This window comes from Schistocerca serialis, chromosome 3, assembly GCF_023864345.2.
Source record: "Schistocerca serialis cubense isolate TAMUIC-IGC-003099 chromosome 3, iqSchSeri2.2, whole genome shotgun sequence".
In the NCBI taxonomy this organism is placed as follows: domain Eukaryota; kingdom Metazoa; phylum Arthropoda; class Insecta; order Orthoptera; family Acrididae; genus Schistocerca; species Schistocerca serialis.
In genome coordinates, this window is record NC_064640.1 from 330775477 (window position 1) to 330919655 (window position 144179).

Below are 144179 nucleotides of genomic sequence, written 5' to 3' on the forward strand. Positions count from 1 at the left end.
CTGGTGAGGAAAGACTGCTAGTCAGACAGACGCACGTTACAGCTAGTATTAATGAGCGTGCAGTCCGTATTTACAATGGGGAGGGCGCGCGTTCTACAGGGTGATTATAAATGAACACCACTGGTCAGAATGACGTCAAATTGCAACGGAATATTATCGGAGAAGGGAGGAAAACGTATGGCAGAAGAAAAACAATAGTGTGAAAATGTGTCAGAATACGTACATGAAAACACCTGTCAATCGCACGACCCCCTGAAGTTGCTATAAACACACCGGGTATACGGCTTTTCCTCCTTTTGCGTCTGCGACGTTCGCCATGGCTATATCAATGCATGATCGCGCTGTGCTTGTAAAGCTGTATTACAAGAATGATGACTGTGCACACGTCGCTCTGCGGAAATTCGGGGCACTGGAGGGTTTGAAAAAAGGCGTTGGTCTGATGACTACCGTAGGTCTGGAGAAAATGATTCGGAAATTCGAAAAGATGGGGTCTTTTGATGTGCAACCTGGTAGAGGGAGGACACGAATTGATTCGACGTCAGTGGAAGCAGCGGCCACAGCAATGCAGGAGGAGACGTCTGGTGGTGTGCAAACATGTAGTGCACGGAGAATTGTCCGAACACTGGACATACCCATGAGCACGGTGCGTAAAATCCTACGAAACATCCTTCTTTGTTATCCATTCAAAATTACCCGTGTGCACGAGTGACTTCCTGTTGAACTGCGATAAAAATTATCCCATCCACAGATCCACGCTGTTGGAGAGCTGGAAAGACGTGGTTGCGCAAAAGACACTCATAGCGCTTACCAGTGACCGAACAGGTAACAGGATTGGAAGCACCTGTCTCTTCGAAAAAATATGGCCCTATGATAAATAATGCTGGAAACCTGCACCGCCGGCCGGGGAGGCCGAGTGGTTCTAGGCGCTACAGTCTGGAACCGCGCGACCCCAACGGTCGCAGGTTCGAATCCTGCCTCGGACATGGATGTGTGTGGTGTCCTTAGGTTAGTTAGTTTTAATTAGTTCTAAGTTCTAGGGGACTGATGAGCTGAGATGTTAAGTCCCATAGTGCTCAGAGCCATTTGAACTATTTTTGAAACCTGCACCACACAGTGACATTTTCAGGATGAAGTGGTACTAGTTGATTTGCAAGTGGATTTCCTGTTGCCCATATTCGACAATTCTGTGTATTAACATATCCTGTCAGATGGAAGTGGGCTTCGTCTGTCCACGATATCTTCCATGGCCGATCATTGTCCACTTCCGTGCGAGCAAGAAATTGTAAAGCAAAGGATATTGCTGAGACATGGCTTAGCCACAGCCTGGGGGCTCCTTTCTTTCAGGAGTGCTAGTTCTGCAAGATTCGCAGGAGAGCTTCTGTAAAGTTTAGAAGGTAGGAGACAAGTTACTGGCAGAAGTAAAGCTGTGAGAACGGGGCGTGAGTCCTTCTTGGGTAGCTCAGTCGGTAGAGCACTTGCCCGCGAAAGGCAAAGGTCCCGAGTTAGAGTCTCGCTCCGGCACACAGTTATAATCTGCCAGGAAGTTTCATTAAACAATGCTCTCAAACAAACAGAGTCCCAATATGCAGACATGACTTTGTATGTTCCAATGATACAATGCACCTTGCCGCTATTTATTTCTGAAATAATTTGTTTTTGATACCAGTATTAAGTCACGTAAGTGTTAACTCTAATACTGAGCGAATGTGTTGTCCTCGTCCCACCCGTCACCTTTATAATTTTGTATTGCTTTCAACTAACGTATAAACTACGATGATCTTCAAAATTTCTGTATATTTCAATGTGTGTGCATATGAGTGTGCATATGTGTCTAATCTATAGTAGGAAATGTGATGGCCTTTTAATACTGCCTTAAAATTTCCGCTGCCAGTTGTTGGAAAAATAAAACTTGCTTAAAACAACTTGTCCTGTAGTCCTTAGTTAATAAGTTTAATCTTAGAGTACAAGCACTTTTTGTTACTGTCATGCTGCATATCCCATATACGTTCCTTGCTTAGTTTACATCAAAAGGGATGAATTATATCTTTACATATTTGCTTAATGAATACTCTCTGCATTGTAAACCAAAAGTTGGGTTTAAGCGTATGTGAGAAGCTCAAACTGACGTTAAGAATACTATGAAGTGTGCCACAGTAATATGAGAAGGAAAATGGGTGATGTTTGCAATAAATCAGCATATACATCATTCTAGAAAACTCTAAGGACCACAACAAAACAATTCGCCGTACGCTGGAAAATATGTAATTTTATACAACTGTTTCACCTTATATCTAACTAATTGGAGGCACATTAGTATATTTCAGTAATGAAACAACATACAAAGGGGCTCTAAATATTCGAAAGTCCTTTTGAAGTGCAGAAGCAAACGACAGAATGCTGGTCAAAATATCAATGTGACAGGAGGTGTTAGTCATCCGAAGATAAGCATTATAGCCCAAAACCTGTTATGGCATCGACATAAAGCATTTTAAAAGACTTTCTAGCAGATTAAAACTGTGTGCCCGACCGAGACTGGAACTCGAGACCTTTGCCTTTCGCAGGCAAGTACTCTACCATCTGAGCTACCGAAGCACGACTCACGCCCGGTCCTCACAGCTTTGCTTCTGCCAGTATCTCGGCTCCTACCATCCAAACTTTACAGAAGCTCTCCTGCGAACCATGCAGAACTAGCACTCCTGAAAGAAAGGATACTGCGGAGACATGGCTTAGCCACAGCCGGGGGGATGTTTCCAGAATGAGATATTCACTCTGCAGCGGAGTGTGCGCTGATATGAAACTTCCTGGCAGATTAAAACTGTGTGTCCTACCGAGACTCGAACTCGGGACCTTTGCCTTTCGCGGTCACACTCCGCTTCATAGTCAATATCTCATTCTGGAGGCGTTTTATAAGTATTTGTGGCTTGCTCAGTTATTGACCAATTGGTCGCGGCGTTCACAAGAGCCCACGAGGATGAAGTAACAACTTTCTACTTCTCGGCCGTAAATCGCATCTCTTCGGAACACGTCAACAGTTACTCACTCAGCACGACAATGGGTATAAAAACGTGGCATATATTAGCAGAAGTTACCGCCAACCTGCTTTTTATCGCATTTTGTCACTACTTCACAGACAAAGCGATCAGCATTTTCACTGAGAAGAGTATCTTATAGCTCACAAGAAAGGGGTCGTTTCCTGTTATTTTACTTCTACTAACGTCCACGGTCACTGAGGTAAACACATTTTAAGTGCCAGTCGACTCTAATACCCAATACGTGGTGATAAATCGACCACCGTAGTAAAAGTACACGTAAATGAACGTTCGCACGCATTCTGTTTGATATCAGAGGTCCTAAAACATTATTTTGTTATTTAGTTATATTTTAATTTTTAAGGTCGAAAATGTGGACTTTAACAGATTTTGTCAGTTGCATCCATTATACAGGATCATGCTCATCAATTTAATGGAAAATATTAATTAAGTCCCAGACACAAAATTACGTCAACCTACACTCAACATTATCACAACTATTAATGAACTAACTAATGCAATAACTTGCCCGCCCGGTTGGCCGTGCGGTCTAACGCACGGCTTTCCGGTCGGGAAGGAGCGCCTGGTCCCCGGCATGAATCCACCCGGCGGATATGTGTCTAGGTCCAGTGAACCGGCCAGTCTGTGGACGCTTTTTAGGCGATTTTCCATCTGCCTCGGTGAATGCGGGCTAGTTCCCCTTATTCCACCTCAGTTACTCTATGTCGGCGATTGCTGCGCAAACAAGTTCTCCACGTATGCGTACACCACCATTACTCTACCAGGCAAACATAGGGGTTACACTCGTCTGGTGTGAGACGTTCCCTGGGGGGTCCACCGGGGGCCGAACTGCACAGTAACCGTGGGTTCGGTGTGGGGAGCAGAAGGGTGAAGTGGACTGCTGTAGTCGTCGTGGGGTTGTTGACCACTGCGGCTGCGGCGGGGACGGAGCCTCTCCGTCGTTTCTAGGTCCCCGGTTAACATACAATACAATACAATAACTTTGACAAATGAGGTAAAAGTTTTTCACATCTTTGTAAGTGCCTAATTAATGTCATAGCCCTGGATATTTACAGCAAATTTTAAAACTCCCTGTTCCTCCAGGAGCACTTAGATTATATTCTTTATGATCATAGTCAGCAAGGCTCACATACTTTGTCTCAGGATATCTGAAATGGCATCCAACACAGTTTCTAATGAGACGACCTTCAAGCCCTTCTGCAGGAACTATTTCCTCAATGCAACCAACATAAAATCTAGCGGTATTTTAATTGTAAACTTCACTAAAAGTCAATCCCATCGGTTAGAGTCATTGACATTGTCATCGTTGTTTTCTTCCTTTTTAACCCATTCACTCGACGAACCTTTAATGAAATAGGTTGTGTCTTCATCTCTGTCACATGAATCGTGAGGCGCTAACCGATTTCTTTTCTTGTTGGTTCTCCTGTCTTCTCTTTTCCTTAGTTTCTCAGCTGACACAGAATGAGAGACCTTTTCGTTTGGCTGAGATGATCTGCCTTCAGTACTGGTACTGACAACACTTCTTCCTGACTCAGTTTTTAATTTTCTTTTCATTTTTGCTCTTTGTGATTTTTCGTACTTCATGCCCTGTAGTACTTTTATGACTGTTTCTCCCACCACTGCCAGTGTGGACTGAGATTTTGGAGGCTCTGCCGTACCAGATTGTGATAATGGTGGTTTATTAAAGACTTTATGTGGCTCGAATGGAGGAATTTTCCAAGCCTGGAATCCAGACTTTATGTAGAGAAAATTTTCCTTGGAACTTAAACCACTCCTCTCTCCGTTTCGTGGCGCTATTTTATCAGTCCTGATATCCTTTCCATTTTAAGCGGTATGTAAAATGCCATGTCTTGAGTTTATAACACATGTGTGGCATTCAGAGGGCAATCAATGGATTTAATTTTATGCTCCTTACACATTTTTAGCACGTCGGATGAAAAATGGTGTGACAGGCTGTCACCCTGCATTGCCTTCATTCCTTCCTGTTTCCTGACCCAAGGTATTACAGTAGCCTGGAACCAATCTTTGAACGTGACTTCATTGAACCACCCAGACTTTGATCTGGTTTATGGGAGCTCTCCTTGTGGCCAAGTAACCCATACACGTTCAGATTTACATCGATATTCCAGCCAGGAGTTTGCCGTTGGCAGTACCAGCAATCATCATAGTGATGACTGATTTAGAAGAGTTCAAACCACTTCCTCGACTTTTGGAAGGCGGGTAAGGTCCTGATGTTCAGGAAGCCAGGGAAAGACCATTCCCTCCCACAAAGGTACCGACCCATCAAAAATGATTCAAATGGCTCCGAGCACTATGGGACTTAACATCTATGGTCATCAGTCCCCTAGAACTTAGAACTACTTAAACCTAACTAACCTAAGGACATCACACAACACCCAGCCATCACGAGGCAGAGAAAATCCCTGACCCCGCCGGGAATCGAACCAGGGAACCCGGGCGTGGGAAGCGAGAACGCTACCGCACGACCACGAGATGCGGGCTCATGGACTTCCATACTTCTTCTCAGTATTGCTTATCAATAACGCATTTCACTTTATATCTTCAGGTACTTTAGCAACGTCTTGATATTTAGAATTCATGTCTATCGCCTGCTACATTACAGACAAGACGAAGAATGAAAGTATAAAAATCTCGGCAAGGTAACAAGGGATTTCGCGCAAGTACAAAATAACGACGTAGCCAGTGCAGGTGTTGCACCTTGTGAGATGCCTGGTCGTCTCTATACTGGAATAGTATTTCAGCTTGTGGCAACTTTCAGTGCCATGGAAAACTTATTTAAGTTGTAATATTTTGTTGAGCTGAAAATTATGTTATAGAAATACGATTATTTTGTATTTCAGTACAGCATAAAAGGGCTAAACAGATCAAAGTTCGACACGTTACTTTTGGTTTGGTTGTTTGGGGAAGGAGACCAGACAGCGTGGTCATCGGTTTCATCGGATTAGGGAAGGATGTCGGCCGTGCCCTTTCAGAGGAACCATCCCGGCATTTGCCTGAAGTGATTTAGGGAAATCACGGAAAACCTAAATCAGGATGGCCGGACGCGGGATTGAACCGTCGTCCTCCCGAATACGAGTCCAGTGTCTAACCACTGCGCCACCTCGCTCGGTCTCACATTACTTTTCTTCCTATTTTCGCTTATAAATCATCAGGGACACAAATGTTCCATGCTGCCATGCGAGGTCAAATGGAAGATCTTATCAGTCAGCTACAAGTCAGCAACGGCAGCTAGTAACTAATTACGTTGGCATAAACACGCGAATTTAGAAAGTGCACGTAGTGATGGAATGTAGACCTCCAGATCCGTTCCAGATGGTTCTACGGTACTCATTGTGGTTGCTGCTGGTGATGTCCTGTGTGTTGCATAATAGAAATAGAAAAATGGAAGTCCAAAGCGCGCTACTAGTACCACTAATAATTTTTTTTTTTGCTTATGAATTATCAGATTTCTATAATTCAAGAAAACAGCGATTCCTCTTCTTTTATATTACAGTTTCTACATCTACATGATTACTCTGCAATTCACATTTAAGTGCTTGGCAGAGGGTTCATCGAACCACAATCATACTATCTCTCTACCATTCCACTCCCGAAGAGCGCGCGGGAAAAGCGAACGCCTAAACCTTTCTGTTCGAGCTCTGATTTATTTTATTTTTATGATCATTCCTGCCTATGTAGGCTGGGCTCAACAAAATATTTTCGCATTCGGAAGAGAAAGTTGGTGATTGAAATTTCGTAAATAGATCTCGCCGCGACGAAAAACGTCTGTGCTGTAATGACTTCCATCCCAACTCACGTATCATTTCTGCCACACTCTCTCCCCTATTACGTGATAATACAAAACGAGCTGCCCTTTTTTGCACCCTTTCGATGTCCTCCGTCAATCCCACCTGGTAAGGATCCCACACCGCGCAGCAATATTCTAACAGAGGACGAACGAGTGTAGTGTTAGCTGTCTCTTTAGTGGACTTGTTGCATCTTCTAAGTGTCCTGCCAATGAAACGCAACCTTTGGCTCGCCTTCCCCACAATATTCTATGTGGTCTTTCCAACTGAAGTTGTTCGTAATTTTAACACCCAGGTACTTAGTTGAATTGACAGCCTTGAGAATTCTACTATTTATCGAGTAATCGAATTTCAACGGATTTATTTTGGAACTCATGTGGATCTCCTCACACTTTTCGTTATTTAGCGTCAACTGCCACTTGCCACACCATACAGCAATCTTTTCTAAATCGCTTTGCAACTGATACTGGTCTTCGGATGACCTTACTAGACGGTAAATTACAGCATCATCTGCGAACAACCTAAGAGAACTGCTCAGATTGTCACCCAGGTCATTTATATAGATCAGGAACAGCAGTGGTCCCAAGACGCTTCCCTGGGGAACACATGATATCACTTCAGTTTTACTCGATGATTTGCCATCTATTACTACGAACTGCGACCTTCCTCACAGGAAATCACGAATCCAGTCGTACAACTGAGACGATACCCCATAGGCCCGCAGCTTGATTAGAAGTCGCTTGTGAGGAACGGTGTCAAAAGCCTTTCGGAAATCCAGAAATACCGAATCAACTTAGGATCCCCTGTCGATAGCGGCCATTAATTACTTCGTGCGAATAAAGAGCTAGCTGCGTTGCACAAGAATGATGTTTCCTGAAACCATGCTGATTACGTATCAATAGATCGTTCCCTTCGAGGTGATTCATAATGTTTGAATACAGTATATGCTCCAAAAGGCTACTGCAAACCGATGTCAGTTATATATGTCTGTAGTTCGGTGGATTACTCCTACTACCCTTCTTAAACACTGGTGCGACCTGCGCAATTTTCCAATCTGTAGGTACTGATCTATCGGTGAGCGAGCGGTTGTATATGATTGCTAAGTAAGGAGCTATTATATCAGCGTAATCTGAAAGGAACCTAATCGGTATTCAGTGTGGACCTGAAGACTTGCCCGTATCAAGCGATTTGATTTGCTTCGCAACCCCTAAGGTATCTACTTCTAAGAAACTCATGCTAGCAGCTGTTCGTGTTTCAAATTCTGGAATATTCCATTCGTCTTCCCTGGTGAAGGAATCTCGGAAAACTGCGTTCAATAACTCCGCTTTAACGGCACAGTCGTCGGTAACAGTGCCATCGGCACTGCGCAGCGAAGGTATTGACTGCGTCTTGATGCTTGTGTACTTTACATACGACCAGAATTTCTTCGAATTTTCTACCAGATTTCGAGACAATGTTTCGTTGTGGAACCTATTAAAGGCATCTCGCATTGAAGTCCGAGCCAAATTTCGCGCCTCTGTAAATTTTAGCCAATCTTCGGGATTTCGCGTTCTTTTGAACTTTTGTAGCATCTAGATGACAGTGGAAGTGCAACCTGCGGAACATAGCAAACAGATGCATCAGTGCGAAATTTGGAGCAGAAGTGCTGGTTTATTTAAAGAACTTCAACTATTAGTGACAGGGTAACTTGACTTCTTCAGCAGCAGCGCTGTGTACATTATTTATCATGATAAAGTTGTGAGGCGTTGGACTGTGCCAGGCTGTCTTCTCACGTTACTCTCATTTATATAGTGATATACATACGTTGTGCCATTCACCTCTCTCGTCAAGAAGCTGAAATTCCTGTAATCGATCGATCTGATTGCTGCACTGGGTTACCATGTCTGCAATGAATCTGTGCGATGTCGCAGTACGTTGTGTTGCTGCAAGCGCTAATATTGACTGGCGTGGAGCAGGTTGTTGTAACTGCTGGGTGTATCCATAATCCCAGACGTAATTGCGAGAAACATATCTAGGCCCCGAGAACTGATAAATCAAACTCTGAAAACTAGGCATAAGGTAAAGTCCGCGGAGTCTCCATCCATCTTCTAGAGTCCTCCTCAGTTGCCTTCAAACCACGGTATCTCCGCTTGGCGCACTTTATTCGGCCAATTACCGAATTGGTCTAACTGTCCCACCAATGAAGGAGCGGCATCGAGCCCCCTGTCTCCCACCAACCGCCAGCCTCTTTCCGTAACATGAGTTTCACGCAACTGATTGCATATTTTTTCTTTTCTTGTATTAAATTCAGGGAAAAATTGTAACTAACCACCACTCATGTATCACCTTTAAAATTATTAATAATTTCTCTGAGTTCATGCTGATATGGTGCCTTCCTTCTCCTTGTGTCCGTAGAGACGTAGACATTAATTCAGCCAGTATAGTCCAGAAATGCGCTGGTGGAGACACTAGTCTATTTTTCTACATAATTCGATCGTTGATTTGTGTTATTAAGCCAATATTTAAAAAATGTAACTGTTATGTGTTATTCATGGATCAATAAATATATATTATTGGAAGACCAAACTCGATTATTCAAGATATACATCACCGTTATAATTAAATTGCTAACGCTATCCAACCATAAACACTTAACTGAGGCCCACTGATGAATTGAGGATTTAAATTCAATTTTATTGTAAGCGCCACGGTTATAATAACTCTTAGTGTTCCATGGGGATATGCTGCTACTTACTGATCTGCGATGATAGTACTGGCAACTGGATTCATTCACTTATCCACTGAGGTTCGTAACAAATTGCCGCTAGTATTTCCGAATACGACCACTCCTGCACACTTGGCAAACCTGCCAGTCGTTTTCCATCAAGATATGGGATGCGAATTTGTTTTCCTTTGATCGGATGGCAGAATCTACTTTCCATGGAATAATGAACTGATGCACACAGCTGATTAGCTATAGTGCAGTGCTATACGGATTTTGCATTGCTCTGCAACCTGTGGTTCCTGTCCACATGTTAATTAATTTTTGTTGACGCGATTTTCGGAGTTACTAGTAAACGGAACATGAGTGTATTCAGTACGTGGAACGTCTTATGGTTAGGAAGGTATAACGTCTTTTAACAAGAATAGGAGCCAAACGAGACAGAGGGGAAGAAATGGAAACAGTAGCATTGGTGAAAGCGGAGGCAAAACGTGCCGTTGAGGAAAACTGAATGCATGCTGAAGGTGAACAGTTTCAGGGGGAAGAGAACGAGTCCATTAAAGAGACTCTACTTCGTACAGGAGCAGAGCAATCAGCCACAGTAGACGTCAGTCAGCAGGAAATGATTGATTAGGCGGAACAGACCGCACACAGTGCGACAGCTCAATTGCATCAGCCAGCGAGGATACTCACTTCCGCGGCAGATACAACATAAGGATTAGAGAACACAAAGCGTATGCTCCGATCACTCAAGGATGCAGATGCAGAAATAGAGAGAGAGAGAGAGAGAGAGAGAGAGAGAGAGAGAGAGAGAAGGAATGGAGAGAAAAGGCGTTTAAGAAAGAAACTGTCGAAGAAAATAGAGCAGAAATACGGGGCCATAGTAGCGGCACTCTGAAATGCTTCAAATGGCTCTGAGCACTGTGGGACTTAACTGCTGTGGTCATCAGTCCCCTAGAACTTAGAACTACTTAAACCTAACTAACCTAAGGACATCACACACATCCATGCCCGAGGCAGGATTCGAACCTGCGACCGTAGTGGTCGCGCGGTTCCAGACTGTAGCGCCTAGATCCGCTCGACCAACACTGCCGGCGCTGCACTCTTGACAATAGTTAAGCAGAATACGAAAGAGATTGAGGCACTCAACGAAAATAATGACATGTTCCAGAGCAATTTGTTGGAAACAAACAAACAAGCTTTGGCGGCGTTGCTTAGCTACGACTCACGTGTAAAATAGAGAGAGGAAGTAATGGTGGGAATTCCTACAGAAATAAAATAATCGACTTGTAAAAGCTGTGTCTAATGTGGCCATTAGCTAGGATAAGGTCTTTTCTCCACTGGCAGCTTTCTCGGAGGATACAGGAACTTATCAGATTAAAAGAGACTCAGGGAAAGTGAAATAAAGTATGAAATCAGAGAGAACACACGTTGTCTCGGGAACTGAGTAGCTTACGCGTAAAAATACCACAGGCGTAAGGCGCGCAAGGAGACGCCAGAGCGATAGATCATCATTTACCATCCACACTTGGCAGCAATAGCCCAGATCAGTTTCTGGAGAGCAGTAGGAGTGTTCCGCTGCGGTCTGAGTGGAGAATACTTCGTGCCGCGCTGGACTTCCCATGAGACCTAGAGGTCAACAGAAAAACGAGTATCTTACCATCACTTTTTTACTGCAGAAAACACTACTTCTCCGTGAACATAAAAGAAATCTTCACCCGAAGGTTTGGTAGAACAGTTCGACTATTCCATGCCTTCCACGTTGCCTGTCCGGTATGGGTTAGATTTTATCTGCAGTTTCATCGAGGGGGAAGTCCCAGACAAAATGAAGACAGCAAAACTGTAGTTCCTACAGAGAGTTCAGAGACAAATCCCTAGCAACATACTGGTCAAAGAGCTCTAAGGCTTCTGTGAATGAAGAAATGATTTTAGGAAAGAACTTTGCTAATTCGGGAATGTGGAATCCCGTCAAGCTTTTCTAGAGAATGTTGAAATAAAAAACAGTTCCTAGATCAGAAGCTTGCAGTGAAGGACTTGATTAACGTGTGTTACCTCAAATCCTGCAGTTTTATTAGCTACACTATGTGATCAAAAGTATCTGGACACCCCAAAAAATATAAGTTTTTCATATTAGGTGCATTGTGCTGCCAGGTACGCCATATCAGCGACCACAGTAGTATTTAGGCGTCATGAGAGAGCAGAATGTGGCGCTCCGCTGAACTCACGGAGTTGGAACGACGTCAGGCGATTGTGTTTCAGTTGTGTCTTACGTCTGTACGCGAGATTTCCAAACTCCACAACATCCATAGGTCCATTGTTTCCGATGTGATAGTCAAGTGGAAACGTGAAGGGCACGTACAGCACAAAAACGTACAGGCCGACCACGTCTGTTGACTGACAGAGAGAGCCGACAGTTGAATAGGGGTCGTAATGTGTAATAGACAGAAATCTATCCATACATCACAGAGGAATTCCAAACTGCATCAGGATCCATTGCAAGTACTATGACAGTTAGGGGGAGGTGAGAAAACTTGGATTTAATGGTCGAGCGGCTGCTTATAAGCCACACATCACGCCAGTAAGTGCCAAACGATGCCTCGCTTCGTGTACGGAGCGTAAACACTGGACGATTGAACAGTGGAAAAACGTTGTGTTGAGTGAAGAATCACGGTACACAATGTGGCCATCCGGCGGCAGGGTGTGGGTATGGCGAATGCCCGCCGAAGGTTATCTGCCTGTGTGAGTAGTGCCAACACTAAAATTCGGAGGCGGTGGTGTTAAGGTGTGGTCGTGTTTTTCATGGATGGGGCTTGCACCCCTTGTTGTTTTGCGAGGCCGGCCGGTGTTGCCGTGCGGTTCTAGGCGCTTCAGTCTGGAACCGCGTGATAGCTACGGTCGCAGGTTCGAATCCTGCCTCGGGCATGTATGTGTGTGTTTTCCTTAGGTTAGTTAGGTTTAAGTAGTGCTAAGTCCTAGGGGACTGATGACCTCAGATGAAAGTTTTTAGCACCTTCTTGCTTCCCACTGTTGTAGAGCAATTCGGCGATGGCGATTGCATCTTTCAACACGATCGAGCACCTTAATGCATGGCCTGTGGTGGAGTGGCTACACGACAATAACATCCCTGTAATGGACTGGCCTGCACAGAGTCCTGACTTGAATCCTATAGAACACCTTTGGGATGTTTTGGAAATAAGACTTCGTGCCGCGCCGGCCGAAGTGGCCGCGCGGTTAAAGGCGCTGCAGTCTGGAACCGCAAGACCGCTACGGTCGCAGGTTCGAATCCTGCCTCGGGCATGGATGTTTGTGATGTCCTTAGGTTGGTTAGGTTTGACTAGTTCTAAGTTCTAGGGGACTAATGACCTCAGCAGTTGAGTCCCATAGTGCTCAGAGCCATTTGAACCATTTTTGAACTTCGTGCCGCCTGCCCGACCGCCATTCCCTAAGAAACTTTCCACCGCCAGATTGAACGTATGCCTGCGAGAGTGAAAGCTGTCATCAAGGCTAAGGGTGGGCCGACACCATATTGAATTCCATCATTACCGATGGAGAGCGCCACGAACTTTTAAGTCATTTTACTCACATAGTGTATGTTCGGTAGGTCACCGTGGGGAGACTCAGGACGACCTCACATCACTACTGCTCGGATTGGAGAATATTAACGAGAGTGGGAACAGCGCATGTCATTACAGCAACGATAAACCTCCAACGAGACCACAACGAAACTATAATGAGAGACAAGACGACAGATTCAGACTTCGTACGTTAACCAGCAGAACCAGAATAGTTGGAGTAACAGTAATGACCACAGGAACAATTTCGACTGCAGAGACGAGCTGCCACATAGTTACAACCAGGATAAGTAGTGTTCGCAAACAATGGAAATCAGGGCCCCAAATCACAGGCCCGAAGAGCCACGAACTCACGATACCCGTCAGTGTCATACATGAACTCACAAACTGATGTGAAAACCTTTGGGTGTGGGGAACTATGTTGAGGTTCTAGTTTTTATGTTCGGATTTTTAGAAGTATTCTCTTTGTCTGTGCTGATCAAGTCTTTGTTTTGATTACAATGTTAATGGTGGATTGTGGTGATATATCTGTTTTGAGGGTAATTATGAATTTTAGGTATCTTAGGACGTCGTCTTTTAAGAAACAATTGTGGGTTGATTCCATCAAGTTTATGTTGAGCATGTAATCAACTCGACGCTTCAAAATGAAGTTATGAATTTTTGATGAGTATGGAGGGAGAGAGGATTGTTGATGGCGCTTTGATACGCGCATTTTCAGTTAGAGTCAAGTATGCGGAGTACAGTATTTTGGCGGGAGTGTGCGCAGGCATACGCCAACATAGATGAAAGCAGCACTGCATTTCAGCGAAGCATATGAAAGGTTGAGTGATCGCACTCTGAAAAACTGCTCAAGGGGTAGATAAACAATAGAGGGAAGAGCGCAGTACAGAAAAGAGGCGGCGGTTTGAACACGTGTTTAGTAAGGATGTTTCGATTTCCATGTAAGTGTGTCCGCGTTGTAAATAACATCTGCCTCAAAATTTGTGATATTTGAAGGAGATTTCTCCGCGTCATTGTACGCCAGGATCATAAATCTAGGGACGATTTTTAGATGCGTCCGCACCAGAGACTTTTGAGACACCAAACAATAATGAAGAGTTAGGGACGCATACTGCGGCTAAATGACCTGATTTCACAGGGAGAAATGGGCAAAGTTTAGTCCGAAGTCGCGTTTTTCCAGATCACAACACCATACCTAGCCATGAGACAAAACAGTAACATATGGATAATACTGACAGCATACCGAAGAAGCGCTTCTAAATAACGTTTCGGAAGTGTGTCAGAAATTAACGTCATAAAAAAAGCAGAGTCGGGCCACAGCAGTTAATGGAAGACATCAGGTGATGGAGGAGAAGCCGTAGTGGAAGATAAATGGAGATCTTTCACATATCCGAAGACGCATCGTTTGCAGTAAAAGACGACAGTCGACGACACTGACAGCACTACAGACCATAGCGGTGTGCTCCGCTGATTTATAGTTTTGCCACTTCAGCATTTCAACATTGTACCCATAATCTATGATGTAAATAATTTGATTTATGTGTTTTTGTGCAGATGACCTGAACAGTTATGTGTATGTTTTCTGATTCATCAGTTTTTTTCACCTCCATGTAGTCTGTATCTGTTGCCAGCATGTCTTGTCAGTTGTTATCTGTAATTATTACATACAGCCGTGTGCCGCGTGTTTTTTGTTTACATTACAGGATTAGTAAGGGAGAGAGAGAGAGAGAGAGAGAGAGAACTATGAACTCCACCGAAGAGTGGAGCTCCACAGATATTCAAGAACAGTCATGGTAATGGACACAGGTGTTATTTTCTACGTGCTAGCACTGGATATACTGGTTCTAGTTTCTTATCAAGCTTAAGGGTATAGGCTTCAAGGAATCTACACTGAAGTGCCTAAGAAACTGGTGTAGGCATGCTATTCAAATACAGAGGTATGTAAACAGGCAGAATACGGCGCTGCGGTCGGCAACGCCTACATAAACAAGTGTCTTGCTCAGCTGTTAGATCGGTTACTGCTGCTGCACTAGCAGGAAATAAATATTTAAGTGAGTTTCAATGTGGTATTATAGTCGGCGCACTAGCAATAGGACACAGCATCTTTGAGGTAGCGATGAAATGGGGATTTTTCCGTAAGACCATTTCACGAGTGTACCGTGAATATCAGGAATCCGGGAAAACATCAAATCTCCGACATCACTGCGGCCGGAAAAAGATCCTGTAAGAACGGGACCAATGACGACTGAACGACTGAAGAGAATCGTTCAACGTGATAGAACAAAAACCCTTCCGCAGATTTCGATGCTGGACCATCAACAAGTGTCAGAGTGCGAACCATTCAATGAAACATCGTAAACATGGGCTTTCTGAGCCGAAGGCCCACTCGTGTACTTGCCACAGACACGTAGTTTAAATGTGTGGTCGTAACGTTACGAAACGTTATGAAACGAAATGAACATGTGAGGACTGTGGTAGGGATGGAGAATGGTAGACTTCGGTTTATTGGGAGAATTTTTTGGAAAGTGTAGTTCATCTGTAAAGGAGACCGCTTATAGGACGTTGGTGTGACCTATTCTTGAGTACTGCTTTAGTGTTCGGGGTCCGTATCAGTTTGGATTGAAGGAAGACATCGAAAAAAATCAGAGGCCTGCGTTACCGGTAGATTCGAACAGAACGTAAGTGTTACGGACGTGCTTCGGGCACTTAAATGGGAATCCCTGCGGGGAAGCCGACATTCTTTTCGAGGAATACTAGTGAGAAAATTTAGAGAACCGGCATTTGAAGGTGACTTACGAACGATTCTACTTTTGCCGGCATATATTGCGCATAATGTCCTCTAGGATAAGATACGAGAAATTAGCGCTCATACGGAGGCATATAGACAGTCGTTTTACCTTCGCTTTATTTGCGAGTGGAACAAGAAAGGAACTAACTTGTAGTGGTGCCGGGTACCCCCCGCCACGCACCATACTGTGGCTTGCGCAGTATCTAAGCAGATGGAGATGAAGCCGGCGGCAGGTCACGCGCCTAAGAACTTTCACTGTTCCTGATTCACAACAAAAGGCAAAGAAACCTCTACCTTCAACTAGTCAACTGCAGTTGAAACAAAACCACTACGGCAACCAGGTTACCGCACGATGCAAACACACTCGTGTAACTCGTCATGCACAGCGGCGAGGCACTATTTCCAATTAGTATGGCTAGCTTTTATCGTAAGAGAAAGAACAACGTGAATACTAGTTTCCTAGCGCATTTAGTATCTTACAACACCATGTTTGTCTCCCGGCGAGACCTGTGTTAGTAGTTATGCGTTGTGATTTACATTCACGTGCTTGAACATACAAAAACAGCCTATAACACATACCCTCAGTTTCTGTTAACTGTGCATATATGATCATGCCCTCTTTGCTGCCACATATTCAGGGTACGCATAAAAGATGCCACGCAACAAACGATGCCTTTGTCGGAGGAGAGGCATTTGAACGCTTCAACGGTGTCATCACGAGATGCAGCCGCAATGGCGACCCGAGCCTCTCTAGCCTTTTTTCCAAAAACACTGTTTCTGAACGTTCCACGCACCGTCATCAACTGTGCAGTATGCATGTGTTGTTTCAAATGAAACCTGCCTTCCTCGCAAAACAAATATAACTTCTTACAGGTCTACATTTTTATTATACACGTCTAAAATTCTGTTTCAAAATACATACTATTGCACTGTCTCCTAGATTTTTCAGTGACCCTTATGTTTTGGTATGTTTTGAGTTGTTTCCCATATTCGTTGTTAATATTGTATTTGTATCTCAAATATATTTTTTGTTATGTTTGTAACATATTTCACTCTCATATGCACATACATGTCACTCGTATCATTGTAATGTTCTGTATGTATTTTGATTTTCTTCGCATTGTACAATGCACCTCATGTTTTATACGTAGTTAATGGCCAGTACATAATCTGAGTTTGCTCGTTTTGTGCTACACATTCCAAATAATTGAAGGTGATGTCTACTGTACATTTTGTTCTGACATGTGATGGTACTTCTCTACAGTGAACACCACGAACACGTAGAAACTGTTCTTGTGTGGTTTATTTTGTAGTAATGATTCGGAACATTTGATATCGCAAAGATGTCATGGACGTTTTACGATTATGTTAACACAACGTGTTTATGCTCACCCTTAGAGAGCTGTAGACGACACAATTTATAGATATAACGCCGGCCGGAGTGGCCGAGCGGTTCTAGGCGCTACAGTCTGGAACCGCGCGACCGCTACGGTCGCAGGTTCGAATCCTGCCTCGGGCATGGATGTGTGTGATGTCCTTAGGTTAGTTAGGTTTAAGTAGTTCTAAGTTCTAGGGGACTGATGACCTCAGAAGTTAAGTCCCATAGTGCTCAGAGCCTTTTTTTATAGATATAACTATCAACTCAAATGTTTGTTATTCTGTACTTTTATGTCATTTCTAATACATATTCTTGCCAATTCTATTATTTATATGTTTGTCACTTCGGTTATCTACATGTTGTCAAGCAAGTGATAGTAACTTTACAGTTACAACGTTTTAAAACAGACACCCTCTAAATAGTTCATACATTTTGCACACACATTTTCATGTGCAATTTATTGTTTGGTGTCAGTAATCCTAGTTTAATGTTTAGGTGAATCAATTTTGTTTTTATAACTTAATTTTATAACCATAACATAGGTAATGGTTCGATGGAATGATTGTTGGCAAATTCACTGAAACAGTATTTTAATGTTTTACTTTTCTCTATAACGTCTTTAGTGAAACATGTAATGTGGAAGTTGTAGTTGGGTCAATAAGTTGTTTTTGCAGGTGGGTTGGTTGGTTGGTTTAAAGGCGGGAGAAGGAACCAAAGTAAGAGGTTATCAGCCCTTTGTTCCTAATAAAACAATGCCACAAGGGTGAGAGTAAAAAGGACGAACATATAACACAAAACGGAAAGAAAGGAAAAGCCACAAGAACAAAGGGAAGGCAACGAACACTAACAGGAACAAAAGAAAACAAGAAAACAATAGAGAGACGCTAGAAACAGAAGAGGGTAAAACATGAAAGCAGATTACAGTGGCTGGCCAACCACGAGAATAAAAATGGAAAGCCAGCCACTCTGCAACACATTAAAACCTCTACCCTAAAAGCACTAGGGTGGAGGACACAGAGGGACAAAGGATATGCTCTAAAACCTAACGGATAAAACCTAAGACTAAAGCTGCTGTGGAGACATTGTCGCCCAACACCGAAGGCAGGGTTCTGGGAAAGGTAAAAGTCTGCCGCAGAGCGGCTAAAAGTGGGCCGTCCAGCAAGGGTTTGACGACTGTCATTTGCGAGCCACAGCGACACTGAGGTGGGTCCTCAGGACGGAGTAGGTACCCACGCGTTAGCCACGTATGGCCAATGTGGAGCCGGCAGAGGACAACTGATTCCCTGCAAGAGACCTGCATGTAAGGCTTCCACACATTCATAGTCTCCTTAATGACACGCAGTTGGTTGTGCGTGTTGTTACGCCATTCCGTCTCCCAAAGCCGAAAACCCTGCGGTGTAAGACAGAACGTAGGTCAGCTTCGGAGATGCCTATCACCAGAAGTGGATTCCGCGTCGCCTGTTTGCCAGCCTGTCGGCAAGTTCGTTGCCGGGGTTTCCGACGTGTCCTGGGGTCCACACAAACGCCACGGAACGGCGGGAGTGTTTCAAGGCATAGATGGACTCCTGAATGGACGCTACCAGAGGGTGGCGAGGGTAGCACTGGTCGATAGCTTGTAGGCTGCTCAATGAGTCAGTACACAGGAGAAATGAGTCGCCAGGGCATGAGCGGATGTATTCATGAGCACGAGATATGGTCGCCAGCTCTGCAGTGAAAACACTGCAGCCAACTGGCAAGGAGTGCTGCTCAATATGTCCTCCATGAACGTATGTGAAGTGTACGTGACCATCATCAGCTACTGATCCGTCGGTGTAAACCGCGTTAGAGACCAGGACCACGTCAAGAATCGAGAGGAAGTGACATAGGAGGGCGGTGGGGTTGATTGAGTCCTTAGGGTATGCAAAAGGTCCAGACGAAGTTGCGGCTTAGGCGTACACCATGGAGGCGTACGTGAACGGACCGCAAGTAGAGGTGGTAAAGGGAAGGACTCCAGTTCGAGAGAAGGCACCGCACGCGAACCGCAATCGTTAGCCCTCATCTGGGCCGCCGATGCGGGAGATGGCATGCCGTGGGCGGGAAAGGAGACGGTAATTCGGATGCTCAGGGGAACTATGAATGTGTGCTGCGTAACTGGCGAGCAGTTGGGCACGTCTGATCTGCAGTGGTGGGACACCATCCTCCACCAGTACGCTGGTCACCGGACTCGTCCTGAAAGCTGCTGTCGCTAATCGAACCCCATACTGGTGCACAGGGTCGCTTAAATGCAATGCTGAAGGCGCTGCCGAACCATAAACCACACTCCCATAGTCAATTCTGGATTGGACAAGGGCTGTGTAGAGCAGCAGTAGCTTACAGCGATCTGCACCCCAAGTGGTATTGCTCATGCAACAGAGGGCGCTGAGGTGCTGCCAGCACTTCTGCTTAAGCTAACGAAGATGAGGGAGCCAAGTCAATCGAGCGTCGAAAATCAGTCCTAGGAATTAATATGTCTCCAATACAATGAGTGGTTCGTCAATAAGGTAAAGTTTGGGTTCCGGATGAACGGTACGACTCCGACAGAAGTGCATGAGACACGACTTGGCGGCTGAAAACTAGAAGCCGTGGGCTAGAGCCCATGACAGGGCCTTGTGGATGGCTCCCTGGAGGCGCCGCTCAGCAACAACAGCAGTACGAAATGCAGAAGTCGTCTTCACACAGAGAAGGTGAGACGGAGGGACCGACAGCTGCTGCTGGACCGTTAATGGCCACTAAAAATAGAGAGACACTCAATACAGAGCCCTTCGGTACTCCATTCTCCTGGATATGGATGGAACTATGGGAGTCGCCAACTTGGACACGGAATGTACGGAGGGACAGGAAGTCTTGGATTAAAATCGGGAGTGGTCCCCGAAGACCCCACTCATACAATGTGGCAAGGATATGACGTCGCCAAGTCGGGTCGTATGCTTTACGTAAGTCAAAAAAGACGGCAATCAGATGTTGCTGTCTGGAAAAGGCTGTTCGGATGGCAGACTCGATGGACACAAGATTATCAGTGGTAGAGTGACCCTGGCGGAAGTCGCCCTGACATGGAGCCAGCAAGCCACGTGACTCCCGGACCCAACCCAACCGCCAACATACCATACGTTCCAGCAGCTTACAAAGAATGTTGGTGAGGCTGATGGGCCAATAGCTATCCACGTCAAGTGGGTTTTTACCGGGTTTGAGCACCGGAATGATGGTGCTCTCCCGCCATTGCGATGGAAAGACGCCATTGCACCAGATCTGCTTGAAGATGATGGGAAGATGTCACTTGTAGTCAGATGAGAGAGGTTTAATAATCTGGCTGTGGATGCGATCAGGCCCAGGAGCTGTGTCGGGGCAATGTGCAAGGACACTGACGAGCTCCCACTCTGGAAATGGGGCGTTACAGGATTCACTGCAGCGTGTAGTGAATCGGAGGACGTTCCCTACCAGCCGCCGTTTGAGTGTGTGAAAGGCTGGGGGGGGGGGGGGGGGGGTAATTCTCCGACACAGAGGCTCGAGCAAACTGCTCGGCAATCGCGATTGCATCGGTACATAACTCGCCATTTATGGTAACACCGGGGACAGTTGTTGGGGCCTGGTTCCCGAAAAGACGTTTGATCTTTGGCCAGACTCGGGGAGGTGACGTGGGATACCCAAAGGTGGAGACGTATCTCCCCCAACACTCCTTCTTCCGTTGTTTGATAAGGTAGCGAACACGGGCGCGGAGCCGTTTAAAGGCTATGAGGTGCTCCAGGGAAGGGTGCCACTTAGGCCGCTGTAGAGCTCGCTCCTTAATTGCTTAATTGCTTCAGCGACTTCAGGCGACCACCAAGCGACTGCCTTACGCCTCCCACTAGAAGAAACCTGGGAAGGGAGTGACCCAAGGGACCCCTTCCTAGTGAGAGAAGCCGAAGAAGACTTACGCTTCTCCGGCTTAGAAGTGGGGACAAACGTCACCGATGGTTGGGGGGGGGGGGGCGGGGGGTGTTTCTCCTGACGTAGGTGGTGCAGGAGCAACAGGGAGGGAAATGCCCCTCACCATCAAGGGGGCAGGTGTAGTCTTCCAGCTCTGAGAGGTGACCTGGGTTGGCGGAGCTGATGGTGCCAGAACTGTTATAGCCTTGGCGTTAGAAGACATCACAAGCACAGGACGCCGGCGTTCAAATTTTATCTTAGCCTCAGTGTAGGTCAGTCGGTCCAGGGTCTTGTACTCCATGATTTTCCTTTCTTTCTGGGGAATCCTGCAGTCATTTGAGCAAGGCGAATGGTGCTCTCCACAGAGAGGCTGGGCACATGGAGTATTGGGATATGATTGGCGTCCGCAATCTCGGCTTGTGACGCTGGAAGTACAGCGGGAAGACACATGGCTGAACTTCCAGCACTTAAAGCATCGCATCAATGAGGGATATAGGGCTTTACATCACACCGGTAGACCATCACCTTGACCTTCTCGGGCAATGTATCACCATCTAAGGCCAAGATGAAGGCAATGGTGGCAACCTGATTATCCTTCGGGCCCCGGTGGACACGCCAGACGAAATGTACACCACACCACACTAAACTAGCGAGCAGCTCATCGTCGGACTTCGAAAGAAGGTATCTGTGAAATATGATACCCTGGACCATATTTAAGCTCTTATGGGGCGTGATGGTTACAGAAACGTCTCCCGCTCGTCACAAGCGAGTAACGCCCATGACTGGGCAGAGGATGCTGTTTTGATTACGACTGACCCAGATCTCATTTTGGACAAGCCCTCCACCTCAACGAACTTGGCCTCTAAATGCTCAACAAAGCACTGAGGCTTCATCGACATGAAAGATTCCCCATCAGCTCTCGAACATACTGGAGCGAAAAGATCTGCTGCCATCCTTAGCCTGACATTCTTCCCATGGTGTGGCCAGGGAGGGGAACGATCTGAAGTCATACTTCTGTGCGTTGAATTGAGCTCGTAAACACTTAGAGACCGCTGGTGTTTCACCACCAGCCAGAGATGATGGACTAAGCTTCATCGCGTGTCATCCGCCCTGATGCCACCCACTCCGACCATGAGACCTCCCCACGGGCGCCACCAAGCCGCAGCAAAGGCCACCTGGCAGGATGGCCATTGCCTGGAGTCCCCATGCCCCAGGGGGATGGGCATCTACTCCTTGGCATACTTGGGGAGTTAACGGTGCAGGCATCAGCAGAGGGATCCCTGTGTGGTCAGGGTGCTACAACCAACAGGTTACATCGTGGCCCCGCCAGAACGGACTGGCTACCCTGCTGGATATCAGGTGCAAAGAAATCCATGGTCATCGTCGACACAGAAATGGACACTGCATTATGCATGGTGGAAACGCACTCAGGAAGGTGTCCTCGCCCAAGAGATGGAGAATGGGCATGACTGCAATGCGACAACGAGAAAGTGGGTTGAAGATCTCAATGTACGATGGAAACAATGTACCTTGTAAGGCACCCTTCCCCAATTGGCTCGCTATTCGGGAAAATTTTGAAGAATGGAAGTCAAACCCTACAGGGGACCATCACATAAACGTGTGAAAGTCCTTGTAGTCGCCCCATACGACAGGCAGGAATACCTGTGGCCTATTCTACCCCCACCCCCATCCCCCACCCCCAGCCCCCACCCACAGGGCGAAATTTGCAAGAACACAAAAATTTTCCATCTATATCCTCCTTATCTTTTCGGGTTTTATTCTCGTCTGTTGATTTCTGGGTTGGGGAAAGTTATTTGGCAAAGGTTTCATCAAAATTCTTGAAGAAACTTCTTCTGGTGACAGTTTTAAGAGAGAGTACGATGTGAGACTTGTCCCAGTGCTAGGATTGCTTCCCCCATTTTTTCCCCCTATTTCTTCAGTCGTCGGTATACCTCTTGCCTGTCACCTTCATTCTTTCATTCGATATTTACTTTCCTTGATGAAAAGGTTTTTACGCATAACTACGTGAGTGGTAAGGGGCAGCAATGTACTTTTATTCCAACTCTATTCTGATACAGAGAAAACCGGATTTTCCTTGAGATTTAAAACCCTTCTCTACCTTGTTGCTTTCGGTTCACGGGAAACTTCATACTTCGAAGAAGAACAAGCCTTTTCCACGGGCCATGAACGCTTCAGGCAGCTCAGAGAGAGTTCACCGCAACGGAAGGAGTAAACACGCGTGGGCCATGCCAGCCTATTCAGCCACTCGAGCAGGACGAAAACTTTCCACTGGGCAGGTGGACTGAGCGTCCAGTTCAGACAATAAGGAATGGAAACCTTAGGAATATGGAGAGGCAAAGCCTCTGAATTACTAAAGCGCCTCAGAGTCCGGGCGACCTGTTGCTGAAACAACCGTTTCGTGCTGTTACTGGATAGCCTTCCAGATTCTGATATATTACCACAGCTGCACCTGACAAAATTTGCACTTCAGTTTTCCGTAGGAAGAACAGTCCGGAAAATACCTAAATTCAGAAGAAATCGCATAATACGCAGAGAACGTAGTTTTGGGCCTTTTCTGGTTACGATATCATTTTTCTGATTGGCTTTCTGGTAGCTAAATTTTTGGCGAGAGACAGCTTGATCGATGCAACTCCTCTCATTGGAGAGGCAGTTAAAACTTTTCGGAGATTGGCCGAGTCAATTGTGCCAAGCGGACACACCGAGGGTTGAAGGGTCCTGATTGGCTTTTCTGGAGAGAGATTCTGGGAGTTTCATGGAGACTTCGCGCTGGACGCTACTCTGAGGACTGCAGTGACTTTGATAATCCGATTTGGACTTGGGCCTTATGCTAAGTCATCAGAGTTTAATTTATCAGTTCTCGAGATTTAGATATAGCTCTCGCTGTCGCGTCTGAGAACGCGGGTACACCCAGCTGCAAGAGCCTGCTCCATTCCAGTCAGTACGAGCGCTTGCACCGGAACACGAAGTACATCACGCACAATAATTACAGCAGTCATAAGCCCGCAGAGTAACGCAGTCCATTAATGACAGGAATTTCGACTGTTTTAGCTATCGCTTATCTCTTTCCGTAATATGCGCTTCACACATCTGACAGTATACTTCTTTCTTTTTCTGTCATGTTAAATGCAGGGAAATATTATATCTAACCACCACCATCGCCTTTAACATGACTAATAATTTCTGTCAGATCACGTTGATATGGTGACTTCCTTCTTATCATGGTCATAGAAACGTTGTGCACTCAGTACTCATTCTTGATTTTACTTGAATGTTTTGAAGATAAAACAGTCGAATTAAACTGCTGTGTCAAACAGTAATTAAACATTTATTCAACCAATATTACCCACAAGACGTAGCTGGCGGCACTGGTCTCTTTTTTTTAAAAAAAATGGCTCTGAGCACTATGAGACTTAACATCTATGGTCATCAGCCCCCTAGAACTTCGAACTACTTAAACCTAACTAACCTAAGTACATCACAGAACACCCAGTCATCACGAGGCAAAGAAGTCTGTTTTTTAAAATAATTCGTTCTTTGATTTGTGTTATTAAGTCAGTGTTTAAAAAATATAAGTTTCATGTGTTACTCATGGACCAATAGATATATGTTATTAGAAGATCAAAGTCGATAATTCAATATTTACATCACTGTTATAATTAACGCCTCCCAACCGTAAACACTTAAATGATTAATTCAGGATTTAGATTAGCGTGTACTGCAAGCACCACAGTTACATTAATAATCACTCTTAGTATTCCATGGGGATATGCGCCACTTTCTGATTTGTGATGGTAGAACTGACAACTGAGTTTATTCACCTACCGACGGAGGTTCGTAACAAGTTGGCGGTTGTGTTTCCGAATACACCCAACTTCTGGCAGAGGGAATAGAATGGAAACAGTTGCTTACAAAAATATTCGTATGAAACAAAGCACTTTTTGCCTATGTGCGTGGTATTAACTGTGTATTTAAAATGTCAATTCATCTTTATAAAGTAGCACGAGGTAAAACTGTAAGGAAAATTAATGTTTACTCTCTAAATGATGACTGTAGTGGCACAAACAACGTTGTTAGTTTTGACTATAATCCAAACACCATTTAGGAAGTAAGTTTCTAATTGACAGTAGGTCAATAAATAGAACAACAGAGGTTATGAAGACTTTGTTACATTGGAATTGTGTGTTAAATATGAAAGTATTTTTTCAATGGATTGTTTCGAAATCGGTACAACAAACTGAGTGATAGTTACATAAAAGTAATACCATTTATATCGTATGATGTTTGCAAACAAAACTCAGTTAAGTGTCAGTTTGATTTTATTAAGTCAGATACAGCTGTTAAAACCTGGTTAGCTGTTGCAGATGATTCACAGATTTTTTTGAATTGGAACCACCTAATGTTTTTAATATATGATATTTTAATAAGTATTAAAGGTGAATTACTAACTTTCGTTGTATGATGAACAAAGGAATTAATATAACGTTTGTGTAATAAATTTGTAACTAGAATGTCTTTGTTTGTTTTCTATGTTTTTCCGTTACCTTTGTGATATATTTTATTACTGTGATCAGCATATAATTTTTGCGTGCTCCACACATGTATGAGCTGCCTCTCTAAGACATTAAAACTGACAGAGGTTGCAGATCTACTTAGAGTGATATACAGAAGAAGTAGTCGGGTTATGAATCAGTTACAAACGGGCTTAGGCAGGAATCTTTTCAGGAAGGTATTGCAAACTCATTATCCATCAGTGATATATTAAAGCGAGAGAGATCGAATTTACTGGCACAGTACTGAAGTATTTGACATAAAGGTTTTTTCGTGAGTGTATAACACAGAAAGAGATGGAATTTACTAAAGAGGCAGATATGGAAATATTGCATGCGACTTATTGATTCTCTGTGCTCATATTATGTGAGATTGAAATCAATGGTATGAAAATAGATAGATAGAGAGAGAGAGAGAGAGAGAGAGAGAGAGAGAGAGAGAGAGAGAGAGAGAGAGAGAGCATGCTCTTATGTAATTTGTAATACAAATCAATTAGTTCAGATAAAGTAGAACATGGTGGAAATTTACACAATGTGAGTTTGGAAATAATGTTATATAATTAATATTTTTGATAATTAATTGGATACTTCTGAACGTGGCAGTTACATAGTGATTGGCGATTTCATTTTAATGGCAACCATTAAAATACAGTGCTGTGCTCTCACTTTAATGAATGATAAAAGAATTCCTATATTCTCCGACTGTGATACCTTTTTTTTGTAAATTTCCCACCATCGCCATCTTGGATTTTTAAATTTCCTGCCAACATCATCTTGGAGTGCTACGTCATGGCAAAAATGCCATCATCCAATTCTAATGCCAAGACCTGAAGATCCGAATCAAAGGCTAAAGTGTCATCCAGAACATAAATAAAACACCACTCGCAACGTCCACATAAATTAGTACTATAATCAGTTCAGTAGATGTGTATACACATTGCGCACCGCTAGGGTCTTTTAGATATGCATTAACTGCAATGGTCAACACAGCGACTGAAAACTGATGTCCAGGGGTGATTAGCTGCTTTTCTTCTAGACATTTTCCGGAACGAGGGATGGCGTTTAGTAATACAGTGACATCGAGGCCATTCAAAACAGAACAGCATCAGAGTAGGGATGGAAAGAGAGGTGATGGGTAACTAAATTGCAGAAGGAATCGTTTCATTATTCGCCTAAATTCAGGGTACCACGGAAAACTTATAGTGCGATGACCACATATGCAGTCTGAAGTTCATTGTTTCGAAATACTGGTTCAGCTGTATCAACACTGAGCCTGGAATCCAAGTGGAGCTAAAGACGTTGGAGTGGGAAGTTGTACAATGGTCGGGTAGTGCTCTGCACGTATAACATCTCATAGTATATTTACTAGTTTTATTTAGAGAAACTTAACTCGTGTTAGCACATGGTCTGCACAAGCTGCCCAATTTCGTTACTTGGATACATTTGATGTAGATTTATTTTATGAGAACTGATCGTGCAGTATATTCAACGTATCAAACAAAACAGCTCTCTGCACCAGTGATAAGGACCGCTGTTCGCCTGAGGGCATAGTTCTTGGACGAAGGAATTGGAGTTCTTCGGGAAAAAAAGCTCTTGAAGTATTAACCCTTCCAAGAATTTTAAATAGAGATAAGTCAACGTGCTCTTTTACAGTGAATCATCACGTGATGTTGCAGTGTGAATATTCACATGCACTTGCAAATAGCTGCGTTCTTTTGAGCGTAAAGCGAGCCGTTGAGTCGGTTAAATTTAAATTCTTTTTCTTAATATTTACTTTATTATAAGTAAATTGAAGTTTTGTTGGGGAAAAAGAATATTATTGTTAAACTCGCTGCAAAATGCTGTCTCGATTCAGTCGGTGTAAAATTCTTAACTGATTATTAATTATTGCGTTGAACAAAGACACGCTAACAAACGATATTAAAGTCTTTCATTAGCGGTGGTCCTCAGTAATACAGAGCACCATTATTGTCGACAGTCATTGTAACTCAATTACTTCTGGGTTACATTATTTTGGAATACAGCGATGGTTGTTATGGAAACGTCCAATGTCGACGGAGCAGCTAAAATGTATGTGGACACCAAGCGAGAAACTGAGCGTATGTGAAAAATTTGCAGTATATAACCGACCCCAAAGAATTCAAAACATGCATTGATAAATCCTCTGCACAAAAAGGGTGGTAAGACGAACACGAGCAACTACAGAAGTATACTTCTTGTAGTCGTCAGGTATAGCGTCTTGTCTAAAGATCAACTGACATTATGATTCACTTAGTAGATTCACGAAAGGGAGAAAGTTAATATGGGTCCGAAAAAGGAAGATCTTTTCCATAACAGATTTGGACTTTATAATCAATACGAAAAGACAGAGCTATGTGAAATAAAAACCTCGCGATAACATTTATCTTTGAAAAACTCAGTAGAAATAAATGTGTTAAGTCAACACATGCAGCATTGAAGTTAATCAAGAGACACAACAGTTCCAAAAACTGAAGTGAAATCATGAGAGAGATCAATGGAAAATTTTGTACAAGGACAAGTGTCGGCTTTTGTTAACTATGTTCTGGAGAAATTAATAACAGTGTAGAAAAACTTGAGAAAAAACGTTATGACATGGAAAGACAACGATTGTCTGTATTCAAGGGAGAGGGAAAAAATTAACAAGTTTGTTCAGTTAATTTTATTACGCGACTTGAACATGTAGACTCCAGAAAAAGTCATGCAACAGTCAAATATCTGGTGAGAAAACCAAATTCAACAACAACATAAGAATATGACTTAAGCTACGAGTAATAAAAAGAGTAAAACTGAATATTTTGTGTACTTAGACCAACATGTGTAAGTCAGTGGATTAGATAAAGAGCTAAATATAGCAATTTAGGCGAAACTTGGACTGCTATTTACCAAAGACAACTACTACAAAAATCCTCCCATAAGTAACAAAAGATACGTGATTGGAAACGTGAATTTGTTTCAAAGAAACAGCAGCATGCATTCTGAGAATTTCATATAGGGAAACTACCTTTGTGGTGCGAGCATGTCCTAAAGTACTGAACAAAAATGTGTTCAGTTCTCTACAACATTCAGTTTCAAAAGGTTTCCACAAAATGAAGGCTGCTACGGACAAGATCATGCTTTAAAACTCTAGTTGAACGCCTTAAACACTACAAAATTCATCTATTACCTTTAGTACTACTTAAGAATGCGTAAATTTTATTATGTGAATGTAATTCACTGAAATAACCGGAAGTAAAAATATTGTATGTGAAGACTCATAACCGGTAGCTTTCGTTAAACACTGTGCATTTAACTAAACTGAATTAAACGTAGGAAAAAAAGCTTCTCAAGAGAATAAAGATTTTGTTATATAATTACTCAATTCTGATTTGACCTTTTAAAAATTTTCACAGATTATTCCAGTAAAATGACAGTATAGTACCTATTGATAGACGATGATAGATACCATCGCCATCCCTTGCTTTGGAAAATATCTTAAGGTGCACATTTAATATGATTATTAATTAGTTCTCATTGTAATTATCGTTTGGGCAGTAAGTAATTAAAAATTATTCTGATGTTTTTTATATGTTCATAATACCGAATGACATATTCTATGACCATTTCCTACTGACACTGATATCCAGCGGAAAAAAGTAAAACGAGTTTCAGTCGTCTTATAATTACTTCGTAACATAGTTAGTTACACAGACTGCAACAACAAACTCGTCAGCTCAAAAGCGTGATTAAGATGTCTTCATCATTTATAAGTAAATATGGGAAACAACGGGAACTGCAAGAATTCTTTGGAATGTCACGTACAGTGACAATGACATCAGTGGTTCTACAGCTTCGATGATTCACAACTCAGCTTTTCAGGAACTGTGTATTAGCGCCGGGGCGGACGTAGCTTGGGCCGATACGGCGGCAGAATGATTCATTCTGTGAAATGTGTGGCTTCCACTGTTCCGCTCTCTGCTCTGTTACTGTGTCGTTTGGCTGCCGTGAAATTCCTGCTATCTCAGCACGATCAAACTCAGTGACCTTTGGAAGTAACTATGATTTCAGACAGAATGACGACGTGGGAGAGAAGGACTTATTAATTGCTCTGCTAGTACGTCCGAAACCAATAAAACTTCCAATAATGGCATGGCGTGACTAATGTTGAAAGAAAAGAAGTAAAATCCAGTGATGGCGAGCCGCCCTCGGCCACTGATCCTGGAGGGTAGTTGGGGGGGGGGGGGGAGGGGGGGCGGGCGCTCCAGCGATTTTGGAAGCCGCATGAGAACCAAACAATTTTTAATCAAATTCCAAACAAGTCTAAAATATGTTTAGTAACGAAGAGGCAGTTTGGCGTTTGCGCTATCATATGGATATCAAGATCTCCTGATATAACCTGGAGATGGAGATCATGTCGAAACAGTCCTATTGAAATGAAAATTTAATTGAACATAGCAGCGTCTTGGTCTCATAGCATAATATATAATGTCGTTATATGACATTTATGGTGTAGTGGACCCAGTTGGCAACAAAAAGAACGTACTGCAGTTATAGACATTGCTGTTACTTTTGGCACCAAAAGAAATGCGTCGATGTACTGGGTGAACCAGCTCATGACGCCAGGTTATCGAATCAAGAAGAATTTCTCCAATGAACGTCATAACGATACACGGACATAAAAGAAATCGCCAAATTTTCCAGATTCTTGAAAGAAAATTTATGCTTGAAGCATCTGATGGCACTCTGGCTGTAGCACTGGGGAATCTGATAGAAATTTTGATGGGTTTGATAAGGAGCATTTGCTGCAACAAACAAAAAGGCATCTTAGGTACCTGAGAGCAACCGTTACGAGCGTGGTCGTTGTTGCTAGATGAATAACCCAAGGAATTCTTCAGTTTATAGTTAAATGAGACTTCACTGAATCATTACTCTATACTTCACGTATAGTGCAGTACTTCTTGGCCATTTGTGTCTGAGTTACACCATGTGAGAGAACTTTCTTTAAACTGAAATTAATAAAAAACTATGTTCACCCTACTGTTACTCAAGACAAACTATCCATCCTGTTCATTCAACTGAAAGAAATGTTCCAAAATGAAATAGATTTCGACGACACTATTAAGTACAATAAAGGGACGAAAACATGTATTATAATCCATGCCAAGACAAAAAGAAGGACGCACCACGAGCAAGTTTTTTAAATTGGTTCCAAACTAATATTCATATAGTTATCTACGAAAAATGCAAAACTGTAAACTTTTTCGGCCGATAGATGAATGTGTGACGCTGCAGCGCAAATTCACCGCGCCTCTGGCAAAGACAGTTAACAGGGGACATGTCGATACCAGGACATAAACTTTCTGCAAATTTCATTCTGTGTTCTCATTTGGAAAATAGCTATGCCTAGCAGACAGGTTCATAAACAATATACCCAGATGTCAGCATTTGAGAGAGGACGTATACTGCAGCTCGGAAAAGATAGTTTGAGTAATCGGCGAATCGCTCGACATTTGATTTGGAGCGATGCCACTATTCGACGACGTTGTTAGGAATGGCTGAATTAAGGCTGATTATAGCGTCAAGAGGGAAGCGGTCGACCTGTAGAGACGACATAAATTGAGGACCGAGCAATTGTCATAGAGGCCCCGGATTCATCATTATCATGGATCCGACGTGCAATTGGTGCCTCAGTGACCACTAGGACCATTAATAGGCGTCTTACAGAAAGGGGGCTCATCTCACGACGACCCATTCGTCGACTGCCATTGGCCGCTGTACGTCAACAAGCCCGTCTGCAGTGAAGTCGGGTACTTCGGCCTAGAATCTCACTCACTGAAGTAGGATTGTCTTCATTGCTGAGTTCCGCTTCGAACTGAGCCCCAATGACCAGCGAAGACGTGTCTGGAGATGCCTGGCCAGAGATGGATACAATCCTGTCTGTTGCCCGCCATACGGCACGATAACCAGGAGTTACGGTCTTGGGTGTCATTTCATTTCATAGCAGGACGATTTTGGTTGTCATCTACGGCATCCTAGCAGAACATCAGTAGGTCGATGATATCTTACCCTCCGTTCTGTTGCCCTTCATCGCCAGCCATCCTGGGTTTACATTTCAGCAAGATAATGCCCGCCCGCACAGGAAGAGAGTTTCTACTGCTTTTTCTTTACGCTTGCCAAACCCTACCTTCGCCAGCAAGTTCGCAGGCTCTATCTCCCATTAAGAACGTTTGGAGCATTATAGATAGGGCCCACCAACCAGCTCTGAAAACTGACGCTCTAAAGCGCCAGTTGGATAGAATTTGGCACGATATCCACCAGGAGGACATCCAACAACTCTATCAATCAATGCCAAGCCGATTAACTGCTTGCATAAGGGCCAGAGATGGACCAACGAGTCACTGACTTGCTTAACTTGTGAACCTCTTTCTCTTTAATAAATCATCCAATTTCTCTGAAACTGTAATCAATTGTTTGTCTGCTTGGATACACCACGCTACTGAATTCCGTCCCATTCAGATAATTCCTTCATAATACGTTGTCTTTTATTGTTTTAGAATGTAATATCAATAACTTCTATATCGTGCTGAGACTACGAAACTGTACAAACTCTGTTTGCAGACGTACAGAATAGAAGATAGTTACGTTATTCTCTTCTGTAATATTTTTTTCCACGCTCTTTGATGGCTGCTGTGCTCAGTACTGATACGTGTTCTAAGTTTCTTAACTATATATTTAAGTATTTACACTGACGAAAAAAGTGCTAGACCCACAAGGACAAGTTCATTTTATTGGCAAGTGAGGTGACATGTAGCTCATAATTGTAGGACTAAATGATAAATTCAGGCCAAATGAAAAACGCATGTCACATTAAAGGGTGCTCAGACAGTCGCATCAATGCACAGTGAACCCCCCTGTGGCGAAAACGCAGGCATGTATTCTCGCATGCTAAACATCATCTAGATGCCAAATGGCATCCAGCGACAGATTGTCCCAAGTACGAGGATTGTCCAGAAAGTAAGTTACGATCGGTCGCGTAATGGAAACCACAGTGAAAACTAGAAATATTTTATTTGCAACAGTTAGGTACACCTTCCACCTACTCCTCTACATAGTCGCCGCTACAACTTCGAGTACTGTCATAGTGTTGTATCAACTTTAGAATATCCTCGCCATAGAAAGCAGTCACCTGTGCTTTCGGCCAGTTCTCTGCACTGGTCTGCAGCTCGTTGTCTGTGGAAAAAAATTTTGTCTTCATAGTCACCGGTTCTTGTGAGCAGAGCTGAGACTCAGGGGTAGCCAATTATGGACTGTATTGTGGATGATCAAACACTTCTCATCGGATATGCTGCAGGAGCGTCTTCATTGCCCCTGCAGTGTGCGGCCGAGAATTGGCATGAGGGAGGAACTACTCGCCAGTTGTGTTATGTGGGCTACATGACACAGGAGAAATCTCTAACAAGGTCCTCATACCTGGCGGGAGACACTATTCACAATGCATCTTTAAGTGCTCACTGTTCACTCAACTGAAAACAGCAACGCGACACAATCGCCGGGCATACTAGAGACACTGCCCAACAACTGTGCAAAGCTTTACCGGATTTTCCCAGCGGTTTTCATTTAGCGACCGATCGGAACTTACTTTCTGGACAAACCTCGTATCTTCAGCCATTTATTGCAATTCGGAAATAGTTCTTGGAAGCCATGGAAAACGATTAAGTTCCCGCTTCATCATGTCCCATACATATTCAGTTGGCGAGAGAACTTGTGATACTGCTCTCCAAGACAATTGTTGTACAACACGAAGAGCGCGTTGCGTAGCTGCTGCCGTATGTTGCTGTGCGTTGTCCTGCTGAAAAAGCACATCATCTTTCTGCCGCAGAGCTAGCAGGAGCACGGGGATAATTACCCTTGCATTTTATCGGGTACTGGTTATTTTACCTAGCAGGGACACCGAGTATGAGCGAAAGATATAAGTGCTGACCTCCCACATCACGGACCCGAGGATGGGACTTGGGTGTCATGAGCGAATTCTTCTGGAATAAGCAGCTCGACAGGTCTACGCCATACTGCCACACACTTGTACGTCCATCCCTCGCATACAGACAAAACCAACTCTCATCACTGAAGACAACACAGCACCATTCCACTCTACAGTCAACTATTTTACCCCTCCAGAGTAGCCATACTTGGCGGTGTCGTGGTGTCAGTGGTAGTCTGGCCAGAGGCACACGTGATCTTAACCTTGTGGTGCAGTTGTCCATCGCTGTGGACAGTTGACAATGTCGCTTCTTTGACGGTTACGATCAGGATGAAGGTTTCAAATGCGCGCAAGGCACCGCAGCAATAGGTTGTATTCGCTCGATTGGATTGAGTGCAATTGTAGCCTCAGGACCGACTAAAAACGCGAAAGAAGAGACATTAACTACCGTCCACTGCAGTGGACAACTCCACAACAGTGTTAATCCCGCAGCAATTGGGTAGTTACCAACGATCCATTTTGATACACCAGGTTCAACATATGCCCGGATTTCATCTGTGGGTGATGTTCGGTCGGTCACCACATCTTGCACAATGCGTCGATACCGACGTGTGTCTATACTACGCGGACGTCCAGAACTTTGTCTACAGTTGTGAAAGTGTTTCACATACCACTGCTGAAAGCAGCTTCACACCGCCGATACCAGTACCTAACATGTGCTCCAATGCATCGATACGCCCATTCAGGTTCCCTCTGGCCCACAATGCGACTGCGTTCAAATGGCTGCAACTGTTCATCAGAAGTACGTTCTCGTCGATGGGGCCTGGTTGCATACTTGAATGAATGTTACAAACACTATCCATCTCTGATTCAGCATAGTTACTGCCTGCGAAGCAAAGGCGGCGGATGCACAGACTAGCCTCCTGAGCGCCATCTCATCGCCGATGACCATGACAAATGGATCACTGACCCTACAACCCCTCAGTATGCACATTCCCCGGTGCACCTGAACACAGTCCTTGTGGGTGTTGTACTTTTTCCAGCTGTGTGAGTTATAATTACTTCAGTGTAGAGTACCTTAATTTTAAATATTTGATCATTTTGTCAGTCATTACATTTATGTTGTTCATTTTTTTTTAAATGTAAATAAAAAGACATCTGTCTCAAAGCAGACCAGGGCTGCTTTTTAGCTTCGGCGCTCCGGGGTTCCAAGGGGCTTAGTACACCACTGGTAAAACAATAAAAACTTCCTCTGCTTCGCCTTTAACTTCTCTTTCTAACGAGGAGTGCTGACAGAAATATGGCTTAGAGTCAATTAATACTTAAAACACTGTAGTCATATACGGAACTTCAGTCATCTCTGGTTTATGAAACTTCCGTAACAATGGTACTGGCATTTTTTCATCTGATTTATCGCATAATTTGAATAACAGGTGACAGTTAACGGAAAACGCTGCTTCCATTTCAACATGCAATGGTGTTCTGCACCTTTGGTATTAATATGGTTGCAGTTAATAATATATGGTTGGCCACAAATACGGATGCACATAAAGCACACCACATCAGCATGCGTAATACTGTGTAAGAACGGCATTGACATTCAATACAGGTCTTAAAGGGAATCTTATACCATTCTTCTTGCAAAATAGTGACGAGTTCAGGTAACGATGGTGGAGGCTGATAGAGGCTACACACGCTTCCCTTCAAAGTAGACCACAAAGGCTCAATAATACTCAGATCTGATAACTGTGGTGGCCAGTGGAGAAGCGACTATTCATCGTCGTGCTCACAAAACCTGTCCTGGACGATGCGAGCTGTGTGAGCAGAGGGCCTGTCATCTCGGAACGCAGCATCACCACTGGGGAACAAACATTGTACCACGGATTGGACCGGATCAACAAAAAAGCTCACATAATAATTGGGAGTAATGCTGCGTTACAGATTAGCCATGGGATGGGTCGAATACCACGATATCGCTGAAGAAATCATCACCGTATTCCCGTCACGTTCCACTCGTGACAGCAAGCAGTCTGCATCATAATCTTCGGACTGCGTACGCCAGACGTAAACTAGGCCAGACACTTGAAACAATGTGAAATAAAACTCATCCGACCAAATGACTTCCCTTCACTGCTGCATAGTCCAAGTTTTATAGCTTCGGCACCCCGTTTGCCTGTTCCGGACTTTTCATCACTGTCGGGTGGTTTTGGAATTCTTGCTGGCCCTGCAGTTCCCCGTTCATGAACTTCCCTTCGTGTTGTTTTGGTGTTGACAAGATTTGCGAGTGCAACATTTAGTTCTGCTGTGATTTGCGCAGCTGTCGTCCCTTTATTTCATGTCTAAACCCTCTTCAATGATCGTCTGTCAGAATCATTCAACACATATCTTCGTCCTAATTGTGATTTTCGGATGACGTTTTTCCGCTTTCCCTCTATGTGGCATAAATCTTAGAACGCCAAATGCTTCGGCTGCGCTGGCTATAGAAGCACCCAATATACGAGCACCAATGATTTTCTTACGTTTGAATTCATTTAGCTCCCACATAATGCACTCTCAGCTACACGGTACAATGTTGTTACAATGACTGAGACTTTCAACATATTGAGGGCACTGCAAATGTGCCATTCGTGGTCAAATACAACTGTGTCACCCGCAGGATTGGCGAAGAACCGTATTTATGTTCAAGCATACATTTCTTGCTGTGTTTCCATATTTTTGTCGATACCCTGTTTACAAAATGTTCAAATATTCATATGTGTGTGAATTCCTAAGGAACCAAACTGCTGAGGTCATCAGTCCCTAGACTGACAATACTTACACTAACTTATACTAAGATCAGCGCGCGCGCGCGCACACACACACACACACACACACACACACACACACACACACACACACTTGCCCGAGGGAGGACTCGAACCTCCGGCGGGAGGGGCCGCGCAAACCGTGACATGGCGTCTCAAACCGCGATGCCACTGCACGGCCGCTATTTACAGTATTCTTTCAGGAAAGACAGTCAACTCGGCTGCTACCCTAATGGTTAGGCTTACCTAACATGGAATTTGCCCGATTTTTAGCTTTTTTTAAAATTTCATAGTAACTCATTTTCTTTTTATAAACCTTATCTCAGTCACATACATATGTGTGTGCGTGTGCATGTGTGCTTATGTGTGGATGTGTGTATGTCCGAATTAACAAAAGTTGTTCTTGGCGATGCTCATTTTCCGAAATCCTCTTAAAAACGAAGTTTTGTGAAAACTTGTGTGCTTTTTACTTTTATATCACTAGACTATTTAAACACTCTGAATGAACAATACGAATATCTATTACAGTCATATGCAAGTTGCGTCACGTGAAAACTTATCTGACTATACATAGGAAAGGGACTACTCGCAGTCCATTATGTGCGTCCTTTTTTTCCCCGTTATTATCTTTCTTGCGTCTAAGGGATGGCCCGACACTGAGTACCACTCCTTGATGGATACACATTACTCTAATTAAAAAACGAGTGTTAGTACATTAAAATATGATAAAATATGGCTTTCTTAGTTATGACCTCACAATCATATTGCAGTGATGGCGGTTTCATTTGCGACTGTCGCAATGTTCATGTTGTTGATGTAGTTGACAATCTTGACATTGGTTCTGCTGTTGGTCAGCCAGCTCTGTATAAAGTAAGTGTGTGGAATGAGGATGAGATAAAGATAGTGTCATTTGGGTGTGAGAAGACCTCTGACTGTAGGAGTATGGGTAACATTAGGGCAAGCACTTACGATGGCTGTCGTAATCCAACAAGGTGCTTCTGGGCTCATGATGGGGTTTGGATGCTGTACGATGGAATATGCTACCCATTATTTCGCCAGACTGGAATTACATTAGGGTATCTACGCAAGAGTAAGATATGAGAGTGGTTATGACGGTATATGACGGTGGAATTTAAATGTAGAATTTAAATGGACTAGGGAACGGGCGGCAACTGCGACTTGTTGGACTGTACAGAACCACTCAGTTGGGTCGCTGGTTTTAAAGAAGGTTCAAATAAAAGAGAGAAACACATTTATCGTTGTGAGTTCTTAGGGTGGAGCAGTGTTTCGATGGAAAGGATGGATACACACAGTGTCGCGCGTAGTGCCTGCGGTACTGTTGTCACCTTGTGGCGTTCGCTACGTCTGCTCCTAAAATATGGCATCATAGGCAGCCAGCTACGCGTTTGAGAATAATACCTGCTAAGAGCCCTTTAAGAATGAAGTTGCTCCTGCTTAAATCCGTCTCAACTTGTGATCTCCTCCATGAACTGACGTCATTAATACAATAGTCTCTCTAAGCATCTGCAGATTGAAGTCCTTGATTTCTGAAGTTTTTGTTAGCAGTTCTGCTCTCAGAAACATGGAGTGATGGTCGAGATTGGCACAGTTACAGAAGCACGAAAAGAAAAAAGATACATTTATGCAGCTACCCGAGGATTTGCTAGATGCCCGCATGACAGGTGAGTGGTGGGTGGTCAGTGGCTGTGAGGGCGTGGACGGGCCCGTGAGGAGCTCCGTGACACCACAGACTTTACTTCTCTTCGCAAGTGGTTTAGAAGGTACTCGTACATTGCATTGTGAATTCAGGACAATTGGCACTCGTTTATCCATTTGACTTAAATGAATATCGCGCTACCTGAACATCCATCTGAAGACATATGCATATACATCTACGTATGTACTCCACAGGCCACGGTACGGTGCGTGGCGGAGGTTAGGCTATACTATTGCTAGTCATTCAATGATGTTGCATCCGCCCTTAAAATTTTGAACGTTCTTAGCTCTCTAACTAAAATTGATAGAAACTTAATTTAAATTATTCTTTGTGCAGTTAAAAATGTCGTGTGACTAGGGCCTCCCGTCAGGTAGACCGTTCGCCGGGTGCAATTATTTCGATTTGACGCCACTTCAGCAACTTGCGCGTCGACGGGGATGAAATGATGATGATTAGGACAACACATCACCCAGTCCCTAAGCGGAAAAAATCTCCGACACAGCCGGGAATCGAACCCGGGCCTTAGGATTGACATTGTGTCGCGCTGACCACTTTTTTGTATCAGCTGCCAAAGGAAAATCAACAAATTAGTTCGAACACAAACAATTATTCAATTCTGAACGGGAAGACTAATCCATTATCCCACCCATCTTGTCAATTTTTTATGGACATGTGGAAGAGAAAAAGTGACAAAACAAAGCTACAAGGGAGGGGACTCAAGCTCAGGGAAGGAACAGGGATCATAGGGGAGCTTAACCAACACCCTGACTGTTAAACACAGGAAAAAGCGTATTCGCAAAAAGCGTTCGATGTCGTGGCAACCGCTGCCATTTCCAAAGCTCAGTTGTCAGATAATGGTGAACAACGTAGGAATCTGAGTCATTCCCGCCTTCAACGACATAGTGAACATAGTAACCCACGAGCCAGATAATCGTGATCGTTTTCGTCTGAAGAAAAAAGGATATGTCCGAATGTAGGAGAATGTCGTCTGGGAAAGCGGTTTCAGGCCCTAAAGCAAGGAAAGCTAATTGACGGCGGACCTAGAGCCAATGATCCCGTCCGCAAGCAACAAGCCTGTGAAGTAAGGTGTCAGTTTGATGACATTCCTCACACTGATCAGTCGGACGAAGGCGAACACCTAAAAGACGATCACCAGTAGGTATCAGAGGGTGACCGACCTCATACCATGTCGAAGCAATCTCCATCGACACCGTTTTCCAAGTCGTCGACGGGGAAGCAAGTTCTACAGAAGAAAGGGGGCATTGTGTACCCCAACGGGATAATACCATGTTGGTGTTAATATGCGTCATAGAAAGTATATCAGCACCTAGGATACCAATAACTAGAAAGTATTCACGAATGTGCCGCAATTTAGGATTAATCCGTCCAACATCAACAGGAGGGTTCAGACAGACCGGACGGAGAAGGGAAAGTAAACGAGAAGTAACTGAATGCGGACACCGCGTACAGATTAAAACACTGCGGCAGGCAAATAAGATGGATGTCTTCATTTTGATATCGGAAAGACCCAGTCCTCCAAGCTTTCGAGGCCTGGCCACTACTTCATACCGGACACGAAAGATATGGCGGCGCCAAAGGAATCGACCAAACGGCTGTTTCAGTCTGCGGGCCCTCATCGCGGGATGCGGGAAGACCTGCACAACGCAATAGACTTCACTGAAGACATAGGTTTCTAAAAGCCGTACCTTGTGAAGGAGGCTAAGGGAACGGCGTTCATGTTCAAGGATCGACCCGTGAACACGACTCGTAACCTCACGCCAATTTAGTGTCACCATTTTGATCGAATTGCGATCCACTAAGATCCCTAAGGTCTTATGGCGGTTGACGACCGTCGCCAAGGAATGACGACATGATCGAAGCCTCTCAACGGCAGCAACGTGCATTTACCATTATTAATCGGAGTACCAGCAAGACGACAAAATGAATCAAAGGTATTTTTAAGCCCGGTATGTTCTAGGCATGTCGTACTAAAACCATGACGTCATCGGCGTATGCACGGACCGAAAAAAGTTCCCCCAATATTGTCCAGCCACGTAATTGCATGGCGAGGCGGCGAAGTAAGGGCTCTAAGAACAAGACAAAAAGGCACATGGATATGGGGCTTCCCTGGGGTAAACCCCGTCTGATCGATATCCGGGGGGGGGGGGGGGGGGAGGAGTGACCGTTCACAATCACCGAGACACTGATACCGGTGAAAAGGCGATTTAAGACACGACGAGCATCATTATTAAAGCCGACTAAATCATGGATGACACGATCAAACGCTTTTTGGAAATTAAGAAAAAGGTTGGTTGGCTGGTTTAAAAGAGGGCGAAAGGGACCAAACCACGAGGTCATCGATCTCTCGTTCCTAATAAAACAATGCCACAAGTGTGTGAATAAAGTAGACGAGACATGTATCACAGAAAGGAAAGACCACAAGAAAGAAGGAAAGGCAACACTAAAACGAACAAAAGAAGACAAGAGAACAACAGAGAGATGCAAGAAACATTTAGAAGAGAGTAAAACAAGGAGTCAGATTACAGTTTTTGGTCGACCACGAAAATATAAAGGAAAAGCCAGCCACCCTGCAACACATTAAAATCTCCTCCGTAAAAGCACTAGGGTGGAGGACACAGAGGGACAAAGTACATGCGCTAAAACTCAGATCGAATGATAAAACGCACCCTCACGGATGTAGCTTAAAACGAAAGCAGCCGATCAAGCGTTGTCTCCTAAAATCAATGATAACGAGACCGGCAACCGAAGATGAAGTCGCAGGGCAGCCAAAGGAGGACAGAGCAGAAGATTATGGGCCACTGTCAACCGGCCACCGCACCGACACTGAGGTGGGTCTTAACGGCGCAGGAGGTAGCCGTGGGCCGCCCAGGCATGGCCAATGTGGAGCCAGCAGAGAACCACGGAGTCCCTGCGAGAGGTCCTCGTCGTGGACTTCCACTCATTCATTCGTGGTCCGTGGTCCACTTAATGACTCGCAGTTTGATTTGAGTACTGAAATTTAGCCATTCCGTCTCCCAAAGCTGAAAAACCATGCGGCGTAATAATAAACGCAGATCATTTGCGGGGATGCCCATCTCCAGAAGTGGTTTCCGTGTAGCCTGTTTGGCCAGCCTGTGAGCAAGTTCATTTCCTGAGATTCCGACGTGACCAGGGTCCAGACGAACACCACTACACGACTGGACCGTTCCAGGTCATAGATGGACTCCTGCATGGACGGTACCAAAGGATGACGAGGGTAGCACTGGTCGATAGTTTCCGGGCTGCTCAAGGTGTCAGTACATAAAAGAGAAAACTCCCCAGGGCATGAACGGAGATACTGAAGTGCACGAGAAATGGCCACGACCTCTGCAGAGAATACACTGCAGCCATCTGGTAAGGAATGCTGTTCAATATGGCCGCCGTCAAGAGAAAGTAAAGCCCCCAGGGATATTAGCGAATTCGAGGACAGAAGTCAGTATCATTCGTCCAGGCACACAGCTTTGGTGGGTGGCAATAATGGTATCGAGCAGTTTAGAGAGACGGATATTAATTGCCCGAGCGACAATTTTATATTCGAAGTTAAGGAGAGTAATAGGGTGGAGGGAATCAATCGCAGGTCGGTCTGTGGATTTTGGGAGGAGGGCCAGTTTACCTTCCTGAAAAGGAGCAGGAAATGAGACTCCCCGCATCACTTCATTTACCATTGACGTTAAGATGTCACCAATGAGTGGCCAAAATTGAACATAAAACTCCTTAGGAATACCGTCTAATGCAGGCGATTTGCGGGACTGGGATCCTGTAAAAACATCATATACGAGTATATCATCCTCGTGAAGGGACGAGTCATTTAATCTATGAATGATGACGCGATTCAGTAAGGATGTAAAGTCGTCGAGAGTTTTCAGCCGGGACATGGGTATCGTACAGGTCAGTAAAATAAGTGTAAATAAAGTCGGAAATGTCACGGTGAGAAGTGAACATGCGGCCACCAGTGGTAGTGAGGGATGCAAGGCACAAACGTTTCCGGCGCGCCCGTGAACGGAGTAGATGGTATAGTGACGTCAATTCGTCTTGTAAAAGGGAACGTGGTTGAGACCTCGTCCGCAGTCCCTCCATTTGAATGCGTTTCAGCTGCAGCAATTTGGCTTTGATGCGCTGTATATCAATAACCCGTAGGGGAGCATGCGTAGCCCTATCGTACAGTTGACGTAAGACTGAGTAGTAAAATTCTTGCGTTCGTCGATCGTCTGGCACCTTCGCAGCTCCAAAACGCGTGGGAGCCCTACGGATTGGTGGTTTAACATGCAGTGTCCACCATGCTACAATAGACGAGTACCGGTCCGTAGTACGAGAACAACCAACCCGTACGTCCTCCAGGACGACACCAAGAGAGGTATCTTGCAAATAGGCTATACGGAGCATCCAGGGAGGACGAAACAATTTTACGGGTTGCGGCTCGTAATTAAAAGTGACAGCTACGGCGCAATGATCAGTAAAACAGGCTGGTATCACATCAACATCCAGAAGTAGCCCACACAACGAATCGGAAAGGTAAAAGCGATCGAGGCGACTGCTAGACGTGCGAGTAAAGTATGGATGCCGAACAAGTGTAGGATAGCGAGAAACCCACACATCACGCAGGCGCAAAGAGCGCACCAGGTCGTCGAGGTCTTTGCTGAAATTAAAATTAGGAGACTGAGCCACCGGCGGTAGAACACAACTGATGTCTCCACCTAAGATAATCTTTGTTGGGGATTTACAAAGCAGGTAAATGATGTCTTCTTTATAGAAACTCGAATTTGGGGTAGTACGACCTGTGCCAGAAGGGGCATTAGGGAGGAGTAAACTGAGATCACAAAACGAGCACCCGATCCCCCTTCCACTGTAGAGTACTGCGAAATCCATCATCGGAATGTCTTCCCTATAAAACAAGGCTGTGCCCGTAGAAAGTTCGGAAGCTACATTAAAAGAGGATGAGAACCCAGGAATGGAAAATTGGTCGAATAAGACTTCCTGTAAAAAAACAACATCTGCCCCAAATTGATATATAAACCATTGCAAAGCGGCGAGCCGAAGCTCAGAACATATTTTGTTAATATTCAGAGTAAGAAATGTGTATGCTTGCATGGAACTTCAACCCAGAAAGAAGAACAAAGAACGGTAGAGATCCGTCAGTGAAGGAGCAACATATGAGTAACCATACGAGAATCATTCACCGAACCAGAGAGGGAAGAACTACGAAACAGAACCCTTATCTTCCCACTGCTTTTTCTTCGGCCGTGACGCTGCGCTCTGTGGCTGTTTACGGGTTCTACTGCGACTCCGCGGCGCCGACGCTGCCGCGTTCGATCGCGTGGGAGCATCATGTAGGTATTCCGTTTCAGATTGCGAGGGAGAGGCCACTACATCCCACTCGTCCGCAGACATAGGTTCAAGGAGGGACGGTCCGTGAATAACAACGGGATCCACTGGCACTTGAGAATCAATCAGTTGTTTCTTGGGAGAAGGCTGTGACCCAGAGGGGGCGACAGAAGTCGCAGAAGGGGGATAGGAAACAGAGTCAACAGGAAAAGTGTCCGAGAACACCGGAGAAGACACGTGGGAACCGGAAGCAGGTTCTTTCACGGGCGTCTCCGAAGGGGCGTCCTCGGCAACAGGAACAACGGAAGATAAGGTGTCAGGGATCTTCTGCACCGGCGTGATAGCACCTGTGGCGTCCTCATCCACGATTTCAGACTGAGAAAGGGAGTCCTTTACTAGAGGCCCATCGGAAGGGCGAGCCAATAGCGAAGGTTCATCTGCCGCATCATCCTGTGTTCGGCGACGCTTGTTGTGAGAAATCATGGCGGGCATATCGAAATTAACGGCATCAACATCCCGACGCAGGTACAGCGGGGGAAAATCACGGGCATTGTCGGTCAACGGATCACTGCGTCCCTCTGTAACAGGGAGCGATTCAGTCTGAGATCCCTGCGGGAGATCAGCTAAAGCCAATTTTTGTACGGTGTTCGTATGTAGGTTTTAGTACCACCACAGGCCGCAGACAGTTAGTAAGGAAATGACCGGTTTGGTTACAATAATATGTTCCTTCTTGACCACTGTACGTAATATGGACCCTATAACCATATACCCGTAGATGAGAAGGAACATGTTTTTTGCCCACCATTTCCAGCGACCGAATACCACTATAGACCTGTAAGTGGTGCTGAGCAGACCAGCGTTTCTTTCGAATATGACGTATTTCCCAATAAAGAAGCAAAACGGGCCTCAGAAAACAGTTGTCTACCTCGTGCGGAAGGTTAAACACCCGGACATTCGTATATATCACTTCTGCATTTGCCAAGAGAACCATACTAGTGGAACGATCACGGTGCATAAAGGGTACCTGAGAACCGTGGCGAGAAAGTATCCTATCAACCTGGAGCGTGTCCTGAAACTTAAGAAAAACACCTATAATTCGCTATCATAATATGCAGTATGCACCTGACCAGTAGTGACTTTAATTGCTTCGAGTAACCAGTCATGTATCTCCAAAGAACCGGGCTGGACGTGACGCGTGGATTTGGCGAAGGTGGAGCTGACAGTACCTGCATGCGGAGTTTTCGTGGGATCCATGGTGGACATCACGGCGCGAGATGACGCCGCGACAGGAAGGGCCGCACGAACACCAAACACTAGCAGACACGACACTAAACGGACACAAGGAAAACATGCAGCGCCACGGCAGAGACGGAACTAATAGCACAACCTAGTAGTCTGACACGCGAAGCGGGAAAGTGACCACTCAGCTATCGGGGGCTGACATTTGTGAAGTTGATTTATATACATGAGCTACGTAATAGAAAAAATTATGTTTTATTTAAAAAAACCGTAACTCATCGCTGTAACTATCTGGAAAATAACTGAATACACTTTGTAGCTAACTTTCCAGAGTGAGTAACTTTCCTTACAATTATCTACCTAAATAAATATTGCATTCCCTTATTATTTTGTACGTTACAGATAAGAACACCTAATCTGAAACTCCCTTTCTGTGCCACTGTCGTCCACAGCTTGAAACGAGTTCCATTCTTCAATCCGTGGCAAGAAAAGAAATGTTTTAGTGGGAGAATTTATTGTTTGTATGAAAGACGCAAAACATCTTTTTTTTTCAAAACGTCCGTACCTTATAATAAAAAACGTAGATGTAAGGGTTGAAGATTACTGTAGTGGAGAACAGACTTACAACCTAAAACCTAGGTCTTACAAAATTAAATTTTGGTGAATGAAGCCTAAAACGCGTTTCGTTTAGTGTATACCACATACAAAGTACCACCATGAACCTGCAGTTCCGTTAATTGAAATTGTAAACAAACTATTTTCATAACTCTGCAGAAAGAGCAGCGATTCTTACGTTTACCTTATGTACATAAATATTCCTTTCGCTCATGAGTCTGTCAGATACAGAGAAAAACATATTATCTGAAACACCCTGCAGAAAAGAACTGACTTTGTTGCATACTTCACAGTACTGAACGCTTGCTTTCGAGACAGACAAGTAATCCACCAAGAAAACCTATATATTACACAGGTGATAGCACTCACTCTCAAATATGATTTACGGCAGTTAGATTCAATTAATTAGTACAGAGATACTAAATCCTTCATTCATAACCAAGTGCAGTGTAGGAGAAAGCCACATTTAATATACAGGTGGAAGTTTCTAGACGCATGTTTGTGTGTTGTCCTTTTTAGGTACCGAGTCGTACTGCTGTAGTACGTTTGATGACGGTTGTAGAACATAAAATGTGAAATGAGTACTCAATCTGAAGCGAAAGAGGCGCTACATCTTCAACATGTGCACATCCCAGACTGTAATTGCTGTAGCTACAGGCCCACAAGAGCTTGCACAATCTATGGTACCCAGAATAGTTCGCTTGTTTATGTTATTCAACAGCCTCGTGAAACTTTTAACCTCGATTTATTGAAAACACTTGACAAGCGCTTCATACTGGAAGAGTCTATGTGTGTACTTCAACCGTGTGGAATTCGAGCAAAATCAATGACTTGTGTGTATATGCATCACTTATCAGTGCTGAGATTCATGGAACGGTGATTACTCGAACAGTTGTTAGGAAACTCAGCTTCTATTTCCCAGCATTTACGCTTAAGACACATATCTCACCAGGAAACCCCTGTCGATGCTGTACGTTGCTTAAGGTGACGACTGTGGAACTTTTGAAAATCATTTCATTAACTGACACACAGTATAATAAAGATTTAAAAACACCTATTAGGAGAAATTATTCATGCTTCAAAAAGTTCAGAATAAAATTTAGAGGTAGGACAAAAGTTTGTGTTCTCATTCCTCGTGGAGAAAATTGTTATACGTTACAATATAGTACTGACTGTCACACGGATTATTTGAACAATTGATGGCCGATTCACTCTGAAAACCAATTAGTCGGAAATCACTGTATTCAAAAACACAACGCAACATCCTTTAATTCCCAGCTGCTTACAAGCTAGTGTCCATTTTTTTTTTTTTTAATGCAAGTAGCGGGATTTAACAGGGTCGAAATCCTGCCTCAAAGGCATTCTGATATTCCTCGAAAGCTCAGGAAACAGCGAGATTGTGCAAGAACCACATATATCCACGTCAACGGCTGCCTTGATTGCAGATGCAAGCCGGCCGTTGTGGCCGAGTGTTTCTAGGAGCTTCATTCTGGAATCGCGCGACCGCTACGGTCGCAGGTTCGAATCCTGCCTCGGGCATGGATGTGTGTGATGTCTTTAGGTTAGTTAGGTTTAAGTAGTTCTAAGTTCTAGGGGACTCATGACCTCAGATGTTAAGTCCCGTAGTGCTCAGAGCTATATTTTGCAGCTGCAAGTGAAGAATAGGCTACTACACAACTATCCAAAGAACGATATAAACACAAAAGAGGACATAGAATAACAGTCATGATAAGTCGCTGCAAATGACGGTCAAGATTTCTCCATGAACCTCAAATGTGTCGTATGGAAGAAGAATATAGCACTTCTTGCCTCGAATAGACGTGTGATCGAAAGACAACTGAAACCAGCGCATTATCCATAATATTTGAGTTCATTGACACTTCAAGGTTTTCGTGACAGTTCCAAAACACGGCGAATGTTTGTTACAAGTTAGTGCAAGATCAATAAATAGTTACCAGGTAATTACAAGACGAATATCTGATCGTAGTTGTGCTCTGAGATTCAATAACGCCTTCAAAGCTTAAAGCTGTCCCAGGAGTTTTTGATTTTAAACAAAGTGTGCGTGGTAGGTTTATACTAGTTCGACTCCTCCACAGCGCTGAAATGAGTCCACGTATTGAGAATCTAAGAACCTAGAGACTGGATGAGAAACGGCTGGAAGAACGTACTTCTCACAGATGAAAATTGCACCATTTTGCAGAATGGATGTCGCCATACATTTGCGTGGAGCAAAACTGGTAGGTGGTTCACTCGTAGGAATATAAGCTAAGGACGGGAGATGGTGGTGGGATCGTACGGGATGAGTGAACGGAGCCAGGCGCAGATACCTGGTTTGGTTCTGAAGGATGGGTGGTGGCCACCACCTCCCTCTTCTTTCTCCTTCTCCGTACTCTTCCTCTGATATAATACATCAGTAGTACTTAGTGCATTTATCTTGTTTTTTATTTGGGAGGGAGGGGAGGGGGAAGTGTACCGTCGGATCCGCGCATGCACGTAGTTTCACAACTTTTCTGCAGTAGGAGATGCGCCGTAAAAGGCGGTGAGATAGGTACTGCAACGGCGCTTGTGATATTCTTTTCATTGACAGTAATACCGTCCATATCAAGTTTTTCTAGAAATGAAGAAATACATGAGATGGGCTGGGTACCAACTTCTGTAGCTTCACATATATTCTGCTAGCCACTAAAAGCGTCTGTCAGAGGGTACTTCGTAACACTATCAAAGACTTTATATTCTATTCCATACCCGCATTGAGCAAGCGAAAAATTACTGTTTTTTATGCATTTGAATGAGCCGTAAGCTTCCTCTTGTTCGTGTGAACCAAACTCGGGGTAAGCGATGGAGTTGCATAATACCCGCAGTGTTTCCTGAATACAGGTTCTCTAAATTTGCCCAACAGAATTTCCCGAAACAGCATCGTCTTTCTTCAGAAGATTCCCATGTAGGAGGAACGTTCAGTAAGTAGTGCAACATTTTTTTTCTCTGCTTGTTACATTCGAAAAATGCAGAATTTATTGTGGGGCAATTCATCATATAAGAATTCAGTATTAAGAAACAAATGTTACTGATAAGAATAATAACGTAATATATTTGAATGGTTCTGATGCAAGAGATTTTTTGATAATTTGTTCTTAGATGTTGCAGGCTTATAAAAAGAATTGAAATCTTTAATTCCTTGGAAATTTTTTTGAATCTGCATTTTCATCATCATCATTATTTACATTTTCATCATTATTAATTGATAATGATATTCTTGTGTGTTTTTCCCTTTGGAATTCATTGAAAATGTTCTATTTAATAATATTTTAAAAAAATTTACCCACAAACATGAGTTATGGAGTCTTATTATATATTTTTTACACTATTCATTTAAACCAAATCTACATGTTCTTCTATAACCATCTTTTGTAAATTTCTATGAAGTAACTAATCGATTGATTTTGCAATTTTTAGAGATCGTAGCTTTCATTCATTCAGAAAAATATTTATCACAAAAATGGAAAAATTCAAAATTTTAATTAAGTTAATTATATATTACTACTTTATTATTTCCTTACTTTATTAGATAATGTCAATATGTTAAACTGTTTATTTTGCTTTCTAAGACATATCTTTTATTATTTTGAGGCCTTAATAATTATTTTACTATGGTCATTATTGCTAAATTAACGATATTTATAATATGAAAAACTTATTTTACTTTTAACACTACATTTCTTTATTCCAGTTGACAATTTCTCTGTAATCTCGCCAATTATAGACATACATTTATGATCTTAGACCACAAAATTCTTCCACCATTATTACATTATATGTTATTTCATTTTTCCCAATACTTTTTTTACTTGAGGATTATTATAATTGTCATTTTCTACATAACTGATTGTATCAAATTCGTTCAACATTGATTTTATATCCATATAGGAATCTTCAGTTTACATATCATAAATAGAACTATCAGTATAATAATAAAGCTCGATATTTTCTCCTTATTCTGTTTTCATAATAATGGAGTGAAAATTATTTACTAATTATTGCAATATGTATGGTATAGATAGTCCAATAAAAAAAGGTTAATAACAGCTTTATTCATACCATAGCAACTAAATTTTCATTAAATAGACTTTTATATTTGTAATCTGGTTTTGGAACTCATCTAACATATTTATCTGAATCTAAGACTAATTTTAGATTCACTGTCTCTCATGTTTTGGATTGGTTTCCCAAATACTGAATTATTTATCAGTTTACAGAAATCTTTTTAGAAATTATTTTTTTTATTTTATTCTTATTTCTGTATTGAAATCTATGTTTTTTTAAACCAGACAAATTTTCAAATTTGAATACTTTATATATTTTTGTTATTTTTTTTCTAGAAGCAAATAATGTTAACAATTCTGTAATGGTCAATGTAATTATTGTTATGGTATAATGTAGTTAATAATTTTAATTCATTAGTTTCTGAAAGAACTTTATTTTTGGAGCTAATGTTAAATTGTTATGAAAATCATCCAAATCCTTTGTGTATTCTATGTTTACTTCAAAAATACATTCAAATTTTGAAGTTTTAAAATTTCGCTTCATTTTTTAAAAATCGAAGTATTTCTGTGTATCCCATTTCAAACATTCTAAGGTAAATATCAAGAGAATGATTTTCCATATTCATAACTAATATCCAATAACCTTAATTAATTATATTCTTTTTCAGAATCAAAATGTTTCATACATTTTTATTAGCTTCCCCATATCTTTTACAATACCAAGAAATTCCTCTTTTATCCATTCTTCAACAATTGAAATCATAGATAGTCATCTAAAAATTCCAGTGTTCGCTCAACCATTTTTAACATATTATCAGAAGATAATCCTTGTGCTGCCTAATACCAGGAAGGATAAAATTCATAAAGTTTTATACAAGTTTTCTTGAATTTTCAAAAACATTCGCTAATAATAAAACATCAGATTTTGAACATAAACCATTTTATTCTATTTAATTTTTTGTTAATACTTTCCCTAATTATTTGAACTTGTTTATAATCTTATTTACAATTCTGATACTCAATTTATTAATAAAATGTTCCTTAGGTGTAGTTTTTTAATTTAGATTTTTCCCAACTATCTATGTAATCGTAAGCAAACAAATTTTCTTGTTACTAGTATTATTAAATCCGCTGGAAAATTTTTTTAATAATTTTCCATTCGAATATCTTTAATTGGAAGAACGATTATTAGGCCTTGAAGCCACAAATTATATGTATCAACAACTCTTATTTCCTAATTTTCTATATTTTTCTTCCCATAACTATAATATCTATTTTAATTATTTGGTATTAATTTTATTTCTTTTATCATCATAATCAAGTTTTTTTCAAATAAATGAGAATCATATAAATTAATTATGTAAATAAATACATACAAAATTAGGATGTTTTATTTATAAACAACAATTCTTACATAATGGATCTGTTGTTTTACCTGTTCAATTATCGTGATGTCCAACTTTTTATCTTTTATATAACAAATTTCACATAAAGTACAAGAATTTATATTTATTGTGCCTTATTTGATCTTCAGGAGCTAAAGACATCGTTTCTTCCTCTTCAGCATAAATTTCTCCAATTTATTCCACTTTTTGACCCCATATATTGTGTAAATTTTGGAATAATTCTTCTGTATCTAACTGGATTTTTGTGCTGTCCACTTATAGGTTCAATATAACAACAAAAACCATTTATTGATATTTTTTGCATTTTGTAGTAGAAGAGATTTCTAGATTGTGTTTAAGATTATCCATTTTTATACAAATGCTGTATATTCACTTTTCTCTAGTAGTTCTACTTATATTGGTTAATTGATTAAATAACATATGAATTATCATTTAAAATTCTTAATTATTAAAATGTAATAAACAAAAATCATAAATAAATTTTTGGTATATATTTGTGGTAATCTGACTAGTAACAAGTCCAGATTAATTTTTTATCCAGCAGTTCCATGAATGATTTTCTTTTTTAAAACACAATAAACGATTATGTGTTTCTTTCCTAGAAGTTTTTAATGGATATACCTTATATTCTCCATGAATAGAATGTACGATATAGGTGTATTAATTGTAGTCTCAATTTTTCGAATAACATAAATTTTGTTCTCATTTTTTGAGTGATTATTAATTTTAGTCTCAGTTCTTGGAATGTAGTTTTTTGCAACATGAAATCAAATATCAGTTTATTTCTTCAAGATATTTACTAATTCTTTAGAAGTACCTGTTATATCTGAATTTTTTTATTTTGGCCCATCTACTAAATTTAATGTTGAAGCTACAGACAACAGAAAACGTTTCTTTGTCACTAATTTTTAGATTAATGGAAGTATTTTTTCTTTTATTTTTTTTCTGGTAATTTGATATTAGATGAACCTGTTAAAGGAACATATATATTAATTGCTAATTGTAATCCTACAATTCTATGTAATGTCCATCCTGATCCTCATGGTAAATAATTAGAGATGTTTTCTATAATATCATTTTTATCTTTGCAAAATTTTTAATTATATCTGTATCATCATGAATCATATTTCATTATGTATTAATCGTCTTTATTATGTAGTCATAAAGTAAATTTAAATTGATTATTAAGCCATTAGATAATTTAAAATTTGGTTTAACTACTTTTCAGTCAAGTGTATGCTAATAATTGAATTTTATAGTTTTCAATCTTTTTCAAAATGCTTTTTCAACTAAATATTCATTAACTGTTATTCTATCTTGTTGTCTACCATATGTCAACAGAAAATGGGAATATTCCTTTTAATGGTTTATCTTCATTGTAAAAGAACTTCATCATTGTTTTCCATTTTATATTAAGATAATCGTTTCTAATTTTAAGTTCTTAACTATAAAGTAAATGGAATTTTTATTACGTTTATAATATCCCCTGAAAGTTTCCTTTTTACAACATCTCTCGTTTCATTTAAGTTGAAAGTACTTCTAAGAAATATAAGTAAGAAAAACACAGGTGTCTTAAAATTCGTATATCCATTTGTAAGGAAAAAAAAGACTTTAATTTTTCAATTTTTACTAAATTAATTTTTGAATCTAGAATTTTTTTAATTTTTAGTGTTTTTATTTTGTAAGCTTTAAATTTACAATACATTGTATTGTATAGTAACTTTTTAATTGCTTAAAATATATAATTCATTTCCGCTTTTTTCAGTCATTGAATTCAGTTAAATTTAATAAAATATATCAGTTTGCATAGTCATTGTTCATGGGGGAGAAAAAAGTCGTCACTAGTAGAAGAAATCTGTGGTTGGCACCTACTGCTGGATTGAGTGGGGTGGAATCGGCAGATTCCATCTGCTATAACATAAGGATATTTTATTAAAGGAAGTTCAGCTGTAGGATTTTAAGTTCTTGAAACTTTTTTTAGTCCACTTTTCCCTACAGGATGAGCATTTTCGTAGGAAAATAGTACAGCAGAACATATGAAACATTATACCTCTACTGGCAACAAACGTTCATTGCTCCAACGTTTTCTAGAATTGTATTGACATTTAGGAGAAGAAACTGGTCTTCAGATTTCTACTCCAAGGTGGCTTTCTACTTACTAACACAATCAGTTAATAGAAATTGAATTACTGTCCTTCAGGGCTTTTCACTGCTTAATGAAATGATGATAGCTCTGAAGAAAATATAAAATACTCCAGAAAAGGAGTTCTGACAGAAGGTTTGAAGGAACAATAGACATTTTCTGGAGTGTGATTTTAGTACTTTAAAAATTTTAATAAATCTTCCAACAGCAAACAATAGTGCTTACCGTCGTGTGATACAGTAACCCAGAATGATTGAAAATGTGTTTCCAAAAAGCTGCAACGGTCTTTCCAACTTTCAAGTCTCATAGTTTATAATTTGAAGTGTCCAGATATTTTGCAAACTACCATTTCTGTATCTTTAGGCTAAATGTCAGTAGCTGCTTGAACTGTATTGTGCAGAATATATAGGCAGCACACCAAACCCATATCAGTCCTTGGCTAGCTTCACTTGCAGGTTGGTAAAAACATTGTTCTGACCATTTCCCCCATCACCTCCAAACCTGTAGTTATTATTATGAGCATACAGTACAACTTTTTCTTCTAGACCACTTTCTCTGAGGCAGCCTGTTAAATAGTCACTTACATTAGTAGATGTTTCTCCAGGCAAAGATTTTAGTTGTGATATGCTTATTTTTACACCAGGTCTGGAAACAAAATATCCAACAAGGACAGGTAAAAACCTTAATCTCTTTGAGGTTAAATGCATCAGACACAAGCAGAAATAAATATCACCCTTTCCAAATCACATCGCAACACAGTTAAAATATGAGCAACTAATGCTTCAGGATTGTCGGCTATGTTTCTGTACTTGCACATGCAAATTTACACTACAATGATGCTTGAAGAAGCTTCAGTGTACAGTGTGTAGATATGAAGCTATGACTGTCTTGCAAAGTATGATATGCGAAAGCTCCCTTAGTTACAACTAACCTCTCCTGCTGACCACAAAGTTTATCATATTTAAATAACTACTTTAATGTTGCACTAGACACTGATGCAAGACTGCTGTTTTATGTTCATCAGTCTATATCCATGTCCACCATAGCTTAATGAGAGACTACAAGCACATGTGTGGCATCTCACTTTTCCTCCAGTTTGAAGAGCTGTTGTTGCTTATGAATAGATATTATTTTTGCAGTTATGTGTTAAAGGAGCACTTGCACGTCTTTGAACTTATTCTTGCTGAGATGTATAATCATTCATGAAGAAAAACAACTATACATAACTAATGCAATATAGCATAGCTCTATGTAGCGCACAATACAATCTGATACAATTATGCATGAACTGATGAGATACAGAGCTAGAAATAAAGCCTTGCAGCCTTCATTCTTGTGATGGAAATCGCATTCGTGACTAACAACTTGCAAGTCAGTTACAAAGAGTGGTATCATTGTCTCATCTGTTTATGGTATTGATGGAACCTGGAGGCAACCACATGGTGTATCTCAGACAAGTCATTACTCAACAGAAGGCGTATCTGCTGAAAGAAGAGAGTGACAGGGTCTAACAGAGTAGCCAACTTTTGGAACAGAAAGGCCTTTCCTGGTGAACCCCAGGGGAAGAAAAAATAATGGCTGTGATGAATCATCTGTGACTTGAAATGCTATGGGATATAGTTTCAGATGATACAAGTATGTGTTCCAGTGTCAATAAAAGACGGAAATGATGGGGGAGGTGTGGGGGTGCCACTAGTGAGAGGTGCTGAGGCCTGGCACAACTGGGTCTCATGTACTCTGAGTTTGTGCACCTGTAACTGAAGTTATTTTTGTAACAAGTCTAGCTGGAGCTGCTGCTGCTGCACTAACATCTATTGATACTTCAGCAGACAAGCCAGCATTCTGTCCATGCTCCCAAATAACTTCCTGTTTCTTTGTCATCAATGCTATATCAGTGGGTAGCCAGGTGACAGTGCACACATTAGAGCTCTGAAAGAAATGGTGAAACATAGAGAGTCATCAGGCAGCAGAGCCACCTGCAGAAGAGTAACCCAAACTAATAATAGGTAAACAAAATGTGACAGACGGACTGCAGAAAAAACAACAGATCAAGACAAGGACAGACAACCTTGACTACAAGAAGGCACTACCTGAAGCGTTGATGACAATGAGGACAAGAGCAGCAGAGAGACAAGGCAAAAATGTGTCCAGAGAGAGTAACTGGATGACAAAGAAGGCAGTTATCAAGCAGTCATAGTACAGCGAAGATAGATCCGACAATATTAAGCATGATCATTGAACTGACGAAGTGAGTGCTGGGCAGCCACCTATATACTGGCTGCACAGTCTGCTGTTTTCCACTGTACTCAGGTTGCTAGATGGTGGTGATCTCCCCATGTTATGACAGCACTGCATGGCTATTGTGCCCCCTAATGGCCGCCAAAGCAGGTGTCCTCTGGTGGGGATTCTAGTCTTTGTATTAAATGAATAGCCCAATTAGTGGAGATTGTGGATGACCATTTGTGAAAATTCATCATGTGTGCAACTTTCAGCCTGTGTCAATTGTGGAGATGATCACCATACATAATCCCAGACTTAAATGTGCTACCTTAATTAATGAATATAAAATCTAGGAACTTAGTCTCCATCAACCCACCCCCCTTTTTTTAAAGCCCAAAAAAGGGTGACCACTTACATCCTATAAGAAATCTGGTTACACTGGAGGCACCAGATCTTCCTCCACCAGCAGGCCCAGAACCCATGTTTGTAGATGTTGCTCCACCCATTTAGGTGACAGACAGTGATCCTGGAGAATGATCATTCTTCTTGGCCCCGTCATGCCTAAGTAGGCTACTCTGAACATGATAATGCAATGGAACAGCAATGCATGTTACTGTCACCTACTGGAACTACTACAGCTATGGAATCTTGCAGTATGTACTGTTTCCCTAAAAACACACTTCACTAATGACTATTCTCCAACCCTTCAATGTTACCATGCCTTATGTCAGAATCATAGCAGCATGGATTAGATCTAGGAGGTGTTTGTACATTGGTTTACACAGGAGTTGTCAATGAGTGTATTCCCCTCTTTACCACATTGCAAGCAATATCAGTGTGTCTGTGAACAATTCTAATTTTGTTCTGTGCCCAATGCACATTTTTGGTTGCCAGCCCGGCACTCTCTTTCCCCAGTCTACTGGCTTTGCTACAATGATTGCAACATGATGAACCAGTGATATTTACCACTTTCTGAAGGTCCTGTCATTTCTTTGCCACTACTAACTAACAAACCAACTTACTACTTGATGGATCATTTTACGTGTTGGCCTCTTGTTAGGGAAAACTGGCAATTGCACCTATGCTATACCTTTCGTCCCCTCCCCGACATTTTGCATCAACAAGGTTGTGAGAAACATATCTGGTGTGATAATTCAAGCTACTGGAAATGCTGTCCCCCTTTGTATTGACCCCCTCCAATAACGACCAGTGCTGTGTAGGACAAAAGACATTGCAAGTGCATATTCGGAGTGATCAAAACCCTGCAACATCTCAGGTGAGGTATTTCACAGACTGCCCTCATCACTTTGAGGCAGATGTATGCAAGGGTGCAACAGATAATTAAATTGAATAAAATGGAATGTTGGGAGTAGTATATCTCTTTTTTTGGAATGTATGTCATCGCATCTCAGATGACCAATTAGCTTCACCAACAGGCTCTCCAAACTATTTTAAAGGATGGTAGTCTAATTATTATGCTGGGTTCTCGAGTCACAGGGCCTTTGATGCTCTTATCAGTGGGGTTTCTGAGAGGGATGATCCACAACTGACCATCTGGTAAGGGTAGAAACAGCAAACCTACTACATCTATTTTTCATGGCAGGTCCTCACTGCAGTTGTTTTAGAGCTACATTAAGCTTACTACACCATTTAGCATTATCAGATTTTACTTACCCGTCATGACTGGAGATATGGAGGCTACCTTCCAATTCTTATTTGTGAAATTCTATCGATCAAACAATTTTTGATTAGGGTTGGTACATTGCTCAGCTACCACATGTCCAAAAAACAGTGCCCCTTGAGCTCCTTACTAAATGCTATCTCCTTCCTTATAGCCATCAATGGGACAGTGAACATTGTTGGACCATTGGCTAACCCCACACTGTATTTTGATAATTTTGCATTTGGTAAACTTCCTAATACAAAACTGCACTTGAATGGCAGCTGCTGGGACCCAAGAGAAAAACCTTCATCTGGGCGTTTTACCAAGGATTCCAATTTTCTCCCATATAACACGATCAACCATTTTTCATTGTGCTACAGTTCATCATGTCCCAGAACTCTACTTGGATACCTAGCACTCAGACATTGTTATTCAGCCTGATATTTGGGACTCCTCTTATTTAAAAAGTTGACATAGTTGCCCCATATTTGTGAGTTAAAAATGAATGTCTTATGTTGTCTGTCACCTCATCCACACCTCTTGGGGTTGCCTATTGTGCTATGATGCTGTTCTGCTCTGTATTTACCAGGTCCTGATCTTGTCCCAAGTAGACAATGGTTGCCACGTTAATGGCTCAATGCAACCACCAATTTTGAAGTTACTGAACCCAATACATCAATGTAGATTAAGACTGGCCACTCACATCATCTGGACTAGTCCCACAGACTTTCTCATTCTGGAAGTAGAGATCGTAGATTTTCAGTTCGTATGATGCCACATCTTCATCATTTATACAATCACCATACAACAATTTCCTAATCATCCATCATATTAAATTATTTTTTCATACAGTGGGTGACAAAATTCAATGCTGGGACCATGTGTTTTTATGGTGGAGCTGATAGCCATTAATAGAGCTTTACAATTTATTTATCAAACCTCCCATTATTGATCAATGCTACTCTGGTCACCCTGTGATATCTGCTATTCATGCTCTTCTCTCTGACCTTAGCAATACTACCTACTCAGTTGCCTTCCACTGGGTCCAAAGTCATGTGGGTATCCCATGAAATGAACTGGGCAGCCATTTGACTAGAAGCGATTACTTGTCCAATCACCTCTGACAATCCCAGGCATAGTCTTACAGGTGCCTGTAACAACTCCACTGACTTGGGTATGGAACACCATCTGGTGGACTATTGCCCTCTCTAATGAACTACACACTATAAAGGAGAATCTTGTTGCATGGCAGTCTGTCTTCCATTTCTCCCAGAAGGAATCCATTGTTCTATGTCACCTCCACATCAGTCACATCTGATTAACACATAGTTTTGTCTTACATGAGGAACCACCTCCACATTGTGGTTTCAGAGCCCTATAGCTCACATCTGGTGAGATGCCACCTCCTCTGGATCTCTAGAACAAACATTACCTTCTGCCTTTTTGGCCTCTAATGTTAGCAAACAAAGTATGAGAAGTTAAGTGGTTATTTGTTTTCACCCAGAAATTGATTCATATTCTGAGATAAAATGATTTAAACTGCTTTATTTATCTATTTTTTGGGATAGAGGGGGATCATTGTTTTGTCTTTGTGGTGACTCACTCCACAAGCTGGAATGGGACATCCTCAACACTATTTACTCCATTAGCCACACTGTTCATCCCTCTTGTAATCTTCTTTCAATTATTTTTAGATGCTGTTACCCCATTTATCTGTAACACCCTATTTTACTCTTTTAGAAATGCCTCTTCACATAGTATCCTGAGGAAGGCCAGGTTTTAAGGATTCTTTGTACTTCATCTTAACTAATGATGAAAGGACAATGGAACAGGCTTTTATGGTTCCATCAAGAGAAGATGTTAACACTTCGACTATATCAGATCAGGGGCAAGACAATTGTGGGATAGTGTCTCCCATCACATGCTGAGCCCTAGAGGATACTTAACAGCACTTACATCCTCACTGACCTAACTACTTGCTTCACTTTATTTTATTGTTTCAGTCCCACCAACATCCAGTATATATTTAGCATTTTCAATATTACGGACCTCCTCTCCACCCAGCCAGAAAGAATTATTTATTCCAATACTGTCTTAGCTTTTCCAAAGATGTGCAGGATGTGATCCTCACTGCAGATGAGGCCCTATGGTCCACATTTGCTCTCTGGCCTGCAGACCCACCTGACCCATATACTTTTATGCCTCATACAGTTATATCCTATCCTTGGCATCAATACTGCTTTCTATGCTTCCATTTTTACCACTCCTAGATACTATCACAGTTTGATCAGATTTCTGACTGATGTCACTAAATCCACATGGACTGTCACATGAACAAGAGACTGATGACCTGGCTGTTTGGTCCTTTAAACCCTCAACCAACAAATCAATCTTCCTCAACTTATATGTAATACATAGTTAATTCAGAATATTTTCACAGACATACATCAATACACCATGACAAATGAAAACTTATCCCAGGTTGGGATTTTAACCTGAACAATATGCTTAACCATTTGGCTGTTTAAGCATTACCATTAGACCAAACTAAAGTTTACATTATCATTGATGTTTTCATCTATTAATTTCACCTCAGTGGATTTAATTCAGGTGATGCATATCTGTATGACAGTGTGAACCAGTGTCCTCCACCAAATCAGCACCCCATTGTTTTCTCATGTACTCCATAGGAGAACTTCCTATTGTAGTGTTCCTGAGCAACAGAAGGAATGATCAATGACAATGAAAAACTAATTCAGGGCTGAAGGCAAGCTAAAATAGCTTCATGTCTGCTAGGATTTGAGTTGCAGTCTAGCACAAAGTTTATGTCATGTCACATTTATTATATTGCAGGTGTACCTATTCTGACCAGTTTTTGTTAATATCATTTCATGTCATTGCATCTTGATTACTTTCATACAGAATTACTTCCCTCATTTCATTCCAGTGAATTTATTTCATTTCAGATTAATGTATGCCATTTTCATGTCTTTCTATATCAAGGACGACTCAATAAACATCTATAATTCTTCCTCTCAACCTCTTTTTCCACTCTATTTGGTGAGATAAGGTGTTCAAGGCTTGCAAATAGAAAGGCACTAATGGCATACTTAGCCAATACTCTTTCATATTTCAGAATTTATGGTCCACTGGGGAAAATACTTATACATTCATTGAGTGCAAAATACTTTTGAACCAAAATAATTCCAGTGGTATGCATGGTTCAATACAAGACTGCTTCACTTCTTACTTAAGAAACAAGTAGCAAGTTACACCATGCTGTTGAAGATCTTCACGAAGTCTCAATAACTTGGCTAACACCTATCCTTGATCTAGAATAATGATCTATCATTTTATATGATTAGTATTGAAAGGAATTACAGGCCTTCCCTGCAAGCATTTGTTAATTGAAATCAATGGGAAAAGTTGAAGATTTGTACCTGATTTCCCACTGAGTTCAATCAGTGGCCACTCACAGCCAAGGTCTGTAATTCCTTTGAGTATTAATACATAGTGGCTGCTTGATCAAAAATGGTCTCTGGTCTTTCGGACATGTCTGAAAGAACAGACAGCATGTATTAAACCAAGAGACAGAACTGGCCCATTTTTCAGCTGATGCAAGTATTATTCTTAACCAATATTGATCCCATGTGTTTCAAACAACAGATCAGCTTCATGGTTTAAAAGTAATATTAATTACAGAATGGGCAAAACATGATCATATCCATCAAAATAAACATTATCCATTTTTCCATACTGAGCCAAATTATGAATGATTAATGGAAAGCATAACACAGTGTATTTAATTTACAATTATGATGTTGAATGGGATTTTCACTCTGCAGCAGAGTGTGCACTGATATGAAACTTCCTGGCAGGTTAAAACTGTGTGCCGGACTGAGACTTCAACTCGGGACCTTTCCTTTCATGAGCAAGTGCTCTAATAACTGAGCTACCCAAGCACAACTCACACCCTGTCCTCACAGCTTTACTCCTGCCAGTACCCTGTCTCCTACCATCCAAACTTTGCAGAAGCTCTCCAGCGAAGCTTCCAGAACTAGCACTCCTGAAAGAAAGGATATTGCAAAATGGCTCTGAGCACTATGGGACTTAACATCTGAGTTCATCAGTCCCCTAGAACTTGGAACTACATAAACCTAACTAACCTAAGGACATCACACACATCCATGTCCGAGGCAGGATTCGAACCTGCGACAGTAGCGGTCGCGCGGTTCCAGACTCAAGCGCCTAGAACCACTCGGCCACACCGGCCGGGCAAAGGATATCGCAGAGACATGGCTTAGCCACAGCCTGGGGGATGTTTCCTGAGTGAGATTTTCACTCTGCAGTGGAGTGTACGCTGATATGAAACTTCCTGGCAGGTTAAAACTGTGTACCGGACCGAGACTGAAACTCTGGACCTTTGCCTTTTGCGGCAAGTGCTCTACCAACTGAGCTACCTAAACATGACTCACACCCCATCCTCGCAGTCTTGGTCTGGCACACAGCTTCAACCTGCTAGGAAGTTTCAATTATGATGTTGCTCTATCAAGAAAAAAAGAATATAAGGTAACATTACCAAATTAAGAATTTTGAAATGTATTTGAAATCTGTAAATCACCTATTTTTCAAAGTAAAGTGGGTTAGCAGTATTTAATAGTTTCGCACAGACGTGATACTTTTAACATGGTGACAGCCAACTACAAGTTATCTTGTACCTGACGAAGTGTTTGCTGGCACCTGATTTGAGTATCAGCATGAAGTTCAAAATGAAAACGTTAGTAGCAAGTACATGCAATTTACTGGTTTTAGGCATCAGGGACAAGTATAGTAAAACATCTGGGCATGGTGGAACAGAATTTTTATTTTTACAATTAGGATAAACTAACAGAAAAACCCATGCAAAAGTTCATACAATTATTTTAGCTTTAGACGTAAAATGAATACTTTGTGTCACTAATGGTAAAAAACATAGTTTTTTATTGATGATATGTCTTGAAGCATTCTTCCATGCAAAAGGCCAGCATTGCTTCACAAATAGGACAAAAGAACCATGATTCATAGCATTTCTTTTGTTGTGTGCACACTCTGCATGGGTTTGTTGGCCACGCACTTTCTTTGGGATGTCTGGCGTCCTATCCCCAATCGATACTTGAATAAATTTTGTTCTCTAAAAGTTACAGAGTTGATTCTCTTCCTGCTGTTTGATTATAAAACCCCTGGACATTGTGCAGACAAATTTGCATTACATGTAGACCAAGCTTTTATGGCCATTTAATAGCTTTTCCCAGTGGTGAATAATATAACTGCATTTGATCTGACTGATCAACACCTTTCATGCCATTGTTGTAGTCTCTGACTATGTCTGATTTCAACGGAACTTCACTACTTCTATAATGTACTTCCACCATTTTGTCATGTTGTAGAAATTAGAAATGGTCATGAATTCCCTGTTGTCTTTCTGTTCACAAAACAAAATATTGCAATTTCTTTTCTGCACCAACCAACCCTTTTTCAATTACATAATAAGTAATAATTTTGGATTTTTCTTCCTGATGTTATGTAATGTCCCACACACATAGGTTTTGTAAGTCAACAACAATTTGTAAGTGATACAGAATTGCAAAACTATCCATATGAAGCACATATCCTTTGTTCAAGAAAGCTTCCATCAGGTGTAAAACAACTTCAGATGCATGACCCATCTCAGCCTTCTCCTGTGTCTTGCCACACAACATTTTTATTTTGTGAACTACAAGATTAGATTCACAAAGTTAAAAAGTTGTATAGCATACTTGGGTTTCTTGTTTCTGATATACTGCCTGAAAAACAGACAGCTGGACCACAATACAATTCATTTCTCAATGCAGAGATTCTTGTCAGGAATGTAATTATTGCTACTGAAATGATATAAAACTGGTCTAATTTTGTAGAGTTGGCCATTAGATTGCAATGAGTGGTCTGACAAGTGTAGACATCTCAATAAAAGCTGAAGTCTGTTTCTACTCATAACAGATTTCCATAATCTGACATTGTAACAAGGATGTGTACTGCAGTAACATTCTGTTCATGAAAAGCAATAAGGTCCCATGTGTGGCATGTAATCCACCCCTCCCTCACATCATTTGATTTGCTGATTGTCACTGACTTTACAATAAATTGTTTTAATAAACTTCAAGAGGAGTAAGATTAACAATTAACTTTTTTACTTATCTTCTTTTCTCATAGTTGGCTCCAGGTCTTCATGTCCAGGGGCTGATTCTTGAAGATGAAATATTTTTTTTTATAGGTTCTCGTGGTTCCAACTGACATGATAACTGATAACTACTGAAGAATTGCCTGTTTTTATGTGGATTTTTATTCTTTCACATTTTTCTAGATTACACTGTCTTTGCAATTTTCACTACAAAATCGAAAATTACATTGTTTTTGCCAAACATAAAAAATATGATTGATCACATCAGAGGCATGCCCACTACCAATACATTCTACAAAACTAACAATACTCCAACAAGTTTACAAACTTTCTTGGCAAATGAGTTTCTGTTATTTTATATCATTATTTTATAAATGAATCCAGAAATAAATTTAATAAATATCATCCAATTGCACAATTAATAATAGGAATATTAAATGTGCCACTTATTTTGTAATTTCGAATGTTCCTAAAATAAAAGTAATTTTAACAGTACATGCAGAGTTAGTATATATCAATTGTAACAATGAAAATAAAGTAATTTCTTTTTACTGATTATAGGTTGAAATATACCATATTGAGTAAATAATCATATGAAATTCCTTTAGAAAAACAGGTGAGATAATATTAACTTCTTTAAAAAGCAGAAAGTGTTTTTGGTATCAATAACTTCTGCTGAAGAAAATTAATGTTAGAGGAGAATGTCTCTTTACAGGCAACAGACCCAGAAATACTTTCATTTCCACAACATCTGTATCCCTCCATCGTGAGATCCTGGTTGACCTTCTCCTCCCAGAGTTTTTTGCTTCCTGGTTCACATAAAGATTGTTTCTTGAAACAATGACATTGGGGACTCTTTGGAGAAAAAATAAATCAACAAGGGCATTGATGCCAAAATTTTCTGAGTCTAATCTCAGTGCAACATTGTCATTGAGTGTAAATACTGGTGGATCTTGAGGAATGTCAGTGCACTTGTCACTGTTATTTGAAGTGCTTCTACTGGATCAACCTGTTCAGCTTCTTCATTGCACTCACTGTTGTCTGCATCTGAATCTTCACATAAACGTTTAACTGAGGATGATTCATGGAGACCCGCCACTCAAGATTTCATTCATAAACTCTTCCCATTCTACGTCACTCATGCTAGCTAGCTGTTCAAGTTCTACATCACTCAGTTTCCTCTTATCAATAGCCATTTTATGAGAAAACTTGAATACAGATAATGATAAATATCACTGAGCATATACAATGAAGACTGCACAACTACCAATGCAGTTACAACAAAGATCTGGCAGATTTTTTTTTTATACAAATGGACTACAAATGAGATGCCTATTCACTGTGTACAAAATTCTTAATATAACTTCTGGGAGAAGTTTACTGATTTTGGCTGCAGTAGTCAATGTGTTAAGCTTTGTGAAAACATTGCTCATACAGATTTGTTCTTCAAAAAATAACCCACCTTTAGATAAGGTAGAGTTCTAACAATGAGTTATAAACAAGGTAGAAAACATTCAGTTATTGGGTGTACATAATAATGAAAACTTAAACTGCAAAAGACATATTAAAAGTTTTGCACATTTTTTTCCATAAGAATAACTGAGAAGTTTTACTACATTAAATCTGTAAATTATAATATTTTGGATACAAATTTTGTGGATATTGTTAAGGATTATATTTTGGGCAACATCTAACTTTAGTGGAAAGTGCACATTGTTTTACAAAAGACATTTACATGTTACAGGTATCTGTTCAAGCAGTTGGAAAAATTAATAACAGAGGGAAGATCCTCTTAATGGCAAGCTGAAAAAGAGAGAGTTAGATAGAGCTGATATATAAGTGCACATGTTAAACCCTTTCCTGCAAATATATTTCTCTTCTTCATACCTGCCCTGTGTTACAAATGACATGTCACCGATCTCATCTCTACTAAGATCGCAGGACCACAACGTGCATATTTGCTTCCACCACCCCTGAGTGGAATGCACAAGTTCTAACAAATGTGCACCAACCTGCAGCCTTCTATAGTTGTTGTCCCCTGTGTAGAAATTAGCACTTAGGTCATGAATCCATAATCTTGAGGCTGTAAGAAACTCTTAGTGAGGAAATGTTGTTTTAGAAATGATTGTTTCCAATCTGTTAGTTTACATGGGATGCCACACAAGAAACTGCACAATTACATTCCTTTTTAGACTCACAAATGATTTTTATTCTTCAGCAAATTAATGAATTGCATATTTCCATAATTAGTATCACACTGTTCTCAACTGTTGTCCAAATAACCATACATCGTTAATAAAGTCACAACTAACCTTTACCACATCAGACAACATGTCTGTCTTCCAACACTGCCAAACCAGCTCTGATTTACAAACTAGACACTGCTAACTAAGTCTTAACTGATACCATGGCAAACAAATTGTCCGTCCTCTGAGACTGCCGAACAAGCTCTTTCCTTGCAGCTGAACCACTTCGCCCACCAACCAAGTTAGGCACAATCCAAAGATCACTGAAGTGCTTCATCTGCCTATTCATTTTGCAGTTGATTGTTATTGTGCTAGTTATTAATACTTGTGAAATAAAGGAATGATAGCGCGTTATTGAGAGATGTTTTAATTAGAAATTCAAGTAAATATGCTGTTTAATTTTTTAAATACTGTTAATAGAAGTTAATCATTTTGGAGTCCAAGTTCCAAATGCAGCAGCCAATCATTGAGAAGGACCACAATTTAGGCAGTCTTTCTCACGATACCTATTACAAACCAATCATCTGTCATTGGTACCTCACACCACATTATGTCATACAGCCACAGCCACCTTCTCAACTGCTCTAACAAGAGCTTCTTGTAGCTATGGATGTCAGTCGGTGAGGCCTTGCATGAAGTCAGCATTCCAAAATATCACCAAGGTGTTCTATAGGATTCAGGTCAGGACTTTGCTAAGCCAAGTCTATTACAGGGACATTATTATCATGTAATCACTTTGCCACAGGCCATGCATTATGAACAGGTGCTCGATCATGTTGAATAATACAGTAGCGACATCCAAATGGCTCTTCAAAAGTGGGAAGCAAGAAGGTGCTTAAGACAGCAATGTAGGCCTTTGCTGTGATAGTGCCTAACAAGGGGTGCAAGCTCCCTCCATGAAAAACATGACCATACCGTAACACCACCACATCCGAATTTCACTGTTGGCACTACACACGCTAGTAGATGACGTTCACTGGGTATTCACTATACCCACACCCTGCCATCGTATCACCACATTGTGTAACATGATTCATCACTCCAAACAACAGTTTTCCACTGTGCAATTGTCCAATGTTTATCCTCATTACGACAAGCGAGGTGTTGTTTGGAATTTACCGGAATATGTGTGGCTTATGAGCAGCTGCTCGACAATGAAATCCAAGTTTTCTCCTAACTGTCATTGTACTTGCAATGGATCCTAATGCAGTTATGAATTCCTGTGTGATGGTCTGGATAGATGTCCGCCTATTACACATTATGACCCTCTTGAACTGTCGGCAGCCTCTGCCAGTCAACACCCGGTGTCGGCCTGTACGCTTTTGTGCTGAACCTGTCCCTTCACATTTCCACTTCACTATCACATCAGAAACAATGGACCTAGCGATGTTTAGGAGTGTGGAAATCACGCATAAAGATATGTGACACAAATGACACCCAATCACCTGACCACATTCAAAATCTGTAAGTTCCACATAGTGCCCCATTCTGCTATCTCACAATCTCTAATGACTACTGAGGTCACTGATCTACAGCTACATCTACATCTACATTGATACTCCGCAAGCCACCCAACGGTGTGTGGCGGAGGGCACTTTACGTGGCACTGTCATTACCTCCCTTTCCTGTTCCAGTCGCGTATGGTTTGCGGGAAGAACGACTGTCTGAAAGCCTCCGTGCGCGCTCTAATCTCTCTAATTTTACATTCGTGATCTCCTCAGGAGGTATAAGTAGGGGGAAGCAATATATTCGATACCTCATCCAGAAACGCACCCTCTCGAAACCTGGTGAGCAAGCTACACCGCGATGCAGAGTGCCTCTCTTGCAGAGTCTGCCACTTGAGTTTATTAAACATCTCCGTAACGCTATCACGGTTACCAAATAACCCTGTGACGAAACGCGCCGCTCTTCTTTGGATCTTCTCTATCTCCTCCATCAGACTGATCTGGTACGGATCCCACACTGATCAGCAATACTCAAGTATAGGTCGAACGATATGCAGTATCTGGCAATAGGTGGCAGCACAAGGCACCTAATATGAAAAACATATGTTTTTGTGGGTGTCTGGATACTTTTGATCACACAGTGTAAATATAATCAATAAGACTCATAACTAAGTAAATCATTAATTAACTGTTAGGTAAAGGGTACATGAGTAATACCAGTGGTATGCAGGCTGCTTTACTATCTCCTGTAATTTTTTTTTAAATTCTGTTTATATGCAGAGAAACAATTTTTTACAGAATTAGTGATTCATTTATCTGAGCTAATAAATCCTTTATTTTCACGGTTGCTTGTGACCAGACTATAAATACTTCATTGTCAGCTGTCATATAGCAGTAGCTAAAACCTGTGAAAGTATTGTTACTCCTTTATGAACTGGATGGAAACCTGAAATCTTTGTGATGTGCATTACTCTATTTTCTGAGAACATTTTAATAGTCCATAGAAAATAGGGAAAGGTACATGGGAAAAAAAGAGAGACTGAGAAAAGGTGAGATGGTCCTGCAAGAGTTTGAGAGCATGTGATAGCAGATAGCCAAAAGTAAACAAACAAAAGTAAATTAAAAATGTACAAATACAAAAATAAGAGTAAATAAATATGAAAGAAGGTACACTATAAAATGACAGAGTGACAAAATAGAGCTAACTTTTTCTTCTTCTTCGTTTTTGTGGTCTTATCCCGCGTCTTCATGGAGCCAGTATGTTATTCTCACTTAGGCAATGTTAATGCTAGAAGATGACTGGATGTCCTTCCGGTTGCCACCCCTTCCCTCAGGATGGAACGTGTGTAATCCATCTGTCTATCTCTAGTATTAGTGGAACTAGAGATGAATATGAGCACCAGCCCAGTATTCACTTAGCTGGACTGGGGAAATTGCCTAAAATAACATATCCACGCTGGCCAGCACATTGGGCCTCATCAGTAATCTGCCAGGCTAGTTTAATCTGGATCCAGGGTGCCTACCCAAACCCCAGAGGCATCATGCTATGCACTCAGCAGATAAAAGTGAGTAGACAGTGGATAAAATAAAGTTAGGTATCACAAAGAATCTAATAAAGCTTTAAAAGGGAAGGTGGAAAGAAGGAGGTTACATGATTAAATGATATTAAGACAGTGCAGAGAGAATAGGCACATGTGTAAGAAATTTTATGTCTGGCAGTTGATAAACCAAGAATCTGCAGATTAGGATGTTACTCTATGATAATCTGAAAAGCTTGCACTGGAAGAAAGTATCAGAATGATGAAATATGTTCTGAAACTATGATGATGAAAAAATGTATGAAAAGTTATTATTGAGTCTGAGACAATGAAGAAGAACATATCAGTTTCATCATGCCAGGCATACAGAACTTTCATGAAACAGTTACTGTTGATACTTTACTTTATTGCATCATTTGTAATTAATACACTCACAAAGAATGATGCTGTGATATCATATGAACAGTATAATATGGTAAAATTAAATTTCTGGTAAGTAAAACACCAATGTACTCATGCATAAGAAATGTGCAGTGTGCAAATGGAGTAAACATGTACTAAGTTAAATGCAAAAATATTTATACAGATTCAAGTTTAGCATTGTTGTTAACTTTGCCTCTCTCTCTGCCTTTAGTAAGTGTAATAACTATACCTATTTTCATACAACAGTTATGGATAGCTTAAGATTCACCCACTGAATAGGCACACTGTTTTTTAGAATATGAAAGGGCACACAGTTTGCACATTGTAAAAAATAGCTGTCTTCAAGTTACCAAGGTAAATATATAAGATTAAAATAACACTTTAATCTTGAGTTTAAAGAAACTATGGTAAACTAAACTAACATTATATAAGTTAAAGCACTGTATACTTAAACAATAATAAAATTATATTGCTCTGTTACCATGGACAGGTGTTACCCCACAGTAACAACGCATTTGAAGCATTAAACATCACAGTTGCATCTATCCCAGCAAACTGCTTATTTGATTACTAATTGCCTCATTGTGGAACTGAGCTGCTAGTGCATAATCTGGATCATTTTCCTGTGTGGGACATAATTGTTTTCTCGTGCAGCTCACTGTTTATTTTATATTACTGCTGCTCACTTGGATGTATGACAACACAATTTATCACTGTGCTACTTGAAACAATACTGAAGGAATATGTATGGGCTCCCAATTGTGAAACAACAAAGGAATGGGGCAAAACACTTTTATTTGTGTCTGGTGCACTTTATACATAGGCACACTGGCTCTAAGATTAAATAAAGGCACCAGATTTGATTTGCTTCATGCTTGAATTGCACATTAGTTTTATGGTACAATGTATGGAGATCTTTAATATTAAATAAGAGTAAATGCTTGATGTCTTTTTCTTGTCACATGTTGTTAGATAATCAAACATGAAGAGAAATGCCAGTGCAAATTTGTATGGTGCTGCTATTGTGAAACTCAAGTTGATTGTCACAGGTGCAAGTGATTTAAGAGATTTTTGTGTTGGACATGCGATAATGTGTGCCAACATTTTTCCTACAAGTATTTAGTCATGCCATTAACTTTCTCCTATTGTAAATAGCACATAAATGATTTTAATTTTTTTGTTCATCAGTCTTTCCGTTCAAACTCTAATACCAAATGTAATATTAAAATCAACAACATTACTTTATTTTAAGTGAATAATGTACATGCATTCAGTGTGCATTCCATCATTTGTAACTATGGCTGACTGTTAACAGCTCATTTGTTATCTAAAACTCATCCTTGATGTGTTACACACTGATTGTTCCTCCAGAAGTGCAACTTTAGCTTTCTTGTTTATCCAGTACTTAATTAAACATTTAATACTTTCACAAGAATAGAGTTTATTCAAGAAGCTCATTGTGTAGTACAAATACCAGTATTTGTTTCAGTTATTTTGCTGTATAGATTTTGTTTAAATGTAAATACATACATTATTTTTATTTTTATTATTCCAAGTATTGTTATTTTGTTACTTGTGAACTATTGTTATTTTCATTTGAAGTCTGGGCATCTCAACAATACATCTTAAACTGTGAGCAAAGATTTATTTTTTAGGAAGTACTTGTTTAACAGCAATAAATTGCTTACAGTTTTGTCATATGTTGATAACTGAAGCTATATGGTGGGAGCATACCACATTCTGTCTCCAGTTAAATTTTACCAGCCTATTATTCTTTACAATGTTCACATGAAGAAATAAATGTGTAAATTAGGTATTAGCAGTGACTAATTTAAGAAGGTTTTGTACTCACTAATGTCCCTGTTGTCATGTATAGAGAAATGGAACTTTCTTTTGCATACTTTGTGATCAGTTTTCTCTCACAAGTATAAAAAAATATTAATCTTCCTGGCAGAATAAAACTATGTGCCGGACCAAGACTCTAACTGAGGACCTTTGCCTTTTGCAGTCAAGTGCTCTACCAACTGAGCTACCCAAGCACAACTCACACCCCGTCCTCACAGCTATACTTCTGCCAGTACCTCGTCTCCTACCTTCCAAACTTTACAAAAGCTCTCCTGCGAACTTTGCAGAACAAGCACTGCTGAAAGACTCACGCCCCGTCCTCACAGCTTTACTTCTGCCAGTACCTCGTCTCCTACCTTCCAAACTTTACAGAAGCTGTCCTGCAAATCTAGCAGAACAAGAACTCCTGAAAGAAAAGGTAGCTCAGTTGGTAGAGCACTTTCCCACGAAAGACAAAGGTGCCAAGTTCAAGTCGCGGTCTGGCACACAGTTTTAATCTGCCAAAAAGTTTCATATCAGTGCACGCTCTGCTGCAGAGTGAAAATTTCATTCTATAAAAAATTATAATTTTGGTATAAAGAAGGCTGCATTTTAACAAGTGTATATGGCATTGTATGGTTATTACAATAAGCCTGTGGATTCTCTATTTGTAACATACAGGAAGTCCTGTAGTCTGAAGTGATAATATTGATTGAACTGCACTATCAGAAATAGAAATATGTGCAGTGTTATTTCAGAGATACTGCCTGTTTGCAACACAGGTTCATGACACCTCTTAGTTCAGCACTGGGTACTCTTTCTAAAGTAATAATTTTATTTGTTTATTAATTTGTTACATCCTGTGTACACTGAAGTCATTAAGATACACAAACTCAACTGGAATGAATGAAGACAAGAATTAGCCGTGACCTTGCTGGAAAAAAATCTCAAATTTATCCGGAAGCAATTTTAAGAAAACAATACGAAAAAACTTCATGTTTGAACTATGTGAGTCCAATGTCAAAACCACTGTGCCTTCGCTAACTTCCGCCATTTTTCTCTCATTTTTTTTAACAAGCATTAACTGTGCAGGTGTAAAAAATAGACACCAGAACATAGTTTAATAACAAAAATTGTTAATTGTGGACTCTATTGGGGAGGAATTACAGAAGCTCATGAAATACACAAATGCAAACCAATTTGTCAGAAAATACTATTCCTGGAATGTAAATTCACACTGTTTGAAAGACATACACTGTTTTCAGTTTGTTTCTAAGCAGTCTGATGCTGTCTCATCCATATACTTGTTGCAGCTGTTAATGATGCTGTTCCTATGGGATCCTAGTTACACATTCTGTCTACTAAAAAAGGGTGCTTCAGTTATTTAATCAATACATCATTACAAGGATCTGTAATTCTGTGTGAAACTTTTGCTACTTGCATGTTAAAATGATTATTAACTGAAACTTCATGGCAGATTAGAACTATGTGATGGAGAGAGACTCGAAACTGAGACTTTTGCGTTTAATCAAGTGCTCTATATGAGCTATCCAAACATGACCTGCCTTCACAGCTTTACTTCCATCAGTGTCTCATCTCTTATCCTCCTGAACTGTAAGGTTCAGTCATTAGTCATGCTTGGGTAGCTCAGTCACTAGAGCATTGAATGGCACTAGTCCCAGGTTTAAGTCTCAGTCCTGCACACAGTTTCAATCTGCCAGGAAGTTTCAAATCCATGCACAATCTGCTAAAAAGTGAAAACTCTTTCTGGATGCTTCCCTTGAAATGGATGTGTGCCAGTTTCCTTCCTTATTCTTGTCCTATTTGAGTTTGTGCTCCATCTCTAATGACCGCATCCTTTAGGGAACATAAAATCTCAATCTTCCTATGTTTTCAGGGAAATATATTTTCTCTGTGACCTCATTTAGGATATCAATGCAGAATATTCATTTTATTCTCAATAGCTATTCAGATATCTGGAGCTGAATTTGATGTATTTTCAAAATTTGAACTTGCTGCTCTTGAATTTGTGGTGTTTGTAGTTAAAATTCTTGGATGTAAGGTCCACCTGTTAATGCAAAGCACAGGTTTTCCATGTGAGGTAAACAAGTTTCACCACCTGTGTGCCATCATCAGTGGTTTTTTATAATTAAAATATATGAAATGTAAACACATTTTAAGTGATAACTAATCTACAAAAATTACACATAAAGACAGTTTTATTTCTTTTTGTAGTTATCTTAATTTTATATTATATGGTTACACAGGACCATTTGTCCATTATCATACATGTTAATGTGGGATCGGTTGGTGAGTTGATGCATAGGTACAGATTTAAATGTAATTTGGTTATGTTCTGATATATCAACTCACCAAATTATTTTATAGTTTTTTTGTACTGGACTTTATCAGGACATTGTTGAAAACTTTGTCTCATGTGTACTTTTGGTATGCCTTCTAGAACATACTCTCTCAACAACAATCAAGATGGTGCACTAATCACTTCTTCAATGGATTTGAGTGTATTTCCTCCTCTCATTTATACACTAGGCTTTGAACACTTTCTTATATTTTTATTGCCTCTGTTATGGAGTATTTTACCTATCCTTCATCCTTCTCACCTACCTTTCCATTTTAAAAATTTTTTCTGTCAGGTTTTTTTTTTTTTTTTTTTTTTTTTTTTGCATTGAATGAAAGTTTTTTCAGCTGCTTGTATTGACACTGAGATTCATTCTCACTTAAACATCTGTGTATTAATGTTGTTAACAATCTCCTATGTGTCTGGAGGTCATCATCCTTCATTGACTTTCAATAATTTTGAATTCTTATTTATTATTTTAGTCTTTGCTATAACCTCTGTTTTGGACTGCTTGTATTCAGCCAAAAGTTAAGTTTTAAAGTTTAATCTCTTATGAAACAGCTATTTTCTTTTCATTTTGCTTCAATAGGTCATCCAAACCACATGGACTGGATGGTAAATTTTCAGTATCTTACATACAAGAAACCTGAAGCACTTGTTGCCTCCTTAAGACAGCATAGAGATCTGAAATACCAAATTTTCGTTTTACAGAGGATATGTTTACACATATGCTGGTATAGCTAGCATGCTGTGTATTGCATTTCTCAGCAATAAGAGAGGTTAGGCAAATTAACACTTGTGAATCATTGCTACATACCAAGGTGAGATTTAAGAATTATATGTAAAAAACATGTTCAGTGTAGTTCTTCTTCTTCTCCTTTCTTTCTTTTTGATATGTCACTTTGATAGAGACTGATTAGTAATTTCCAGTAAGCTGAAACCTTAGAATACTTTCTCTCTCTTAATTAAATTATGTTGTACTTCCATATCATGCCCTTATATTAAAAATGTGTATGCACAACTCAGTAACCCCTCCTACAGTGGTGGCCTACATTTTAATCCTACTCTGACTCTTTTGTGTGGACCGGCATTTATGTCATTAATGTTTACAGTCAGTAAAACGGTAGGATTTTTAAATTCAGAGCATGACACCATATTCTGACAAGTACTTGACTTTTTATTTGGCACATTAGAGCCCTACTGGGATGTCTTTATAAACATATATTACCTTAGATAAATGTGTAGGACTGACAAGCACTCTCAGTTAATTATCAAATAGGGTTTTATGTTGAAACTTAAAAGTCAAAACAAGTATATATCCAAACAGGACTGCTAATACACACTGCCTGCGTATTGGTACCTGATAAATTTGTGTAACAAAAAATATATACATTTAATGTACACTCTTAATTTGAAATGTCAAAATTTTGTGATTTTCAGCATCCTGTACAATGTACAACAGTACGAAATTAGGAGTTTCTTTCATCGTTCAAGGTAATTGTATAAATCCCAAACATGTTGTGGTTGTTGTGGTCTTCAGTCCAGAGACTGGTTTGATGCAGCTCTCCATACTACTCTACCCTGTGCAAGCTTCTTCTTCTCCTGCTACCACATCCTTCTGAATCTGTTTATTGTATTCATCTCTTGGTCTCCCTCTACGATTTTTACCCTCCACACTGCCCTCTAATACTAAATTGGTGATCCCTTCATGCCTCAGAACATGTCCTACCAACCGATCCCTTCTTCTAGATGAGTTGTTCCACAAATTTTTCGGCTCTCAAATTCTATTCATTACCTCCTCATTAGTTATGTGATCTACCCATTTAATCTTCAGCATTCTTCTGTAGCACCACATTTCAAAACCTTCTATTCTCTTTTTGTGTAAACTATTTATCGTCCACGTTTTCCTTCTATACATGGCTACACTCCATTCAAATACTTTCAGAAACAACTTCCTGACACTTAAACCCATACTCGAAGTTAACAAATTTCTCATCTTTAGAAACGCTTTCCTTGCCATTGCCAGTCTACATTTAATATCCTCTCAACTTCAACAATCATCAGTTTTTTTGCCCACCAAATAGCTAAACTCATTTTCTACTTTAAGCGTCTCATTTCCTAATGTAATATTCTCAGCATCACCCGATTTAATTCAAATACATTCCAATATCCTCGATTTGGTTTTGTTGATGTTCATCTTACATCCGTCTTTCAAGACACTGTCCATTCCATTCAGCTGCTCTTCCAGGTCCTTTGCTGTCTCTGGCAGAATTATGATGCCATCAGTGAACCTCAAAATTTTTATTTCTTCTCCATGGATTTTAATTCCTACTCCAAATTTTTCTTTTGTTTCCTTTACTGCTTGTTCAGTATACAGATTGAATAACATTGGGGATAGGCTACAACCCCGTCTTACTCCCTTCCTAACCTCTGCTTCCCTTTCATGCCCTTCCACTCTTATAACTGCCATCTGGTTTCTGTACAAACTGTAAATAGCGTTTCACTCCCTGTATTTTATCCCTGCCACCTTCAGAAAGTGAAAGAGGGTATTCCAGTCATCACTGTCAAAAGTTTATTGGGTCCCTCCATATAGAGCAAGAAGGAACAACTCACACTCAAAGACATGTGAGCCTGTTTTGTGTCAGTCCTTATAATCCACTGTCCACTTACATGGAGAAGGAAGTGGCTTTTATCACAGAGCTAAAATCATTTCTTTTTGAGAGGTGTTTCTACACTTTACATGAATATGTGAGTTTACAGGAATACTAGGTCCTCATTTGTTGTCAAGTTCTTTTGATTCTGTTAACTGATCAACCACCTATGCTGTGCGTTTCTACAATTTCAATGAATATGTGAGCTTACAGGAATACTAGGTCCTCATTTGTTGTTAAGATTTTTTGATTCTGTTAACTGATCAACCACCTATGCTGTGTTTGTCTTCGCAAAAGAATGTTTCTGCCATTGATTTTCTGTGTTCTTTGTTTCATATTCAGTGCAATATACCTCATCAGAGAATGGATCTGGTGCTAGATTAATTGTGATAGGTGTAGTGTCAACAGGTTTTTGTGTGTTCATTTGTTACATGTTTCAACAGTGTTATATATTCTGTTCATGTATTTTTACTTCTTTGGAAATGTTTTATATTAAATTTTCGTGTTGTATTTACATCACTGATTTACTTATTGTGTGTGTTTCAGTCTGAATGTTTATTATGTAATTCCCCCTCCAATCATGTACTGGGTGAGATGGCTACGTCAGTCTTAATGCACGGGACTCTGATTCAGGGAGACCAGTATGTGTTACTCTCCATCTGGCCATCCTGGCTTGGGTTTTATGTGGTTTTCTGAAACTGTTAAGGTGAATGCTGGGATGGTTCCAATCATTAGGCCATGGCCAATTTCCTGTCCTGTCCTCACCTGATTCTATTTTACTTTGTTTACACTTCAAATATGTGTATATCATTTCTGTAATGTATATAATATCTCCAGTACTGTTGTATTGAAATATCTAAGGATGAATAAATAAATAAATAAGAAATAAACATATTCCACAAGCCACCATACAGTCAAGGTGGCACGTACCTTGTACCGTTATTAGTCTGTACACCTTAGTACAGCATTAATCTCTATTATCTTGTCTTCATGGTCCTGAAGTGAATTGCACATTGGTAGTACTAGAATTCATCTGCAGTATTCAGCAAATGCTGGTTTTCTAAATTTTCTCTGTAGTGTTTCACATAAATGATGCAATCTTCCCTGCAGGGATTCCCGTTTATGTACATGGGGCACTTCCATATTACTAACATGTTGACAAACTACTGGTAACAAATCCAGCAGGACAATTCTGAACTGCATTGATGCCTTCAACTGATCCAACCTGGCAGGGATCTCAAACACTCCTGTAGTACTCAAGAATCCCTCTCAGTGTCCTCTTTTAGTTACCTGGTGGCCTTAATATCAAATTATAACAGCACTGGAAAGGCTATGAAGGAAATGGTACAAGCAGGAAACAGAGCTTATTTTGCAAATTCACAACTCTTCAGGAAAAGCCTTGTTACAACTACCTAGAGTTGCCTCACCAGTAGTAATATATGGATCAGAACTATGGATGCTGACAGAAGATGATGCGAATGCTCGAAGAAGCTTTGAGCAAAAATTAATAAGTCAATGTTATGGCTTAATAACTTTTCATGGACAGAATTAACGTGCAATTATTTTCAATAAATTGGAAGCAAATAATAGTTAACAGATAAATATATTAATCATAAAAATGCCACATTTGCTGTGTTTTTAAAAGTGAGTCCATGCATGAGATGGGAAATATTCTTCCCATTGCCCTCCTTCAAAGTTAAATGATTCAATATATTCTATATTTATTTGAAAATTTTACTTCTTTTGTTATAATTATTGTTCACAATTATTTTCCACAGAATTTTCTAAAACATGTGTCAATGCAAAGTTAAATTTCACATTATGTACAAACACAATGAGTGCACTTTTCTGGTGCTTTGGTACCAGTATTACAATGACAGCACTACCTGTACGTGTCTCCTGAAATATATATAAATGTTCTAGTAGATAGTGTCGGAAGTTCCATGCGGCTTTTCGCGGATGATGCTGTAGTATACAGAGAAGTTGCAGCATTAGAAAATTGTAGCGAAATGCAGGAAGATCTGCAGCAGATAAGCACTTGGTGCAGGGAGTGGCAACTGTCCCTTAACATAGACAAATGTAATGTATTGCGAATACATAGAAAGAAGGATCCCTTATTGTATGATTATATGATAGTGAAACAAACACTGGTAGCAGTTACTTCTGTAAAATATCTGGGAGTATGCATGCGGAACGATTTGAAGTGGAATGATCATATAAAATTAATTGTTGGTAAGGCGGGTACCAGGTTGAGATTCGTTGGGAGAGTGCTTAGAAAATGTAGTCCATCAACAAAGGAGGTGGCTTACAAAACACTCGTTCGACCTATACTTGAGTATTGCTCATCAGTGTGGGATCCGTACCAGATCGATTTGACGGAGGAGATAGAGAAGATCCAAAGAAGGGCGGCACGTTTCATCACAGGGTTATTAGGTAACCGTGATAGCATTACGGAGATGATTAATAAACTCAAGTGGCAGACTCTGCAAGAGAGGCGCTCTGCATTGCAGTGTAGATTGCTCGCCAGGTTTCGAGAGGGTGCGTTTCTGGATGAGGTATCGAATATATTGCTTCCCCCTACTTATACCTCCTGAGGAGATCACGAATGTAAAATTAGAGAGATTAGAGCGTGCACAGAGGCCTTCCAGCAGTCATTCTTCCCGCGAACCACACGCAACTGGAACAGGAAAGGGAGGTAATGACAGTGGCACGTAAAGTGCCCTCCACCACACACCGTTGGGTGGCTTGCAGAGTATAAATGTAGATGTAGATGTAGACTGGTGTGTCCCACAGAAATAGGGATTTCTGACATCTTTTCCAGGATGAGAAGCCAGCAGTCAGTTGCCTTTTCAGACAGGATCTGTATATGAACTGATCATGATCTCCACTTTCTATTTTACTTATGTTTCATAGTATATAGTAGTTTACTATATAAAATATTTACTACATAAAATATTCTGTGACACTACTTCTCAGAGCATCTGTCAAGAGCATATCTGTGTCATAGTTTATCAAATTTATTGATGCCGCCCATTACTTTGATGTATCCTGTCACAACTTCAGGATAGGGAATGTCTGTACTAGAACTAATCTTTTTTCTTTTCCATCACTATTGCTGCTCTTGGGTCATGAAGAGAGGACAGGAAAGTGAAAGGATGGTTGTCCATCAACTTTATAACATAAATTGCTCCTTTCATCTCAAACTGAAAGTCCTCTCTTCCACATTTGAAGTTTTCCTTCTTAATTTTGGGTAAATCTGTCCTATTGGTCATCACATTCTCACACTTCTTCAGAAGTGTTGACATTAATTTCAAAGTGGTGGAAATGAAAAATCTATCGAAAGCAACTATGTTATTTTTATTGTGTATTTCCTTTATTACATGTACAACAACCCTTTTGCCCTATGGAATGTTACTGTTTCGCACTGGCCTGTGTGAAGGTAAAAGTTCATTACTTATTGAGAGAATAAATCTCACAACCACCACACTATGCAGCTTCATTTCATTAGCTTCATTGGCATGTATTGTTTCACTGAAGATTTTTCTTTTATGAAATCACTGAGTCACTTACTGATGTAAATGATGAAGGCCTATAATTGTCCTTAGAATTCTATAAAATTTTGATATCAATGGATGCATTTTCTGTAATTTTTTGTATTCTGCATGATTTCTAGGTTTTGCAGCTTCATTATTATTGTACTGAATAGTCTCCTCAACCTTTCACTTGTTGTAACATCAGTAATTGGCTCTGCTTTTAGTATATGGTCTGAATTCAAAAAATCTGAAAGTGAGAGAACTGGACATTGGTGAATGCCCATTATAATAAAGTACCCTCAAAAAGCTTTAATTTCTTGAATGGTTTTGCCCATCTAAGTTTTTAATGGGCTTCCAATAACATGATTTCATTTTGCTTAAAATTTCATTTAATTTACAATGAAAGTGAAAATATCATCACCAAAGAACTCAGAAAAAATAACTGAGCTTTACTGGCACTAAAAATTAATTTTAGTTTATCTTCCCTGCTTCTTTGAATGTTGTTCCTCACATTGTCAAAGTAAGAATAATATCTATCCATTCCTCTTCACTTTCAATTTCAATATCAATGTAACTTCCACTTTCAATGTCCAAGTTATTGTTACTGGCATTTACAGGAAGGACAAATTATTCAGTGTCAAGTTTACCAATATAAGCATCTGCTTCACCAAATGTAACTGAATCACATGCAGTTATACCATCTAAAACGTTCAGTTAATTGGCAGCACCTTCATCTCTACCAATTCCTAAATCACTTTTATTGTGTAATGAAAATAATATAATGTAAACTTCTGCAACATTTTTAGGTTTTTTAATTCTTCATGTTTTCCTAGTGAGGCATTCTAATGTTAAATAATCTGGTTTCCACCAGTTATTCATATCTTTCTTGCATGATATTTGAACTGTGTGACTCACTGTCTTTTTTTTTTCACATGCTGTCTGATAACAGTGTCTGTACTGTTTTCTTCTGGCCATGGCTCTTCCAAATACTGCCTGTGTACCTTGGGGTTATTATACATTGTCAACCATGCTTTATGAAGTTCTGGATGACATCCAAGTTGTGCTAGACATTTTATCTTCTGAATGCTGTCAGTTAAGCCCTCCTGTGATCTAGGACATTCTGTTACAGTAGCTCGCCGTTTCAGGTGTTCGATTCAAGAACCACGACCACCAAGAGCTGCTGTAGTGCTATTTTCAGGCCACTGGTGTTCAAGTTGCCACTCTAGACTCAGTAAAATGTCTGAGGTACCATTTCACATGTGCCCTTTGTACCTCTACTGGGCTGTTATCTCTAACTTCATAATCGTACTTGTGTTCCCTAGGACCTTGATGTTGCCTCCGTTGGGTCTTCAAAAGATCGAGTGCTGGGTTCCAGACAGATCTCAACTGGAAACCAGTGTTAAGGTTAATGAGATTCTCTATGACATGAATTTCAATCTATTCTTTGATGATGCTCTCCCAATACTTTGATGTTTGTGTTAGAATTTTGGTATGATTATAATCCATAGATTGACGAAGCTCTAAACAGTGCTCAGCAACCACTGACTTGGTTGCCTGTCTCAGTGTGGTGTGCCTTTGGTGTTCTTTGCACCTAATGTCAACAGTCCTAGTTTCTGGCTGATGTATCCCATATCAAATTGACATGGTAAGTGGTAAATGGCTGGTTTCTGTAGACCCATGACATCTTTAGCACTCCTTAGCCGAGTCTTAAACTTGGTGGGTGGATGAAACATACTCTTGATGTAATATCTGAGGAGAATTCTGCTGACGTGGGCAGATATCACCCTGATGTATAGTAAATATATAACCTCCTTCGCCGGCCGCGGTGGCCGTGCGGTTCTGGTGCTGCAGTCTGGAACCGCGGGACTGCTACGTTCGCAGGTTCGAATCCTGCCTCGGGCATGGGTGTGTGTGATGTCCTTAGGTTAGTAAGGTTTAAGTAGTTCTAAGTTATAGGGGACTTATGACCTAAGATGTTGAGTCCCATAGTGCTCAGAGCCATTTGAACCAATTTTTTTGACCTCCTTCATTTCTTCTTGCACCCCTTGAGCAATATCCGGCAGGGAAGCAGGACACAGTGCCTTTTGAACATCTTGAGTAGAGTATCCATTTTTGTATAACATAGATCATAGGTGTTCTATCTCTGTCACTAAATTATGAGAATCTGGCAGAGTTCATGCCTAGTAAACCAGAGCTCTGAGTTCACCAATTTTCTGTGCTGGGTGGTGGCAACTACTGCCTTGCAAATACAAGTCAGTGTGAGTAGGTTTGTAATACACACTGTGACTGAAGGTACCATATGCCTTTCTCTTGACTAGTACATCTAGAAATGGGATTTTTGTTGATCTGCGGCTGATGCAGGTGCCTCTTCTTCTAATCTCCCCATAAAGAGATTGGCCAGCACCATTTAGATAGAGCTGCCCATTGTCATGCCTTCCATTTGCTTGTAGAACTGGCCCCCATATAGCAAGTACAATGAGCTCCCTATGTGCCTGTATAAGTTCTGGAGCTCAAGTGAATCATTCAGTGGTATGCAGTAAACAGGGAGACCATGTCAAAGCTGATCATGATGTCAAATTCGGTGATCTGTAGCTGCCTGATATGACATAGGAAATCCTCTGACCTCCGAATGGGATGGGCTCACTACCTCACATATGGCAAGACCATCTTATTAAGGCGCCTTTCCCTGTGCACCTTATGGCGGCCATCAAGTCTTGGTGGTACTGGTGCTTCTGATCTTAGCTGCTAAATGATCTTTTCTGGAAGACTTATTTCTTTTAGCAGAGCACTAGTCATTTTAGCCACCTGGTCTGTGGGGACCCTTTCTAGTGGTTTGAATGCCGGGTCATCCAAAAGGTATCACACCTTACTGTCATAATCTGCCTTCTGTAGGATGACAGTACCATTCCCATTATCAGCTATTATCTTCCTGGAGTTGTTTGAGGGCTATGGTTTTGGTGAATGCCATACATGTGTCTCATCAGACTTCTTCAGCCTCACTGGCAGGAAGTTTCAGAGCCACCTGCTGCACTGCACTGAAAAAGGCTAGAGCTGGAAAATATCTGGGACTACCTGTGAAATTAAGACCCTTACTCAGTTCTTTCAAGATGGTTGCATTGAATTCCTTCTCACTCAGCATGACAACCATGTGAGCATCCTCATACTGCCATGCCTTGTTGTTAAGATGTTCAAACTTGGCTAGTTGGCAGTACACTGATTTCTTTTGTGTGCACCCTGCTAGGGAGCAGGAGGTATTGCCAACTTGGCCCCAGTTTTGTCTGGTTAGAGGGCTTTGTTATAAAAAAGTGTAAAGTTAGAAACTCTCTGGATGTCACATCAAATTGGTGGTGCATGGCACATACTCTCTCTCTGACTAATGCTAAGCTCACTCAATGCTTAATTCTATTGACCACTCTGGAATTGGTGTGATGTTTAATTCTAGAAAATAATAGAACTTTAGTGCAACAGAGATAAATACTTGACTCGTTTCACATGGGGATCAGTATCAGAGAGCACCTGAAGAAAACTGCGAGTCACTTGGTAGAAATATCATTCATGAAAACCTTGAATAACCAGCAGTAACCTAACTGTTCAACATGTTTAGGATTGTTGAGATTTAGAGGATGAGCCATCTGATAGGGAAGTGTCCAGACAATAGAGAAAGGGAGGGATACCTCCCACCAACGAAATGAAACATTGCAGGTGATGTCGACAAGATATGTAAGTAAAACATTTTACAATTAACAGGAAACAGTAAAGAATAAGTTACAGTAACAAATATCAGAACTATCTACCTCATGGTAAAGCAAGGAGAACAAAATCAAAGAAAGTCAAAATAATTGCACTGAAAAGCTCCACTACAGATCAACAGGTGATGAAACAAAGCCTCTATGAGATGGTGCAGCTATAATAGTGGGAAATTCCCAATGGAAATAGTACCCTGTACTGTTTGCTAGGTTGCACTATCATACAGAGCTGGGAACAGTGTATATCACGGGGCATGGAACAGTGTTCTTGAAGTGGGAAGAATTTTTTCATTTGCCAACAAAAGGTATAAATGAGGAAGAAGACTGCAGGATATCCTGAAACATGTAGCTACAAGCATTAATACAAAGAAGAGATATAGCAAAATTTGTCAAATCACAATGAGTATGATGGCTAGGACATGTGGAGAAAATGTTGGAGGATAGAATACAAAAGAAAATTATGAATGATATGATCCATTAAAGCACTAAAATACCACAGACTAACACTTGAACCCTGAATAACATGGAAGCCCAATCTACTCACCATTCAACAGAGAGCCCACAATGGACTAAAATCACTAAATTACTAACTGGCCAAACATGGAGATTGCATCCTTCCACAATCCTTCACACCTGTAAATACCTGATCTGACCCATCCTCTGCTATGCAAATGTGGCATGGACTTCCACTCCTCCATCCTTTTATCATGCCATTCAGATTCTCAAACAACTTGCACTATACTTAGCCTTCTGAATTCACATACACTCTCCCACCACCATCCTCTAGCAGCTTATAATATCCCCCCCCCCCTGCCTCCCTTACTCACCCATCTTGAAAAGCTCTGAATATCCTGTGTTACCCATACATTTGACACTATCCCCACCCCACATAGCTTCCCCTCTGCTCACTACTGCTGGTACTCTGCCATGCCTCTATGACCACATTACCCTAAAGCTACACTTCCTCACCCTCCACATCCTATTCCAATGAAACTGTAATCACCTTCCCTAACCCAACCATGATATCTGCTCTGATATATATCCATTCTACCAGATCTAGACAGAACTCACTCTGCCTCCGCTGGTCGGGACTCCATCCTCTCCACTCCTCTCCGTCCACATCCTAAGGCTTGGTCAGGAACAGCAGCCCTTGTCATTCTCCCAAATTCCTCCTCCAGACATTCATCCATGCAGACACCCTCTTACGCACTAACTTAACTGCTTCATTCCCATGAGCTATATTTTTCTAGAATTCACTCTATAAACTGAAACTGATGATTCACTTTCCATAACACTAATTCCCTTTCATATTGCTTTACAATGTTATGTCTAAATATTTAATTGACATGACAGTGTCAAGCAGCCCAGCACTAATGCTGTATTATTCATTTATTCATCCTTTGATCACCATTTAGAGTGATACTGGATATGTCGGTACACATTTACAATTTCAGTTACAGTGCATATTATATTTTGAACACATATATTATTATTTTATTATAGACTTACACATATATGTAAATTAACTGAACATCACAGGATTCTGTTTCCTATTCATCTGCATTCATTCACATTTTTCTTAATTTTGAGCAAGCTGCCATTAGTCACACCAAACATAAATTCTGTCCAAGTATGCTGTATCCACCTACAGTCACTCAACACAGTGACACTTTCCTGTACACTACAGTTTCACCAGCAAGGAATTGCAGATTACTGCTGACCCCATCCATCTGTTCGTTTATGTATATGGAAAACAAGAACACTCCAACCACACTTTCCTGGGGCACTCCTGCTAATAGGTTGTATAACTCAAGAAGTGTGCGATTCTTTAAAATTTTCATTTTTAATTTGCATAACCTACACTGAAATAGAAAAATGCATACATGAAGACAACGAAGTATGACTGTGTGCTCAGTATTTCAGTGCTATGGCCCAAACGTAAGGTTAAACATGGTAAAATTACTACCCGGGTAGACTGGAATAAGGAGTTTATTGAAAAGAATGTAAACCTTCCAATATCCTTCTTTGGAGCTTAACTTCAATAAACTCAAAAAAACAGTTCTCAGTCAAGTCTCTGTCTTGAAATGGGTGAGAGCCAGAAGTCCAATGCACTGCCACTCACAGAAGACTATATTGCAATTACTAAAGTCACAGTAAATGTCTCACACAGTACACTAATTGTTTGTTTTTGCATGAACACTGTGATGTGCCATATTATGAGAGTCATGAGGTCTTCTCTGGCGTAGACCAACTTCCACCAGAAGTCAGGTGGTAGCTCCATGAAGCATCAGAGGTGAAAGTCTGAGGTCAGTAGACTGGCTTGCATCAGAGAGCAGGCCACTGAAACTTCCAGGAAAGACTCTGATTGATGGATCATGCCAGGAGTCAGTGTAAAGCTAAAAGGATTCATCCATATGTAGCAGTTCACCCACTTTATTTCTTGGTTTTTTGTCCTCACCATTGACTTACTGGCCGAAAAAATAGGGGTGGACGAGCAGTACTGTCTGCTGCAAATGATGTAGCTGACAGATGCACAGTCACATTTCACAGTCCTTTACGTTCACTTTTCGCAACCCCCCCTCCCATAATACACAGTTACATATGGCCAGTGCACTATTGTTCCAACTTCCCATAAGCCTCATTAAAGTCAGCAGGCGAACATCCACATACTGCTACAAGAGTTTCCTGATGAACATCAGTGAGCAGTAAAAACATAACCACATGATTCACAGTTCTTTCGGAATAGTCAGGTATATATGGAACAGACACTGTCATTGCTTTAACACTTATTTCACTGTTAAGTTGATCTATTGTTGTCGTTCTAACCAACACAAGTTCCTTCTCTGAAACTTGTCCTTAGACAGACTGTCTCGAAACCAAAAATCGTGCCCTTATACATCAGCACAATAATAGGTGCTGAAACTACACATTGTTTGAAGTTTAATTTACAGAAATTACAATTAAAACATAACTCACTTGTTTAACTGAATGCATCGAAAAATTTCTCCTTTTTAACAGTTTCTTCTACTACAAGAGTTAGTCCAAATTATTTGTTTAAATCATGAAATTAACAAATATAAGTATGCAAACAATACTTTTGACAAAACTGTTAATTACTTTGGAAATAATGAAGGGCTGGTTTTGCTAACATGTTTTCAAATAGATACCTTAAGATGATTAGTATTTCGTCTTCCAAATGTTTATAATAAATATATAATTTATATTTTTTCATACACGAATAATAGAATTAAGTTAAGAAACAATCACTGATTGCACCCTATAACAAAAGATACTAATTAGGCATAGTAAAAATACATTAGAAAATCAATTACATACCTAAAAGTAAGCACAAGATTAGATTGTGTGTTATATTCTTTAAAACTTAGGGCCAACCTTTTTCTTTTAGGAAAATGCAGATTATATTCATGTATAATAACGGTAATAAGTTAAAAGTGAAAATAGAAATGAATTTAAGGAGACAGATGGCAAAACAAGATGGGAAGCAAAAATATCCCAGCTTGCTTTGTCACATTGCCCCCTCATTGGATTGACCAGATAGATATTGCAAATTGCTAACTGGACAATTCAATTACCACAAGTGACGCCAGTAATTGGGTTTAAAATCTACATACAACAAAATATTACATAAGAAATCTTATCAAAACTGCAATACATATGTTTTTTTAAATTTATACTCATATGAACTGGCCATGTGAAAATCCCCATACAAAATATTTACATACAGTGCATTTTACAATGTCAGAAAAGGTCCACAAGTTATACTTTTAACAAAATTTTGCATTTTCATCATAAGTGATGTTCTTTTCGGGTAAGTGAAGATTACATTTAAAGATACATATCATTTTATGCAAGTCCTGTTTTCCTTAACAAAAAATTAATCATCATGGGTAGAAAGAAGTTAAATTACACTGCCCATTGCAGTTCATGTTTAGACAAAAAATTAACTTGCTCAATGTTTAGTAATTTTCACAAGCTGTTTCACTTTTTCAATGAGCTTTCACATGTTTCCTCACCGAGTTGTCAACAACTTCAACAGGTCCAAGTGGCAGCTAGTTAGGAAATGCACCACTTTCAGTTCCCTACGAGGTGGTACTCCTCCACCACAGTAGATGAAAAAATCAGACAAAATACCCTACTTTAGTACACTTTCTTTCTACTTCTAACTGAAGTCTAAGAAAAACTGTTTAACACTAAAACTGATAGGCATTACTTCATAAATACATATATTGCATAGTTCTCATAACATTACAATTATTAGCACTAAATTTGACTATAGAACAAAAGATGTGGACTAGAAAAAATTTTTAAATCAAGTGCACATTACACTACAAAACATTAATCAAAGTCATAACTCTGTCTGAAACTGGTTAAACTTGAAATATTTGGGTTTCTTTCCCATTTCCAAAATACCAAAAACTCAAGATGTGCAGTAGCATAAAATTACTCATCGTTCTATTATGAATAAGGAATAGAGTTGTGGCATTGATAGGTCATATCGAACATAGACAACATTTGATAGTTGTCGAAATATATATATGTGCAGATATTAGTGGGGACAGTTTATTACATGCATCACTATTCGTATCCTGTTCCCATAGAGTCACCATCATGTAACTTAATTACTATTCAACTCTAAATTAAGGTGACAGAAGTTGTACCACTTTTCTACTGAACTATGAGCACTTCTCTCATTCATACATAAAATTAAATCCTCACAAAAATCACAAAATGTTACCAAATGGTTGACCTGTCTGAATATTCACATCAGTCTAGCACCACAGTTATCAGTTAATCAGCAAAATTACTTTCCTTTGTCCCAGTAAGCTCGTAATTCCTCAAAACACAAATAGAAGTTTTCAGATAATATATAGATTCAATGATGCTGCATTATGTGACATGTACCACACTGAAATATGGTTCTTTTTGTTAAGCTCTCATACCCATGTACAGTGTCATGAATTGCACAGTATACACAGTATCCAATGTTGCGTGGTTCACAATTAGATCATCAATACAGTTACACCACATTTATTTGTAAACAGTTATCTTTTTCATTACTGACATCTATCAGCTCCATTATTTTACTTACATTTCTTACCTTAGTAGCTAGTGGAGTGCATTCTCAAATAATATCCCTACTGCAGAGACAGGCTCCCTAGTTCATTATTTTATTATTTCATTATTGTTTCATTATCTAATAAACACCTGCTCTGCTTATCTAATGCAAAATTGACTCTACTGAAAAACACTCCACAGTAACAGATCCATATGCTAAGGCAAACTTAGCTCTCATTAACAACCAGACAAAATTATCACTAAGAAAAACTATTATTTGCTTGACATTCTAGCCTGAAGGGCGATAAGCATACAAATCTCACTTTCTCTTTCCACACATATTACTCCAGGCAATTATGTTTAATGTTGTAATTCCTTAATATTAGAAAAGGTTGTATAATGATATTTCTATAGGTAGATCTCACATATACTGATTACACTGAACACAAACGCTTCTAGTATACCATAATTAATATTCATCCAAGTTGAATTATACTGCATATAGCTTCTGCTGTTACACCAATAGCTGATTACTTCAGATGTTAATTATCCTCCACATATGCTGACACCTTTCATTTTCAGTTTACCTTCCATTTGTTCGACAGAAATTCTTTAGCCATGGTACCACTTTATTTTCTTCCATCCTTTTATGATTACATTATTTATCACCAACACAACATAATACACATAAATAATAGTGGAGGAACTTTTTTAAAACATCTCTATAATAAAGTATCCTATTGCACAAAATCACATTGAAGTCGAAGATAGAATGTGTCTGATTGACTTACAAACGACCTATAGGCCTCCAGAAACATGAAAAATGAGAGAGACAGCTGGGGTAAGCATTAGCACCACATAATTAATCCAACACGGAATGCTGAACCCCCTACTTGCTAACTGCACAGGAAATTAGTCTCAAATATTACATCAATGCTGAGATTTGAATCACAAGACATTGCACTTCAACAACAGTCCTACTAATTCCACAGTTAATAGTATCTCTTGTTTCACACTCTTTGATAGCTTACCGGTAGCACCAACAATTTTTGTTCACAAAACATGCGTCACTACTATTCCCTCTGTGTTCGAACAGACTCAAAATATGCTTGTGAACTGCCATTCAGATCACTACCACAGTCCAGTAAGCACTTACCATGTTTACCTCATACACTTGCTGTTATTATAGGATGACACACTTCCTTTTCAGTTACCAGGTGATCCTCATTTATCCTTTCGTAGTTACCAACATGATTGTCAGACACAGTCAAGTGACAGATAGTAATGGTCTTCTTCCTCATTACCACTCTCAAACTCTAACTCTTCATTAGGCCTAATATTATCCTCCTTTATTCTCTCTTTACTTACCACATTGCCATCATTATCAATTATAAATTCAAATACCCTATCCTCATCACTACTGGATTCGTCACTGCTATCATCATTACAACTGCTGTCAGAATCAGACCCACTGTCACTTTCACTGTCCCCATATATTTGGCCAATTAGTTGATCCTTGTTTCCAGTATTAGACCACGAAGCAAAACACCTTACTTCCTTATATTCTCTCAAAAATTTAACATCCATTTTGACACTTTGGACATCCCGAGCAACATCAACACACTCTGTTTCATTATTTAATTTTTTTATAATAAGTTTCTCCACATCTTTTATCGGATACACATTGCTACCAACACTAATATTCAACATCTCACTAGAATTAGAAATTACATTCGTCTTGCTACTGTCATTTTCATTACCCTTACCTGTGATTACAGCACATTTATATACAAGTGGCTCTTAATCATTACCTGCTCAAGTGCGAGCCAAAACTGCAGCATTTTCTAGTTTAAATGATTTGGCCCAGAATTAAAGTCATCTCCACCATATCTTTTACTTGAATTTCTATTACCATTTCCGTGTCCATTCCGGCTATCCTCCACCCAAACATTATTTGGATATCTATTATAATTGGTCCTGTTAATCCTACTTACCTGAAATTCTCTCCCTCATTGATTATTGTCATCAAAATTCCTCCTACGATCTTCCACTGAGGGCATCACCCTCACCACTCTATCAACATAGCCTTTCAACGTGTGGCTAAATTGGCAAAGGCGGCCTCCATCTCTCGAGGGGTGGAAGCCAAGCTGACGATCTGCAGCTTCGTATCCAGGGTGGACCGGGGTCCTCTGGTTTGGAGTCGAGTGGAGAATCTAAACCAGACGGTATGTCGACTATGTGATGAAAATGGTTGTAGATTCCTCGACCTACACTGTGGGGTGCAAGGTTGTAGGACTTCCCTTAATGGATCAGGAGTGTACTACACACAGGAAGCAGCTACATGGGTGGCACAGAACTTGTGGCATGCACATGGATATATTTTAGATTAGGCTCCTCCCCACACGGAGACAAACAGTTGGTCTGAAAAATTACCAGTTCATGACACTAATGTGGGTGTACCAACTGTAAAAATTGTTAGTTAGACCAAACAGGTCATTCCAAAGAATTTAAATATGCTAAAAATCTCATGATAGTAAATTGTCAAAGTGTCTGTAGCAAGATCCCCGTGTTACTCTCTGAAATAACCAGTAGCAAGGCCAATATTGTATTAGGTACAGAAAACTTGTTGCATCCAGACATAAATAGCAGTGAAATTTTGAACACCGATTGCACAATATTTACGAAGGATAGGACTGATGCCATGGGAGGTGGTGTGTTAATTGCAGTTAAAAGCTATTTAAAACCAGTTGAGATCTATACTGAGTCGGACTGTGAAATAGTCTGGATAAAGCTGTCAATCAGACAAGGATTGATCATTGTATTAGGATGTTTTTATAGAAAACCAACGTCCGCAACAAACGTCGCAGAACGGTTCAGGAAAAGTCTTGAGTACATAGGAGCCGGCCGCTGGTGGCCGAGCGGTTCTGGCGCTACAGTCTGGAACCGCGCGACCGCTATGGTCGCAGGTTCGAATCCTGCCTCGGGCATGGATGTGTGTGTTGTCCTTAGGTTAGTTAGGTTTAAGTAGTTCTAAGTTCTAGGGGACTTATGACCTCAGCAGTTGAGTCCCATAGCGCTCAGAGCCATTTGAACCATTTGAGTACATAGGAACTAAATATCAAAATCATCCATTAGTTATAGGTGGAGACTTTAATCTGGCACCCATTGACTGGAGAAATTACACGTTTATCACAGGGGGCAGAAACAAAGATTCGTGTGCAGCTATTCTAAGAGCGCACTCAATATACAACCTTGAGCAATTGGTTAGTAAACCAGCTCGAGATGGGAACGTATCTAGGCGACAAACAGACCTGATCTTTTTGAGGAAGTTAATCTAGAAGAAGGTATTAGCGAACACAGTGTCGTTGTGGCTTCTATATTAGTGGAAGTTGCCAAAAAACCAAAGAAACAGCGTAGAGTTTTCTTGTTTGGGAAAGCAAATAAAAGTGTCATCAATGAATATCTTCTTAGTCAGCTCCAAGCATTCACCGCAGGACACAAAGAGCATCTTTGGTCGGAATTTAAAAGTAGTGTCCGCCCCGTGCTAGAGAAGTGTGTGCCTAGAAAAAATATAGAGGAGGGAAAGCATCCATCTTGGTACGACAAACATATATGGAAGTTGCTGAGAAAGCAGGGTATTTGGCACAGTCGTTTTAAAAGTAGTCACTGCCCCACTGACAAACAGAAATTATGCGAAATGAAAGCAACTGTCAAAAGGTCAATGTGAGATTTTCTTAACGAATTCGAAAGCAATATTTTATCTGCGGATTCTAAAAATAATCCCCAAAATTTTGGTTGTACATAAAATCTATGAACGCTACAAATAATTCAATACCTTCTCTTGCTGACAGTACAGGTAATGTAACGGATGATGATAAAGAGAAGGCCGAAATTCTAAATCTAGCTTTCAAAAACTCGTTTACACTAGAGGACTGCAGCAACACTCCCCCTTTCAACTACCGAACAAACGCAAGGATGGCTGACATAGTGTTTAGTGTATCTGGGATTGTAAAACAACTAAGATCCTCAGACGCCAGGAAGGCATCTGGTCCAGACGGTATACCTGTAAGATTATATGTTGACTATACTACAAATATAGCACCATTCTTATCTATCATCTATCAGAGGTCATTGGAACAGCGGGAAGTTCCTCGGGACTGGAAGAAGGCCCAGGTCACAGCAATCTATAAAAAGGGTGGAAAATCGGATGCACATGATTACCGGCCAACTTCACTGACATCGATTAGTTGTAGAGTCATGGAACATATTTTGTGTTCAGACTCTGAGAAGCTCATCTGCAGGAACCAGCACGGTTTTAGGAAACAGCGGTCATGCGAGACACAGCTGGTCTTCTTTGTGTATGATACACAACAGGCTCTAGATACCGGCTACCAGGTTGATGCTATATTTCTTGACTTTCGAAAGGTGCTCGACTCGGTTCCACACGGTCGTTGCTCCAAAAAGTGGTCGTTTACGGTCTACCCGATGAAATACGCGGTTGGATAGCAAGTTTTCTAACAGACAGAGAGCAGTATATCCTCCTGAAAGGGGCGAATTCAACAAAAACAAGCGTAACTTTAGGTGTGCCTCAAGGCAGCGAAATAGGTCCTCTGCTTTTTACGATTTACATAAACGATGTGGTTGATGGTATTGACAGCGGCATTAGACTGTTTGCCAATGATGCTGTAGTCTACAGGAAAGTATTATCACATGAAAGTTGTGAACAAATCAATGAGGATTTGCAGAAAATAAATGCTTCGTGTAATGACTAGCAGTTGTCTCTTAATATTAGTAAGTATAACCTACGGTGTATAACAAGGTGAAAATCCCCATTAATGTATGAGTACAATATAAATGCCGAGTGTTTGGAAGTGGTAATATTCGTCAAATATCTGGGTGTGACTATTCGAAATGATATCAAATGGAACGATCAGATTACACAAGTAATGGGCCAGGCAAACTATAGACTGCCGTTTATTGGTAGAATCCTGAAGGGTGCAGTCCTTCATCGAAGGAAATTGCTGACAATACGTAAGTTCGTCCAGTCTTAGAGTCAGCGATGAGATGGCGAGGCGCGGCGATTCGAGCGCACCGCGAATTCCTCGAGCATCTAGTTCTCAAGCAATTCTCGAGAAGCTCACGAGAAACGGCTCGGCGGCGTGTGCCGCTGCGCGCCAGTTGGCTGCGACAACATACGCCGCGCCGCTGTTGTTTCAGGAATTGAATGCCGCCGCTAGACAAACACGCTCGCTGATCGCTGTGCTCGTAACTAGTATGTCTCAGGTTTCATTCGAGTAAAGTTGTTATTCAAATCAATATGGACACTCGAAAACGAACATCATGGTGCTGGCAATACTTCATGGAGGATGGAGATAACGTTACTTGTAACATTTGTCGTAAAAATCTCCGTAATGTATCAAAAAGTACAATGGGCATGATTAGACATCTTAAACTGCACAATTTATCGAGCAACAAAACAGCGACGTCCGTGGATACAGAGGCTCATTCTTCCAATAGTACAAGGCAGACAAAATATCCAGGTACGTATGGTACAAAAGGTGAATTCCGTGCAAAAGTTCGAATAGTGTCCGAAGCGGTCCGCCAAGCTTAAAAAAACATTGATTTTTTAATCGTACTCCGATAACATACAACATACCCCAAAATCAAACCTATACTATCCTAGCTTTTGCACGATACGATATGTAATTTTATTGGACTAGTTGTCGAGCATAACGTGTCCCCTTGCAGGACCACTGATCTTCATAGAGGGAAGTAAACGGCAATAACAGCTAGATGAAGCACTAGTGGCCATGATAACAGACAATTTTCAACCGTTTTCAATCGCCGAGGACAATGGTGTTCGACGTTTTGTTTCACTGTTGGACCCACAATACTCGATATCAAATCGAAAAAAGTTGCGCCTCATGACTGAGAACGATTACAATAAACAGAAAGAGGCTGTAAACTTGGCCATGGAAGACTCTACTTGTGTTTCTTTAACGACCGATATTTGGACCTCACTCAACAGTAAGGCATATATTGCTGTAAGTGGTCATTTCATTAACACTAATTGGTGCCTGAAAGCTTTAGCTCTTGAGACATTCCGTTTCCCGGAAAAGCATACAGCGCTAACTATTAGTGAGGCGTTAGATAACGTGATTTCAAAATGGAACATTGAAAACAAAGTTGTAAGCATCACAACTGACAAAGCCAGTTACATGACGGCAGGCGTACAACTTATTCACAGTGTCAACATAGATATGCAACATGTGCCTTGTTTAGCACACACCATCAATTTAGTTGTGAAAAGTTCTTTGAACAGCAACAGTGAGCTCTGCATAATGCAGGAAAAGGCCAGAAAAAATGTTAGCTATTTTAAAAGAAGTTGCAATGCTAATGAAAAACTCCATGAGATCCCGGATATAATGAAAAAACCTGTTCATAAATTGATTCAGGAAACCAAAACCCGATGGAACAGTACGTTTTATATGCTACAAAGTCTAGTGGAGCAAAAGGAATGCATTGCAGCCTGTTTATCATCTTTGTATTCAGGTGTAGAGAACCTCACAGCTGACGAGTGTCGAATTTTGAGCGAATGTTTATGTGTATTGGAGCCATTTGAAGTGGTAACAAGTGAAATCTCAATTGAAAACTATACATCTCTTTCGAAAGCTATTCCAATAATAAGACAGCTAATCCTAACCTTATGCAATGGGAAGTGGGCTACCATGACAGCGCAAGAGCTACAGCAACATCTGCACAACTCACTAATAGCCCGGCTAGGATTAATAGAAACAAACAAAGTACATGCCGTTGCCACAGATCTCGACCCAAGTTAAAACGTTACCATTTACGAATCCTATTCATTCAAAACATGTCTTTGCAAATCTAATTGCAGAGTGCACAAACGTGGTAGAGACCGTACGATCTACTCATTCGGCTGCTTAACGACACTAGCCACGAGTACCATTTCGTACAAAACTCCAGTAGTTCCTTATGGGCTTCTTTCGATGAAGAGGTTTCCTAGAAAAATCTAATGAAAAGTGGTTGTGATAGCATAGACCTGGAGGTACAACGATATGTGGAAGAACCATACCTACAACGAACGGATAATCCATTACACTACTGAAAAAAAAATGAAAACAGTTGCCCAGGTCTAGCTGTCGTTGCAAAAAAATATCTTGCAGTACCTGCAACTTCTGTTCCCAGTGAAAGAATATTTTCGAAAACAGTACTACTTATAAACAAAGAAGCAGACTACAAGGCCAATTGGTTAATAAAATCATATTTCTAAACAAAAATCGATGGCAGTGCAGCAATGGGATGTAAAATTGCCTTCTGCTGAGCAACTTCTGTTTCCTTTCTTTCTTCAGTAAGTAAACGCATGTACGCAGTTTCTGTATATAAAAGGCTATAGCACTTCTCTTTTACGTCTAAGCATGCACGCATACATGCAGAATGTACAAGGTAATTTATTTTGTAAGAATAAAGCTTCTGTTTCATGTGAATTCTGTGCTTTGTTTTAAACAACAATTCTATGATTTTTGTCTTATGAGACATATACTAATACTTCAGTACACATTAATAACGGTAGTACAGTTGATATCAATCATAGAATTTCAAAATTTTCCGTGCACGGACGTACGACGAGTACGACTGCTGCGGCTCAGTGCTTCGTGTACTGAAGGTTTGTGCAATTTCTCAGAGAGCACAGCACTGTCAACATCTCGAGCGTACCAGAGACATTCTCGAGAAATTGCCTTCGCGTCGCGCGTTTGTAGAGCGCAATCATAGCCCATCCCTACTTAGAGTATTGTTCGTCTGTATGGGACCCTTCGTAGTTGGGTCTCATGCAAGAGATTGAGAAGGTCCAAAGAAGAGCGGCAAGCTTCGTGACTGGTAAATTTAGCCATCTCGAGAGCATTACAAATCTCATGGAAAGTTTGAAGTAGGACACACTTGCAGATAGACGACGAGCTAAACGGAAGGGGCTGCACACTAAATTCCGAAATCCGATCTTCGCCCAGGATGTAGAGTATATATTATTACCACCAACTTTCAGATTGCGCAACGATCAGCATTCAAAGATCAGGAAAATTAGAGCTCGCACTGAGGCATTCAGACAGTCGTTTTCCCCTCGCGTGCTCCGCGAGTGGAACAGTGGGGGGTGGGGTTGGGGGGGGGGGGGGGAATATGACATTGGCGCGAATTGTGCCCTTCGCCACACACCGCTTGGTGGCTAGCGGAGTATATTTGTAGATATGTAGATGTAGATAGTTCAAGAAATCACTAATATTACCTCTAGGGGCAGGTACAAGCAATTCTCTAACTTTCTGAGGGAACTTAATTTGTATACCAATATTTAATTATTGATTCACTACTTGGTTCTTTGTCCAAATATTTCAGTTATCCAAAGCTGACAGAAACCTTTCACAGTACCCTTCGTAGAGTCAAATCTCTCTCCTCCCCAAAATTCTCTGAAAATTCTTTGCTCCTTCTCTTTGGACCAATATACATCTAAAAACGTTTTCTCAAAGCTTTGCCACGATGTACAACTATCAGCTACGTGAGATGCCCATCCATCCGCATCCCCTTTCAAAAAATCTCTCACAAATGACATTTTCTCTTTGTCATTTCATGTTTCAGGCAAATAATTAAATTCTCTAATGAAATCTTGTGGATGCACATCCCAATATCGTTCAACATTAATATATTTTTTTACAAATACCACATGAAGGACTGTTTGGGACACTACATACTCTAGATATTGTACCTCTTCCATCTTTTTCTCTGTTTCAGCGAATTTTGAATCGACTTTTTTTATTTACTTTTACCACTACAGCACACTTGGTTTCTACCGCCGTTTCAAAATCATTTTTAATCTGATCGATTTGGTTCTCAATTTTAACCCTGTTTTCAGCACAAAATTTCCTGGCAGCTTTGGCTTACTTTTACACTGTTTCTCAGAAGCCTCCACCCTCCTACTATAGTCATCACAAAGCTTCTTTTTCTCTTCTACACATTTAACATTCATTAATGTTAATTTCTCGTTGGTGTTATGTACTACTTTCTTTATCTTATCATCACAATCTTTAGCCACTGCCTCAATCTTGTTATTTAATTCTGACAGATTATAGCTGACTACCTGAATCTCCTTTTTAATTTCTTCCTTCAGTTCGTCCTTTAAGCTAAACATGTCAAATCTAATGCTATCAGTTTTCTTTCCCACCATACTAATGTCTTCTTTCATACTATTTTCCACCCTACTAATGTCTGTTTTCATGTTATTTTCCACCCTACAAATGTATTTTTCCACCCTACTAATGTCTTCTTTTGTACTCATATTATTCCAAATTTGCGTTAACATCGCTTCCAAATTTCTGTCTGCCATAAAATTTTGGCCTTTCTGATTTTCGCTACTAGATTCCTCCTGCTTAACGTTAATGACCTCATCCACTTCAGTACTGATTTTGTCCATTTCGCTTGCCTCACCATACACCGTACATTATGCTTTTATCATTTCATCCACAATAGTATTTTCGTCCCCATCATTCAAAGTTACATTCACATCAGACTGAAGCGCACTGTTGTCTACTGGACCAGTCGCCCTTACATCCTTCTGTTCATTTAACAACTTAACCTCTACAGCTTTGTCCTCAGTCACACTGTCTTTTTCGTTAAGGTCACTCATTACGTATCTCTTAATACAAAACAGATTTTGCTATGAAGTACCTTATTTTTCAATCACTGGTCTCCTGTTGCTGCTGTTCCTGCAGTTGTCACCACTTCGTCATCTCCACGGATGGGGCAAGTTGCAAGGCTCTTTTGGCAAGGCGTGTTGTTTACATGCGGTCAACTGTGTCCATCTGTGTGCTGGTCTGCTGCCCCTGTACTCAATGGCTGCTTCCACAGAAAACTCTCGCTGTTTGGCAGCTGCACCTTCTTCGTTATGAAACCCATGCACTGATTGGCTGTATCGTCTCTTCCGTTTAAAGCCCTACTGTACACCACTTGAGTTCTCACTTCACTGTCAAATTTCGTGAGTTCTAGTTCATTGTGACCTCATACTATAGTCCTCACCAGGGGCACCAAACGTAGGGGTTCACCCACTTTGTTCCTTCATTTGTTGTCTTCGGAGTCGACGTAATGGCTGAAAAAAAAGGAGGTGGATGTGCAATACTGTCTACTGTAAATGATACAGCTGACAGATGCACAGTTGCGTTTCACAGTTTTTTATTTGCACTTTTGACAACCCCCAATAATGCACACTTATATATGGTCAGTGCACTATTGTTCTAACTCCCCATAAGCCTCATTAATAGTCAGCAGGCGAACATCCACATACTGCTTCAAGAGTTTCCTGTTGAACATCAATGACGAGTAAAAACATAACCACATGATTCACAGTTCTTTCGGCATAATCAGGTATATATAGAACAGATACTGTCATTGCTTTAACACTTACTTCACTGTTAAGTTGATGTATTGTTCTCATTCTAACCAACACAGATTTCTCGTCTCAAACTTGACCTTGGACAGACTGTCTGGAGACCAAAAATCGGGCCCTCATATATATCATCACAATAACAGGTGCTGAAACTACACATTGTTTGGAGTTTAATTTACAGAAATAACAATTAAAACTTAACTAATCTGATTAACTGGATACATCGAAAAACTGGTTCTTTTTAACAGTTTCTTTGCACTACAAGAGTTAATCAGAATTATTTGTTTAAATCATGATATTAAGAAATATAAGTACGCAAACAATACTTTTGACAAAACAGTTAATTACTTTGGAATTAATAAAGGGCTGGTTTTGCTAACATATTTCGAATAGATACTTTAAGATGACTAGTATTTCGTCTTCCTAATTTTTATGGTCTGTATAGCATTTATATTTGTTTATACAACAACAATATAATTTAAGTTACGAAACAATCACTGATTGCACCCTATAACAGAAGATACTAACCAGGCTAGTCAAAATAAATTATAAGATCAATTAAATACCTAAAACTACGCACAAAATTAGATCTGGCGTTATATTCTTTAAAACTGAGGGTCAGCCTTTCTCTTTTATGTAAACGCAGATTATATTCAGGTACGTTAATGGTATGCACCGCTCGTGGTCTCGCGGTAGCGTTCTCACCTCCCGAACATGGGGTTCCGGGCTCGATTCCCTGTGGGGTTAGGGATTTTCATGTGCCTCGGGATGACTGGGTGTTGTTGTGTTGTTTTCATCATCATCATTCATCCCCATTACGGTCGGAGGACGGCAACGACCAACCACCTCCATTAGGACCTTGCCTAGTATGGCGGTGTGGGTCTCCTGCATCATTCCCCTACGCTCTGTCAAGAAGCATGGGACTACATTTCCATCTTAATGGTAGTTAGTTACAAGTGAAAAAAATGAATTTTGAGGAGCCAGGTGGCAAAGCAAGAGGGGGAGTAAAAATATTCCAGCTTACGTCGTCACACAAGGAGAGATCAGTATGAACTGGCATTCTGTGACTGTGCACCAGCTTAAAGAAGGTCACAGCACACATATACAGTATGATGAAAATGTGGGCATGTGACATGAGGAGGTGAAATATTGCATGTAATAGCAGTGACTTGTCAGTATAGCACCCACTCCTGTTGACAAGCCTTTCACACATTGTGGTGGCTATCGAAGATACTGTGGACAACAAACCTGCCTGCCTGGTTGCTGAGCAGGATAATCACTAATATACGAAGCAAGCTCTGGTTGGTGACCAGCATGTAACCAGCTCTGGAGGAGACGCCTGACTCTTTGCCAACTGCACGAAGTGGGTGTGCAACTGGTTCCTGTCTAGTGAGCCCATAGCTGAAGATGTGGCAAACCTTTCCCTCAGGGAATAGACGGCAAAGCCATATTGGTGGAGAGTAATGACACTGGCTCCATTGTCCGCTAGAAAACGATGGTGGCACAGTTGGGAGATGGTGGGCAAGGCACCAGTGTGGCATCTGCCCATAGGTAGTGGCCTGGGGTCTGAAAGACGACAGTCTGTGATCTACTCTGTGGGCTTTTATTCTGGTCTCATCCTGAATCTGGAGTTGGCAGACCCAGAGCAGCTGGGGAGAAATTCATCTGGAGAATATCTGCTGAAGTAACAAAAATAGCAACATAAAATCTCTACACCAGGGAGACCGAAAATGGAGCAACAGCACCTGGGAAGTTTGCACAGAACTATCAGAGAATGGACAGCAGTGTGAGAGCACACTGGAAAAACATGATAAAAACACTGGGCCCAGAGGGTGGATATAAAGACAAGAGCACCAGAGAAGTAACGATGTTGCGCCAGGAGGTTTCATAAGGGTGTGGGAGCACTTAAGAAACAGGAATATTCCATGTGGAGGGTGTAAATGAGTGTGAGAGCACCTTATAAGTATTCCTATAACCAAAGAGCATGTAAGTGTGCAAAAGCACCTAGGCTACAGAACGTGGCAAGGAGAGAAGACCAACAAGGAGTCCTGGCACATTGGTAATAATGACTCCAATGACCAAACACCTGGCAGAGCATGAAAAACTGTAGGTAAAAGCAGCATGGGTTTGGGCCATGTAACGAGGAAGAGTTTTGACTACTGAGGTCAATCAATGACACTGTTGAGTGATGTCAGGCGGGACAGCACAATTGATGATCACCTGTTGGAGGGTGTCGTTGGAAGGTCTGTACTGATTAAGTGTATGTCCAAGCCTGGAGCAGAGACGTAACTTAGAGCTGGTGCTGCGACAGAAAAAGCAGGCTGCAGTGAAGACATCTGGCGTCCATGCACCATGAAGGCACTTTGGGGAATCCCATTATATCCCTTTGAAGCTGTAGTGATGCCAGATTTTGTTTCCTGCTACAGGGCCTGCTGTATGCAGCACTCAATCTGCTGGATGTCACGCAATATTAACATGGCGTGGGGAGCCACATCAGAGTCAATGACAAACATACCGCAAAGAAAGCTGAAAGTTAGCACACAAAGTTGTGAGAAAAGTAGCTGGTATGCCCCATGTACCTGGGAACTAGGGCAAGTTCAGATTGAGTTCAAATAAAAACTCACTGCTACCATAAGTGGATGAGATACTCTGAAACTGTTGAGAATGATAGGCACAAAATTATTAAATCTATGAAGCTATCATCAATAGTGGAACAAAACTTGAAAGCCATCACCAACTGATACAGGTTGAGAAATGTGGAAGCCATCAATAGGAACTAATACAAAATAGGAAACCATTGCTAATGTGGGATGAAAGTGGAGTGGGGAAACTGGAGCCAGTAAAAAAATTCTTATCCTCACCACCAATTAGTGGGATGCAATTTTCATTGGTGGCTCTGGAGCTGGTGAAAAATGTTTATTCAAGTGTAAGGTGGGGAAATCACTGCCCAGATAGACTATGAGTAGGGAGTTTAGTGAAAGGAACATTAAACTTATATTTTAATTCATTGAAGCTCAGTTACACAAACAGGAGAATTAGTTCTCAGACAAGTCTGTCTTGAAGTGGGCGAGAGCCAGTATGTCTGATGGACTATCAGCCACAGAAGACAGCATCACAATCACTAGAGTCACAGCTAATGTCTTACACAATGCAGTAATTGTCTCTGATTGCAGAAGCACTGTGAAACACCATCATACAAAAGTGCTGAAAGGTGCAGCATGGTATAAGCTTAGCAGTAGTGTTGATTAGATTAGATTAATTATTCGTTCCACAGACCCACAAAAGAGGGAATCCTCCTGGGTGTGAAACATGTGAGATAAACACATTACAAAAACGTAGCCAGAATGAGAAATTTTTCACTTTGCAGCGGAGTGTGCGCTGATATGAAACTTCTTGGCAGATTAAAACTGTGTGCCGGACCGAGACTCCAACTCGGGACCATTGCCTTTCGCGGGCAAGCTTGGGTAGCTCAGTTGGCAGAGCACTTGCCCGCGAAAGGCAATGGTCCCGAGTTCGAGTCTTGGTCCGGCACACAGTTTTAATCTGTCAGGAAGTTTCATACAAAAATGTAATTAAAAAAACTTGAGTTCCATTAATTTCAATGATCCTCAGTCAATAAAGAGTAAAATTATGCACATGAATTAAAATTAAACTCCTAATATTTACTGGTTTAATACTTACATCTGCTGTCATTAAATCCATCATTCACACAGTAGCTAGTTACTTGGCTATTACAGCCAAGTAATGTCAAAAATTAAAGTAAATTATTCATTTCAATGATACTCAGTTAAGAACAGTCAAATTATGTACAAGATTTAAATCCGTTCAGTCTTCTGCACAAACCAGTGTTATCCGCCAGGGTCTCGCCACCATTTGGCGGGTTCGTGCTTGGCTACTACAATGCCCCGGCCTTTGCAGCATCTTTCCCCTTCCGTGCAGCATGTCTATCCTCTTGCTATCCTTTCTTCCCTCCCTCGGGGAACATGTATGGAGTTCTATGTGTGATATCTTACGGGGCATAACTGCTAAGATCATCAGTCCCTAAGTTTACACACTACTTAACCTAAATTATCCTAAGGACAAACACACACACCCTTGCCTGATTGATGACTCGAATCTCCGCCGGGACCAGCCGCACAGTCCATGACTGCAGCGCTTCAGACCGCTTGGCCAATCCCGCGCGGCGTATGGAGTGTTATTGGGAATGTTCCACATTGTCTGTCGCTGACGTAAGAACAGTTTCACTAACGTTTTCCGTTCCCTTTTGCTTTTTTTTCCCTTCTCCTTTCGTTCCTCCGATCCGGCGTTTGGGGCTCCTCTTTTTCTTCTTCCTCCCTGTGCTCTCTTGAAGGCCAGTCCACAGAACTGACATGTAACAGGTGACTGGGTAACGCGTAATTCCTAGCTCCAGGTCGACAGGTAGGATTTGCACGTACCCCCTGGTACAGGGAGGGGTGATTGCCTCAGCTGCAAACTTCCCAAATTGCTGATTTGTCCCTCTGTCAGGTGTTCAGGAGGTGTGAACTGAGATGTGAACCATCACCTAAGGCAGGTGCGCCCCCTTGTGAAGGGGGCCCCAGTTGGAAGGAGTGCGCCATTAGAGATGCTTGTAATCATGGGGGACTTTCTCGCAATGAATCAATCATCTTCATTATCAATGTATAAGAAACGTAAACGTATTGAGGCTAATAATTCAAAGACGCTTCCAGCTGCACAACGGTTATTTGTAGTCTCGCGTACTGAAGACAATCAGTCCTTCACCACAGTAACTCCATTTACTATTCAGAAAGGTGTTGATGTAATTGCCGGCTCTGTGAAATCCTGATCTCGTTTATGGAATGGTATATTGGTTTTGAAGACTACTTCTGATTCTCAAGCACAACAACTGCTTGCCCTCTCGCTTCTCCAAAGCTACACTGTTCATGTCGAGGCCCATAGAACTCTGATTTCTTCCTGTGGTGTTATTTACACAACCCATCTCGCTACCAATAAATCTTCAAACTGTTGCAGTTCGCCCTTTCCTCCCTACCTGACTTTTTCCCTATGTAGCATTTATGTCCCTCCGTCACTCAGTGTCACCAGGATAGACTTCCTGCAGCTTATTCGGCAGCTACCTATACCATTTCTGCTACTCAATGACTTTCAAGCGCATTGTCTCCTTTGGGGTTCTCCCAGAACCTGTCAGAGAGGTGCCCTCTTGGCTAATCTTTCTAATCAACTCAACCCCTTCTGCCTTAACAATGGAGCACCCACATTCCTTTCCGATTCCTCACACACGTTTTCCTGTTTGGGCCTATCCTTCTGCAGTGCCGAGCTTTTTCATCGTCTTGAGTGATCCATTCTTTCTGGCACCTACTCGAGCGACCATTTCCCATATACTATCAATTTGATGACCCCTACTCGACCTGTGTGCACACCAAAATGGCAGCTTACTAAGGCTGACTGGGGGCTCTACTCCTCCCTGGCGACTTTCGAAGAACAGAATTTCCACAGTTATGATGAGCAGGTGGAATATAACACATACATTGTCCTTACTGCTGTAGAACGTTCCATTGCTCGCACTTCCTCTTTACCACGCTTTGTCCCAGTCCCTTGGTGGAATGAGGCATGCTGCGACGCAGTTCGCACACGAAGATGTGCTCTCCGCGTTTTTAACCATTATCCTAAAATGGCAAACTGCATTCATTATGGCCGGCCGCAGTGGCCGTGCGGTTAAAGGCGCTGCAGTCTGGAACCGCAAGACCGCTACGGTCGCAGGTTCGAATCCTGCCTCGGGCATGGATGTTTGTGATGTCCTTAGGTTAGTTAGGTTTAACTAGTTCTAAGTTCTAGGGCACTAATGACCTCAGCAGTTGAGTCCCATAGTGCTCAGAGCCATTTTTTTGCATTCATTATAAACAGATATGTGCGAAATGTGCTCACATTCTTCAGCACAGCAAAACAATCCAGCTGGATTTCATTCACTAATTCTTTTAACAGTTCCACCCCTTCCTTTGTCGTGTGGGCCAATTTCCAACGGCTCTCTGGGACCCAGATCATTCACCAATTTCCGGTTTGACAGTAGCAGACGATTTATCATGGGCCCTACTGCTATCTCCAACATTTTGGGCCGCCATTTTGCGGAAATTTCGGGCTCTTCCCACTAACACACTGCCCTGCTCCATAGGAAATGAGTGGGGGAGGCTCGAGCAATATCCTTCTCGTCTCAGAATTGAAAGTGCTACAATGCCGCCTTTACGATGAGGGAGCTAGATCATGCTCCCGGTTCATGACGATTCTCCATCCCACGGCCAGACGATGTCCACATTCTGATGTTGCAGCACCTTTCTCTTGTGGGAAAGCATTTTCTGCTTAACATGTACAACCGCATCTGGGATGAGGGCACATTTCCCGGACATTGGCGTGAAGCCACCGTCGTACCCATCTCTAATACAAATGACAAAAACCTTCCTTCTAGCTACTGCCCCATCTCTTTGACCAGCTGCATTTGCAAGGTGATGGAATATATGATTCATGTCCGGCTGGTATGGTGGCTCGAGTCTCGCAATTTACTAAAGATTGCACAGCGTGGATTTCGAGCACAACATTTTGTGGTTGTCCATCTCCGTACTATGTCAATCCATGTCATGAATGCTTTTCTGGGTAAATCACCGATTGTGGTCATGTTTTTCGATTTGGAGAAGACCTACGACACCTGCTGGCAAAATGGCATCCTCTGTACTCCTTACATGTGGAGCTTCCATGGCCGCCTGCTCTGTTTCACTCAGGAATTTTTAAAAGACCGAGTTTTCAAGGTGTGAATGGGTTCTGCCTTCTCGGACACCTTTATCCAGGAAAACGGTGTACCTCATGATTATGTCCTGAGCCTCATCGTCTTTGCTATCGACATTAACCCTATAATGGATTCTCTCCCCCTGAGCATCTCTGGCTCGCTTTTTGTTGACGATTTTGCCATGTGTTGCAGTTCTCCACAGACATGTCTCACTGAGCAGCTTCTTAAGAAATGTCTTAACTGTCTTTACACCAGGAACCTGGGATGCCGATCGAACCGCCCTCCTCCATTTGTACCGATCCCTTGACCATTCGAAACTCGACTATGGGTACTGTGTTTATGCATTTGCACGTCCATCTCTCTTACGCTGTCTCAACACTACTACCCAACATCGTGGCATCCATTTGTCCTCTGGCGCCTTCTACGCAAGCCCGGTTGAGAGTGCGTATGCTGAAGATGCTGAACTACCACTGTCCTATCGCTGTGACTTTCTCCGCAGCACTTACGCATGCCGTTTGTCTGCCATGCGTGGCCACCCATCCTTTACCTCCTTCTTTGATGATTCCTTTGATTGCCAGTATGGGGCGTGCCCTCTTGCCTGTTACCTCCTCGTGTCTGCTTTCAACGCTTGCTCTGTCAGCTTAAGTTCACACATCCTGCAACTTTCACGGCGTGTGTGAACCCTTCGCCACCTTCGCTTTGTGAAGTGGCCTGTGTTAATTTTGTCCCTCATTTGCTTTCTAAGGACACTACTCCAGCCTCGCTCTATCGCTTTCAGTTTCATGACCTTCGCATGGAATTTAGCGATAGTACCTTTGTGTTCCCTGATGGCTCTCGGACTGGCCAAGGTATCGGGTGTGCCCCTTTCATCGGTGCGCTTTCCTTTAGATATCGTCTTCCGGCACACTGCTCGGTATTTACAGACGACCTCTTTGTCCTGTATCAGGCTATGGAGTACATCCGGTGACACCGACTTTTCAATCGTGTTTTCTGGTTCAAATGGCTCTGAGCACTATGGGACTTAACATCTATGGTCATCAGTCCCCTAGAACTTAGAACTACTTAAACCTAGCTAACCTAAGGACAACACACAACACCCAGTCATCACGAGGCCGAGAAAATCCCTGACCCCGCCGGGAATCGAACCCGGGAACCCGGGCGCGGGAAGCGAGAACGCTACCGCACGACCACGAGCTGCGGACAATCGTGTTTTCTGCTCAGACTCTCTCAGAGCGCTTCAAAGTCTATGTGCGCTGTACACTGCCCATCCCTCAGTGCAACGAGTTCAGGAAAAATTGTGATTTGCTCATTCTTGGTGGAGCCACTGTGCAGTTTATGTGGGTTCCTGGTCACGTTAGTCCGAAAGGAAACGAGGCTGCTGATGCTGCTGCCGAGGCTGCAGTCCTCGTACTCAGCCCACTAGTTCCTATATTCACTCAAATGATCTCTGTGTTAACGTCTGTCAGGAGGTGGTGTCCCTTTGGCATTGCCATTGGTCCTTCCTTCATAGGAATAAGCTCAGGATTAATAAGGCTCTCCCAAGCGGCTTGGAGAGTCCCCTTGCGGCCCTCCCGCCAGGAGGTCATTTTATCAGGTTTCGTATTGGGCACTGCCTTTTTAGCCATTGTCATTCGATAAGTGGAGCTCCTCCAACGACTTTGTACACTTTGCGCCCAAGTTTTAATTGTCCAACATTTCCTGATGGAATGTCCATTTTTTAACCGTTTACATTCCCGCTTGAGTTTACCACTTCCGTTATCGGCCGTTTTAGCAAATGATTCGTGGACTGTCGACCGCATGTTACTTTTTATCCATCAAAGCGATATGGCGAATGCCATTTAATTTTTGGTTTTGGAACTCTGTTTCTGTATGGTGTCTTTAGTAACCCTGTATCCACATCCCTTTTTTTAGCTGTCTTCTCTTATGTCAATTGGAATTAATGTTTAGTTATTGTCTAACTCCTCTCTGTTTTCGTGTTCTATAATTTTGATGTGGGCGCATGTGACCCCAGTTGTTTTTGCGCCGTAAAGCAAAACAAACCAGTGTAACGTTTCATCACCTGTACTGTAGGAGGACCGTATCCCACAGACTGTCAGTTGCAAGAGAGTGTCTCTGCGCTGTTGTCTGACACGGTGTTGTTTCTGCTGTATCATGGCTCTGAGCACTATGGGACTTAACATCTGAGGACATCAGTCCCCTAGAACTTAGAACTACTTAAACCTAACTAACCTAAAGACATCACACACATCCATGCCCGAGGCAGGATTCGAACCTGCAACCGTAGCAGTCGCGCGGTTCCGGACTGAGCGCCTAGAACCGCTAGACCACCGCGGCCGGCTGCTGTATCATGTGCAAGTAGTGTATGACCTCAGCTTTGTTCACAAACATACATTTTGTTTTTCCACCATGTCTTCCAGGTCTGTGTCAGGTTCAAAACTGACATTAAGACATTTAGATCCATTGGCTTTCACAGAAAACTGGACATCGCATGGTGTAAATTATACTGCTGCTCCCACAAGAGACACACAGGATGACTGAAATAAAAGACAGAGGCGTTGTTCATTATTGACAAAAATGCAGAAAATATCACAACATATTGACGTTGGAAGAGTTTTGTGACATTGTGGAATTCTTCCAAATAGCTGTCTGAAGGTGATTGATGACCTCTACATTTAAATTCCTCTTTCACAGCGATGGGGTAGCAGATGGCTTCGTGTTCTGTTTCCACTGTTTATTCATACTGGGGTCATGTATGTGATCACTGTTTCAGTGCTAACTGTCAGCGGAAGTTGCTGCCACTCCACCAAGACTCTTTCTTCATGTTAAACTAGTGAGGTCAGTCAATCATTATGTGGTAATTAAGAGCATACCAGTAGATAAGATGGAAAATACACTGTTGAAATACAGTAACGACCATCAAAATTGATAGCACAATCAGTTTTAACAATTTTACTAGTTTTTTTCTAGAGTATCAATACTGACCAGTGCCAAAGCAGTTCCTGTACAATTTCTAAACGTCCTCTAATTTGCAAGTGCCATATATTAGATAGTGAACGAACACACATACACGCACACACACACACACACACAGTGATTTACTTACGACCTCAATCTAGCGTTACGTTTTTTTTTTTTTTTTAAGTGATTGTCACATGCCACACCATATAACTGTATCTCATAATTCTCAATCAACCATCATCCGCCCTCGCCTATAAACCAGTTGATATATCACAGAAACTCTCACAGAGATAGAACGCGTTACAAATACTGGTTCAAATGGCTCTGAGCACTATGGGACTTAACATCTATGGTCATCAGTCCCCTAGAACTTAGAACTACTTAAACCTAACTAACCTAAGGACAGCACACAACACCCAGCCATCACGAGGCAGAGAAAATCCCTGACCCCGCCGGGAATCGAACCCGGGAACCCGGGCGTGGGAAGCGAGAACGCTACCGCACGACCACGAGATGCGGGCGTTACAAATACTGTTAGCACGAGTATTACATAGCGGCAGCATAAAGCAGTTGCAAATATCTGCTTCGTACCACATTCCTTAACAGAAGCACATTTTAATATCGGTGATTTTATTATGAACTTACGCTGCTGGCGACGTGCACCTGTCCTTTCGGTCCGTTAATACAGATCCTTCGATCGGAGACTATAATCAATGGCTGCAGTCATCGACTGCGCGGCTGATCCCGGCGGAGGTTTGAGTCCTCCCTCGGGCACGGGTGTGTGGGTTTGTCCTTAGGGTAATTTAGGTTAAGTAGTGTGTAAGTTTAGGGACTGATGACCTTAGCAGTTAAGTCTCATAAGATTTCACACACATTTTTTATAATCAATGACGAGGTATTTGTGTGGAAGACCATGTCATTTTTTAGCAATACCACACTTTGATTTATAAAGCTTGTATTAGTAGTTAACATGGATATCGTCAGCGATATTTGTGTGCGCCAGTAGAATAAAAACAACTTTCTATGTAGGGAGACAGTAATATAGTCGTTGCGACAGTGTTTTTAACATCTGGGGGCTTGTAAGACCATTACGTCATTCGTCCTAAGACACAGTGGTACCACTCGGAAGAGAAACAGATGGCCGGCCGAAGTGGCCGTGCGGTTAAAGGCGCTGCAGTCTGGAACCGCAAGACCGCTACGGTCGCAGGTTCGAATCCTGCCTCGGGCATGGATGTTTGTGATGTCCTTACGTTAGTTAGGTTTAACTAGTTCTAAGTTCTAGGGGACTAATGACCTCAGCAAAAAAAAATGGCTCTGAGCACTATGGGACTCAACTGCTGTGGTCGTAAGTCCCCTAGAACTTAGAACTACTTAAACCTAACTAACCTAAGGACATCACACACATCCATGCCCAAGGCAGGATTCGAACATGCGACCGTAGCGGTCGTGCGGTTCCAGACTGTAGCGCCTTTAACCGCTCGGCCACTCCGGCCGGCTGACCTCAGCAGTTGAGTCCCATAGTGCTCAGAGCCATTTGAACCATTTTTGAGAAACAGATGAGGAATAACCATCCATCGCGTATTTTCGCTCAGTAATGTTTGGTGCCCCCAGTGAACCATGGACCTTGCCGTTGGTGGGGAGGCTTGCGTGCCTCAGCGATACAGATAGCCGTACCGTAGGTGCAACCACAACGGAGGGGTATCTATTGAGAGGCCAGACAAACGTGTGGTTCCTGAAGAGGGGCAGCAGCCTTTTCAGTAGTTGCAAGGGCAACAGTCTGGATGATTGACTGATCTGGCCTTGTAACAATAACCAAAACGGCCTTGCTGTGCGGGTACTGCGAACGGCTGAAAGCAAGGGGAAACTACAGCCGTAATTTTTCCCGAGGGCATGCAGCTTTACTGTATGATTAAATGATGATGGCGTCCTCTTGGGTAAAATATTCCGGAGGTAAAATAGTCCCCCATTCGGATCTCCGGGCGGGGACTACTCAAGAGGATGTCGTTATCAGGAGAAAGAAAACTGGCGTTCTATGGATCGGAGCGTGGAATGTCAGATCCCTTAATCGGGCAGGTAGGTTAGAAAATTTAAAAAGGGAAATGGATAGGTTGAATGTAGATATAGTGGAAATTAGTGGAGTTCGGTGTCAGGAGGAACAAGACTTCTGGTCAGGTGACTACAGGGTTATAAACACAAAATCAAATAGGGGTAATGCAGGAGTAGGTTTAATAATGAATAGGAAAATAGGAATGCGGGTAAGCTACTACAAACAGCATAGTGAACGCATTATTGTGGCCAAGATAGACACGAAGCCCACACCTGCTACAGTAGTACAAGTTTATATGCCAACTAGCTCTGCAGATGACGAAGAAATTGAAGAAATGTATGATGAAATAAAAGAAATTATTCAGATTGTGAAGGGAGACGAAAATTTAATAGTCATGGGCGACGGGAATTCGAGTGTAGGAAAAGGGAGAGAAGGAAACATAGTAGGTGAATATGGATTGGGGGACAGAAATGAAAGAGGAAGCCGCCTGGTAGAATTTTGCACAGAGCACAACCTAATCATAACTAACACTTGGTTCAAGAATCATGAAAGGAGGTTGTATACATGGAATAACCCTGGAGATACTAAAAGGTATCAGATAGATTATATAATGGTAAGACAGAGATTTAGGAACCAGGTTTTAAATTGTAAGACGTTTCCAGGGGCAGATGTGGACTCTGACCACAATCTATTGGTTATGACCTGCAGATTAAAACTGAAGAAACTGCAAAAAGGTGGGAATTTAAGGAGATGGGACCAGGATAAACTAAAGGAACCAGAGGTTGTACAGAGATTCAGGGAGAGCATAAGGGAGCAATTGACAGGAATGGGGGCAATAAATACAGTAGAAGAAGAATGGGTAGCTTTGAGGGATGAAGTAGTGAAGGCAGCAGAGGATCAAGTAGGTAAAAAGACGAGGGCTAGTAGAAATCCTTGGGTAACAGAAGAAATATTGAATTTAATTGATGAAAGGAGAAAATATAAAAATGCAGTAAGTGAAACAGGCAAAAAGGAATACAAACGTCTCAAAAATGAGATCGACAGGAAGTGCAAAATGGCTAAGCAGGGATGGCTAGAGGACAAATGTAAGGATGTAGAGGCCAATCTCACTAGGGGTAAGATAGATACTGCCTACAGGAAAATTAAAGAGACCTTTGGAGATAAGAGAACGACTTGTATGAATATCAAGAGCTCAGATGGAAACCCAGTTCTAAGCAAAGAAGGGAAAGCAGAAAGGTGGAAGGAGTATATAGAGGGTCTATACAAGGGCGATGTACTTGAGGACAATGTTATGGAAATGGAAGAGGATGTAGATGAAGATGAAATGGGAGATACGATACTGCGTGAAGAGTTTGACAGAGCACTGAAAGACCTGTGTCGAAAGAAGGCCCCCGGAGTAGACAATATTCCATTGGAACTACTGACGGCCGTGGAAGAGCCAGTCCTGACAAAACTCTACCATCTGGTGAGCAAGATGTATGAAACAGGCGAAATACCCTCAGACTTCAAGAAGAATGTAATAATTCCAATCCCAAAGAAAGCAGGTGTTGACAGATGTGAAAATTACCGAACTATCAGCTTAATAAGTCACAGCTGCAAAATACTAACACGAATTCTTTACAGACGAATGGAAAAACTAGTAGAAGCCAACCTCGGGGAAGATCAGTTTGGATTCCGTAGAAACACTGGAACACGTGAGGCAATACTGACCTTACGACTTATCTTAGAAGAAAGATTAAGGAAAGGCAAACCTACGTTTCTAGCATTTGTAGACTTAGAGAAAGCTTTTGACAATGTTGACTGGAATACTCTCTTTCAAATTCTAAAGGTGGCAGGGGTAAAATACAGGGAGCGAAAGGCTATTTACAATTTGTACAGAAACCAGATGGCAGTTATAAGAGTCGAGGGGCATGAAAGGGAAGCAGTGGTTGGGAAGGGAGTAAGACAGGGTTGTAGCCTCTCCCCGATGTTATTCAATCCGTATATTGAGCAAGCAGTAAAGGAAACAAAAGAAAAATTCGGGGTAGGTATTAAAATTCATGGAGAAGAAATAAAAACTTTGAGGTTCGCCGATGACATTGTAATTCTGTCAGAGACAGCAAAGGACTTGGAAGAGCAGTTGAATGGAATGGACAGTGTCTTGAAAGGAGGATATAAGATGAACATCAACAAAAGCAAAACAAGGATAATGGAATGTAGTCTAATTAAGTCGGGTGATGCTGAGGGAATTAGATTAGGAAATGAGGCACTTAAAGTAGTGAAGGAGTTTTGGTATTTGGGGAGCAAAATAACTGATGATGGTCGAAGTAGAGAGGATATAAAATGTAGGCTGGCAATGGCAAGGAAAGCGTTTCTGAAGAAGAGAAATTTGTTAACATCCAGTATTGATTTAAGTGTCAGGAAGTCATTTCTGAAAGTATTCGTATGGAGTGTAGCCATGTATGGAAGTGAAACATGGACGATAAATAGTTTGGACAAGAAGAGAATAGAAGCTTTCGAAATGTGGTGCTACAGAAGAATGCTGAAGATTAGATGGGTAGATCACATAACTAATGAGGAGGTATTGAATAGGAATGGGGAGGAGAGAAGTTTGTGGCACAACTTGACCAGAAGAAGGAATCGGTTGGTAGGACATGTTCTGAGGCATCAAGGGATCACCAATTTAGTATTGGAGGGAAGCGTGGAGGGTAAAAATCGTAGAGGGAGACCAAGAGATGAATACACTAAGCAGATTCAGAAGGATGTAGGCTGCAGTAGGTACTGGGAGATGAAAAAGCTTGCACAGGATAGAGTAGCATGGAGAGCTGCATCAAACCAGTCCCAGGACTGAAGACCACAACAACAACAACAATGTTTGGTATGGCCAGCATTCAGTTACTGGCGAAGTATTACACTTAGTAGGGATTGTGTGATAGATACAATGTGATCACACAAAAAAATCGTCGCGCAGCTGAATAGCACGATGCGAATTGTCAGCGGAACCGTGAGATCATCCCCAACGCATTGGCTGCCACTTCTGAGCCACATACCACCTGTGGGGTTTGGGACTTTCCGATATTCAAAGGAAAGTGTCTGTTATTTGTTCGGCGCACTGTGTTGACTCTCTTTCACGCAGCTCGCACACTTACATCTCGCCTATGAAATTCCATTTCAAACATGTCAGTGAATTTTATATTGCTGTCAGTTATTTGCAGCTAATACCCGATGGAGGCAGCGTATAACTACTATATCTTTGTTAATGGGTGGGGAAGTGACTCTGCGACGACTGTTGAATGGGCATCGACGCAAACTTCTTGGAAGACATTGTGGTTTCATCCTAGCCTTTCAGTTTTACCTACGACGGTATCAAGTGGCACACAACAACTTATCCACGAACGAGCCTCTATTTAGTGTTGGACGTAGTGTCATGGTCAATGCAGTCACTGTCCCACCATAGACACGCCACAAATAGATATACCTGTCATGGTCACGAAGAGAATTGACACTAGCTTAAAAAACAATTGAGTTTCTACTTCGATCTGTTGAGTTCAGACTGTTTTTTCGACAGATATCCTGTTCAGTCCAGACTCTAGTGTGAGGCAAACTCAAACATAACTGCATGGCTGTTGTGCCACTATTTCAGCTGAAGGGGCAACACAGACCCACTCGCCTTCCGATATATGGCCACAGCATACAGGAAGTGTTCGCACCTGCCACGGTATCGTGAATGATGCGTCAATATGTTGAACCTCGTATTTCATAGTCAAGGTATCGATTGAGTTAGAAAGTCCTTGTAGCATTCTAGTCCTGACCACTTTTCACGTATATTGTTTCACAATTTTTCATTTTTGTGGTCATGCAGGTGGTGTTCACAAATATAAGTGGAGATGTCGCAAGTACGCAAGTGCAAAGATAATGACTGTGCTGTCATAAGGGACGGCGTGGATTAGACTTGGAAAATTTCCATAGCTGTAAGGGGAATGAAAGACTTTTTTACGTGGAAAATTATGTCCAGTCATAAGAAGGATACAGATTTCCATATTTTTAGAGCCACAGCTGTCAAGAGGGGATATTTCCGGTGCTTCGCTCGTTGTCGAATGTCATCTAATTGACACTGCAAACGTAATAATTAATTATAAGTACAGTGATAAAATACAATGAGGAGCCAAATAAACTGGTTCACCTGCCTAACATCGTTTAGGGCCCACACGAGCACACAGGAGCTCTGCGACAAGACATGACATGACTCGACTAATGTCTGAAGTTGGCTGAAGGGAACTGAGTGCAGGGCTGTAAATAAATCCGTATGATTACGAGGGGGTGGAGATCTCTTCTGAACAATAGGTTGGAAGGTTTACCAAATATGCTCCATAATGTTCATGTCTAGGGACTTTGGTAGCCAACGGAAGAGTTTAAACTTAGGAGAGTGTTAATGGGACACTCGTCCGACCAGGCAACATGTTTCCAGTCATCAACAGTCTAACGTCAGTGTTCACAGAGCCAGGCGAGGCGCAAAGTGTTCTGTCATGCATTCATTAAGGGTACACGATTGGGGCTTCGGCTCTGAAAGGCCGTATCAATGATGTTTCATTGAATGATTCGCATGCTACCACTTGTTGATGGCCCAGCATTGAAGTCTGTAGCAATAGAACTATTCCATTCAGTCTTCGTTGATCCCGTTCTTGCAGGAACTTTTTCCGGCTGCAGTGATGTCGGAAATATGGTGTTTTACCGGATTCCTGATATTCATGGTACACTCGTGAAAGAGCTGTGCAGGAAAATCCTCACTTCATATCTACCTCGGAGATGCTTTGTCCCAGTGCCCTAACTATAACTCCACATTCAAACTCAAATCTTGATAACCTGCCATTGTAGCAGCAGTAACAGACATAACAACTGCGCCAGACACTTGATTTATGTAGGTGTTGCCGACCGCAGCGCCGCATTCTGCCTGTTTACGTATCTCTATATCTGAATACACATACCAACATCAGTTTCTTTGGCGCTTCTGTGTCGGATGAAATTTATCAGTTGCTGCCTGACCAGAACTTTTAGGAATTAACATAAATTTGCCAATTTTAAACGAGTCGAAATCTGAGCCTCCTATCAACACTTCGTTCTAAAGCAATGTAGTAGTAGTAGTAGTAGTAGTAGTAGTAGTATTAATAATAGCTGTACCCAACAAAGGGCAAAAATGCTCATGAAACTACCTTGTCAAGCCATCCAGTCCTGACGATTTACGTGAAGGCGATCGATAATAAGGTCATAGATATCGTCACACTGCCAGCCGGTGTGATCGAGCGGTTCTTCGCTCTTCAGTCTGGAACCGCACGACCGCTACGGTCGCAAGTTCGAATGCTGCCTCGGGCATGGAAGTGTTTGATGTCCTTAGGTTTGTTGGGTTTAAGTAGCTCTAAGTTCTAGGGGTCCGATGACCTCAGATGTTAAGTCCCATGTGCTCATAGACATTTGAACCAGTTTTTTATCGTCACACTGAAAAGCATCTGAAAACGCAGCACTACAAGCAGATCTAAGTCTACGATTCAGAGTCTGAATAAACAAATCGGATGACGTGTAGACATCGTATGTCACCACATCAAAAACGTTCATCCGAAGAAAGCAGCAGGCCCAGGCTTCATCCAACCGCAACTACTACATCACCTACCTCCAGGAACAATCAACTTCTTGACGTCCATATATAATGCCTGTTTGAGACTTCACTACTTTCCCAAACCATGGAAGCAGGCTCGCATAATCACGTTACCCAAACCAAACAAGGACCTACTATTTCCGCAAAATTATAGACCAATTTCACTGTTAAACTTTTTAGGAAAGACCTTAGAAAAACTCATCCAAGCAGAACTGAAAGAATTCCTCAAGGAGAATAGTATAATCAACCCAGAACAATTCGGACTTCGTGAAGAACATAGCACAATCCACCAGGTGACCAGACTTGTTGAACACATATGTCAAACCAGGAACATAAGACAGTACTGGAGCGGTCCTGCATGACATAGAAAAAGCTTTCGATAAGAGTGTGGCACTATGACCTCATCTTTAAACTTCGTCAATACAACTGCCCCATTCATCGCATTCACACTATAGCATCATTTCTCCGCAACAGGATGTTCTATGTTCATGTCCCAGGAGCGACTAGCAACACTAGAACAATAGAGGTAGGGGTACCACAAGGATCAGTCCTGGGACCAATTCTCTATTTGATTTACGCAAATGACATTCCCAAACAACTAGGAGGTCACTTATCCCTATTTGCTGATGTGTACCGCAGCAGTTCAAAACTCCAGTACTTAGTCAGGAAAATAGAGCAACACTTCCAGACCATCCAGCACTGGGCAAACCAATGGAAAATTACCATCAATGCGGAGAAGACACAGGCCATACTTTTTACTTATAAAAGAATACCTCCTAACCTCCACATCTGGCTCAGCGACAAAAACCTTCCATGGGCAGATTAAGTAAAATACCTTGGTATCAAGCTGGACAAAAGGATGACATTTCGAGACCACGTCATAAACATCTGCAACAAGGCCACAGGAACGATCTTCAGACTTTACCCAATCATTAAAGGCAGTAGAGTCAACATGAAAGCCAAACATAAGATTTTCAAAACCATCACTGAAGCAGCCATCAAATACGGATCCGAAATCTGGTCAATGGCCACAGACACCAATATCGCAAAAGTACAGAGAGTCCAAAACAAATACTTCGTAATTGCTTCTGATGCTAGCCGGTATCAATCAAACAGAGACATCTACACAGCTCACAGTATACAAAAAATTCCAGAAATCATCCAAAAGAAGTCCATTAAATTTTTCCACCAAACCTCAGACTCCAACCACCTACTCATCAGGAATCTGGGACAAAATCCACCCGACCCCTGAACTAAATTCCCCATGAACTATAACGTACGCATTTAATCGAATCGTATAAGCTAAAGAAACCATAATACACACACTCAGACATTAAACATATACACACAATCACGACCTTTTCATCACATCATTTCGTTACCATCATCACCAGACAAAAGGCAGGGATCACATCAGATGCGATCCTTTGAACACAGAGGTTCATTACCCATCAGACCACCTCGTCGTAGACAGGAACGGATACCTCATACAGCCCAACACGGAACTGGTTGAGAGCACACAATATGTGCTATGACGTCACAACACTGCCGCCCTCAGTGATACAAGAACGTCGACGACGAGGCTGATTTCGAATCTGATGTTACAGGGAAGTAAATTCATCCGCTGTCAACGAACGTGGTTTGCCACGCATCCTTAATCCTTTGATTTGACGCTGCTTCAACCGTAACAAATGCCTTTAGAAGCTTGACGTCTGCAGTCCGCAGGGTAGCCTGATGACCACTTTTATAAAGGTCACTGAAGAGAGTGTAGTAAGATTCTTGTGTCCTCTGAAATTCGCGAGGTGTATAATCAGTTGTCGGAGCCTCGGCTTCGCCAGTTGAATCGGCCATTTGAAAATGGAGGCGTATCGCGCAATTCAACAGAGACTACAGTCCCACACTTCCAGGATGACTTCGTCTAGAAAGGGAACCTGGAAGTGCACCACATTCACTATACAAGCCAACAGGAACAATTTCACCAAATGTGTGTGTAACAGGCACTGCTGTGATCCGGGTAACTGGTGGGGATTACATCGACAGCCGAAGTCCTATCACGCATCCAGTCAGATAAAATCTGTCAAGCCTACTGCTAGAAGTAGCAGTAAAACAGGTAAACTGACAAAAGTCGGATAGTTACAGACCCATGTATCTTGCAGTTTCTAGGAACGAACTAAATCTGGCAATTCCGGACGGAAATTAAAACTGGGCCGCTCGCCTACAAAACGCGACACACTTAAAATCACCACCTAGCTTAATACTCGGTGGACTTTTCCATAACACATGAACCACCTCCTCCATATAAAATCTGGTACAGTCGGAACTGCGTCGGGTATCGGATGGTGCATAAAGGACAATCTAAGGCCAGGTGAAGAGTATATCCCATTCCTCTACAATTACGAAGAGCTTCAATTCCTCAATGGGAATGCCTACCGTCTACTAAAAACATGGCAGTTCCCTTGTAATATTCTGGAGTCACATTAAACATGGTGCAAAAAACCAGCGAGAGAAAGATTAAACTGAACTTCTAGGAATACGACAACCGCAAAGAATTCGGAGAAACTGCTGCAATGACTTGAGCTGTAGTTCCGATTTCGCCAGATTAACAGAGTACGCGAAAGAACTTGCCCCCCTTCTAACAGCCGTGTACCGCAAGTCTCTAGAGGAACGGAAGGTTCCAAATGATTGGAAAAGAGCATAGGTAGTCCCAGTCTTCAAGAAGGGTCGTCGAGCAGATGCGCAAAGCTATAGACCTATATATCTGACGTCGATCTGTTGTAGAATTTTAGAACATGTTTTTGGCTCGAGTATCATGTCCTTTTTGGAAACCCAGAATCTACTCTATAGCAATCAACATGGATTCCGGAAACAGCGATCGTGTGAAACCCAACTCGCTTTATTTGTTCATGAGACCCAGAAAATATTAGATACAGGCTCCCAGGTAGATGCTCTTTTCCTTGACCTCCGGAAGGCGTTCGATACAGTTCCGCACTGTCGCTTGATAAACAAAGTAAGAGCCTACGGCATATCAGACCAGCTGTGTGGCTGGATTGAAGAGTTTTTAGCAAACAGAACACAGCATGTTGTTATCAATGGAGAGACGTCTACAGACGTTAAAGTAATCTCTGGCGTGCCACAGGGGAGTGTTATGGGACCATTGCTTTTCACAATATATATAAATGACCTAGTAGATAGGTCGGAAGGTCCATGCGGCTTTTCGCGGATGATGCTGTAGTATACAGAGAAGTTGCAGCATTAGAAAATTGCAGCGAAATGCAGGAAGATCTGCAGCGGATAGGCACTTGGTGCAGGGAGTGGCAACTGACCCTTAACATAGACAAATGTAATGTATTGCGAATACATAGAAAGAAGGATCCTTTGTTGTATGATTACATGATAGCGGAACAAACACTGGTAGCAGTTAATTCTGTAAAATATCTGGGAGTATGTGTGCGGAACGATTTGAAGTGGAATGATCATATAAAATTAATTGTTGGTAAGGCGGGTACCAGCTTGAGATTCATTGGGAGAGTCCTTAGAATATGTAGTCCATCAACAAAGGAGGTGGCTTACAAAACACTTGTTAAACATAAGTCGAACAAGTATTGCTCATCAGTGTGGGATCCGTACGAGGTCGGGTTGACGGAGGAGATAGAGAAGATCCAAAGAAGAGCGGTGCGTTTCGTCACAGGGTTATTTGGTAAGCGTGATAGCGTTACGGAGATGTTTAGCAAGCTCAAGTGGCAGACTCTGCAAGAATGGCGCTCTGCATCGCGGTGTAGCTTGCTGTCCAGGTTTCGAGAGGGTGCGTTTCTGGATGAGTTATCGAATATATTGCATCCCCCTACTTATACCTCCCGAGGAGATCATGAATGTAAAATTAGAGAGATTCGAGCGCGCACAGAGGCTTTCCGGCAGTCGATCTTCCCGCGAACCATACGCGACTGGAACAGGAAAGGGAGGTAATGACAGTGGCACGTAAAGTGCCCTCCACCACACACCGTTGGCTGGCTTGCGGAATATAAATGTAGATGTAGATGTAGATGTATAAGCTTGCGTACTTTAACAACAAGAAACGAAAAATTCGATCTGCTGACCAACTTAATTACGCCGCTATTGTGTGTCAGAGTCATTGACAAGTCCGAGGGTGCCGCGGTGCTCGAGGGGGGGGGGGGGGGCCTTGCACACCCATCTCTGCAATCTGTCTTTCTTTTCACGAGCCACCTCGCACTCAGGTTGGACGCGTTGTTTGCAGCGATTTCAAGGCAATACAGCTTCTGCATTTGGGGATGTAGGCGGTGCTTTAGCATTAACTAAAGTAGTTGAGAACAAGGAGTCTCCGAAGCCCACTGCAAAGCATGAGATCCTTGCAGTTCAGATCGACGCACAAGAAAGGGGTCGGGCAACACATTTGGCTCGACAGGTAGGACTTCCTGACCAGCAACCACCCCCAAGGGAGAAACAACAATAAGTGGTTTCGACAGTACTTGAATGGATGACCAGAGAACAGGTAAATTTAGGGGTGCCTCCAGTTGCTGCTATTGAGTCGTTGGAAAACCAGAATGCTAAACGAATGTGCAGCTCTTAGGTAGTTCCGGAGGAGTTACCTCAGCTGCGAGACAAACACACCTCAGCAGCTGTTTTCGCTTCACTGACCCCATCACGAATGCAGTACTCAGCACTACGAGATACATCAGTTGACGAACTTACTTCAGAAAGGGGTGGGTGAGGAATGAACGAATCCGATTCCTCAACATTCTGAGAACGTAAGTTATACTGAACTGCAGACACTGCCGGCTAGGCAACAACTATTTCAGGACCGTGCTGTGTGGGTAATGGCGGAAATTGGGGAGCAGTAAGCTGCTCGTGCCTCTATTGTTCCATTACACCCGGGGAACACGTGGCATCAACCTCGTAAGCAGTAGAAACGAGATCAGCTAACGTCAATTTTCCACGCTGTTCAAATGAAGATTGCTGTACAAATATGTGCCGCGGGCAATTTGATGTAACGTGGTCAATTTCGTTGCAGAGAAAGCATGTCCCACTTTATCACTAAAAGTTACATGAATGCAGTAACCACAGACCTGTAGTTGGGAAGAAATGTTATGTTTGATTACCATCTCCACTGGACGGAAGATTGCAACCGGTTTTGAGAACAACCGTGTCCGCTTCCCATAATATTACCAAAACAGAGCAACACCTAAAACTGTCTTCAACCTCCGACGGGAGATTAAACGCTCTGACATTTGCATAATCCAGTTCTGGGTCAACAAGAAGCACCATACTCATGGAACCATCACGATACTTAATGTGAAGTTGAGAACCATGACGCTAGACAACCTATCTACTTGTACTGGATCCAAAAACTTAATGAAAAAACAGTCATCGGAATAAAAATAGGCAGTATAAACCTGATCAGATGTTACGCGAGTGGTATCAACGAGCCTATCGTGAATCTCCGAAGATCCGTAGTGCACAGAGCGCATGAATATGTCGAAATTGAAGCGTACTGTACCTTTTCTCGAAACACGGTTGGAACCCATGGCCGACATTACGAGCGGACACACACAACTATTGTTACGGTGCAAACAACGATGTAACACACACGAAGACATAAACCACACACTGCACTGAGGGAAAGCTATCTAGGTGCGCGTTGCGCTGCCGTGAGGCGGTAAACCAGCAACCTTCCCACTCGGTGCACAAAGCACAACTACCCACTAGACCATCACAGCTCAAAAATTGGTTCAAATGGCTCTGAGCACTATTGGACGTAACAGCTGAGTTCATCAGTCCCCTAGAACTTAGAACTACTTAAACCTAACTAACCTAAGACATCACACACATCCATGCCCGAGGCAGGACTCGAATATACGACGGTAACGGTCGCGCGGTTCCAGACTGAAGATCATAGAACCCCTCGGCCACACCGGCTCTCTATCACTATAGCAAATCAAATAATTTTCTAATTCTATTTTTTGATTTGTTTGATCTTTAATATACTACGTCAACTAAATTATTGAATTACTAGTCATATTTTGTAGTAATCGGGGTCATGATGATTTATTATTTATCGCAGACAGAGCGTAGGTTTCTGACGCATGGGATACACTAACCCGCAAAGACACTGGATATTCAGTATGCCGCTGTGTCAATGGGCGATCGTGAGTGTCTAGGTTCGAGAAAATCCATCGCTGTCAAGGCCACGATTTGTAGGAGCTGATGGATAGGACATACTGCAACATATCACTTCAGTGCGCGACACAATGTTTGAGCAGCCATAAAACTGAGAACTACTTTTTCGTTATTTAATACAGAAGGCACCTGGTGTACCTCTGGTCACTGCACGTCACAGAGCACGAAAAATAGCGTGGAGGCTAGAATATCGTAACTGAACGCTCGAAACGTGGAGAAGGGTGACCTGGACTGACAATAACGAATGACCAGCTATAATTCCTACAACACAAGAAATGCACTAAACTAGTCCAGTGCTACTGAATATATATATGACACAACCAACCCTCCTTTAAACTCCATCCAGTCTTCTATTCTGTAATCGTAAATTCTTAGTCTCGGAAATTAATAGATACTTACTTAACCTAAATATCTTTCAGCTATTCAGTAGAAATGACTATAAGCAAAAAATCTATGAACAATGATTATTAAACGGTCCTGTCAGACAAAATTCTTTTTTCTGATCTGAAAACCATGCTCCACTCTCTCCACTTAGTTTCCTCGACGAAAAAAAGAGAAAAAAACAAAGCAAAAGACAAAACACACCTACTCCTCACCATCCACTGACTGCAGCTGCAGTGACCGTGGCTAATGTCGGAGGACCAGTAGCAAAAAATGCGTCTTCCACTGTGCAACATTTGTCCGGGTAGTCTTCACTGGAAGTGACTGGCAGACGGTGGTTGTATCGCATGACTCTGAACGGGAGGCGAATGAGGGAACTGGGTGTACAACTACCCGCCTACGCCTTAGAAACAGGTAAGTGGTGCTGTCTAATGTCGATAACCAATCTGGCAATCTCCTGGTGATAGAAAATATACTTTGATACAGAGACAAATGGTATTCAGAAGAACGGAATGAGGGATAAAGTGCTCACATTACAACAAATTAATAATTACTGTGTTAGGATGTGGATGTGAGCGTTGGCTAATGGAAAATCGGATGGATATTTTTGTTCCTCAAGAAAATGTCGCTGCAAACAATGCGTAGAAAACAAAGCGAAATCGTGGGAGTGGGATATTTGTCAGAGATGATTTCAAATTTACAGAAATAGCTGCAGCATCATATTGTACAGTGCTAGACGCAGAATTAAGCTTCATAAGAGTGAAAGCTAATACTTGGAAGCCTATACAGGTCTCCAAATGGGGACTTGATACAGTTTTTGAAATATTTCAATTGTTAATTAGAAAAATGTTAAAGCATAAAATAAAGATTGTCATATGTTGTGCTTTCAACGTAGGAATGGTAAACATGGATAAAGAGGTCTTAAGAAATTTTCTTAATCTATGAAGGTTACTTATTCTGTACTGTTGCAAACAATAATTGTAGCATAGATAATATCATTGTAAATATTCCCAGTTAAATTTACACAATTAGTATTGCAAATGGATGCTTTGCATAAAATGGCTCATTGCTTCTCAATCTCTTTAGTGAACTACCGAACTACTATAGTATGCACGATGAAACGTGTGTAAGAAGACAAAAGGAAGAGTACATTATATCACTTATTAGTGTTTCAAAAGACGCTAACTGGATCTTTGTCTATAAGGGTTCATCAGATAAAGCTTCTATTGATACTGAGTTTGGAAATTTTAAAAAATATATATAATTACGATGTTCCGGCTCACCATTAATAAAAACTAACGTGTCCAGAATGTATAAAAAAAAAGTTTAGTTGGTACACAGCAAAACTGACCCAGGTAAGAAAAACATGATTTTTACTACATATTGAATATAAAAATACCAGTAAGGAAATGCGAGACCGGGACACGTTTTATGAGGCATACCAAAAATGTAAAATAATTCACATACTTAAGTTAATACATAGGAAAAAAAGCTGCCTCTAAAAAGGAAATAGAATGTGCAGCCAACAAATGCAAGACAGCATGGCAAATTATAGCCCAAGAGAATCCTTAGAATTGTACACATGGGACCCAGTCCAGTCCAGTTCAACTGAATGACCACTTTCTTAGTTCAGTTAAGGAAATGGAAGCAACAGAGACATCTGCAACTGATTTGTTTGTAGCCCATCCACCAGCATATCACGTCTTTAACTGGTAAAGAATCACTCCCACTATAATTAAGAGAACACACTCAAAATTATGAAACACTAAGAGCATGGACAGTTGCTGGCTCTTCATTTACATATACAAATTATAAAAATTTTATTATACATGTCATAAAAATGGGTGTACGTATATATGTATGTCCCACATTTCCACCTAAACCACTGGATCGATTTCAACCGAACGTGCTACACTAATCACTTACTGTCGCAAAATAATCGCTGTCTGGGAAAGAACCACCTACCTAGCAGGGTAATGGAGGTGAGTGTGAAAGGCAGTGAAGACCTTGACGTTCGAATAACCGTCAAGAAATCATGAAATAAAAGAAGATTGTCGCTTACTACATTTTCACTGTTCATACAGTAAAACTGGTGCATGAAGCATTACGTTTTAATTTATTATTTCTGTACTACCAACTGTATATATATGACACATGCGACCGTGGAGAAATTCACGTGTAGAAAGTTCCTCCTAAACTTCTGGATCGAATTCAGCCAAATTGATCCACTTTTTACTTACTATGTGGAAAGTAGTACTGTAGATTTAAGAAGAAGCAGTCTCCTATATGGGTGGAAATGATAACATGGCGATAGAAATAGTAGGAGGGCATAAAGAGAGAGGGGAAAGGAGGAGATGGTTATCTGTAGGGAGAGGAGGAGGTGGCCAGAGAGAAGGGAAGGAGGAAATGGACAGAAGAGGAGGAAATGGGCGAAGTGGGGTGAGGAGGAACTAGACAGAGAGGAGGATGAGGAGATAGACTGAGGGGAAAGGATCTCATGGAGGACAGAGTGGAGAGGAGCAGATGTACAGAGCAAGTAAAGAGAACGAAATGGAAAGAGAAAGGACAGACAAGGAGTTGCACACAAAGGAAAGCGGATGAGATAGGCAGAATAGGGGAGAAGGAGGAGTAGGAGGTGGAGGAGGAACACAGGTGTATTGTGGGGGTGGAGGAGACAGGGCCAGAGGGGAAAGGAGCACACAGGCAGAGGGAGGAGGAGCAGAGGGACAGAGAAAGGAAAGAGAAGGAGTTGGACAGTAAGACGGGAGAAAAGGAGATGGAAAGAGAAAGAAAGAGGGATAGATGAACAGAAGGGAGAGAAGGAGATGGAAAGAGAAAGGAAAGAGAAGGAGATGGACAAAGAAAGGAAGAGGAGGTCATGGCTGAGGGAGGGGGAGGAGGAGAGGGACTAGTAGAAGACTGACATAAATACTTATCTGGACAACGCTGGGTAGTCAGCTAGTTTTAAAAGAAAGCCATAGACTATCTATAAACCACTGGCTTTCATATTTAATAAATGTATACAGTCTGATGTGTTTCCCGACTGTCTCAAAATCTCCAAAGGTAGACCAGTGTTTAAAAAGATAATTACCATCTATCTCAAATTTATCGACCAATATCAATTGTACCAATATTTTCTAAGATATTAGATTCACTTATGTGTACCATGTTAAGTAACTGTTTTGAGACTAGCAACCTTTGAGTAATAGTTAGGCTACCGACAGGGCAGTGATGTGGCAGCGAATGCTTTGCAGAATTATTGCACAAGTATAACAGCCCTCATAAACTGGAGTATTTTGGAACTTGAATTATGTGATCCTAGCGAAATATTCTGTTTGACATCCTGACAGCAGGATTACAAATTTGCAGTGTATGTAATGAATCATTAGCAGTAATAGATTCGTATCTTCACAACAGAAGACCTTTTGTGACATGTAAAAACCTCTCCTCTCTAGCAGTAATTAATACCAGTATACCATAGGGTTCCGTTTTTGATATGAAGATAGTAACCGTTCTCGAAAGAACAGATACCATTGATGACCATGCAGCTTCTCCAGAATAAATGATAATTAATTGAAACCCTCAGCTGCCGACAGGTGTTGTTGATATACCTCGATGGGGACAGCTGAAAACGTGTGCGCCGACCGGGACTTTTTTTTCGAACCCGGGATGTCCTGCTTACATGGCAGACGCTCTTTCCATTTGAGCCACACAGGACACATATGAATAGCGCGACTGCAGGGACTTATCCCTTGATCGCTCCCTGTGTGACTCACACTCCCAAATGTCCACAATCTACATACGTAATGTACCTAATAGATATTTGCCCATCCACTCATTACTCACGCCCACTAAGGTGACGATTCCCGTAAGAGTTCGGGCAACGTGTGCGCATTCACACAGACGAAGGTCAATGGCCGGGTAGCCTTTAACTATATATGAAGATAGTAACTGTACTCGAAAGAACAGACACCATTGATGACCGTGCAGCTTCTCTGGAATAAATGATAATTACCTGAAACCCTCAGCTGCCGACAGGTGATGTTGATATACCTCGATGGGCACAGCTGAAAATGTGTGCCCCGGGTTCGAGTCCCGGCCGGGGCACACATTTTCGCTGTCCCCATCGAGGTATATCAACAACAACCGTCGGCAGCTGAGAGTTTCAATTAGTTATCAATCAATTTTTGAACCCATCTTCTTCATCATTACATAAATGATGCTACCATATGCTAAACTGATGACACAATCCTGCTTCACTCACATTAGAACATCTCAGCTTTGAAAATACACAGGAGTCATTCAAATTACGCTCCACTCGTTCTCATCAAATAAATATTCAGCAATCCAGAGAAAACAACAGCTTTTTTTATGACTGCCCAGAGCCACAGAATACAAGTCTATAAAACTGTAAGGAATGCATATTAATTGTATTAAATCTCTGTATTCGATATATTTCGTAATTAGTAAGTTTGTATGCTAACTGTGTTCATCAATTTAATAACTGTAGTATGTATTGAACAGTATATTCACTATCTCAATATTTATGGTATTTACAAATTGCTTGTACAGTAACTCCATCTGTTCGCCGTGCGATGGTACCTAATGGCTGCAGCTCTGCTAATAGCATCCCATATGAACAAACCAGTTGCGTCTTGCCTGTGGTTACTCGTATTTTAGGTAGTTGGGTTATGCACAGCTCTGTTTAAATATAACAGCTCGCTGTGCACAGCTGCTTTCATACTCTGCAGCTAATTCAATGCAAATAATAACTTGCAGCTGTGATCATGCAGTCAAATAGTGTATGCATTGACCAGAATTGTGAGTCAATGAAATACACATAAATAAAGAGTAAAAGTTAAGTGAATAATTTAATAATAAGGGTTCTATTCTAACAGAAGCGATTCAAGAAAGGATACCTGAAATAAACAGGAAGTGGCCTTATGATATCCAGCTAAAATACAGACAGACCCTTATCGAATGGAGTCAATTTACATTGAAAGCGTTATGAGTGTGGTTGCAAGATGCCCAAACTAAATTGTAATCAAAGGTCCTCGAAATCTAAGTCCATTTCATAATCACAAAATATGAAATATTCATCAGCTCAAACAGTTTAGAGTTCAACGTGGTGGTTTATAGATTATCACATTCGATACAAAGAAGTTTAACTCATACTCTGTCTGTCCTCAGTTCTGCAATATAAACAGTCTAAGTTAGAGTCCCTACTCTGGAGCACATTGAGACCTATTGAAATATGCAGTCCCTTCAGAAGTTAAAGTACAGAAGCAGCCATTCACCATCCAGAATCGAACACCTCCATGATCGAATACCATTCGTTACCACAGGCAGGTGTGCCTCCTTCCAGTGTAAAAGTGTCCAGAATCGCTGCCTTGAGCTCTTCTCTCGTAAAAGTCCCAGTCTCTATTTGACTTCTGTAGTGTTCGTAACTGTCTGCTTTTCCATTGACTAAAGACCATCCCCACCGAGAATACAGTCTTCTTAAGCTCTATAGACATAATTTGATCGATCTTGACCACTTCTCCACCTAAACTAATAAATTACAAGAATATTTACATAAAGAAACGTCAAACTTTCTGTTACTCTCAGCTCAGCAACAATAAACTTGAGTAAAGGTTTCTCCATAAATAAATAAGTCAGTATTCTTGAGCAATTGTGCTCACGAAAAACGATATATTGTCATTTAATATTGTGTAAACAGTTATTTAGACGTGCTTGTCCGAAGTTATTTTAGGCACTCTTTTACAAAATTTATGTCAACTAACACATGGGATTGACCACTTCCTAAATTACCATGGTTTTGTATTGTCAGTTGTAACTGGCAAAATATAAAAGTGTTCTTTAAATAAGTACACAAGGATGACAATATGTATGGTATTCATGCTGTATTCATTTGCATATGTAATTGTGGAGAATATGATATTCTGACAAACATTTGTGTAATAAAAAAGACGTGAAAGACGTCGTACGGTGATAAATAAAATAGATACAGATGAGTAGCATTCTAGAATGATAGCTAACGTGCAGTGCTATCATCTGAGATATTATTTGTTGAAATCGCATGAAGCAATTAAATGCTGTTAATTTAGAGGTTCATTGAGAAAATGTTTATTTGCTGTGAAATATTAACTTCTGTAGTTTTAAAGACAATAAAATATTCTTGTGACATTGGATGGGCCTCATTTTTTTGAGATCACAGATGTGTTCAGGTTTCCTTTAATGCTTGACTATGAGTTATTATACATTCTTCAAGAGCTGTAGAAGCCATCTCTCAACTTGTTGGACACTCCGCCATTTCTTGGTGATTCTTCTGCCCTCTTACACAAAGGCCATGCTAGCATCACCGTCCAAATTCCCAGCCTCGTGATTTTCTCCTTTCCTGCTACTCTGCTCGTCTTTGTGTCTGGGCTCACTTGTACCTGCTGTGGAGCCCCTTAGCACTGGGCTCTTAGCGTGCAGCCGTACAATAAATTCGTCTTACATCGTACCAACTTTGGGTGGTCGATAACTTCTCCCACATACTCATAACGTCGCATCTGTATATAGTGTCAGAAATTTTTGTTACGATATGTACCGAAGACGAAGCCTTTCTCATCTCATATGATCAATGGCCGATAAAGATTCTTGATACATCTGAACCACTGCGAAATGCCTCGACTGGTGGGCTAGGTCGGGACAGGGACAGAGGGAATATCACAGTTGATGACGAAAACTGACATGGGTAAAGTATAAGACAAGAGATGGAAAAACGATCCTGTAGACATGGGTCCACGCATGAAGAGTTTACGAGACAAATGCGAATGTGTGGTTACTGGCTAATGACTTCAGTATGTAATACTGCGCTACGAAGTACGAATGTATTTTAAATGTAAACTTTTCATTTAAGTTTCCATATAAGTAGGCTTGAATTTCGCTCAGGAACTACCCTAACAAGGAATACAATACCTCTTCAGTACTTTAAATGCTAAATGGTTCAAATGGCTCTGAGCACTATGGGACTGAAAATCCTAGAACCGCACGGCCATACCGGCCGGCTTTACATGTTAAATTTACTATTCATTTGTACCTGTTAAAGGAGATTTTCCACGTGTCGTTCTTGCATTGAGATACAATATTGCACTCGTTTCTACAGTGGTTCACGAATTCTGTCAGACATCCCTAAATCATTTTGTAAATCTTGCTAAGGCTTAAATTCGATGCTCCAGTTCGTTATCCTCTTCACCAGTAGTGTTGAGTTTATACAACATAAAAAAATCCTAAGAATGAGGTGATGCAATCCTTGAGGTGAAGGTATAGGCCCTATTCGATTTCTCCATCTGGTTGCATATTGGTACATTAGATTTAGTCGTACATCGGCAGCAAAATGTGCCAGTGCCCATCCTGCATGTAGCACCCATGCGCCGTTCGTGAAATTTGAGCCCAATTACACTTGGAATTAATGAAAATGTTTGAATTTAGAACACATTTGTGCCAATTACGAAAATATTTCACACTGAAGTCAGAGGACTGTTAGGAAACAAAAATATCAAGAATAGATTCGTTATGAGTCGTAATAACCCATCACCTAATGAATATGTAAATTTCATGTTTATTTGTTTGACACGCCATGCATATTCATTGTTGATGTGTGTAGTACAGAGACGAGGAAAATGGAAGGATCAAGAAATGATGGACGCAGATTGGTTCAGTTGTAAAAAGGTCATGGCACCTGAAAAGTGATTCGCGGCTCATATTTTGAAACAAAAGTTGAATAAACAAAAATATGCCAGTTACAAGTCGTCCGAACACCATGATAGAATATTAAGCAATATCATTCCGAATGTAACATATACGGGGTGTATAAAACACACACACACAAACACACTATTCGAATATTACCTGAAGCGCAATCCATAAATGAATGGTTTAGGTGCTGAGTACAATCAAAGTTAGATAGCGGTAGTGTCAGTGTGCCATCAGAACGTGATTGGTAGCTTGATTAGTTATACAGCCTAATGGCCATCAGTAAATGTTGGAGTCAATGGCTGCACCTAATACCGTAGCTGCACTTGAACAGCTTCTTTTCATGGTTCTTTATCCACATTATAATTTGGTAGCTGCGTTGTACGTTAGAGAAGCATAATTCTTGACACCATTCTGACCAGCATCGCACGCGGAGTGCAAGCTGAGCTTAATATCTGCAGCATAGTGCCCAGAGTCGATCGCGGTCCTCTGGTTTCGAGCCGTGTGGAGGGTCTAAACCAGAGGCTCAGACGACTCTGCGACTATAATGGTTGCAAATTCATCGACCTCCGTTATTGGGTGGAGAACTGTAGGGCCCCCCTAGACAGGTCAGGCGTGCACTACACGCCGGAAGCAGCTACTAGGGTAGCAGAGTACGTGTGGCGTGCACACGGGGGTTTTTTAGGTTAGAGGGACCCCCCCTTGGGCGAAACGATAAAATACCTGACGGCTTACCAGAGAGGACATTATCATCGTTGATAAAGAACGTCCGTCCTCAGAGACCAAAAACAGGAAAAGTCAACGTAATATTGGTAAACTGCAGGAGTATCCAGGGCAAGGTTCCTGAATTAGTATCTCTTATTGAAGGAAATAGTGCGCATATAGTATTAGGAACGGAAAGTTGGTTAAAACCGGAAGTGAACAGTAACGAAATCCTAGACACAGAATGGAATATATACCGCAAGGATAGGATAAACGCCAATGGTGGAGGAGTATTTATAGCAGTAAAGAATTCAATAATATCCAGTGAAGTTATTAGCGAATGCGAATGTGAAATAATCTGGGTTAAGTTAAGTATCAAAGGTGGGTCAGATATGATAGTCGGATGCTTCTATAGACCACCTGCATCAGCAACCGTAGTAGTTGAGCGCCTCAGAGAGAACCTGCAGAACGTCGTGAAGAAGTTTCGTGATCATACTATTGTAATAGGGGGAGACTTCAATCTACCAGGTATAGAATGGGATAGTCACACAATCAGAACTGGAGCCAGGGACAGAGACTCTTGTGACACTATCCTGACTGCCTTGTCCGAGAATTACTTCGAGCAGATAGTTAGAGAACCAACTCGTGAAGCTAACGTTTTAGACCTCATAGCAACAAATAGACCGGAACTTTTCGACTCCGTGAATGTAGAAGAGGGTATCAGTGATCATAAGTCAGTGGTTGCATCAATGACTACAAGTGTAATAAGAAATGCCAAGAAAGGAAGGAAAATATATTTGCTTAACAAGAGTGATAGGGCACAAATCGCAGAATATCTGAGTGACCACCATCAAACGTTCATTTCTGAGGAAGAGGATGTGGAACAAAAATGGAAAAAATTCAGAAACATCTTCCAGTACGCCTTAGATAAGTTCGTACCGACTAAGGTCCAAAGCGAGGGGAAAGATCCACCGTGGTATAACAATCATGTACGAAAGGTACTACGGAAACAAAGAAAGCTTCATCATAGGTTTAAGAGTAGTCGAATCATAGCTGATAAGGAAAAGCTGAACGAAGCGAAAAAGAGCGTAAAGAGAGCAATGAGAGAAGCATTCAACGAATTCGAACATAAACCATTGGCAAACAATCTAAACAAGAACACTAAAAAGTTTTGGTCATATGTAAAATCGGTAAGCGGATCTAAATCCCCTATTCAGTCACTCGTTGACCACGATGGCACCGAAACAGAGGACGACCGAAGAAAGGCAGAAATACTGAATTCAGTGTTCCGAATCTGTTTCACTGCGGAAAATCGTAACACGGTCCCTGACTTCAGCCGTCGCACGGACGCCAAAATGGAAAATATTGAAATAAACGATATCGGATTTGAAAAACAACTGCTATCACTTAGTAGCGGAAAAGCATCCGGACCAGACGAGATACCCTTAAGATTCTACAGTGATTATGCTAAAGAACTTGCCCCCTTTCTTTCAGCAATTTATCGTAGATCGCTGGAAGAACGTAAAGTACCTAGCGACTGGAAGAAAGCGCAGGTCGTTCCCATTTTCAAGAAGGGTCACAAATCAGATGCGAATAATTATAGGCCTATTTCGCTTACGTCAATCTGTTGTAGAATAATGGAACATGTTTTGTGTTCTCGTATTATGACGTTCTTAGATAATACAAATCTCCTTCATCATAACCAACATGGATTCCGCAAACTGAGATCATGTGAAACTCAGCTCGCCCTATTTGCCCAAGAAATTCACAGTGCCGTAGACACTGGCGAGCAGATTGATGCCGTATTCCTGGACTTCAGGAAGGCATTTGATACGGTTCCGCACTTACGTTTAGTGAAAAAAATACGAGCTTACGGAATATCGGACCAGGTTTGTGATTGGATTCAGGATTTCCTAGAAGAAAGAACACAACATTTCATTCTTAACGGTTCAAAATCTGCAGATGTAGAGGTAATTTCGGGAGTACCGCAGGGAAGCGTGATAGGACCTTTATTGTTTACAATATACATAAATGACTTAGTTGACAACATCGGTAGCTCCGTGAGGCTATTTGCAGATGACACGGTTGTCTACAAGAAAGTAGCAACATCAGAAGACTCGTACGTACTCCAGGAGGACCTGCAGAGGATTAATGCATGGTGCGACAGCTGGCAGCTTTCCCTAAACGTAGATAAATGTAATATAATGCGCATACATAGGGGCAGAAATCCATTCCAGTACGATTATGCCATAGGTGGTAAATCATTGGAAGCGGTAACGACCGTAAAATACTTAGGAGTTACTATCCGGAGCGATCTGAAGTGGAATGATCACATAAAACAAATAGTGGGAAAAGCAGGCGCCAGGTTGAGATTCATAGGAAGAATTCTAAGAAAATGTGACTCATCGACGAAAGAAGTAGCTTACAAAACGCTTGTTCGTCCGATTCTTGAGTATTGCTCATCAGTATGGGACCCTAACCAGGTTGGATTAATAGAAGAGATAGACATGATCCAGCGAAAAGCAGCGCGATTCGTCATGGGGACATTTAGTCAGCGCGAGAGCGTTACGGAGATGCTGAACAAGCTCCAGTGGCGGACACTTCAAGAAAGGCGTTACGCAATACGGAGAGGTTTATTATCGAAATTACGAGAGAGCACATTCCGGGAAGAGATGGGCAACATATTACTACCGCCCACATATATCTCGCGTAATGATCACAACGAAAAGATCCGAGAAATTAGAGCAAATACGGAGACTTACAAGCAGTCGTTCTTCCCACGCACAATTCGTGAATGGAACAGGGAAGGGGGGATCAGATAGTGGTACAATAAGTACCCTCCGCCACACACCGTAAGGTGGCTCGCGGAGTATACTGTAGATGTAGATGTAGATGTAGACAGGTACCATTACACAAGGAACGAAATGACTGACACGATGCTTGGAGAGGGCAACGACAGTACTCTAGTAGGGTAGTATGTGAGAAGGTTTCTTGGTATGCATCATTCTATGTTCACAGCAACCGAGACGACTACGAGTGACTGGAAAGTTCAAGAAGATAGATCCATTGTATTGTCCGCCTCGAGTTTTTCCTAAATTCTAGCGTGTACGACCAGTAAAGTGCGTTTTGTATGACTGTTACATTTTCCTGTATGTACAGAAATAGGAGACGAAGGAGAGATGAGCCACCCTTGACCCCGACTTATAGGTCATCGGCGTTCTAGGAATTGATCTGATGTAAATTGCGCTCTTACGGAATATTGTCTCAGTTATGCGATTAGATTAGTGATTTCCTGTCAGTTTAGATTCTTAGTAACAGACAGAAAGCCTTCGAGAAAAACACAAGTGATTTCTGGCGCTCCCCAAGGTAGTGTAATAGGCCCTATGCTGTTCCTTATCTTTACCAACGATCTAGGAGACAATTTGAGCACCCGTCTCAGATTGCTTGTAGATGATGCTGTCATTTATCGTCTGGTGAAATCATCAGAAGATCAAAACCAATTGCAACACCATTTAGATGAGATTTCTGTAGTGCGAAAATGGGCAGCTAACCCTAAATAATGAAAAGTGTGTGGTCACCAACGAGTGCTAAAAGAAATCCGTTAAACTTCGGTTACACGATAAATCAGTCAAATTTAAAGGCCGTACATTGGACTAAATACCTATGAATTACACTTACGAACAACTTAAATTAGTGAGAATACACAGAAAAGTCGTAGGGAAGGCGAACCTAAGACTGTTTTATGGTCGGAACACTTATAAGATGCAACGGATCTATTAAAGAGACTGCCTACACTACGCTCGTCCGTCCTATTGTGGAGTACTGCTGCACGGTGCGCTTTCCTTATCTAATATGATTCACGGAATACATTGAGGAAGTTCTCAGAAGGGCAGCACGTTAGGTATATCGAGGAATGGGGGAGCATGTCACAGAGATGTTAGAGGATTTGAGGTGGAAATCATTAAAACAAAGGTGCTTTTCGTTACGGCGGAAGTTTCTCACGAAACTTCAATCACGGGCTTTCATCTCCGGTTGAGAAAATATTTTGTTGGCGCTGGCGTAGATGTGGAGGAACTATCATTACAATAAAATAAGGGAAGCCAGAGCTCGCACGGAAAGATACAGGTGTTCTTTCCTTCCGTGCGCTGTTCGAAAGTGGAATAGGAGAGAATTAGTGTAAGGTGGTTCGATGAACCCTCTGCCAGACACTTCAATGTGACTTGAAGAGTAGCCATGTAGATGTAGACATACACGTCAGCAAATTACGATGTCAACGTTCTAGGAACTGTACGTCTGGTGCTGAGGGAATTGTACTTGTTACATAAAGTTCGGTGGCCTACCCATTCTCTCCCCCGTGATGTCAGCGTTCTGCGAATCGCACCTCCGGTGCTGGTTGCTGCTGTTCTTTTGGCCAATCACTGCGGTGCTCCACTGCTCACATCATCACGCTCTTTGCCAATATCTGTTGCGTCCCCACCGCTTTTGGGCAATTTGCTATCCATTCCAAGTCTGTGCTCGGCAGTGAGAGGACCACAATTAATTTGGCAAACTAATAGTAAAAAAACATTTCAGGATATGCCAAAAAAGTTAATGTAACTGTTCAACTGTTGGACGCTGTATGCTGATATCCGTCGCATACCGAGGTGGCCCACACGTCTATCGACGTCGTACACATGTCGGACCGACATTACACATAGATCGCACACCGCCTTACGACACTTTATGGTGATATGCATCTACCAAAATTGCAAACGCGCCCTGTTTTGTACAAAGACTTCGTGCAATGCAGATGTAACTGCACATTGTAAATTATTAGCTGCCTCACGTTAAATGCAAATCTTAACTCCACAGTTATAGAAAATGAGTTAATCACAATGTAGCCTGTGCTCAAAATTATCCGAATAATTTTAATCATTCATCAACCTTACGCTGCTGTTCTTGGCCAATTGGTGCAGGGTCCTACTGCTCTCGTGCCATTTGGTCGATGTTTTTTATCGGTACTCTGTAGAGAGAGGGAAAGGGTGTGAGTATGTGGCGGTTCCACCTGCTTTTAATATTCTTCGTTTGTTGTCCTCGGTGTCGACGTGCTGTGTGCTACGCTGTCTGAAAAAATAAGTTGTGGATTCCGACACTGACTACTGCAAATTACGTAGCCCACAGATGCACAGTTGTGTTTCATAGTACTTTAATTTTCACTGTTAACAACCCCAAATATTACACATTTATTTGGCCAGTGCACTATTTTTTAACTTTTTATAAGCCTCATGATTAGTTTTTAGGCGAAAATCCACATACTGCTACAATAGTTTCCTGTTGAACATCTACGAGCAGTATAAACTAACCACAAAGTTCATTTTTCTTAAAGAATAAAAAAGTATGGAGCAGACACCGTCACTGTTTTTACACACGACCTAATTGTTTAACACTTATTCCAAAATTAATGTGAAGCATTGTTGTTGTTCTAACCAGCACAGATTACTCGTCTGAAACTCGGCTGTGGACTGACTGTCTCGTGACCAAAAATCGGGCCCTTATATATCATCAAAATAATCTGTGCTGAAACTACACATTATTCGAAGTTTAATTTGCAGAAATTAGAATTAAAACTGAACTCATTAAATTAACTGAATTCATCGTAACATTTCTTGTCAGCAGTTGTTTCAACTGCAAGGGATTAGGCAGAATTATTTGTTTAAGTTGTTTGAAAGTAACAAATATAGTTACTTAAACAATGCTTTTGACAAAACTGTTAATTACTTTGGAATTAATGAAGGGCTAGTTTTGCTAACATATTTTTGAATAGAGCTAAATAGATACTTTAAGATGACTAGCACTTCGTCTTCCAGATGTTTACAATTATTACAGAATGAATGCTTGTTAATAAGTCAACAATAGAATTTAAGTTATGAAACTATCACTGATTTCACCCTATAACAAATGATACTAACTAGGAATGGTCAAAATAAATTATAAAATCAATTACATATAGAAAACTAGGCACAAAATTTGATCCGTTTTTATATTCTTTAAAACTGATGGCCAACCTTTCTCTTTTACGAAAATACAGATTCTACTCGCTATGTTAATGTTAATTAAGTCAAAACGAAAAAAGTCAGTTGTCAAAACAAGAGGGGAATTAAAATTAGCCCAGCTTGCTTCGTCATTAGTGTTTTAACAAATCATTCTTTTTATTTTAATTTTTTTTATCGCGAGTGTTGACATTCGAGGTCTGTACAATGTAATGAGAAGAAGAGAGTTAGAAACTGGTCGTAAATATTACCCGAATTAACGGGAAGAGAGACTTTGACACTATAAAATAATGACATCATGACATATTCTGCAAAAATAAGGGCAAATATTAAAGTAAAATACTTTGACATTACAGTTTGTGTTTAATACAGCAAACTCATGTTAAATTCTACAAAAATGTTAGGTCTCCGCACGAATTGTGTGTGTCTGGTGGCTATTCCACATAAAAGTACTTGCCAATATTACTCAAATTTCGTATCATAATTAAAACAATTTGCAGCAGAATATTTCGTAAATCCTGTAACAGCTATAATTGTGGCTGATTTATTTACACAAATGCCATGTCTAACTATGACAAACAAATCATTGCTATGAGGAAACACGTCTTGTTATCACAGTTTCCGCTTATCCTTCTGTACGCATTTACATGAAGTATCCAGATGCTGTGATCTATACTATGCGTTAGCAATCGCCAAAGCCAGAATGAGTAGGTGCCGTTTGCATGTTAGAGTACTGTATTTGTTTGGCATAATACGACACACACGATGATTAGGCAAAGCAGGTCGGAAACTGTGAACTAATTATATTTGCAAGTCTCAGCCTGTAATGAGAAACGCACGGAAGCATTTACACCGAATCGGTGACTGCGAACGTATTATGTCTCCAGTTTGTCGATCCGATGAAATACACTCCTGGAAATGGAAAAAAGAACACATTGACACCGGTGTGTCAGACCCACCATACTTGCTCCGGACACTGCGAGAGGGCTGTACAAGCAGTGATCACACGCACGGCACAGCGGACACACCAGGAACCGCGGTGTTGGCCATCGAATGGCGCTAGCTGCGCAGCATTTGTGCACCGCCGCCGTCAGTGTCAGCCAGTTTGCCGTGGCATACGGAGCTCCATCGCAGTCTTTAACACTGGTAGCATGCCGCGACAGCGTGGACGTGAACCGTATGTGCAGTTGACGGACTTTGAGCGAGGGCGTATAGTGGGCATGCGGGAGGCCGGGTGGACGTACCGCCAAATTGCTCAACTCGTGGGGCGTGAGGTCTCCACAGTACATCGATGTTGTCGCCAGTGGTCGGCGGAAGGTGCACGTGCCCGTTGGACTGGGACCGGACCACAGCGACGCACGGATGCACGCCACGACCGTAGGATCCTACGCAGTGCCGTAGGGGACCGCACCGCCAATTCCTAGCAAATTAGGGACACTGTTGCTCCTGGGGTATCGGCGAGGACCATTCGCAACCGTCTCCAAGAAGCTGGGCTACGGTCCCGCACACCGTTAGGCCGTCTTCCGCTCACGCCCCAACATCGTGCAGCCCGCCTCCAGTGGTGTCGCGACAGGCGTGAATGGAGGGACGAATGGAGACGTGTCGTCTTCAGCGATGAGAGTCGCTTCTGCCTTGGTGCCAATGATGGTCGTATGCGTGTTTGGCGCCGTGCAGGTGAGCGCCACAATCAGGACTGCATACGACCGAGGCACACAGGGCCAACACCCGGCATCATGGTGTGGGGAGCGATCTCCTACACTGGCCGTACACCACTGGTGATCGTCGAGGGGACACTGAATAGTGCACGGTACATCCAAACCGTCATCGAACCCATCGTTCTACCATTCCTAGACCGGCAAGGGAACTTGCTGTTCCAACAGGACAATGCACGTCCACATGTATCCCGTGCCACCCAACGTGCTCTAGAAGGTGTAAGTCAACTACCCTGGCCAGCAAGATCTCCAGATCTGTCCCCCATTGAGCATGTTTGGGACTGGATGAAGCGTCGTCTCACGCGGTCTGCACGTCCAGCACGAACGCTGGTCCAACTGAGGCGCCAGGTGGAAATGGCATGGCAAGCCGTTCCACAGGACTACATCCAGCATCTCTACGATCGTCTCCATGGGAGAATAGCAGCCTGCATTGCTGCGAAAGGTGGATATACACTGTACTAGTGCCGACATTGTGCATGCTCTGTTGCCTGTGCCTATGTGCCTGTGGTTCTGTCAGTGTGATCATGTGATGTATCTGACCCCAGGAATGTGTCAATAAAGTTTCCCCTTCCTGGGACAATGAATTCACGATGTTCTTATTTCAATTTTCAGGAGTGTATGAAATTGCAGATGGACATTAATATGAGATCTGTCTCGGATACCATGTATAAACCAGTGCCAATATCATCGCTCTCCTAACCTCAGATCGTCGCCACATCCTCATTTCAAATTCTACAACAAGACAGAAAATACTAGCCCATACTTCCTGGGAGAATTGTGTGGAATGGTGGCGACCTTACTTAAAAATGTTAGCCATTATTACTATTCTTAATGGTGCAAAATGCTCACATTCAAACTTCTAGCCTTAATTAGCACAATTAGCAGCAAAGTATTGGGTATTTTTCTGTAATGACTCCACAAATATCAGTCCTAAGTACGAGACAAACTATTTATATGAGCAAACGCATCCACAAAATTGTTTTCCGTGTCTATCGACTTGTTAAAGTTAGTGTGGAGGAACCGCTCAAGCACGTTTCTTCGTCTGTAAGCTATGTTTTGTACTGGGAAACTCCCTTGCATTCTTCAATTATCCTTGACGAATATGGATGTAGAAACTGGTGCTAAACATTACATTGCATATTCTGCAAAAACCGCTGTAACAAATACATGCCAATCCCACGTCAAAAAATAACACACTGCAATACAGTATACGTTCCAAGCATATATTATGTGTTTGACGCCCCTATAAGACTGTCCTAGTACTGTCTTAAGTAAACCATAGAGAAAAAATCCCAAATCTACACTGAGAAGAAAACAACTACCCCTACAGTGTAAGATGGGAACAGGATACACAACCACTTCCTTTAAAGTAAATTCAAGTTGGTGGAGACCTACACACAACCGTCCACACTCAACTGGTACCAGCCTGCGCAGTCACTATCGCAGTCGCTTGTTGCCGCGCCAGTCCCAACCGCAGCGTTCGGTGTTGTTCTGCCGCTTAAACGTCTGCCTCGACCTCCTGATAGGACACAACTGAGATGATGCCATTAGTTTTTCGTCTTGTCAGAGCACGCACCAGAAGACATGCAGTGTGCAACCGATAAGAAACTACCCACTAGAGCACTTTAGAGGATGTTTTACAAAAAATTTCGATAAATGTTACATGTACGCAGCCTTTATGGTATATCGTCACTATGTAATGTCGTTAAGGAATGAGATGCACATCTGTGTATACAGGAAGTATCATAATTAATAGTATATACGCAACAGGTACTTCAAGCTCTTTCTTTTCCATATTTTGAGAGGAGGTAATATGAGACAAAAAAAGAAAAAGTGTCGAACAGGCATGGGCTCTAAAGAGCACACCTTAACCTTGGTTTACGAACAAAATGGCTTTACGTAGAGCAGCAGAAACCTTTGGAAAGGTGGAGCCGATGCCAACCATAGTTGCCAGTACGTCACCGTAAGTCAATATGTTTCAAAGCCTCGGGTCAATCGGCTACAAGGCAAGGATCCGAACCCTGTAAGTTAGCTTTAAGTATATTTGGGGGAAGTAATACGTCGCTGCTGTATACACACTTTCCTTCTGTCAGTTTGTGCATATCACCAAATAGATAGATAGATAGATAGATAGATAGATAGATATATATATATATAGAGAGAGAGAGAGAGAAGAGTGAAATGCGTATAATATTTCGCCACCATCACTCTCTTGTAAATGTGACGAACTCGTCGAGATGACGTAGCAAAGTGATCATAAGGTTCCAGAGTCGATCCTCCTTACACAGCACCTCCACGCATACATATACATATCACTAGTCTATAACCTTAGTATAACACCTTACAACGTGCCACTTAACTATATATACGCATGCTACTGGTTATTTATATAGGGAGAGTATTCTAGCCCAAACCTAACATTATATTTCAGTAAGACCCAATGGAAGATCACTTGGCTACAGTATCGAGCTCGAGATAGTAGAATATGAGATAGTATCCTGTAAGTTACATTTTCAATTGAAGCAACATTTTTGAAATATATTTTTTTAAATATTACATTTCTGTTTTATTTGCTCTATGCCTGCATACTTGAAAAGTAATAAATTAAGACTAGCTTCTTAAGGCTATTTTTCGTAATCTATAATTCACCTCTCTTTTGCTGTCTATTGCTACCTCTTTCATCTTCCCAAAAACAATTGTAACATTTCTCCTAAGATTTATTCATCATTAAAGTCCATTCCCACCTCTTATCTCTTGTCTCACTTCCCTGGCACTTCATCCTCCCAAAATTAATAAACAAATCAAGCCGTTCACGGTGAAAGTATAGTTTTTTATCTTACGGTTTCCCTATACCTCAATACTTTTTACATTCCTCCTCTAACATTCCTAGCAATATCTATGAAACAGTTTCCTTTAAATACCCTGTGTCACTACCAATTCTTCGTTGTGAAAACATTTTTGTGTTATTACCTTCTCCTCTAAGATAAAAGGAACTGTGACATACAGTTCTATAAGATCTAATTTTCTTACTTGGCAATCCTATGTTTTGCAGTTCTACTCTTCTCTCTGTTGCATGCTGGCTCCCTCCCTCTCTCCTTTCTCTCTCTCTCTCTCTCTCTCTCTCTTTCTCTCTCTCTCTCTCTCTCTCTCTCTCTGTACGGAAGGCCTGGAAGAACTAAGGTCTGTCATTGTGATTGGGCGCGGATATTCGCTATCACTTTCCGACTTCATGAGTCATCGTGTGAGTAAGTGGAGATGTACCATACATTATGGCAATAGCTGCCAGTGGTGATAGCTAGTCGTCGATTCTGTAGTTCTAAGTAGAGACGTGAGAAGTGGGTATGTATAGCAAGCTCGTGTTCCTTGAAGGCAGCACATCGCGAAAATAACTAGAGCTGAGAAGCACTGTAAAAGAAGAGTGAGCTATATTGTTTTACCCGCCTCAGCAGCTGATCGGTCAACACAGTTAACAGCAGGGGCCCTGGGTTGATCACTGTCCGGGTCGGGGATTTTTCCCACTCGGGGATTGGGTGTTCCGTAGTCCTCGCGTTTGTATCGTTATAACCGACTTTCCAGTATTGAGATAGCTGAATGAGAACGTCCCAAAAGCCAATAAAAAAAAAATAGATTGATCCCATGAGATCTGATGCCCGCATCTCGTGGTCGTGCGGTAGCGTTCTCGCTTCCCGCGCCCGGGTTCCCGGGTTCGATTCCCGGCGGGGTCAGGGATTTTCTCTGCCTCGTGATGGCTGGGTGTTGTGTGCTGTCCTTAGGTTAGTTAGGTTTAAGTAGTTCTAAGTTCTAGGGGACTTATGACCACAGCAGTTGAGTCCCATAGTGCTCAGAGCCATTTGAACCATTTTTGAGATCTGATGTGATTGATTTCCTGTGACACTTTGATCTTATTCCCATGAGATCTGATGTGACATTTCCTGTCACACTTATATCTTTCTTGCTTTGAACACATATTGTCAGTTTTCTCCGTTCACATTTGTGATAACCTACAAATATTATAGCTGGGATTTAAGTGGAGACCTGTAGCGTTGTATGTTTCCGGTTCAGTGGTAGGAATCTGGAACTTAACGTAATGTAATCATGTTGCTACAGAAGTTATTGTAGTATGTTGGTGGTAACGTTTTTATCCTCGCCTCGTGGATCAAGGCGAGTGAGTTATGTCCTGTCTGAAGTATTTTGGCACTACTCAAGTTTTGGGACTTTATCCGGGTGCGCTGATAAATTTTTCTAGTAATGACGTAATTACCTCATGTAATGAGACTGCGCACATTATCGCACCGGGACTGCATTTACGCTAGTCACTTGACCGCGAGGTGTGTATTATACACACATCAAAAAATGTTTTGCATCACCTCGTTTCCCAGAACTCCTGAAGATAGACGTTGACTAGGGATATTGTATCACAGACACAGTCCCTTTCACTGTTCAGAAATGTTACTAAACCCGCCCAAAGATGTAAACAACCACGTCCACAAGGAAGGAGGTACACGGCTTTTGTTGTCTGTAGTTCAACCATGTCTAGACAGTCAATTCCGCGGTTCGATCGCGTCCGCATTGTTACTGAGTGCTCTCTATGGGCTCTCAATAAGGGAAGGGTCCAGGCGTCTCGGAGTGAACCAAAGAGATGTTGTTAGGACATGGAGGAGATACAGAGAGACAGGAACTGTCGAAAATTCGCGCCCCCATCGTGCACATCTTGTGACTGACTTCCTTCAGGATAACGAAATCGCTCGACTAGAGTGACCAGCATGTTCTCCAGCATGAACCCTATGGAACATGCCTGGGACAGATTGAAAAGGGATGTTTATGGACGACGTGACCCACCAACCACTCTGAGGGCTCTACGCTGAATCACTGTTGAGGAGTGGAACAATGGACCAGCAGTGCCTTAATGACCTTGTGGATAGTATGCAACGACGAATACGGGCATGCATCAACGCAAGAGGACGTGCTACTGAGTATTAGAGGTACCGGTGTGTACAGCAATCTGGACCATTACCTGTGAAGGTCTCGCTGTATGGTGGTACAACGTGCAAAGTGTAGTTTTCAAGAGCAATAAAAAGAGCGGTATGATGTTTATGTTGATCTCTATTCCAATTTTCTTTACAGGTTCCGGAACTCTAGGAACCGAGATGATTCAAAACTTTTTTGATGTGTGTACAGGGTGATACAGCTGCCCCTTACGATGTCGTTTTATGGAGCCTGCTATTTTATTCCTGGTCTTCAGAGACTACGCGCGATTTTTCAGATTCTCTCGCTCCCTACCAGCAAGCTGTTAGTCACACAAAGAAATGAACAGAACCTTTTAGTAGGAAATTTAATATAGCTAAATTTTGTACTGGGATACGTTTTGGCTGGAGGCCGAAGTCTTCGAGCGATTCAAGAAAAATGTAGAAAACTGGCCTACAGAATCTCACACTCATCCCCCACCAGTCAGAATCTGTAGTGTGTTGTTTGTGACACTGCATCTTACTATTACACAAAAGTTTGCGACTGCACGAATTATTTCCCACAAACGACCATTTTTTTGTTTTTATTGACTGTTCTTATT